General features: G+C 42.0%; 2 protein-coding genes across 4 annotated transcripts; one reads left to right on the forward strand and one right to left on the reverse strand.

Moving 5' to 3' along the window:
• Positions 1-6,625: 6,625 nt before the first annotated feature.
• Positions 6,626-40,920, forward strand: LOC136784552 (protein daughterless-like). 3 transcript variants are annotated; one of them, XM_066745267.1, is made up of 13 exons: positions 6,626-8,439; positions 22,518-22,602; positions 24,939-25,075; positions 28,057-28,344; positions 28,605-28,766; positions 29,746-29,804; positions 30,522-30,675; positions 30,859-30,976; positions 32,478-32,631; positions 34,419-34,505; positions 35,109-35,254; positions 35,344-35,498; positions 35,616-40,920. In XM_066745267.1, the coding sequence occupies exons 1-13, from the start codon at positions 7,771-7,773 to the stop codon at positions 35,658-35,660; spliced, it is 2,259 nt and encodes a 752-aa protein (XP_066601364.1). In that variant the 5' UTR covers positions 6,626-7,770; the 3' UTR covers positions 35,661-40,920. The 3 variants fall into 3 exon arrangements, with proteins under 3 accessions (XP_066601364.1, XP_066601362.1, XP_066601363.1); XM_066745265.1 differs by lacking the exon at positions 34,419-34,505 and adding an exon at positions 32,927-33,016 and having other exon boundaries at positions 6,627-8,439; XM_066745266.1 differs by lacking the exon at positions 34,419-34,505 and adding an exon at positions 32,930-33,016 and having other exon boundaries at positions 6,628-8,439.
• A 3,296-nt stretch (positions 40,921-44,216) lies between these two features.
• Positions 44,217-61,486, reverse strand: LOC136784567 (ATP-binding cassette subfamily G member 4). The gene is made up of 3 exons (XM_066745286.1): positions 61,091-61,486; positions 48,289-48,694; positions 44,217-47,863 (listed from the first exon to the last, which is right to left on the reverse strand). The coding sequence occupies exon 3, from the start codon at positions 47,440-47,442 to the stop codon at positions 45,631-45,633; it is 1,812 nt and encodes a 603-aa protein (XP_066601383.1). The 5' UTR covers positions 47,443-47,863; positions 48,289-48,694; positions 61,091-61,486; the 3' UTR covers positions 44,217-45,630.
• Between the last annotated feature and the right edge of the window lie 82,693 nt (positions 61,487-144,179).

Here is a 144,179-nt window from a genome sequence, read left to right on the forward strand (position 1 = left end):
GGAGCGAGTCGCGAGTTCCAGCGGAGAACCAGAGGAGAGAGAGAGAGAATGCGACGTGGTTTGGATTTCTCGCGGACAATATCGTCCCCGTCGCTGGCCGAGCCTTGCTACTACTCCCCCCCCCCCCTACACTGCTTCCTATCCTTTCATTCCCTCACTCTCCATCCACGGAACGTACAGCGCGCTCCTTCTCGACGACGGCGGGCAGGCAGTCTGGCCAGTTTCTACTCGCTTCCCCTCTCTCTCTCTCTCTCTCCTCTCTCGTTCGGCCGCACACTCCTTTGTCTCCCTCGCTCTCGCGTTTCACCCCCCCCCCCCCCCCACCCACTCAACGCTCTTCCACCCCATTCTTCCACGTACTTGAAACGCGCACCGAACAACAACACGCATACACACCAATTGACATTTAATACTCTCCATTCAAGCTTATCAATCGTTTTCGTCCCATTTCACCAAACTATCAACGTTTATTGCAAATTAATAATACACACTTATCGGGAAAGAATATTCATCGCAAGCTCCATTGATGCACGCTATTGACACACAGAGATTGACGTTTCGCCACGTGTGCGAAAATTAATTGCCTCGAAATTTATTGGAGTTTTTACGCGTTTCTTTGGATCGTCCGCTCTTTGTTATTTCTCGCGCGTAATATCGATTATTAAAATGTGTACGGTATATAAATTTATTTACGATCGCCGTTTATTCAAGTGGGTACTATATACACGGACGCGTGTACTCGCGGAGAGGCAGAGAGAGAGAGAGAGAGAGAGAGAGAGAGAGAGAGAGAGAGAGCGTTATTGGTAGTTGGTTCTCTAGCCACGATCCAGCAGCGAGCACACATCTCAACGCGGACACGTCCGATATCCACCACGCGCGTGTATCCGTGCGCCGCTCTCGTGCGCCAGTGTGGGTGTGTGCGAACTGCTTAAAAGGCTCCTACAGGAGGGTTAAGGGAGGGACTGTCCCTGCCAGTGCTTTAAAACCGGTACAGTGCCCCGAGAAAAGCCAGGAAACACGCGCCCTTGTCCAAGCGATATTCCTCCGGCAGAACGGCGACGGCCCGGTGCTCCACCGACGCATCAACCGATCCGACCATTTTTACGCTTTCAACGCTCTTTCTCTCTTTCTCCACGCCATTTTTAAATACTCTTTATCAACACAGATATGGACCATCGTAATATTATCGCGGCAGCTTAGGGTTTATCGACGATTATCGCTAGGATAATTCTCAACGCGATCTTTCGCTCGCATCCTTACGGTTTGTCGTCCTTCCTCTGACCACCGGGGGGAAAGGTCAAACGCTTATGACTGCTCTCCGAGAAATGAAATTACGTTTTATATCTGGCGTATACATATATATCGTTAATAAGAAAGTTTGTATATCGAGCGAGGGAAACAAGAAGAAACGACGAGCGTACGCAAATGATTGAGTAATCAATTACGAGTACCGTAATTTATCGAAGCTATATAGGCTAAAAGTGCACCGAGCGGCTCAGCGGTGAGAAGCAATTCGCAATGCGAGAATCTGCAATTTCTATATATATATAGAAATTAATTTATAACGTGGACAGAGTTGCAAAAAGTGCAACAGCCTCATCGCGGCTTATCTATATAGATAGATTTACAGCGCGGAGGGCAGACAAGGAGAACATTGTTTAATTTTGATAAAGTGGAAACATAACGGCTTGGCAATATTATGGCTGTGGCCTCTCTGGCCTCCAAGGTATCTTGGAATTCTCTCTCGTGGTGCGAGATGATGTCTGTTTGCGCGTAAGGTTAGAGTTGCATCGTTTATCGCTTCCTCCTTCCTGCTGCCTTAGCCTCTCTCCTCTCTCTATCTCGCTTCCTTTTGCGCTCGTGGCAACACGAGTGCGCGACTCTCGCTAACCAAACCAAACCAAACGCTCTAAGGCCTTCCACGAACGAGCTCATGCGGAACCAGCGACCAAGCGAGCTCCTTCGAACCTGCCTCTCAAATCTTTTCAGAGCACCGTTAATCCTTGCCACGTCATCAAGCTTCTAATCAAATCTCTATGCGTTGCGCGCTCTCGATTTAGTATCGTGCACCTATAGTGTCTAATATACATTATATGTATATACACTTGAGAAAAAGGACAATCTGGACTGCGAATCAAACTAAGTTTATCGTATAAATCACTATAGATATTAATTTTCAAGATTTTGCAGTTGAAAAAACCTTGCGAAAAATTCATATTTCTAATTACAAGGAGGAAATACGAATTTATATATATATATAATATATTATCTAGATCGTTGTATTTTTAAAAAAAACCCTATATAGTAGTAAATTTGTAATAGTAAATTTTTATTCGTTAGTCTATCGTTATTGACTTTTGAATCGTTTAATTTGGCACGTGGTTGGATCGTGGAGTACGAGAGTTTGAGCTGCTCTCTCTTTCTCTCTCGATCCTCGGATATGATAGATGGTTGCTTCGGTCGTGGCACAAATAAATTGGCAAAGAATGAATTTCAGATAGGAATAAAGGTGGGGGGGGGGGGGGGGAGAAAAAAGTATGAGGACATTGGTTCAGGGACCGTCTAAGCTTATGCAGCTGGCAGAGTAGTCGGCGATTATCATCCCATTCACGTGCGAGCGGCTCAGACTCGCCTGCGGTGGCACCGATTTCGATCGGACCAACCGGCCATCTCATTGGTCCGTTCCTACCATCTCGGACATACGTTTCTGCGGAACATTGTACTCTAACTACTCGCTAAATAGCCTTTTACAAGGAACTTGCTGACGTTAATGTTTCTTCATGGCTATACTACCACTCTCCGATATCGCTCGATGCAATTAAATCTAACCCAAGAATGGATATTATTACAAGGATCAATTTTCCTCCGCGAAACCAATTCCTGGAAGAGAGAAGAAAAAATCAAGCGGAATTCGGATCATTTTTCCCACAAATTCCCACCGCGACGCGAATATTCCAACCCTCGATGATTCCCATCATCGATCCTTTTCAGCTTTACAGTTTTTCTTTACCAAAAAACCGTAAACACCACCGCATCGTTTTTCAATGGATCGCTGGTCGGCGAGTTTCAAAGCGGTCTGGAAAAATATTCATAGAGCGATATTCGACCAGTCTCGTTGGCGAAAGAAACTGACGCGATTGGAATTCTTCGAGGCTTTCTTATTACGTCAGGTTGTGTACGGTGCAAAATGGTGCAGGGATCGAGCGAGCGTATTGCTGAATTACTGCGTGCACGACGCAGAACTCGATTGGAAAGGGTATACGTTGTCGCAATAAACATCGAGAGAGAGAGAGAGAGAGAGAGAGAGAGAGATATCTAGGTGAAGGTGCGATTGGGTACTTTACCGAGCGTGGTATGGAACTAGTTTCGTTGAGCAACCTCGCCTCGACGACCGCTTTGACTCGCAAAATGCATTCTCGTTTTGCCAGAAAGGATCTTTTTCTCAACTTTGCACTCTTCATCCGTGAATCCTCGCCTCTCTATTTATTCTACCTATATATATGTATCGCTTATAGTCATTTATTCGTTTCAATTCGCTCAACGGAATTCCCTCGAAAACGCACTTGATCTTTTTACGGGACGAAATTCGCTGTCGAACTTTTTGGAAATTCCGGGGAGATTTTCGAGTGCCGCTAGAGTTCCAAAGCACTCATTTTTTTAGCGTACATAGAACTCTTCGAAGAATTATTTCTATCGAGAGAGTAGCTGTTTGATACGTTCCATTGTTTCGTGTGAAAATGTTTGACCGATCAGAGACACTGGAGACTTGCGAAATAATGATGAAAACGAAGAGAAGAAAAAAAAGGTTCGATCGCGTAGGATGTAAAACACGGAGCGTTGATATCGGAGATCCGAAAATTCGCGAACGTGGTAGCGATTGTTGTTGGATTTCCCAGGGGGGCCAGTTGGCTCGCTCGCCTACCTGTTGCACGCGGCGAGGTCAGTTTTTCCGCGGATTTACTCGCCAAAAGCCCTTCTCCCTCTCGTTTACCCCCCTCCCTCCCACTTTTCGCTCAGTCTCAGCTTTTTACGCATACCTCGCAACCCGATTCAGTTAATTTCCCCAAAGCTAAAAAGCCGCTTCAATTGCTGCACCATTGATTTACGCTATCCACCGGCACCTCGCGGCGCTTTTTGCAGGGATCCACGCGACGTTCGCCAACGCGTTTCGTCAACGCTGCAACGAAGACCTCGAAGAACCCCCCCCGCCCCCCCCCCTTGCACCCGAAAATTCTCCCCACCGTCCATACAACTTTACTCGCGGAACTCTGTATGAACGGATTTCGTCCGAAATTTCCAATACCAACGCGAGTATTCACCCCCGGGTACCGCAGTCTCGAGGCTTGCAAACCTTGAAAGGAAAAAATGCCCGACTGTAAATTTGACGATTGGACAAAGCGAGGCCCAAAAAAGCGACGCAACGTTGCGGCCTCAGCGTTTTCCGGATCGAAACCGATCGGAGCCTCCGACGGGGAACAAAGGAACCGATCTCTCCTCGGTGTTGGCGTGCGCGCGCGCGCGCTAATCCTCGCAAAGCGCCTCGCGTCGCCACCGAGTCGAAGTTTACTTTTCGTGATCAAACATAACTCCCGGCTTTCAGAAGTGGAGTTAAACACATATAATCCGCCGTAACTCTGCCTCGTATTTTCCCTCCTTTTCTTCCTCTTTCTCTTTCCGTCCCGCGCGTCTCCCCCCCCCCCCTCCTCTGACAGTTTTACACCAGCGGCCAACCCCCTCTTCGCACTTCCCACACACGTACACACGCGTGCCGATGCTACTACTTTTCGTCCACCGTCCCCCTCCCCCCCAAGCTACCCACAGAAGAACTATTTCTGTATCACTCGCTGCAGCGAGATGCACACTTCAGGATGCACTCTCTTCCACCCTGGCTTCTCAAAACTCTGACCTTATTTTTGCACACCTATATATACACGGAAACAATTTCACATCCTCGGGACCCACGAAATTCCCTTCGCCTCGTTATCCTCCTTATCAATCCTGAGACTATATATATACAGCACTAAAGAAAAATACATCAAAGTGCGAATAGAATTCTCAAACGACCAATTTCACACACGATGGAAAAGAACGATGCAAAAGTCTGCTAATCGCTGCCGTTTTTATTTCATTGAGATATCTCCCTCGACGATAGTTATTATACAAAGCATGCAGAAACAATTGATAGAAGCGTGCACCTATAACGCGATTAACCCGATGACGAATGTTGACCGTAATTAGAAGGCGTGGATCTTGATAAAGCGTAAACTCCATAATTCAAAGTTATATAGATATATACGCGTATAGATATGGGTGTGCGTTGGAAATGAGCGTATATATCGAGCTATCGACTATCTCGGGAGAAATCAATTTTGAGGCGAGTCGGATCGGAGCGGCGAGAGAGTGATGGTGGTGGGACCGACTCCTCGACTTGCACATACGCGGCGACTCGCCGGAGAGGAGCGAGTTTACGATACTCCGAGAGCGAGGTATTTGACCTCGTGAAAAAAAGAGAGTAATGGGCGATTAAGATATCGCGGCGATCCACGATTAATGAGCCGCTCGGAACGAGAGGGCAGATAGCTCTTGTAAACAGCGTTTCGACCTGTACGAATCGATATGCCGCGCCGCGCCGCCTCCCATTACCGCTCTTCATCTCGCTTATATTCTATTATTTGCATATATACTCGTATCAATTTCTCTATAGCTCTTTTGCCTCGTTCCTCGGACTCGCCACATCCAATATGGATAATATTACCATCGCGAGAGGAGGGGGGATGTTGAAATTATCCTCCTATGGAAAAATCAGCTAAATTGCACGCCAACGTATGAACGATGGCTCGTATCGCGTTACGCGAAAATATAAGTACCCTTTCGCGCAAACGCGAATTTTTCATGCAAGCAAAGCAAATATACGCGCGAGTGTGGAAAAGCATCGAGGGAGCGGCATCGTCCGTGTTTTTTCTCCACGGTCGACGTGCTCTCTTCGACATCCACGCTTCTTTTTCCAGCCACCGTTCTCGAGACAGCCTATATAGTTATACATTTCGAAATTTCTCTCGTCCCTCGCGGAGATTTTGCGAATCTTCGGATTTCCGGGTTCTCCTATAAATATCGCGGACGAGAGAACTATTCGCTTCTCCGGTCGACTGACGCGAGACTGAGAGAGCCAAGAGGAGGAACTTGCGTGTGTGTGCGTGTGCGTGTACCATGTAGCGCAACGGTGGTAAATACGCACGGTTCTCTCCGCTCACACATGTGCCTCGATCTATTTGCTAAAGTGGGGTTGTTGGAGGAGAGAGGAGGAGGAGGAGGGGGGGGGGGGGAGGGGGGGGGGTGCAGCAGGAGGCGGTGGTGGAGGAGAAGAAAGGTGGAGGGGGGAGGTGCTGGACCCGAGGCTTCGCGTAGCAAAGCAACTATAAGAAAACCAGTCGTCTCTCCACTGGCTAACCGACTGCTCGCTGTCCTCTAATCCTTGGTCGATTGTTCGCAACGTGCACCACGTTAGCGTACACTCTCTTTCCTCCTCTTCTTCCTCACCCCCCCCCCCCTCCTCCCCCCCCCTTCCTCTCACTCTTGATCAACTCTGTCTTCGCTCGTGCTTTCCCTCGTTTATTCCCTCGCGCTCCGATCCTCCCAGGTTCACTGACTCTCCTTCTGCTAATTTCAAACCGTCCGTAGTATATCTCTGTCCTTCTCTCTCTCTCTCTCGCTCGCTCGCTTTTGGACTCTTCGACGATATCAGTCTCGAGCTAAATTTTAAATTAAACTCGTCCATCTGTTTTTCGCAACAAAGCGAACGTCGTTCGAAGGGACGAATATCGATGCTGCGAGGATTCGATACCGAAGCTGTCCATTCGCTGGATTCACATTGGGTTTTCTAGTTTTTCTTATATACTTACCCAACGCGTGTTTGTTCAATAATTTTCCATGTGTGTGTGTGAGTGTTGTGTCGTGTGTGATCAGAGCAGTTTTATCCCGTCGATGGAGGAACCGTGGAATCGTTGTTGAAACGAGTGCACGAGCGCACAGTTGTTGCGTCGGTCCAACGATTACTTTTGCAATTTTATCAATCGATCATTCGATTCCGTAGGATCGTCAGAAGCTGCGTAACGTTGGATAAGTGGAAATGGTTAAATAAGCAAACGGAACGGTGAGAGATATTCTCTATCGGTTGCGCGGTACAAAAGTGTGATTATACGGATTTATGAGGAAAATGTATTTTTAAACTTTCCTTTATTTTCCCAATTAAATTCAATATATGCATGCATTTATCTCGAGGGCAACTTTCCCCGCGGTAAAAAACTTTGAGTGACTATTTTTGAGAGAAAAGGAATCGCGTGTAGAGTGCTGGATGCGTGGATTTTTTTTGCCGTCTGATTAACGATCTGTGTAACAAGCAGTTCGGTTGCAAGAAAATAATGAAGTATTAGCCTGTTAAAAATAGCCGTAATTATATTTTATCGTGACAATAATTAGCAGCCTTCGATAATTACCGTTATAAGCGCATTTCATCATAAAGCAGGTGATAGTTTTTTCTTTTTCTTTTCCATCGGTTTGCTTTGCTCGCTGTATCCCTCGGACAGAGTATCTCGTTCGACGGCGAAAATATTCGGCGAATATTTTTGCAAAACGATCACCAAGCTCCTCTTCTTCTTCGGTGCGTCGAGAGAGAGAGAGAGAGAGAGAGTCTCTTCTCTCGTGGAGCCTTATTCGACTCTGAAATAAAGTCCGCGTGCACACGTAGGGAAGAAGAAAGCCGCGGAGATAAAGATGGATCGCAGTTTCAAAAACAACGCGGATTTCAAAATGAATCAGCAAAACTTCAAACTGACTGACTTTCGTCTGGAGCTAAAACCGGGACAAGACTACAAAAATAATGTGTCGAATCGGACGAGAAGCGTTCGGTCCTCCGTTTCGAGTGCTAATAAGACTAGTCAGGTGCATCGATCGAGCCAAGGAAGGATCGGCATGACTGACTCGAATAATTCGCGAGTCGTCTGCAATCAGTCGGGGAGCAGCTCAAATGGGCAAAATAGGATTATGCTTGGTAAAAAGCAGCTAGGGATTGCCACGAAGCAGAACCCTGGTCAACTGGGGGTTAATTCCAGTCACAGCCACCAGCAGAATCAGATTGGACAAATTCGAGCGACCAATTGCGAGAGATATCAGAGCTCCAGTCCTGCGGGGACCATTGCGAACTTGTCCGCGACTGGTTCTTCCGTTCGACCAAATAGCTCCGCGTGTAAAGATCAATTGCAAGGCAGTGCCAATCAAAATGTAAATCAGATTGGACAGTTGCAAACAGTGGGTACGGATCGGTACCAAAGTGGCAGTCCAGCGAACATGTCCGGGACTGGTTCGATGTTGTCCGTTGTTGGTGGTTCCTGCGCTGGCTCCTCGCCCAGTTATTGGAAGCAATATGGCGGACAGGAGAGCGGGGTAAATAAAAATTCCACTTTTCTAAGATATTCCTTGATTACTTCCTCTCACGCTGTAACGAAAGTCATCTTAATCGTTCGTAAACACGGGAAGAAATCTTCTCTCGTCAAAGGAACCCTGAAACACGGAGCTTTCTGTGTTCTTATATATTCGTGTATCTTTGACACAATCGTAGTTATTACACACCAAAGTTCTCGTATAGGGAAAACTCTGAAGCTTTCGATTCCTAATTAACCCATTCTTATCACTCGACATTGCACTTGGGTACAAATGACCTTGATATCTAAATAAATTTGAGTAAATTCTCTGTTGGAGAAAAATCATCGACGAACTTATCGGAACTCCTATATCTCCTTCCATATATTATCCCAAAGGGTCCGTATTCGTAAGAGAGTGACCCGGGACTCGTCCCGTTTAGTTTCCCCCAAAATCTCCTGCCAAATGAATGACAACTGGTAACCATCTCGAGTGTTGCCACAACACACACATACACAAGTGCCCTTGATATCTAAAAAAAAAAAAAAAAAAACTCGACTAAATCCTCTATTGGAGAAAACTATCAGCATCAACGTTCGAAGCTCCAAAATTTCTATCGTCGCATTACCCCACAAGGTCCTTGTTCGTAAGAAAGTGTCCCGGAGCTATATATACCTATATAGTTCCGTTCAGTTTTCTCGAAAATTTCGTGTCGAATGGAGATGACAGTCGGGGTGACCAGTCAGGTATGCACTGCGTCGAACATTTACTATCCGGTACCTGCTGTTATCGCAAGCTGAGAAAGAAAACCGCAGCGTAGTTAGAGAGAGAGAGAGAGAGAGAGAGGAGGGCTCGATTAGAAGAGGACGGGACCGGTTTAGTGCTGGTACGTGACTACGGCCCTGTTCCCACCTTTTATTGCGCTCCCCGCTGCTGCAAGTGTACAGGTGTGATCGGCAAAACTTCCTAATGACGGCGGGACTGATTTACGCTCGAAAAGTTAATTGAGCTTAGAATCACGTTTTAAGTCTATAAATTCGACGAGTGTTGTGATAGCTTCCTCCTCCGTTCACCGTTGCGGCCGATGCTCTCCACGCTTGCTTTCTCGCCGAAGCGCGCGCGCGCGCCAGCCGATCGCAAACTTGGCATTAAACATCGATGTATGCTTACGGAGAGAGATTCCTCGAGCTTTTGCGCGGCGCGTGATTAACGAAGAATGATTTATGGCCATTGAAAGCGGTAAGTAGGTCTATAATTAATAGCGCGGAGCGTCTGCCCATTGGCCCATCGACTAATTTATACGAAATTTATAGCGCCAACGTCCATTCCCCTTTCCTCGACGAACAATAATGTACCGATGTGCTGCGCGAGCCTCGTCGTCGGAGACCTCGACGCTCTTTTCACGGAGACTCCACGACTCTATGGGCATACGTTATATACGAGTACCGTGTACGCGGATGAAAGGAAGCCTTTTTAATTCCTAGATACATTTCAAACGCGCCATTATCGATGATGATAAATTTATTCCATAGCGACGTACGCTCGGAGCTCGTTTAATTAACGCAAAGTTAAATATCGGAGGCGTGTCTTCTCTCTGGAGATGTATTGTACGTGTATTCGTAATATAGGTGAAGCGATTAGATTCGAAGCCTTCGCGCGTTTCGATCGATCGGTTGGGTGTTGGAGGGGGGGACCGGAAGTAGAGTTTCTGGGAATTTCGATAATCCCGTGGGTTGGCAAGAGGGACACGGCAGAAGTACCGGGAATTGGTTGGGAATATTTTTTCAGCGAAGAGCTCGAGGACGGGGGGTGGGTGGGTGGGGGGGGGGGGGGAGAAGCATGGAATCGTCTTTCGTATGCAGCAACAAATGCCATCTAATACCTGTCGCGCCACGACATACTAATGAGTACGCGCTGTGAATACTATCTCGCGCTGCTTTCTGCTCCGGCTTCGCTGCGCGTATATTCCTCCGTATCGCTGCTGCTGCTGCTGCTGCTGCTCGAAACTCGAGGCTGGGTCGAGGCCGGCTGTGCACTTCCGGTACACGACGTACATCTACCGCTTTTTATTTGTCCAATCTTTTCATCAATTACGCTACTTTATTATTATTTAAAATGTAGCGGAGGAAATCTCGAGTGTATTTCGATCTGTGCCTGTATATGTACACGTGTATTCCGAATCGTTACTGTGTTTATCGGTGCTGCCTGCTCGAAACTCGAGGAAGGTTGTGCGCACTTTCGGCTCTCGATGTATTATTTTTTATTTGCAAAATTTTGAATTTAATTTAGCTTCATCATTATTATTTAAAACGTAAGAGAGGAAACCTCTGGAAGAATTTCAATCCACGTGCTTATCACTGATACACGCAGAGAAATGATATTAAAGGTGTGTGCACAGAGAATTTTCCTAGAAAGATGAAAAAGAATATGGTATAAGGAGCATTCGAAATCGGGTGTGGTAGGCGCACGGCCTACATGAGATTCTCGCTTCTGCCTTTCTAACGCGCCCGTGTAGCCTATTAGCAGTGCAAACTTGATTGATCGCGCCAGCGTGGCCAGATTTTCTGAAATTAGCCGTTAACGAACGCGAAACATTGTCTTTTAACGCTTGTTAAAGTATTTTAATTAGACTTTATAATAGCAGGAGTTGGCTCGCGCGCGCGCAAAGTGCTCCATCTTTTACTGGAAAACTTCTTAATTTCGCCTATACTCATTGGCCAATTAAACGAAACAGCGTTCGCCTATAAATTATCATCCACTCTCGCGCTACGTGTATTATCGAATTACTCGAAAGTCTGATAAAAAAAAAGGTCGGTGTGAATCGAGGCTCTTTTACACGTATTCGTGTCATCTCGAGTCATACGCAGCGAATCAATGCGTTCGAGTTTTCGTGTGGTATTCTCTTGGCTATGCTGGGTGGAGGGGGGAAGAGGAAAAAATGGAGTAGGAAAAGCGAGAGATTCGCGGAGAAAGCAGCGTACAAAGGCACGCTAGCAATTTTAATGGGATATCAATTTTGCGGAATCAAGCGATATACGTGGTGAAAATCAATGCGAGGATAATAGCCGCAATTAAAATCCTTCGAAATAAAAGTGGATATCGAAGATCGATTCGAATGATAAGCACCTCGAGGTTTCCATAAATGGGGATCGATGTGCTCCGAGACCGAAGATTGCATCAGTGATTAGTAACAAGGATTTTTATTGCAGGATTTCTTTGCCTTAACGATGTGGAACGCGTCGTCTCTCTCGTTTTCTTTTTTTTCTTCACTCCCGCTTCCATCTTATTTCGCAATTTCGTCATTTTCTAATTGTGCTCGAGCCTGACCCCCGCAAGGAATTTTAACGCGATTTAACGTCGTTACCGCGTGAATCGTTCTTTCGTCCACGCGCTCCTCGGGACGACCCCCCCCCCCCCTCCGCCGTCTTCGCAATCCAGATTTTTCCAATAAAAATTCTGCCTCGCGCGCTCTTCCATTTTCAATTTCGGGTATTCCGACGAAATAAAAGCAAACGCGTTTGCTAGCCGGATTTTTTTCAAAGCTCCGGCATTATTCCCGCTCGAATTCACAGATGCGCACGGAGTTAATGCATTCATGAATTCATGCGTTTTCCGCATGCCTGCATTTATATGCATTTTTATTTTGATTTTTGGACGCTCGGCTTTATAAAACATGATTGATGGGTTTAACGCCTTAAATCGTTTGCTCTCCATTGTAAAACCCTCGGAGATTCGCAAGCTTTTTTTTTTCTTCGCCATTCCTTTCGAAAATTCTACATTCCGCGCTCCTTCCCTCCGTCGATACACTCGTATAACGCTCGTCTCTCAATTTCCACCGCCAAGTGTTGCAAGAAAATTTATCAAGAATTTTATCGCGCTTTGTTCGGAAGGCTGCTGCGCTTTGGGGTAATCTACATTTCTTGGCGAGTTCTCGCTTTGATACGACCTTCGTGGCGTGTGCTATTCACCTCGTTACCGAACCAGCAATTACAATTACGAAAGATTTTCTACGAATCATGCTTGGAAAATCGCGCTATAGCGCGCGAGCCCCCCTATAATACACTTCGTAATGACAGAAAACAGTTGCTCCATAGCGCAAACGTATTCCCTATAAATTACAGAACGTTCAACTTTTTTCATCCATTCTCTCCATCGTTGTAAAAGTAGAAACTATTTTTAGAATCGCTCGAAAGTCCAACGTCGATAATCCCATTATGGCAAAGATCCTCGGAGACGAATGGAGTCATCGTTGAAAGGACAAGAAGAATTTGAAATTGTGGCAAAGGACGAGACCGAATCTTTTTGCGATATATCGCAATTGCAAATATTTAGGTTTATCTCTGAAACGAGTGAAACTCGCTCGCTCTCTTGTGTGTGTGTGTGTGTTTACCAACGATGACGCTTTATCTGAGAAAATCAGCTGTTCCACAAATGGACTGTAGTCGAGTGAAAATTAATTGCAGTTTCTAGTCAGCTTTTTTTTCTGCTCGATTTCCCAAACAGTACTCTGCGATGCAGAATTATTATCCAGAGTCGAGTGGATCAAACTGTTTTGTATTTTCGATGTGTCATAATTTGGATTCACACACACACACACATTTACTTTTATATATATATATATATATATATATAAGACGTAGATCGAAAGGATGCGAATTATCACGAGTGGCACATTACAAGAAAATTCAAGAAGGGGGGGGGGGGGAGTGTGCGATTGAACGAAGGAAATATGAATTATTGAATCGTTGCATCGATTCGATAATATCAGGTAGCGATTAATCGACGACGCGCAAAGATACGTGTCGTCCTGTACAATGGGATGTTCGTTAAAAAACTATCACGTAGCTCGTATCGTTCGCTAATTGTTGATTTGCATCCGTTCGTGTGTGTGTGTGTGTGTGTGTGTCGCTCCGATGTGTTAGCCATGGTTATACACAACGTGTCGTACGGTTAATAAATAATGTAGCCAGCTATCCGGAGATCTGGTCTCTTCACGTGGGGCGGTAGCAGCACTCACTGGGAATTACATATGCGCACCTGCACGTGTCACTGCGCACCGTGTAAATGCATCACTTTCCAGTAGTCTGTTTTATCGACCGCTCTCTCTCTCTCTCTCTCTCTCTCTCTCTCTCTCTCTGCGCCCTACAAATATCAATATCTCTCTACGATCTATAAATTCTTCTTAATTCTCCCTTGACCTTGATTTTCGTGAATTTCGTTAGATTTTTTGTAATATTTCAACTTTATTTTTTCTTTCAGTTATTTTTCTTTCAAGATTCCTGCCTCGCGAAAATAACATAATTAATTGATGGAAAAGTTTCCTTTCGACGTTCGATCAAAGTGTTGTGTCAAGCGTGATTACGCTAGTAGGGAATTATCTGTTTGCACAGTTGGCCATTAAGAAGGTTTTCTTTTAAAAATTGCTCCGCCCCGGACGAACGGGCTCGATCTTTGTCCGCTGGAGAGAGAACCGCTCCGGGAATTAGTCATCCGACAATTACTGCGAGCAGACTCCTTTTATCGAGACTCAGAAGCACTTAGTTCCGGTTAGAAGTGCCTTCCGGTTCGGGAAGTGAGCCATCAACTTCAGCCCTGTTCCTCCTTCTGGAACACCTTGCTTCTTTCACTGTTATTTTTGCTCCGCGGTAAACGGTTGATGATAAAAGTTGATAATGGTGAAGAACCGTCTAATTTGTGTTAATTATAGGAGGGGGAGGGGGAGATGGTGTTTTATTCATTATTACAAATTTATACAGAAATTCCTTATTTTCCCACAAAGATTAATTTCAATTTCTTTTTGTAGCAGAGAATTCGCGTCCTGCAAATTTCTTCTTTCACTGTTATTTTTGCTCCGCGGTAAACGGTTGATGATAAAAGTTGATAATGGTGAAGAACCGTCTAATTTGTGTTAATTATAGAAGGGGGGGGGGGAGCTAGTATTTTATTCATTATTACAAATTAATAAAGAAATTCCTCATTTCCCCACAAAGATTAATTTCAATTTCTTTTTGTAGCAGAGAATTCATATGCTATGAAAAACTAATGTGCGTGTTCTTTTTTTACCATCACAACTGGAATTGCCCCCTCGTGGTGATAGATAAACATATCTTTGTGTATCTAAATATAGAGAAGGCGTCTTGAACTTGATTCACTGTCAACGCGACACACGATCAAATGTCGGATGAAATATCGTACGCCAGTGAAATCTTAAATATTAGCACTATGTTTAGCAAACTGTTTTCTCGCTGATCATCGTTAATGATTTGATACGAGCGATTCTGCGAAACGTGAGCTCTCTTCGGATCCAGTTTCGTTGTAGTGAAAACGATAAGACATTGTTCTTTAATATAATACTGTACGATGTACTGCTATAAATTATGAAAATGTCTCTTGCGCCATGTGTCATGGTAGGCCCCGTTTGATAAACGCAAGAGTACATTCTCGGTCTGTTATCGCAACACACGGTTGGAACCACTCTCGAGAGTTTGCCTCCCTTAATCTGGTCAATTGGCAAATTTCAGGAATTTGTACTGGATTTCGAAGGACAGGAACTTTATGGTGGGAAAGGAGAGAAATTCATGACGAAGAGTGGTGAACAGTGAGAGAGAAGCTTCCCTCGACTGTTCTGCATATAATTTAACATCATTGAGTATATATATAAGATGAGGTTGAGGTGCGCCGAAGCAGTCTTAAGGTGTTCCCATCGTTGATTTATGAGAGTTTGGCTCTTTAACCTGGTCAATTGGCATCAGGAATTTGCTCGATTTTAAAGGACAGGGACTTTATGGTGGGAAAGAAAAAAGAAATGAATGATGAAAAATGGTGGACAGTGAGAGAAATGCTTCCCTCGATTATTCTGCATATAATTAATTTAACATCGTTAGGTATATATATATACATAAGTTAAGGTTCAGGTGCGTCGAAAGAGTCTTCAGGTGTTCCCGTTGATTAACGAAAAAAGCGTCTCAATTTCTATTTCTTCATTGGAAATGGCAGAGAAGCGGAAGTAGCTTAGTGGCAGAACATGCCTATACCATCTACGGGCATTTCCTTTATAGCTGCCCGCTTCTCCTCCATGGGAACCAAACGTGCCCTCATGGTGTGCTAAGAAACTAAGAAGCATAAATTTACGAGTGAAAAAGAAACGCAAGAAAATTACCATAACGTACTAAACGTTTTATGGCTTTTCGTTTCTCACTGTGTAATTCACTCATTATAAATATTCATAAGGTGGAACAACCAATTTATATCGATGATTCGTGTGCTAGTTGAGTGCGGTAATTTCAATCTTGCCTTTTATTAAAAGGAAAGAGAGGGCAAATTGTAGTAAGGTACGTTATAGCTTTATATCTATAAAAGAGAGAGAGAGAGAGAAAATGAATGCATTGTTTTCCGTAAGGAACTGCTAAAGGTAATCATAAACACGTAGTAAAGTCGAGTTTAGGGGTGGGGAGGGGGCAACCGCAAAACTACACGATGCAAAAATTTTGAGCCATGACTTTCGCCTTAAATGTCACAACGTCTGTTTGTCCGTCTGTGTATTTCTCCTTTTTTCATCATAGTAAACAAGCGATAGTACAGTAATTTGTAATAAATCATCCGGAGCCTGGAACGCCTCGTTCCACACTTATAAATACTCGTGTACCTTTCCCAGAACGCTTGTGTAATTAAGCATCGTCGAGTATAGTATGGCTGTAATGGTATTGGTGGTACAAAAATGTTGGCGAATAAAGAGCTACACCATCGAGGCTTCGGCCAATTTTATCAGACGTTTTTCGGTGCAATATATATATATATATATAGACTGTACACCCGTTGTGTATCGAGTTTGAGAAAAAGATTTATGTTTCTCATCCGAGCTCTTCAGGATTGACCCTCCTCCGTTGGAGGAGCAGGGAGAAAACAGCAGAATGAAAGGTGACTCGCTGTTAACAGTGCTTATATACAAAAAGCGAGACCCTGATAACCTTATCGATTTGTCAATTATGCTGGTTCGCTCGCAAAAACTCGCCAATACACCTGTCGGACTGGAATTTTGCAGCAGTCCTGTACACTGCAATCGATGCTCGACACGTATCGTCTTATCGGTATAGATTGCTCCGGCTTTGCAAATATATATTTGCGAAACATCCTGCAATTTTGTTAATGATCCTCTCTAAGGCGATTAGATTCTTTTAATCCGCTTGTTCGAGAGACAAAATTGGTTTTGACAAAATCGTTGCGCATTTTTCTGCGAAATGCTTGATTCGATAATACTTTATTCAATTAGAATTATAAATACTCGGCTAAAATCTTCCTTTCGCTGTTTTCTTATAATTAGTGCATTTTCTTGGTAAACATTTTGCAGGTATTTTTCAAGATGACCCAGTTTTAAAATCATTAAACTGTTTCCGTGCAAAGAATTCATTTAATGATGCTATCTGCTTTTATATATATATATATATATATATATTTATACACGACGACGTTCCGCAATTTCGTTAATAATCATAATACGATTAGATCCCTTTAATCCTGTCGTTGGAAAGAGATACGGCAGTTCTGTATAAAATTTGTGGTAATAAATAAAGCTTCCTGAAAAGTTTTATCATTTTTTAAGTCGATGTACACGAGAGAGAGAGAGAGAGAGAGAGAGAGGTGGTATATATATATACGAAAGTTGGCAGGAAGGTGGATCGAGGCAAGAATGATCCGATTAAAAGGATGGTCGAAGAGGAGTCATTATTTTTAACGAACGTTTCATTCTTCATGATATTCAAGCTGCGAGTGATCAGTTTGAAGATAGACGGGATCATGACTGGAAGTTTTTCACATGGAGGGGGGGGGGGGGTGTATAGGAACAGTGCTCGCGTAGGGTACAAGAGAGAAATTTAGGACGAAAGCAGAAACGATCGGGGAGATTCTCTCACGATGCGGTGGAATATCGTGTGTGTATGTGTGTGTGTGTGTGTGTGTGCGCGGGGGAGGAAGACGAGAAAAAATTCATTTGGTCGAGTGAGAGAGAGAGAGAGAGACAGCTGGATATTCGAGCAGCGACCTTGGCTCGTCCGGAAAAATTCCTAGTGGCAACTAATAGGGGGATAATCATCGATCCATTATCCCTCGCGTGGGATAGTTTTGGTATTAGAAGTGGTGGTGGTGGGCTTCTGCTCACTCTCAAACCTCCTCCTCTTCGTCGTAGTCTCTCCACTACCACCTACCCCCACCCTCAACCTCGTAAACTCATTTCCGCCCACGTGTACATCCTCGATAACCGTCGTCTCGAAAAACCAATCGATCAAACGCAATCACGAATTCTCGCACACCTTCTGCTTCGAGCTTATTTTTTATATACTTATGAGAAAATTCTGGCCTGATAAATATTTAATCGATTCGCGATTGATCCTGCCGATGATGCAGTACTGCGCGACGATTGGACAAATGACAGATTTTTATTCACTAGTGATCGAGATGTGCATGGTTGTATCGTTATTGTTTTTTGTTACATTCTTCTCTTGGACGTTTGTTATTTTGCCTGCCGTTTGTCCAGTTGGAACTCGTTCCCTTCCCGCGAACCAGTTTGGGATTTTTACACGCGTTTTGTTCCGGGTGAAAACCGTAGGTCGAGTGTCGCGTGGTGGATTTTCCTAGAGCGTGTCACGTGACACCGGCGAAATCAACCAACCGAACACGAGAGGACCCTTCTCTCTTATTTCTGCCGGACCTTTCCAAGCTAATTTCCCTGACAGAGACGTTTTACCGTCCCTCCTCTACTCACTATATATATATATATATATATATATATATATATACCTCGGCTCACTAAAAGACGAGAAAATCTGGGGGAGAGAGAACTAAATCAATATAGGACATTTATATTGGCTGGAAATCGCTGACTCCTCGCCCCGAACGCTATCCGGACATATTAAGATTTCTGATCTGACACGTGTCGTCATTTTTTACCACTATCATCCTGTATACATATATATATATATATATATATATATATTAAGTAAAAGAGAAAAATGAAAGCAACGCTCCTTAGTCGGGATCTCCCAGTCGCGGTAAGCCAGCAGCTTCGGAGTTCTCGAACATTTTATAAACTTACCAAATTCGAAAAGTTTTATCGCTGATAATTAAAAAACTTTTACAAATCGTTTATATTAATTTATGCGCCAAAGATAAACTCGTAGAGTTATTTATCGCGCAAAGTGCATCGATACTAAAATCATCTCGGATACGGGACTTTGTAGCTTTGCGCCAAGTTGGATTCTGTAACGAGGACGAATCGCTGGATCTCGGCTCTGTTTGTCGATGATTTTTGCCAGGAGAGTGTTTTTAAGATGATTCTGGCTGAGGGAAAGAGTGCGCGGATGTATATAAGAAGGAAATGGAGATTGAAAGAGAGACGTAAATCAACGGAGGACATTTATATTGGCTGGAAATCGCTGACTCCTAGTCGTGGACACCGCGAGAACATATTAAGATTTCTGATCCAGCTTGTGTCGACCGATGGACATTTTTATTATTGCGTATCTCTCTGCCCATAGAGAAATAAAGCTTGAATTATTATCCACGCTGCGTCACATTTCGGTCGTGGACCAGTCCCACAACCGAGATAAACCAGCTGTTATAACTGCTCCCAACGAATTTAAGGCCAACGACGCTGTGTCAAATAGAACATTTCCTTCCGATGGATGCCACTTCATTCGTTTTACTACTTTTATCCAGCTAGTTACACGATTTTAATTCATCTCCTTCTTTTTTTTCTTTCACCTTTTATTTTATTCTTAACGAGAGAGATATTTTTTATAAACATATGCTTTATACTTTGATGGATGAAAGTTAAACGCTCTTTGCGAACATAAATTTTATATTGGACAAAGCGATACGTTGCCCAATAGCGCAAATATCCTCGGAACATCCTTGGAACGTTCCGAGAATATCCACCCGTCCAGTGGACATGCCGAGGGTGACCCCTGAACGTCGCGTGCCATCACAGGCGCTAGCTACAATTTTATCGTCAAGCGATTGCGTCCGTTCCCCCTTTGTTCTCTCTTCCTCTGCTTATATTCCGGGAATTATACTCGAAAACTTCATTAATGCTGTCTCTCTCTCTCAATTAAATCCATGTTCCAGTAAATGTTTGCTTTGGTGCAATAATTATGCCCAGATCGCTTTGATTGTACAAACTGTTATATGTGAATTTCCGGGACACCCTGTATAAATTGCGTAGGGCAGCCGCTTCTCTTCCTAACTTCGTGCCAGAGGCCAGAGACGCGGGCTGTCGCGCGATTGGTCGATTTCTCCCCCACTACCGCGATAGCCAATCGGCGTGCCGGACGCGAGCCTCACGATTCACGACGAAGCGCGGCAGTTGTGCGTCGTCTCTTGCGAAGTCGGTGTCGATGTACTCTTTATATCCTCAAAAACCAACTCGTCAACAAAGCCTGTCTCTCCTACCCCCTCTATTTCCCCCCCCCCCCCCCCATAACACTTTGCTTCAAACAGAACTCCAAACATTCCACGTAACAACCTCGCGAGTTTTACAATTTTCAACACTGCAAAAATTATCCTTGTGAAACAATTGGAGAGAATTTTCCAGAGGCTCTTCGGCAATGACAGCTGGTGACTCGTTGACGCGAGATGCATCGAGGAATAATACAATCATCCGCAAGCTTCAATAAGAGATTCGTGGTAATCGAACAAAGCTCGCGATTATCCATCGTGAAAACCAAACTGCGAGTCTTTCGCTCGACGATTGAGAAGAACGTTTGATTCAGTCGTGAAACAACTAAAAACAAGGACGGTTCAAAAATCTAGTATATCGCAGTTTCGCTTGTATATATATTCACTCAATATTCATCTCTTCGAGTTTATCCATTGACCATTGCCAGTGGAATCTATTAAAAGTGCAAGGACACACGCATAAACACACACACACACACAGCGTTCGAAATAATCGTTCGTGCGTATCTTGAAAAAAGTGAGCGTTGATTGATTTCTATTTTGAATTTTTTAATAGTGGAGTGAGAAACGTGTTGGGCGATAAAACTATTTTTATTAAAAGTGAGAAGCTCGATGAGAAGAGAGAGAGAGAGAGAGGAGGCTCCACCGGGAGAGAACGACTCGAGTTATTTCGATGAAAATGAAGTGCGTGGAAAAAAGTGGAAAGTTTCTCTCGCGTGACGAGTGAAGTACAAAGAAACGATAGAAATCGGAAGAAGCGACGTTAGGGTTGGGCTGGTAGTTTGGCAAGGCTGTTACTATCCATCGCGCGCCGTACGGTAGCAGCGTTTGGCTTCTTTGTGGAGGAACTTTGGCAAGTTTGCCGACCGAGGAAGTTGTACGATTCTTTCATGACCCCTGGAAGGCGTTAAATTTCGAGCCGGCGCCATAGTCCTCGCGTTAGCAGGACGCCTAAACTTTCTTTCTCTCTCTCTCTCTCGAAAACCGTGCGCCTCCCCTCCCGACCGCTACACAAACTAAAACTTCTCACCCGTTCCTCCTAACCTATCCTATCATACATATATATATATATATGGTATACCGTAGCGCCACAGAGCGCTACTCCCTCCAGCTTCGTATTCCGGCCGCTGTGTGGCGCTCTCACACCAGTTTTCGAGGCCAGCGTGCGCGCACACGGGGCTTCCCAAAAGTTTTCGGCGATTCCCCTGGATAAGGGAAGCAGCGTGGAATATTTTAACATACATCACGTGAAATTGGGACGAGGGTATGCTGCCTCCACTGCTGCTGCTGCTGCTGCTACACTCCTGCCTCTTTGCGTTTCCCTACCAGATCCAGAGCTTCTCCAGCTTTTGAGCCTCTCCACTCTCTTTACGCGTCACGCCGTTCGTTCCTTCCAACTTACCTCGCACACACACACGCCTTGCAACCACGTCTACCACTTACTCGTGCGACAAACTTGCCCCAGTCTTCCTCGAGATGTTCGTCTGTCCAACTGACTACGGCAATTATAACCTCAAAATGGTAATTTTTCCAACGAAGAACTCTCTTCCCCTTTCGAGCGGCCTCCGCGTCGCTCTCGAACGTTTTAAAAATAACGCTCTTGTCATGCCTAAGCACGTTCTATTAAAAGCAATAATAAAGAGGGATTTAAGGATCGACCGCACAGTCTCGGGAACGAGAAAATGATTTTTCAACCGAGTGATTCACCCGGTGCGAAACGATCGTTCTTTATGCTAGATCGGAGAGAGATGCAAAAGAAACGATGTTTATATCTATGATTTATATGTATAGTTTGGAAGACGTTCCGCCAGAGATCCCCCCCCCTCCTCCCCCCCCCCCCCATTTGGAAAATAAATATCAACGCGATCAAAGAGAAACCGTGTGTTCTTCCTCCACCATCCTCGAGTCTTGGAGAAACGGCGTCTTTTCTCCACCACGGGACACAAAAGCTTGTTTTCCATCGGATATATATTCCTATCCGGTGTGTGTTCGTTCAGTGGCAGATGTAATTGGTACGTGGAAGAAAGCTAATGTTAGATTTTTATTGCGCAGACCGCGTTGCGCAACAACGACCACGAGCACCACCAGCACCGTTTAACCGCTGCTTTGTCTCTGCTCGGAGGTTTCCTTCGAGTTTTCTCGCTCTTCGCGATCCTTGCATATTATATCGTTGAATCAATGTCCATTCTTTCTCGCTACCGGCCATACACATTATCCTAATGGCGTAATAGTTTAATGGCCTATCTCGCAACGTGGATGGCCCGTGATTTCCGCGCGCTCTAACCTAACCTGCGATTCGAGGATGCCCGCCACCAAAGCTGCCGCTGCTCTCTTTAACGGTCCAACGATCCAGCTGTACTTTTATCCCGCACCGGAATCACCCACTTTTCCTCGTGGTTGAGAAAATTGCCCACTCGTTCGTTCCTTCGAACCAGCTGGCCATCGATTGCCCATGACCGATGTATCGACGTATTTTTGTGCTTTCGACTCTATTGGAGAGAACGCGATCGTTGTATCGTCGAGGGGATATTGTTATTGTTGGATAATTTGTAGAATTGTGCATTTTGTAGAATTATACGTAGGAGTAAGATGTCGAAATATTTGTAAACTCTGCGATGGTTATCTAACGTGGATTTTCTTATTTTCCATTGCAGTATGGCTCGGATGAATTCGGCCAAGATTCACCGAGATACACATCGCCGAAGGCTGCGGCACTCTATGCGGATCCGTACTATATCGGTGAGTAGACGAACCATTTGTATCATTCAGAATTGTGCATGTCTGTGGGTTTTGTGGTTGTTTACAAAAATAAAGAATCCTTTTATTTTTCGTTGCATCATCCATAAAACGGTAGCCTCGATTTGACGATAGCTTTTAAGAACCGTTATCGTTAAACGAACAATTTAATCAGATATATACGTATCAATTAGAAATCGCACAACACAGTCATCAAAATAATCGATAAACGGATTTACGAGTTTCGTGGTATTCAACTGTTTAATAGTCCACCGTAAAATTCCGCTTTCCTGTCTTGCACAGTGATAACAGTAATATCAGTGAATTTGCTAAATATTTCGAGAAATCAATACGTTTTCAGCCCCAGCTCTTGCCCGAGTTTTCAACGAATCGTTGGGGGAAAACAAGGAAAGATCTTTGCGTCGCGCGCGTGTCGAACGTTTGATAATTGGACGACTGTTCGTCGAAGATAAAACCGTGATGAAATGTGTAGTATAGATTTATGCCACGATCCCAACTGGCAAGAAAACAAGTCTTTTCAAACAGTCGTGGAACTCTTCTTACGAAACAACTGTCAAGTTAATACTCTCTCTTTCCGGAGATCTTTAAGAATTCTAAAAACCCTTTCGGTGATACCACGACAGTTGAAAAAGAACTCATTTTTCCTTTCGCAAGATGGAAAAACTGCAAAAGCATTCTTCCCACTACTCGAGGATAGATATTAAAAATGTTAAAGTAAAATTTTAATGGCATTTATTTCTTTCGACGATTACTGCTAATCATCAATTACCTCTTATTAAACCTGGATTTTCCAAGAGAAAATAATTTATTGACCACGCCTTATCCATGCGCGCTCTGAATAATCAATCCTTTATTTACCTTTGATGATCGTGATAGTACGATACAAGTTTCCTGTGTATACTAAAGTTAATGACTTGATTCCATCACTGTTTTATAGCTGTGTAAAGATATAGTCTCTTACTCGGTACGCTGCAAAAGCCTGTGTAGATGGCACATAGTATATATATGTATATAGTATACAATAATTTATTTACCACTGGATATTTTGCAGATTTCACCACATTCACTTTTACGATTTGGCCATATGCTAAAATAATGAACTAATGTATAACAGTACTTTATGTATATGAGAAAACCTACCGCGCCATATATTTCCATTAAAACCTAACCTCCAAACAAGAGTCGAGAGTAATCTATCTCGCTTGCAACCTTTGTTATTTCTTTATTGCGAATCTTTGCGTCTGGCAGAGAAAAAGTTGAACGGTGTTTTTATCCACTAGTTTGGTATTCGCGAGAAGAATAATCCTATAAATGAGAGACAATGCACACAGCGACGAGAGAAAAAGTTTTATCGGACATCGAACGCTGGTAGTACTACGCGTATGTACTAGTTCCTGACTCCTCCTATAGGGGAAGGATCGAGTGAGTAGTTTGGCTTAGTTTCAGTTTTCCCCGCTAGGAGGCCGACGGAGAATTATATCAAGCGAACTATCAAGAAATACGTTCTCGAAGCTTATTGCTGTTGTTTTCAAGTGAAATAATAGCCCGGCGCTTACCGCGTATTGCTTGTTGCGAGTCGTTTCGTACACAATAACACTCCAGTAACGAATGAGAGGTTAGAAAAGTTGGAATAACCAAACTTTGCTTCAGTAATCAATTATTATACAAATAGCCGAGTGTATATACCAAATAGAGATCGTGTTTGTTTGATAAACGGTAAAATTCTCAACGTCGAGCGAATCAACGTGACTTTCGTCGAGAAGCGTGGCAGCTTGGACAAGACTTAGACGCGGAATTCGTCGAGGCTCGCGTAACTCGTGCAATTTTACTGGCTCCCGGGCCGGCCACGTGCGTAACCAGAAACTGCTTGCCGAACGCCACGTGCTAATATTTGTCGTTCTGCCCTCGAGGCGTGTACCCCGAAAGTGCAAGGAATACAAACAATCGATCTACGTATGCTTTACGTCGCAGGTGCGACGTAAAAAAAAAAACCATTAATATTCCTGGCGCGAGTCGCGAGCGTTTTACGTGGAATTTTCAATTGGTTCCGAGGAAGGATCGATTAAAGTGGTTGATTAAAGTTGTCTGCTAATTAATTTAAAGGGATTAATAGAGTCTAGAAAATAGCGTCGGGATAATAGGATTTTTCACGCGAGTGTTATAAAGGAGCTACTCGTTTGTTGGATCGTTAATTGTGTTACGCAAGTGTGAAGTACCTGGCGTGTGATAATGGTGCAAGAGTGAGTGCAATGAGTGAGAGAGATGTAACAGGAATATACTCGAGCTAATCGATACAATGTTTTTCTTGTGTGTTGCAGACGGTAATGCAGCGGGTACGGGTCCAGGGGACCCTTGGACGGGAGGTGGTGGTGGTGTTCAGCCACCCTACAGTGGTTATGCACCCCCTCACCTGGCTCAACCCGCTTACCCCATGCACCTACCCCATGATCCCATGGTAAGTCATTTTCTACTGGGCCCCTTTTTCACTTCATTCTCTCTCTCTCTCTCTCTCTCTCTCTCTCTCTTTATTCCATGCCCCTCTTTGTCCCTCGCAACATTTTTCCCTTCTAAGCTCTCTCTCCCCCCTCTATTTGTCCAAAGGGGTGCCTATCGCTACACTCATATATATATATATATATATATATATATATATAGAGGGTCTCCTCGCTCCAGTATAGACACCCTCTTCAGCGTCGAGGAAGCGATCAATCACAACTCTCCTCCTCGAAGGACCTGGCTTCGCCAAGACCGACGTTCCAACTTCCTAATAGACCCTAGAAATTTCGTCAGTGGACTTGTCCAGGAAGTCCCGGGATTAAAATCCTTCAGAATCTAATCTTCCTGCTACCTCGACCCCAAGATCGATCCCGAGCCCTTTGACGGCTCCCCACAGAAACACATGGAAAAACTTTATTTCACTCGTAACCACTCTTAAAACTCTCCAAATCATTCCATTTTGCCACCGAGATCCGATGGTTCGTGCTTAGCCAGATATGCCGGTTTCATCGATACGGATGTAGATCTCGAGAGAAGGACGCGCAACGCTTTCAAATAAATACCAAATTTTCCTCCTTGCTCTTACAACGTTCTTCCTGTTCTCGATAACGAGATGCATATCCACGTGTTTGTACAATTGCTGATTATTCAGGAAAATCTTTCTTCGTACGCGTTTTATATATATATATATATATATATATACGCGTATACAAGGTGTTGCGTAAGTCGTGGTTGATGAGGGGGGAGCCTCGACAAAAGGGTCGATTCCGAGTGGTAAAGTATCAATTCTATTTTTTTTTTTTTTTTTTACTGCAACTCCTCTCATTCCAAAAGTTTCATCCATCATTCATTGGCTGGATTAATCCAGCCCATTGAACCGCCTTACCAAATCCTTCCAAAAAGAAGTGGTAGATTTGTGAGAAATTTAATCCATTTCTTCTTCTTCCATAAAATTACAAAAATAATTATACTCATGATTATTGAAATTGATTAAAAACTTGATATCAAACCCTCGTAACTTTTGTCGAACGAGCATAAGAATTTTAAACAGTTGTGTATATCGTCAACAAATTGTACAGTTTATAAATCCTTGCAATATTATAATAAATTTATCGCGAAACAAAAAAGAGTCCACAGCAGCACCCGAATAAAAACGTGTAATAAGCAAATACCGCGATTAGCTCGAAAGGAACCGAACGAAGAGTTGGACCAACTTAAAGTTTACGCCTCGTTAAGCATCCACTTATCTTTGGGCCACTGTGTGCTTATTGAACGACGCGTAACTCGCGTTCGTGCGATCCACAGTCGCGATAGGCCAATTTCCGATCGAATTTTCTGCCTTGAGAATTAAAACAGCTGTGTCGGAGTCTTTTCGCGGTGCGTCGCTTGCTCTCGGACCACCCGGATGACACTCGACACAGGATTTCTCTCGTCGCTTCGTCAATGCGGTTGAGAGACACTGTTGACAGCGCGCTCGCTTTACCAGCGAAACGTCAAATGACTCACGACCCGCTATATATAGATCAGCCCTCCCGCTACTCCGTGTTTCTAGTCAAGTGCAGCCTTCGTTTGATTTACACCGTTCACGGCTACCACGAAATCTTTCTCTCTCGTGGCCCCCGTGAATTCCCCTCCCACCTCCAACCCTCTGACGCTCTCTCTATATAGCCATGATTTTCATTTATCTCTCCCCTCCCCCTCCCCCTTCCCCGTACAGCGAATAGCTAACAAGCAAACATTTCAACAAAGTCAATTTTCCTCCCCATACAAAAATATCTGAAGTATCCTGATCGTTTCACGATATTCTCCTTTGTTTCGCGAATCACAAATAAATATCCTCGATATGTACAAATCGCGAGATATTTCTCTCTCGTGGTCCCCCCCCCCCCCCCCCTCTAATCCAGGGAATAGAGCAAGAAAACATTCGAACAAGGTAAATTTTTCTCTGTATACAATAATATCTGAAATCTCTCGATAGTTTCACCATAGTCTCCTTTGTCTCGAATATAAATAAATATCATTGAGATGTGTAGAAATGTCTCGATGCACGGGTATACGTACGTACGGGTTGAGAAGGATACGGTAAATTTTAAGGTCTCGGGACCGAGGCTTCTTTTTCGCTCAAAGGTTAAACATTTACGATGCCCCGTTTAATGACCCATCTTCCAAGAAGCGTTGGTCTCTTGACCGCATCTCTCTCTCTCTCTCTCTCTCTCTCTCTCTCTCTCTCTCTCTCTCTCTCTCTCTCTCTCTCTATGGCGGGAGGAACTCCTCGCCCGCGCTTCGATAAATTTCTTAGCTGCTTCGGTACGCTCCCCTTTTCAACATTTCAAATTTAGTACTTTAATCGGCCGCGTGAAACACACATGTGTGAATCCCTCTTCTCTCACAGAGCTTGGTCCGATCGAACGCTGAGAGTCTCGAGTTTCGAGAAAAAAAAACACGACTCTCGTGTCTTCTTTCAATGTTTACAAGCGTTTCCGACGAAAGAACGCGACTCCAGCGAGCAATTTGTCGAATCCGTGTAAACTCGCTCAGACTGGATTCGACTCTTTCCGAGTTGCTTCAGTGTCGAGGCATCGCGCAGCCTACGCGTGTACACGTATACATACATAGAGAGGAAATTATCCGGAATTTGTTGATAAATACACTTAGCTCCGTGGCTGAACTCGGCTTAAAATTAGACGTTTTACGAGCGATCTCGGAAGCCTCTCGCTTACACCCTAGAAGCGTATCGTATATCAAAGATATACCTTGATTATTCGCGCGTTTGCTGTGAATTGGAGGAGTGGGGGGAGTTGAAAAATAGAGAAGAGCATGGGTTTTGCTTTGGCTGGGGGGGGGGGGGGAGGGGGGGTTGGTAAACATCGAATCCAAAGGCAAAACGCTTCGCCCGGCCAATGATACGCGCGTTTTAATGGGATCGATGATGAATTTCAGGCGTATTCGGCGATGTCACCGAACGGTGAACCAGCGGCGCCGATTTTGGGATCGGCGGTGACCAGTGCGGCCTCCTTGCCGCCGATGTCGACATTCCGTGGCAGCGCCGCGGTAGCGGCCAACAACGGCCAAGGTGCACCGTCCCCGGCCTCCTTGCAATACAGCCACAGTCCTGGTGCCCAACCTACAACGGCGCCATCCGCACCGAATGCCGCGACCACCACCAACCAACAGCCTTCGACGGGCGACACCCTTGGAAAAACTCTAGCATCCGTTGTAAGCACCAGAGTACGTAGCCCCTTAATCTAATTTTAAGGTCACTGCCTCTCTCTCTCTCTCTCTCTCTCTCTTTCTATACCATATATATTGTTTCGCAAGTCGAAACATGCAAACTCCTGCCGCATCTACGTCATCATCCTATCGCTCTCTTCGCACGATCCCTGAAGACAGAATCCAAAGTTTAGCGAGATTCTGATATTATATTATGATTATTATTAAAGTTTTGATGGTATTAATAAAAGGAACGTAATTGTTTTTGCCCGATATAGATCTACCCCACGGACCAATCAGTATCGAGTTATAGCAGTAACCCATCGACCCCAGTCAGCTCGCCACCGCCATTAACCGGATCAGCACCAGGCTGGGCTCCTGGTGCTGCACCAGTGTCCCCACATTTCACGGCGGATCCCAACCGTGGCACCATTCACATGGTACGCATCGCCGACGCTTTGCAAACTTATCTGGTTCACAGCCCAATTGATCCTTGCCAGAACCTTGCACCAGTGACATTCCATCATCTTTGACCATTCGGTTTTGTCACGAACGCAAAACATTACCAGGGCTCACTTGGCAAAGATGAATCACTACCACCACTATACTTCTTTATTTTTTAATAAAGCCTTATGGGACGCTTAAAAGCAGAAAACAAGAACATCATGAGTAGTTCGAATCACGAGTTCTCTTACTCATTTGCACTTATATCTCGAGACATTTTGATCTTACGCAATATAAGCCTTGGTGATCCATCAAATGTATCATCCGTATGGCTGCACGCACGCACCATTTTTTATTTTCACTCGGGGGAGGATTCGACTGTTTCTCATCTGTGTATCTTGATCGATCAAACGTCTCGGCTACTTTATTCTCATGTAATTTTTTTATACAATTATATTTTTCTCTTCGCTAGTTATAAATGCGATGCTTGCCAATGTTAACATTTTGTACATATCGACGTTTGTCGTTCGACTTGGAGATCATTAGAAGAATAACAAGCGTTTTCTTTTCTCTTTCGCTGCATCCGTCGATTGCGCGTGGGGTCGGGATTGGGGACAGAGATAGAGAGAGAGAGAGAGAGAGAGACTGGATTTGGACGAACGCGCGTATACTCTTGCTATCCATCCATCTATCTACCTCTTTATCTCTCTTTCGCAAGCTCCACAGATTTTAACAAATTCTCGTCCGACTCCAGTCTCTCCCCCTCCCCCTCCCCCTCCACGCGCATCAAGCGATTAATTATAATTTGTTTGCCGATCATTTTACGCTCGTCCTCCCCCTTTAACGATTTTACTCGTCATCTCGTTCTCATCCGACACGTTTGGTTCATCACCTCCCTTGTTTGTGTGAACGTTGTGTTGACTTGGTTGTTTTTTTTTTTTTGGTTTTGTTATTGCGTTGGTGTTGTGTGTGAAGCCGGCGCCTGAACAGCAGAGGCTAGACGATGCCATCGGCTTCCTTCGCGACCACGCCGAGGTGAGGATTGCCGATTTTCAGTTTTTTCTCCTTCTTCTTCTATTTCTATTTCTATTTCTATTTCTACTTCTACTTAATTTAACATTATATCGTACACTTAACACTCTTTAAGCATGTACCACGATAAGAAACGATTCGTCAAATTTTTATACTAAAATCACTACTATCGAGCTTATTTTCATTTGCGCATTATTATTAACTCTCTACCTTACATTCCGTCATCGCTTGCATTCTTGATCGCTAATTGTTAAGAAGAGAGCGGTACTTTTAATCGTTCGTCACACGGAATCACTGCAATTTATGGGTAATTCGTACCTTGGTTTTAACTCGATACAAAACAGCATATATATATTTATGGATTTTTGCTACTAACGAAACGTCGAGTTCTTTTATCCGTACTTGTTGACATATGTATACTGGAATATTCAGTAGAACTACGTATCTAGCTATAAAGATAACTTTCTTTGAATAACGACTAAAGATTCGCATTTTTTCCTGTAAATTCTTCCAAAGTCTCTCTACGATAGGTCTTGAGAAAGTTTACGAGAGCCTCGAAATAGGGTATACCATTATAAAAGGACCTTTGATCCTGTTTACATGGATTTTTAACCATTTTTATGAAATCTTCTCTTATGATGGTATTTCCTATACGGATGAAAGAAGAAAATTCATAGATAAAGAATAGATGTGTAATCGAGTCGCATTTCGGGTATTCTGTTGCTACAGGGAACGCGAATGGAGGAACGACTGGACGATGCCATAAATGTTTTGAGGAATCATGCGGAGAGTCAAATAGCTCTTCATCTCGGCCCTGTTGGACCGCACGGTTCCATCTACTCCCACACATCACCACCGCAACTGGATCATCTGGTAAAAATTCACAAGTCTCTCTCTCTCTCTCTCTCTCTCTCTCAAATTCAATCCTGTAAAATTCTTCTCTCACTCGCACAATAACATCGAGTTATTCAATTAAGTTAAAAGCTAAAGACTATTGGAAATTGTTTTCCCTCGTATTGCAATGTGATATTTATTTATTTGTATTTTTGTTTTTAGACGAGTCCACATCCTGCGGTAACGGTAGCTCAACCGCAAGGCACGTACTCCGGGCTTACGCCCACGCCGGATAATGATGGTTCGATCAAAATCGAGAGGCTACCTGTAACGAATGCCAGTAAGTTGACACAAGAAGTTCCTCAAAGGACTCTCGAGGCTTTCCATTTTTAAAATGGAAAACTGCATCGAGATAATTCACGAAGCCTCTCTCTCTCTTCAATTGGATAAATACGACTCTTCGATATCATCGTTCTCCTCTTCTGCATTGGATTGCACACGCGAGACAAAGGAAATTTTAACGACCAGACAATTGCCATTCGTGTTGATTGAGAAATATGAAGAAGGTCTTGAGCAATCAATCCAGATTTAGTTCCAGATTGTCAGAAGGTCACTACCGTGAATGCGAGTCGAGCAATGAGAATTTATACACGGAAATGGCGAGGAAAAAACCGCTGCAAGGACTTTTGCCGAGAACAGCAAGCGCGATTAGTAATTATCTTCGACTTTTGGTCATGAATCGATTACGAATCCATAAAACGTTTCCATTTAAAAGCCGGAAGTATCCTGCTCGTACTGGCTATCTCCACCAGAGCTTTGTGTCGAGTCGAACGTTGAGCTTTGTACATACGTTCCATTGTAAACGAAAAAAAAAAAAACAAAAAAAAAAAAAAAGAAATTGACTAGTCATTCTCCAAGATCATTTCGATCGAGGCTTGAAAAATGATACCCTCGATGGGTCATCATCGATCGTTCTTCCATCTTCGAAAACTCGAGATCCGATTTCAATTTGCTCGACGAGAAACAATGCGATACGGATAGAGTACAAATTACACGTTGGAAAAAAAATCCAATTATAAGAATGTCGAGTTTAACTATAGGAACGCGAAAGGGGGGGGGGGGAAGAAGGAGCTCCCAGGTGTGTTTCACCGCAAGCTGCATCCCGATAAGGAAATATTAGATAAATCACGCCAAGTCCTTAGTATCGTCGTGCCTCTATTATTCCTGATTCTTCTCCCTATGCTCTCCCCCCTCTTACGCTCTCTAGCGGTCTCTCCTACCCAGTCGTTACGTCCGCTATGCCAATGGAGAACCTACACTTGGAAGGAAGGATTTTCAGTACGGATTAGGCGACTCGGCTAGTACCGGAGAAATGCAACATTCTTCTTTTATAACAGCCTGTGAATGCTGCGTTCTTGTCCTTTGCCGCAGGAATCTACTCTTTTCTTCGCTTAGCGAGAGCACTCGCCCCATCTTTGGCGAAACCCATTCTACCTGCATACTTGCATACAATCTGGAACAGCTTAGATTTGTCAGTCAAATGTTTCTCATTTTAAATTCAGTAGCTTACCCGTAAGTGCGTTACGCTGTGTATTATGCCATTGCAAAAATCGGACCAAGAGAAAGTCATTTTCCTTATGAAGCATCGGCGTATGCCTTTGTAATGCTACGGTTTTGTCGTTTAAGCTCCTTCACTCGACCATCAGTGCAATCCACGAACGAGACTCGAGTGTGATGTAGTTGTTTTTTGTTTGTTTAATAATCGAGGCTTCGCGAATCTCTGTCCAAGTCTTATGTTATTTCTTTTGAACAATTTAATTGACTGTATCAATAATGAGCAGAATACATCTCTCTAGAAAAGAGAAAGGATCCACCGGACAGTAGTGGCGGTGAGACAAAACCATCGAGCAGCGAATTAGCGGCGGCTGGGGTTATCGGCGCAGCAACAGTCAACTCAACATCTCAGGGAAAGGGCACGAAGAGATCGCGTAGATAGTAAGTATCCTGACTAATCGTTTCATAGGTGTTGCGTAAATTGAATTTGAAATTCTTTCATAGATTTTTTAAATCAAATGAAATATAGATTAACAAAATTTTGTTGGAATTATATACACACGAGCGTCTAATTTCGATTGCTCGTTGTCTTTTTATTAAAATTAAACTGTAAAGAGTTTTTGATATATATATATATATATATAGAAGAATGTAAATGGGGGACATATTCGGTGGATAGTTTAGTATTTGGTAAATGTATTGACTTTAACTAACTTGCTATGTCTTTAAACAACTGTTGTTCGAGCGCTGATGAGGACTGTGACGATCCTGGCACAAAAGCGGTGCGTGAAAAAGAACGGCGCCAGGCCAACAACGTGCGTGAAAGGTTAGTGAACACACGCAGTATATGCACTTTGTTGCATTTTGGTACAAGCTTCCTTCAAATCTTATCCACATCTCCTCTTGAAACCTGACCAAATTTTGTTGATCATACGGAACAAGCAGATATGTAAGTTTGAAACAAATAAACCTGTTTTCCAGTGATATTTAAACAGGAATGAGAAGCATTTTCGCTTATTGTTTGCATTTCACTTATTCCGTCGTTTCATTAAATTCGATAAATTTGTCGCTAATTTTTATCAAAATAATTGTTACACGGTTAAAAAGTACAATTATTGTGCATTTGGATAAAATTTGATGTTTTATGCAAGAAGCAGAAAATAAAAAGAAGTATCTCCTACCCTTGTATTATACAAAACTCCAGACACCTCATATCCCTATTGTATCATACAAGACCCCGCTTGAAACGAAACAAATTAAAATGTTGCTGGTTATGGACAGAGATGAGACAAGATATAAATCGATTACTCTCCTGTGTACCCAAAAATCAGTCTCATTTTAATTCCACTGCGATTCGAGTTTAGGCATGCTACCTTTATTAGATTATAAAGCACTTTTTTCTGCATTACTAAACGTTGCATTTTAAGTATTTTTAGTAACTCCCGAATCCTCTATTTCCTACATTAAATACCATCCTTGGTTCGATCTCTTAAATGATTTTTGGAAGCTTAGTATTTTCTTTTCTCTCTCTCTCTCTCTCTCTATCTCTATCTCTATCACTTTATTTATTTATTATTTTATTATTTTTCAAATAATTTTTAACGTCTGATCCTTGCAAAATTTAATTTCTTTTTTAGGAGAAAATAGAAAAAAACATTTTCCAACCAAAAAAGAATCGGTTTTAATTTATTATTCTCTTTCCTATATGTATATGTGAATTTTCTTTCCTCTTCTCTTCTCTTCTCGTCTTTTCTTTATTTTCTTTAAACGTTGATGCTCAAAGCTTCGCAAGGACAAAATTATGTGAATTCTTAATTTTCTAGGTATCAGCATTAGTAAAACTGCAATTATTCCTCGATACTCATTAGAGTTTCAAACAAATTGTTTTTGCTACAAAGAATACGGGCCTAGTTGATTTTTAATCTCTGTCCATAACCACAATAAAAAGGGGAAATATTGCGTGTGTTCATTATCAAAGCCAAATTCAGCTTTTTAAAGTATTTAAGCTTACTCGAACTCAACGATGATAGCTCGATCTATGTAATTCGCTCGAACAACAAATGTTTGTAAAAAAGAGGCTATCCTTGAAATATATAATACACTTAAATATTGGAAAGACATTTTGATCTCGTTAGTGTCAAGTAGCTGAAAGTATTTATTAGAGATTAGGATAAAATGTGCAACTTACCTCAGGTGATTAATCAAGTGTTGTTTTTGCGTAACTGTTGTTCGAGCGCCGAGGATGAAGACGATGATCCTGACGTTAAGGCACAGAGGGAAAAAGAGAGGCGGCAAGCCAATAATGCTAGGGAAAGGTAAGATGAGCATATAAAAAAAAGCTTCTCATCTTCCGATTCAAATGTGGTTCGGTATTCAGCAGAAATCATTCGGGGCCCGTATTCTATGTAGTGCTGTGAGATAGCCCAGCTTTGAATCTTTCAGTGACTTAATTCTTTTTTCTTTTTTTTTTTTGTATATAAATTAAGCAATCCTTTTCCTTTACCATAATTCGTTCTCATAATCGTACAGATCTATTTCGCAGAAGACACTTTGTAAAATATCCATTAATTTGTGTTTGAATTTAGTTTAAAAATTGTTCTAAATTCTTCTATTCATAGTTTTGATCCATGTTAAAGCTGAAAAAAGTTTTGCATGCTATTGACTACTTGTTTCTACGAAAACTCTTGTTTTTTTTTTCAACAGCAATTTAAATGGATCAATTGTAGTTCTTCTTCGCACAGGTTTATAGTAGCTTTATATATTAAAAATTTGTATAATGTGCTAATTAATATTCCGTAATGATAAAAGTGAATAAATAAGTGATAAAGTTTCATTATCAATATGAAGAATACTGTAAGCTTGTGATGAAAGACTCTTCCTCTTTATTCAATATTTAAAAAAATAATCTTTTCCTTCAGGATACGTATTAGGGACATCAATGAGGCTTTGAAGGAGCTGGGAAGGATGTGCATGACGCATTTAAAAACGGACAAACCTCAAACCAAGCTTGGTATCCTTAATATGGCTGTCGAAGTCATCATGACACTGGAACAGCAAGTTAGAGGTACGTAAAATGATATCCGAATCGTCGTCATAATTTTACCATCTCACTCTGTCCGACAATATTTGTTATTTGGATTGATTTTTGTTTAGAGCGAAACCTTAATCCAAAGGCAGCGTGTTTAAAGAGGAGAGAAGAGGAAAAGGCGGAGGACGGACCCAAATTGCCTGGTCACCTAGCAGCACACATAACTCATCCTCATTCTCATCCGCACGCGCATTCACAGCCACCTTTCCCCGCAATGCCTGTAAGTTATTATTTTAATATATAATTACAAAGGAATTGTGTGAAAGAGAGGGAGGAGAAATCGAACGCGATCGGATGAAAGATAAACTTGGATTACAAGCGAGTCATTTATTTTCAGGGTCCGCCACCTTCCCTTCAGCACAATCCATCGCAACCGCAGTAGCAGAGGCTCAGCGGCGGTGCCATCATGTGTTAAGGGGTAGATACGTCTTAAAATTGACAAGTCCACACGAGTGACTCGCGCATAAATGCACGTACAAGAAATTCCGTTCCTACTTTCATGAGTTAAGGTAGCTCTGAAGGCACGGGAACCATTATGTGATATAAGATATCAAAAGCTGTAACTCGAGGACGCGACGACGAAGCATATGCGGCGAGGAAGAAGAAGAAGAAGAAGAAGAAGAAGAAGAAGAAGAAATTCATCGAGAGAAATTTCAAACTACCCACGTCTATTGTTTAGTTTCATTCTACTAATGAGAACTGTGAAGAGAGTTCCAAGATAGTTCTCTACGTACAACACATATGCGTAGTCTTCGACTTGCACAACGGTGAACATTCATTTCGTTTCTTTACGATTATTGAATGTGTATGTATATTTATGTACGTAAATGCAGCCATGGATAGAGCACAGATGGTGGTTTTAAGAGGCATCTACCCCATTAAGGCGGCTTCAAATTATTTTTATAAATAGCGAGAAGACAAAGGAATATGGTTCCTCTCTTTCGAGATATAAAAATGTAGATCGAGGTTTTATTATTAATGATCGAGCCCCGCTACCAGTAATCCCCTGACTCATATTTAAAACGAAAGACTAGCCAAACCAAATTTACTTAAAAAAAAACTTCTTACTGCATTACTTATTAATTACTTATTTAAATTACTTAAAAGGCCATTGAAATAATCGATTTTAGATCATGCTTTACTTCCTTAGCTGAATAATATATACATTTTTTTTATGACAATACGAATCGTTTTACGTTTCACTCTCACGATCCTTTTTCGAGACTCTTTCTATTATAGTAGATTTTGTTTCTAATCTTTTTAGAGACCTATCAATTTACCATTTTTCATTCACTCTCTATAATTCTAATGTTAACGTTTCCGTCATTAATTAGTGAGACACTAAAAATTTAAGAATGGTGAATGAGAGATTCTAATCACCTGTGGATGCTTTTCTCTTATATATTACGGTGATATTTTAGGCAATGTGAGTTGTTGTCGGGAGGTGTAAGAAAGAAATTACTTTTAAACTTGCACGAGGTTGTTCGAAAAACAACATTTGTGACAAATGTACGTACACAGCTGTTCAGCTCTATCGTTTTAAAACTTAACGCGTATACTGAAACTTAGTTAAATTCATTTATTAAGATATTTTTTCTCAGATTTCATTATGGAATCTCTCTTGAATTATTTTTATATTATAAAATTAAGACCACACACTTAATTTTCTATGTTCCGACCAAAAGAGTATATATTAGAAATTAAGAGATGATTCTATAATAATCATGACAAGCAATATATAATCATAATCGTATAATATTACTATATGCATTGTATTCATATGTATATAGGATATTATTGAAATGCAATGATTATTATAGAGTATAATGTATATAAAATTTTTAAGATTGAATATTTTAATGAATGTTTTATGTAATGTAAGATTGTTTTAAGTAAAATTTATATGAAATTGGAGTCTGAAGAGAAAGCTGCAAGATCAAGGTTTCCTTCTCGTGATAAAGCACACATAACATCGTTCGGTTTTGACTGCTCTGGTAAACAATATTTCTCATTTATACGAATATTAGAACAATCCGGGTAAACGCTCTGAAGCGACATTATTTGTTTATTTTATTTATATTTTGGTTCTCTCTTTTAAACGGGTTCTCCGAAGCTCCTATCGTCTGATATTAAATATATATGGAGACAATGTTTTTTGACGCCGGTTATAAACGATTTGACCAAGATCTGTTGCAAGTAAAACTGTCGCTTTTGTGTGTTACCTCTGATTCTAACGTTTTGTCCTTATTGATACAAAAGTTGGTTCAACCACTCAACGTACTATGTAAACGATTATATGTAGCGTAAGCGCAACCATGTATTCGGTTAGTGTAAAAACACGTAATGAGAGGAGATGTGCAAGAACTAGTTGGCCGAACAAACGTAAAGATGGTAGAAATGTAATTTTCTTTTCCGCATTCTAATACGAAGCTTTCAATGTGCTGTTAAATTACTTCGGACACAACTAAAACGATTTGCATTGCGCAAAGGGAAAGAAGGGAATATTTCATTTAGCTCTTAACTAGGGCATGATCTAAACTCTTTTATTGCTTATGATAATAAGTAATTAAGCAGAGAGAAGAAACGAAATAAAAAGAGGGGCGAGGTAGTAAAGGCTATAGAAAAAAGGCTAGATAAAATCACCTACCCATCGAACACAAAAGTTCAAACATATCTCGCGCATAATTGTATATATACAGCAATGACGCATGCCTAACCAATTACCTAATTATAATGATTATTATTATTATCATTACGATGATTATTATTGTCACGATCATAATTATTATTATTAATTATTATTAATTATTATTACCAATTAATTACCGCCGAGGAGATCTTTCGTGAGAGAAGGGACATTTTTGTTTTTGAACAAAAATATAGCTCAACGAATGTGTACCCAGTTGCCATGTATTTTAATTTATTTAGATTCTTAAATAAATTTTATTGAAAAAATCAACGAAACGAGTTGATTGCTCGTGTTTACTCTCTTTATCTACTCGCTCTATATTCTTTTCAACTCTTTTCGTCTTTGCTTTACTCTTCGTTCTTCGCTTCTCTTTCATTTTCCATAATTCCCTTTCCCGTACAAAAACATAGCTATATTTTTCTTCAAAAGCACCGAGACAGCGCACAAATTTTTACGTGCAGACTTCAATTAGTCTTTATGCTCGTTATACTTTGACTATGCAATGAATAATAGTTTATGACGAAAGTGCAACTATAAATGAAAAGTGTGATTATTTTTTATTGATTTATTTTTAAATAGATATACTTTTTAATTCTATCCTAAGTTCTTGAAGTTTCTTTTTTTCTACGGACCTCTCTAATATTATCAATTTTATCACATAAAATTATGACATTACGTCGTACGACGATTCATCTTTCGCGATAGTTTTACAAGTGGAATACCAAGTAACTTTGCATTTTCGTAATATTTAAAATCATTGAATTGTACGATAATTTGTTATTGATACGAGGCATCGTTGATCGATGGTAATTACGTATTTACATTTAATGCACACTCTACGCGTGCCTCCTCATTTATTCAATAAGAAACTTACGAGCTTGCGAATACCGAGGGTTCTTCGAGAGCATGGTCGGAAGACACGTAAGCCTGCGCAAAACCGAGGTAAATCGCAAAGGCAAAAATATTCAGTGATTTTATCTTATACTACTAAATCGTGAATCAGTTCAGTGCCAATGTCGCATCTACGAAGTTTATTTCCAAATTGCGTGGCCAGATTTCTCTCGATATTAATTTTCATAAACGACACGTGTGCAAAGCGAAAATCTAAATTTTTATATGTATATATTTATTCTTAACCGCTCTTGAACCAATCTCAAGTTGTAATACATAGTGTGTATAATTATTTACGTCGATCTGCAGATAAAGATTCAACTAAAGGCAATTTCTTAATCATATCAGAAGTGCCCTAATATGATTCTTAATTAATGCAACAAAAATTCAACCGATCAATTCTGAGATGCTTGAAAATGATTAATAGAGTCTTGAGCCACATCTCCCCGGTTGACCTTATCGTTAACGTGTATCGAGTTCCGATCAACGATGTACTCAAATACAATAATTATGCAACCGGATATAAAGCCACAAGTTTACCACATTACGATATATCAACGTTTGCTCAATTTCAGTCCTTTTTAAGTCTTCAATCTCACGAAATATTTTAATCGACGGATAATTATCTATTGGTGCTGTTTAGTTGATAACGAGTAGTGATTAATTAATTTTAAGAATTCTTGATTGATTAAAAAAAAAAAAACTATTTTTTCGGATAAATGAGACGATTTATACGAGTCAAATGAACTTTCAATCGTGACTCGCTCGAGATGAAAAAGAATTTTTTTGTTTCAAATTTTTCCTTATTGCGAATCAGGATTAAGGAGAAATCTTGTCAGAAGGACTCGGGTGACCTCGCTACATCTGCAACTAAAACAAAATTACTGTAATTACGTAAATCGTACATCATATCCCGAACGACATGTTGCTATTGTTCATAATGAGGGAGAAAATACGAAGTAATGCTTGTAAATGTAGACACTGTAAATTTTCAGAGTTTCTTGGAAAAACAACGATGATTTTAATATGATTATTAAAATTGTTAATATCAAAATACATCTCCATTTATAGACCGACGAGTCAAGTCAGCTCGACTCCACTCAGCTTCTTACCTTAAAGGCACTTGAACTTTTCAATTACAATATTGTACAAATACGTTTCACTGCAAATTTTTTATAAATAATAGAGGAGCATTATCTCAATTTCATAAATTTAAGTTTTCTCATTTAGACACTCTAGTAAAGTAAGGGGTTAAAAATATAAAGTTAAAAGATTGCTTTCCATCGGTAAAACTACTAGTAAGAAAGAGAGAGAGAGAGAGAGAGAGAGAGAGAGAGAGAGCAGAGCCCATTAATAATTTATTCGAGTGTAAAGTTGATTAAAATTTGTGAGGCTGATCAGCTCAGTTCCTGATAGTTTTAGATATGAAATATTAAAGAATTGACATTCAAGCCCTTAAGCATACGAAATCACACAACTTGTACTCGCGAAGGTAATCATGTAAAATAATAACGACAATAAATAGCCTGTAAGCCAGTCTATCATAAGCTAGGCACTTGTCAATAGTCTTTAGATAGTCAAAATCAAGGTTAAATGGGCAAACAGAGTTGAAAATGGCTGATCAAAAATACATAATTTAATTTCATCATCAATTAACATCATGCGCATCAGTGCTATCAAAGTTGTAGCCTCCAGTATCAATATTTTCCCAATCTATTTCAATGAGATTCTTTGTCACTGTTTCATCGCAAGTAAAATATTATTCAGTTATTCGAAATGGTCAATTTTGAAACGAAACGTTAAATTTTGTCTACGGAAAAAACACGTTGTTTTGTTGATTAACAACAATAATACGAATCAAGAGTCATTTCATTACATTGGATCAACCGTTCCGACCCTGCGTACGTCTTAAAGGATGCTATGATTAACATTGAGAAAGCGAGAGATGAATATAATTATACAGATACGAAAAGAAAGAATGTGTAAAAAATATGTATAATTATCACTAGTAATATAATTATCACCAATAATATAATAAATGTGCCATTTTTTCCATAGTTCAATTAATAATTATTTATTCAACACAGCAGTGATTTGTGTTTCAGATTCCTTATGCCCAGCACTTTCCTTGAACCTGGTGATTTATTTTCTATTTAAATTCAACGATCTTGGCATAGTTATCAGAAAAAATGCGTGTTCAATATTTGTTGCAGTTTGTCCGTGATACGCCTATTTTTATCAATAGCGTGTCTTCTTTATCAGTGAGGACAAATAATTATGCAGATTTAAAACATTTTACAATTTAATCTTGAGCCAAGTATTTATTATAAAGCGCTTTTTAAAATATTTTTTACACCCGCGTGAAATCTATTTTTTTTTTTTTTAATCATTCGCCAATATTGTATCATTTTATAGAGGGATCGCCTTGATGCCGGCGATGAAGATGTCGAAGAGAATCACTGGCGAAAAATTTAGTCTGATACGGCAGTACGCGACGCGGGTTTTTTAAATGTCTTGGTTCTCGACGCGAATTTTCGATGCGCGCAACTACACTTTAAAGCGAGGTCGCTCATCACAACAAAGAAAGAAAGAGGATTTTTATCAAATTCATTTCATCCTTTTTATTCTGGCTTAAAAATAAAAACAGTGTATAGCATATATAGACTACGAGAGTCCTTGAGGCTGTTGTCCTTGACCGCTGCAAGCATAAAAACAAAAAAAACTCGCCACGCAGTGAAAATGTTTTAAAATTTTTCGACAATTAGACAATTTTATTCGTAGGCAAATATCTTTAGTTTTATCATACGAGCATTCCAATTGATATAATGTTTCATTTAAAAAGATTGAACGCACGTGGAATTTCGAATCCTGAATTATCATTGACGGTACATAGACAATGGGACCATTCGAAACGGGGAACGCTGATTGGTCTCAGCTTGCTACGCAGCGCGCTTAATTAAGGCAATCCTAATTTGCAACCAATCAGATGCGATTGTTCGATAAGCTGACCAATCAGCGGTCCCCGCGCCTGATGGTCCCATTGTCTTCCGCCAGTAGCAGTTCAGTTTCCAAAATTCCGCGGACGGGTTGTCAGTGAATCGCGCGTCGCGTTTTTTAATTTTTCGCAATCACTGACAATAATTTAATTATCCGCGATTAATAATAATTTAGTTCTGTTCTTTTATCACACGCGTGCAATTTCAATATTATATAAAAATAATTTTATCTGAATTTGACAGTTTTCTAAATTGATAATTTCTCCATTTTTTAAAATTAAATATAATATTGAAATGCATCGTGCGATAAAGCTAAAAGTGTTTGCCCACGAATAAAATCATCTAATTGCCGAAGAATTTAAAAGCATTCAAAGTGCGCGACGCGAGTATTGTGTCTGTGCAGTGTTCTGGTGCAGCGGTCAAGGGCGTCGAGGACAAAATCCCCAAGGACTCTCATAACCTGCTCTGTAAGTAACATTGTTTTCATTTTTAAGCGAGATAATAAGGTGAAATTACTTGAATTAGAATTTATTTAATAACATGACCTTTTTCTCCCCTTGTTTTAGCGATGAGTGACCTCGCTTCGAGGTTTTAGTGCGCGCACCGGAAATCCGCGTTGAACCGTGACAGTTTAAACATCCGCGCCCCGCGTAGTGAAATTTTGAATACCCGTGCCGCGCAGTATCTTTCAAAATTCGCGTCGCTTAGTGCTATATATATATATATATATATGGTACATAGTAGTTTTTAAATTTCGCGTTCGAAAGTACCATTTTAAAATGAATTTTTCGCGAGTGATTTTTTTCAACATGATCATCGCTGCCTTGGTCTCCAGCATCATGGCCATCCCCATCGTCATCCTACAGACGAATCACCGGTGGAATTTCGCCGAACGAGTGAGTCCCACGGGTAAAACTGTGGAAATTTTGTTCATTAACCAAAGGATGACAGAAAACCTACAAGTAGGTTCTAGTCTCTCCTCTTTTGATTAAAATCATTTTGTTATTTTTTTATTTACATGTTTTCCATGTTCGCGATTCCGACTGTATATATTTTGCGTGCGTATTTTCTTTCAGCTTTAGTTTTCCGAAATAGGTAGGCCCGTTTAGTTTTGCGTATCGGCTAGGCATTTATGGCTTTCGGTGTTAGGCAGACTTTCTTTTTCAGGCTCTTCACATTGCATGGGAACTCCTATAGATAAAATAGATTACGATGAAAAACTTGTAAAAATGAGGAGGTGGCCAACAATCGGCATGTGATTGATCGTTAGCGGAAAGAGGAAAAAGAATGAATGAATTTCTGTCTCTTTGCCTCTGGTTGTTCCTCCTTTCCCTCACCTCGAATTAATTTGTCTGTTAAATAGCTGATGGCAAAAGAGGGAGTGAGTGAAAAGCAGCACACTTTTCTCACTCACTTGTCACCAGTTGTTTAATAGATAGATGAATTTGAGGTGTGGGGGAGGTGGAAGAACGGAGGCAGAGAGAAAGAGATTCATTCATTCTTCTTCCTCTTTCTCTGTTAACAATCAAGCGCTTGACGATTGTTCAACATCGCATTTTTAAACGCTTTTCGGTCTGATCTATTTTATCTGATGGTCCCTGTGTATTTTCATTATTATATCTAACTACTAATATGGTACACGGTTATTTCCATTTACATGATTCAATGGATTTGATACTTTTGTCCCAATCTCTCGACTAATAAAATTGTTTCGTAGGTTAAACACGATGACCCCTTGTCTGTACCATTACAATCTGTTTCGTCAGGAAATTTTACGATCGTATAACTGATACATTCAGTCTTACTCTGAAAGTCCTCTACATTCGCTTCTTTTTTGCTTCTTCTTTACACGTTCGGTTTGGCTAATAATTCACAGATTATATTGATAGAAAAATGAAAAAAGTAATGTAAATTACTCGAGAGTTTAAATTAATCTTGATAATGGCATTAAAGACGACTCTCGGTAAGCAATGTATAAAGCAGGGCTTGGAATTATTTGCACATTTTAACTGTTTACAATATTCACTAATAGAGATTTCCTATTGGTAACTACAGTAAACAGCTAAAGCGTGTAAAAATTTCCAAGCCCTGGTATAAAGAGACGGCAGCTGTGAATAAAACTCGATAAAGCGGAATTCCCATATTTTGTTTGTTTTTTTTTTAATCGCTTCTGTTACTCAAGATTAGCCAAGAAATAAAGGTCAAGCAAAAAGAAAAAAGTCCCGAGTACGATTTATTTTGACACAACTATTGCAACAAGGACGATCGAAAAATTGCTGAAAGGATTTTATTAAAAGGACGTGGAATGCAAGAGTAATAACACAAATCACTGTTAGTTAGTTTAACATATTATTGTCATGACTTAGGAAACGACAGGTTTATTGAAATTTGAATATACAGTGGTAATATTTAATTATTACATTATTGTTCTTGCGCGCTAAGCAATGATACCAATAAAACATACATTGTAACATTGAAATAAGTCATGTATACGAAAGTCTTTCTACCATTGATTATTATTAAGAGTTTGCAGAACCAGACCCGTGTTTATTATACAATTATCGTTAAAACTATTCAATGACAATATTAAATACTGACTGATTTTATATTTTCAACTGATTTTGTAAAATATCGTAATTACCGCACACTTAACAATATTTGAGCAAGAAAATTTTTGTAAAAATATGTTTTAAAAGTAGTTTATTAATTTAATGACTTAATGACTACGTTATTAATTGAAGAGGCACAATGCGTAAGATAATACGAGTGCTTTATTGTTTCTCGTACGTCTCCTCGTTCATATATAAATAGAAAGACTTATAAATAGTATAAGTGAATGAAACGATGAATTTTTAGTGCGATATAATACATTTCTAGAATGATCATGGGAAATCTGATTGCAATCTTACTGCTATATCGTTTGATTTGTCGTGATATTGTACTTTTCTCATTTGTTTTTTTATAAGATGCGCTCAGACTTTTGAGTTAAATTTACAATACTTTTCTTTCACCTATGAGAAAAGTCTACGAAGCTACATTATTCATATATGAATAGTCCTGATAACATGAATTACGCGGTAGAGAGAATTTATGAGCTTTGGTTATTAGAGATGCTAAAAAACACTTGTGTCGATATTTCGTACTGAATCTCTAAACGCTAAATCTTACTGATTTTTACATTAATGGAAACCTTTACAGGGATATAAACAAATCTATCATCACAGTATCCATGTGAAATTGCATCAAAACTCGAATAAATAATGAATTCACCTCCACACTTGCTCCCTCTCTTCAGCAATGGACTTACTCGAATCCTCTAAAATCACAAGCTATTCTGTAAGATCAGATTCGTCATGGGTCTATCATTTAAACTCGTTGCTCCTTAACAAGGACACTCTGATCCTGATTATCAGTCGCGAAGCTTCAGTTGCTGCACAGCCATTTCGTTGAATGAAGAGTACAACTGAGTGCTTGAGAACCGTACATATACACCGGCGTTTTCCTTCAAGAGCTCCATTAACGTTTCAATTTATTCCATGCAAAAGAGCAATAAACTAAAGCTACTGGCAATAACAGTTGCACTCGAGCCGGGCCAATTTGAAGATTTTCAAGTGCTTAAAATTGATTATTAAACTCTTGCTGTGCAAATGCACATAAACACGTTGCACCTACTCTTGCAATTGTAGGATCGAGAGAGTTACACATTGATTGGTAGTTAGAAGAAACTCGGGACTCCGTCCAATCTATCAATTTTCCACGAGGAAGGAAAGAGCCGTTCAAACGCTGGATAATTTGCGTTTCAACGTACAGTAGCCTAGAACACGTAGGAAGACAAAGTTGACCAGCAAGATGACCACGTCTAGCCAGAATTTTCCTTCGGTCATTGCCAGTTCTTCCAGCAAGGTTCCAGGCACTCTATAGTGACAGTAAATTACGTCCTTTGGACAAGTGAGTTTCTCCCTGTTGAAACCGTAGACTGCCTGGACAAGGCCATCCAAGGCATAACGAAGATAGCTCAGATAGCTGAGGTAGTACAAGAACGAAGGCATGTGGTTGAAGAGTACCAAAAATCCAGCAAACGTCAGCATACCGCAAGTACTGATGGCACCCAAGAAAGTCCCATTGATGGGATTGACGGTGGTACCAAGTACCAAGCCAAAACTCTCGGCTATGAAGGTCGTTAGAATGGCCATAGCGAGGAACATGAGGAATCTGTCCCAGTCCAAGGGTTGACTGCTGAGGAAATAGGCCACTGAAGAGTACACCACAGCGAATAGCATTTGTACAGGCAGATTGGCGAACAAAAATGCAATGTAATATGTCTTGAGCTGGTACCAATTGTTGAACCTCTCCTTCCTCAGTACTGGTAACTCTGATGGGAATTTCAACACAGCTGGCATCATGCTGGTGTAACAAAGATAAACCACGGTGACCAGGAGGAATCCCACGTTGCTGATGGTTTTACTGCCATCCTCCCCAGCATCGACGAACAGCAAGCCCAGTATTATGCCTACCAAGAAATGAAGGACCAGCTTCAGATGAGTCACCGTCCAGTCTCGGTACAGTTGAATCAAGCAACGATTGAACAGGACCCAGAATCTCATGATTTCCGACGGAGTATTTATGAGCACGGTCGTCTTGCCCTCGTCACTGTAACGCCTCACCACGTCGTTGCTGAAGATTGGCGATTTGACCGTGCTAGCTGCCCTCCAGGTCCACTCGTTGCTACTCGCTACGAGTGCCAGCTGATCGTTGAAGTTGCCATATTCCTTGCTGACCACTTCTATCATGTAATCAGCTGGATTATGGTATTTGGGACACTGAAGACCCACGCTGTTGAAATAGGCCACTGTGTTCTTGGCAGCTCCCTGATACATGCAACGGCCTTCGGCCACCAAGTAAACATGGTCGAACATCTCGTAAATCGCAGCGCTGGGCTGATGGATGGTACAGATTATGGTCCTCCCACCCCTGGCCAGACTCTGCAGCATGGCTATGCACTGTAACGAGGAGGAGGAGTCGAGGCCGGTGGTAGGTTCGTCGAGGAACATTACAGGCGGGTTGTCCAGCAGTTCCAGAGCGATGCTGAGTCGCTTCTTCTGTCCACCGCTCAAACGATCGCAACGAGTCTCTTTGGTCTTGGTCAGATCCAGGGTATCCAAGATATCGTCTATCAGCATTTGCTTGGCCTTTCTGTTCAAGCTGTTACCCAGTTTCAAATCCGCGGCCATGGTCATGACCTCGTTGACCGTGAACAGTGGATGAAGCTGGTCGTCCTGCTGGATGTAGCAGGACTCTTTGCGATAGGAGCTCCAGGCTTGCTTCCCCTCGTTCCCCACGTACTCTATCCTACCCGATAGGTTGTGTTTGTTGAATCCCGTGAGGATGTTCAAGAGCGAGGATTTGCCGGCTCCGGACGGGCCCATTATCGCGGTGAGTTCGCCGGATTTGAAACGTCCGCTGACGCCCTTGAGAATCTGCTTCTTGCGCCCTCGAAAGCCAACCCGAACGTCGTAGGTGACATTGGCGAACTCGATGTCCAAAGACTGGGCCTTTGGCAGATTCAGCAGCACTGCTCGTTGATACATGACGGCTTCTTCTCGCGCGACTGACCCACTTAAAGAGACCACTGGTACTATGTAAATCCTCGCCGATATCAACCGTTCCCTCCACTCACTCTCTTATCTAAACGAGCTGTGTCAGGCCTTCGCTCGCTTCGTCGCCACAGCTCCCTTTGGTTCTTCCCTAATTGGGTCACCGGACTTGCCAACTCACGCTGCCGACTTTCCACGGTTTCTCTCTATCTCTACGCGTCCCTCCTCGATCCTATATCTGCGTGCGCTTTTAATTTCACACTCGATCTTTCTTATTCTCGGATGACTCTGCTCTTTCGAAATTTCGATCAACCACATCGGCTAGCCACTGTGCTCGTAGATGCAACCGATATGTGTCTTCTTGCGTGTAATTCCTCTTGCACTCTTGTGGTACTCTCGTCCTTCCCTCGAAATCCTGAAAAATTCAACATCTCTTAGAAATATAAACACATCGCTATAAATAATATTCATTTAGCAATGTTGTTTTTTTTTTTTTTTTCTTTTTTTCTTTTTTAGAAACTTGAGTCACAATCCATTACATTGATAATTCATACGAAAGATAAAAGGAGAGAGGAGCAATCTAATAAATTTATTCAAATCAAGGCAATTGCAATAATAATTACGCGAACGATTAATTATTGCGGAGAATGAAAAAAGAGCATAGTCTAAAAGAGTTATGTAAATATATAAACCGTATATCATTCGTATATATACTTTAACGTCGTTAGTGTTTTATGGACACTCGTATATAGAAAAATTTTCAATTTTTTTAGAATCGTTGACTATATACATCTGCGTGGCACAAGAAACGAAAATGAGTCAAGTTTGTGGAATACTCACGATCTACGATAATTTCCGATGGAAATAAAGCTGGACCGGCTTCTCCTGCGACGAATGTTGAGCTATCTCGAGGAATTTGATCGAATTGGCCAACAGACTGCGCTTCGCAAAGATTATAAACGGTCGAGGAAAAAAAAAAATGTTTCGCGCGCGCTGATCAAAACTGCAAGATGAAATTGTACGCTTTCATCGTAACACGTCACTGATTTCCAATATCAAAGCTGTTACGATTATCGTAGGATTACTGGTGTGTTTATGCAATCTCAGTAATTATACTCGCACAGAACATGGACGATCCTTCGTGTTATAAGCATTGGCTGCTGCTGCTTCCCGACATATTTGATCGCAACTTCCCAAGTGTCTCTGACCTTTCGGCGGCGCTGACTACACGAAAAGTTGGATGAGTCTGAAACAACAAGGATGTTACATTTAATATGAAAGAAATTCAGCGATTTAGCTGGCATATTATGATTCAGAATTTTGTTGATCGATTTCTCATCCACGTTGAACTTTCCTATCTGAATTTAACGATGAATAAGATTTTGCTTGCCCCTGCTCTTTATTAAGTAATTCGTGCGAGTGCCAAGGGTCGTCGTTTATCGTTTCAACAAACAACATACAGCTATATAAGTTTTTTTTATGCAAAATTGTTCGTTCAAGAGATATATAGTTGCAGTGCACTGCAATTATTGAATTTATTCTCCCTGGCGGTAGAAACCTGGCAAATGACGAGTTTCGATCGATTATCACTCGCGTCGAGTGTTGGATTTTATTTTGCGAGAAAAGTGCGCAACGATTGCAATAGTTGAAAAGGAGCACGTATACAAATTTAAAATTCAATTGGAGAGATACGCTAGTGCGCTTCGTAAGTGAAAAAAATATTCTCGAGTAGCGCCTCTCGCGAGGCATAAATCTTTCATTCGATTACATATAATCCAGTGTTTACGGACATTGTAGCGAGAAATAACGAGACTTTTCGTAATAATGCTGTTAATTCGATCTTAAAGTCAGCGACCTGGAAAGAAAAATTCGCTAATATATGTGTATATATATATATATATATATATAGTTGAGCAAGGGAGAGGGCAAACGCTTTGCTTGGAATTGATTAAATTTAATATAGTCATCACAGTTCTCCCTCTCTCTCTCACTCTTACAAAGTGCACGGAGAAAATTCATTAAATCCTATGAGAAAACTATACACACTGCCCCACACGTTCACGAGTCTAAAAAAGAAATCTTGTAAAAACGTTAATTCTTTAACGTTGATGCATCAATTAAGCACGCGCACTGTCAATCTGTGCTTTGATTTATTATCTCTATGAGCTGAGCGATTTAATGCTCGGCAATTTTCTCAATTCGATTCGCTCCATTCATCCACGTGTTTCGCTCTTTTTAATAGTTTCAATATTTCTTCGATACGAGTGAAATTGACAGAAGGGTTTTGCAATGCAAAAATAAATCTTTGTCCGATACTCGCGCGCGGTACATTCTTTAAATAATTATATAGCTGCAGTTATACATAAATCTTTGCGCAAATGTACTCTTAGCTTCGATAATGAAGTTGCTCGTGCGTTATGTCTGACCTAATTTTCTTGCATTAGTCAATGTTTTTTTTTAAAATAACTATATATATTTAATTCGCACGAAATAGTTTCTATTTATAAAAAAATAACATGTGGCTTTAATTGTTTATCGATTTCCAAGTAAAAGCTGCAGAGTGAAACACGAGGCTCGATAGTTTTACATAATTGTGCTCTTTAACTGTCGTTTAAGATAATGAGGTGGTGACAATACCTTATAGATGTTCTCTTTATGGAGAGTTTCTTCCAACGATATTTTAATAATAGCTTCAATTTTTTCCCCTAGTTCTCTTTAAATAGAGCTCCTACATTACCATTGCTGCAATTCGTTCTTCTCGTCGTTTCAGCTCAACACGTTTAATCCAATAATGCAATGATAAAACCAGCCGAAATAATTCTTACATCAATTTTCCCCGATATAGTTTCCTCGTTGTTCCCAACAAAAATTCCATTAGAAATCGCGCGATCGTCAAGTTACACGTGGAACGTTAAACCATTTACGTATTCCTTCCTGTTCTTTCATCTCTAATTGCCTGATACCTATTTAATAGTTTAACATGCAGCAAAGAGCATGGATCGTGTCTACAAAGTACATACATCCACTAATTTTCCCGTCTTGTTGTCTCAATTAACCTCCACACATTTACAGTGAAATTACACATATACAAGACATTATTCCAACTCTTTACTGTACACGTGCTAAAAATCTGCAATATTCCACACGTTATTAACGAACGGATATGCTACATATATATATATATATGTATAGTTACAACAATTTATTGCAAAAAATGTCAATATTCACGCGAGTCCTTTTTTTTGCAAACGAGTTGCAAAAAATTCAGCACGTAATTTTAGAAGAAAAAAAAAAAGACAGCCTAAACTCGTGTTTCGGGTAGATTTTTTGTTTGATTTGTCAAATGTCGCCTGCTGGAAGGCTCCCTCCATATATTGCTTTCGTTTCGACGTAATTTCTGGTTTAACATGTTTCATTAATCATCCGATGAATCTACGTCCGCGTTTACGCACTGTATATATTTACAAAGTCGTCGATAAATTTCCGCTGTCTGAAAATCTTGTTTTCTTTTTCTCTGTTTTTTTTTTTTTTTTTTTTTTTTTTTTTTCATAGGAAATGCCTGAACGGCGTCCGATTATTGTGCAACAAGAGTATATCTCATACGCGAGGAAGGGATCCGTTCGAATCGGCAAATTTGATTCTTCGCAATTCGTAAAAAAAATATCTCATTTATATTTTTCCAACACCATCGTTATATATCATTACACTAGCAGAGCTTGTATTCTTCGATCCAAGCTTTTGCCAATAATTCGCAATGTTTCGCGCGTAAGCCAAGTAGATCGAAGAACATTTTTTACGAGCCTCGACGACTCTGAGCGAAGAGATGGAGGAGCGCGAGTGGTTGTCGAAGAGTGAAAAAAATTCATGGATCTCGATCGACGAAGGAAACCACTGCGAGTTTCTCCTTCGATAATATAAATTCTTCTTACGGATTTATCACGAAGAGATCAGTTACCGTGCGTTTCCTCATTGAACGAACCGTCTAGAGTCGAGCAGATAGAAGCCGAAGGGAAACCAGAATGCAAAGCTGCGTTTGAAAAAAAAAACATTTGCTTCTTCTTCCCTAAGAACCACGACAATCTTGCTAGATAAAAATCAAACATTAATCAGATCCCCCATTTTGCTCGTGCATGTCGTAAGACCAAATCTGTCCTGCGTTCCAAGGTTATCCCGAAGAAAAGGGGGACCTTCGTCCTCTCCTCAGCATTTATTTCTTCCAAGATTCTCCTTGTCGCTGTTAAATTTGGTAGATTTTTTCTGAAGCTTTAATCCGTTCTTCTTTGTTCTTTTACACAAGAGAGTAAACGATTATACCAGAAGTATAAGTGTTGCACGGGTACCGTGATTTTTCTCGATAAAGTTTTTAGCAAACAGGTTTTGGACAGAGTTGGACAAAAGTGCTTTTCCAGCACTCGCAGACTGGTTTTCTTCGAGAACGTTCTCCACGTCTCATCGTACTCTTGACTTTTCTTCGTCCCTCGTGGTGTACAGCGAACCTTCCCACAAGGCTAACCGGTCTTGACCGGATCGATCATTGAAACATTTTCATTAAATCACTCGTAGGACCTTCGGGTCCAATTCATATTACACTTCCTGCCTAACTTTGCTTCGCGAAGCCTCCGCACTTGGCTATTAAAATTCGTCGATCCTTGACATTTCTTCACGTAGAGCCTTATCGCTTATAGCTTTTTACACGCATCAAATTCATTGGATTTTTCTCGAGAAAAATCTAATGCAAGCTTTGCATTTTGTGTTATTTGTTTGGCATAACCTTTTTCGCAGAAAAAGATAAGAGATTTTTGCTTTCTTCCAATTCACCCAAACATTCGTGATGCAATTGAAAGTTTCTTCAAGATTACCCTATATACACGTGTTTTATCTCGCATGTTTTGAGGGAAAAACGAGCGAACAATTTGTTCGGTTGTTATCAACGATACGTTCGAAAACATCCATTTTTATCCACGTTTTTTTATCGCAATCCTATCTAATTATTGCCCTTGGCTTTGGATTTAACGACTCGTTCGATAGATCATTGAGCAGTTAGCACGACTTTATCGCGGAACATCGAATAAATTACACTATTTTGTCCTTGCCAATTGAATTCCCGCTTCTGGGAGGCATATATTTCATTGGTGTTGCTCCGTTTTTTCTTTGTTTTTCGCGTGAAAAAAGGTTATGCTTTTACAACAAAAAAAAAAAAAAAGGCCGAGTGCACTGCTAGTTACGATAATCGACAGCGTTGGAGCTTCCTGATTGCTATGATTTGTCATTGATACCGTTGTTTTTATACCACTTAAGAAGGTTAAAAATAGTCTTCAGGTTTCAATTCTCAACGTATAGCGTAAACGCGTTCATTTGAAAATTCGAAGAAGCAAGGTCCTTTGGAGCGACTGTGCATGTTAAATTTTCTACAATGATTTCTTCGTATATCTTTTGTGACTAAACACATGCTGATGAAATTATACGAAAATGAACCAACAATGCAGTATCAAAACTCAAAGACTCGTACACATTTTTCCACACCATTATTTGAAACTTGAAACGAAGGCTCGAGCCCAGAAAGGAACCATTAAGACTTGTGAAATCGTTTTCACTATTGTGAAAAGGTGTCCAAAGCCACAGACTATGCAGCAAACGTATCTTCGTGTGTTACATATGAGATCATCCTAAAGGTTCTGTTAAAAAAAAAATTATTTATACCATTTGGTTCATTCTCTTTGTGGTGGAACCTTTCCACGAACGAACATCCCTCTCTTCGTGCATTCATATTTAACAAAAAAAAAAAGAGAAAAAAAGGATTCTACTTTAGTCATGATTGAAAGGATGATGGGTTTCTTGGTTCTAGAAATGAATGAGGAGGTATGAGCAAACAGTTATTCGAGTGTTTTTTTACCGACCATAACCTGAGACAGGAACGTTGAAAGCCTTCGCTAGGAAAAAACTTTTAGTGGATTATCGAGTATCTTATTGTAAGAAGTTGTTGCATGTAAACCAAAAGTATAGGTGATGCAAAGATTCGACTAATCATGAAAATTGTGTTTGATGATCGCGTTAAAATATCGTACAGCTAATCTCGGTAAACTCTCGTCACGCATTGCATACACAGGTTCAAAATCTCAGACTGGCGAAACATTTCCAAATTTCACATTTATTCCAACGCAACGATTGTGCACCATTGACTTATTCTTAAAATTCACATTTCTTAACAAAAGCTGGCATCCCAATGCAGGGTCATTATTTGTCTAATCTCGATTGTCAAGACGAGATTGATGGTTAAACCATCGTGAGTTTTTCAAAATAAAAGAAGAAGAAGATATTGCAATTGTCCCGTTACACGTTTGATTCGCTGAGAAAATGGAATATAAGAAGCGAGGAGTAGAAAAACGCGCTTAGTTTTATGGTTGGTTTTGCTTTCGAAAGATGTTTTCAGTAGTGGTAGGTCATGAGCAGCGAGCAACAAAAGGAAAGTTATTATTTAAGCGAGGTAGTCATTGGAATTTAATGCCTCGAAGAATGCGCTTGATGTCTTGTTTTGTTGCATTACGAGAGCCTGTTGTTTCCAATAGCCATCGAGCCTCCGCACTGTGCGTGTCTTATATACACTACATATGCACTTTTTCACCGAATCTTGCAACAACAGGAATGAGATTCGTCGATCTTCGTAACGCAAAGAGAGAAAACTCGTCGATAATTTTATCACATGGAAAATTTTCTTTCTCCCTTGAAAAAGCGTCTATCGGAATTTTAATCGTTGATTCTGCAGAAGGGAGCAATCGCAGAGTCTCTCGAACATATATATATATATATATATATATATATATATACTATATATTCGATCGCGATAACGACAACTGCACATTATTATCGCACACACATGATTTAAGATTACAAGGATGCTTTTTGATACGAGAACAACCGTTGGTGGAACAATATACCTATGCATATTGATGTTGTGTCAAAAGTTCAGCGTGTTATTTATGAGAATGTTTTATTGATAAGATTAGTCAGTGACGGTGCGAGCTTCTCGGTTATACAGCGTGTCCGCTAAATCGTGTCAGGTGTCGTAACCTGCACAATGGCCCGATAGGAATAATATAAAAGAATTAAGACCCGCGTAAATTTGTATACAGTTATTAGAAGAATATAAGACGCTATTTGAGAGATGATCATAAAATTCGTCAATAAGGAAACGCTTTTGCATTGGAATATTTCGGGGAATTAGTCATAAATTATACGCGATAGTGATTGGCTGCTGCTGCTGCTGCTGGAAAGTGAAAATGAACGAAGAAGGAAGCTAAATTCGATGACTCTTTGCAAAGGTGAGAGCCCCCCGTGCAGTAAAGGGGCAATGAACTCTCGTCTTCAAGGTCGTCGAGTCTTGGGTGCCTCGTTCACTCGACTGTTTTTGCGAGGGACTGCAACTTGATCTTGACCCGTCTCTAGCCAGAAGTCGAGTGCGATAAAGGAGTTGCATGGGGAGGAGGGGGTGGGGCAAGTCCAGCAAAGTCGAAAAATCAACAGCGAACTTCGGCCAGAGGCTGTTTTCCAGCTAACTGCAACCTATGCAAAACTATTGGCGTGTCGATAACGGGACTACGCTTCGACCGATCATTAGCACGCAATCCCAATTGATAATCTTGCGGTAAACGCAGTTTTTTTTTTATTGCCAACCAAGCATTTGATAAAGCATAGCAACGCCACACAATCGCTGATAATAGAGTTCATGTTTGGCTTTATATTGCTTTGATCGAGTGGAGAAAACAAAGAAAATGGCTACCAGAGAAGAGAATGAGGAACATTAATTCATTTGTATTTTGCAACGTAGATTTGCGATGCAAGTACACGCGTGATTTTGATCAAATAGAAGCGCACACTCTAACACTGATAATGTAGAGTTCCTGTTTAGCTGCGTATATAGCTTTGATCGAGTGAAAAAAAAAATAATGCTACCAATGAACAAAACGAGGAACATTAATTGATAAGCACATTTTGAAACGTACAATTGCTGCAAAATTCGTATTCTTTCATCCACGATATAGTAGACGTGCAGTATATATGTATTCATTTTGCCTGATTGAATATAACTAAATTCATAAAAGAACTACGGTACTTTGCTTGGCTTCTTATCGCATCAATATTCATTAGCATTAGCACATCGAAGATATACGCTAAAGATGAATGGGAGAAATATATTCTGATACCCCAAAAATGCCTCGTGTCAATTAGGAGAATATTCTTTACGAAATAACTGTAAGCCTAGTTTATTTTCGAAGCTTCGCTGCAGGAATTAAAAATAAATAGTTAATTTTCGCTCTCTCGCTTCCTCATTCATAAAACAAGTTTTACAGACGTTCGCGAGAATACGCGGTGTATATGATTGATACAAATTGTATATTGTATTCTTTGTGCTCTTAGCAAAACAAATGAGACTAATTAAAAAAAAAAATGGAAAAATAATGCTTAGTTTTTCAGCAATTGTCGTCAATCGCTCCTAACGATATGACGTAGAATAATTTTTGAGGACGTTTCTCTTTTTAGATCGTAGATAAAACAAGAATTGTAACGAGCGATAGCACAAGGAAAACGGGTTACATAGTTTTCTCCAAAAAAGTCATTACACGCTTGTTATTAGCTGAGGTATAGTGGCGCAATGATGTTATTTTTCAAAAGTTTTTACGATAGACAAGGCGATTCCATTCCACAATGCCGGATCTTTTGGTTGAACCAGTTTCATATAGTTACTGTGTATATATATATATATATATATATATATATATATATATATACACACACATATATATAGCATCATATTTGGTTGCGCAAGAGCCGGTCTACGGACAAAGAGATTAGAAGTGGAGGCTGACACACATGTGGATCAGTAAACTAAATAACAAGGAAGATTAGAAGCTGAGAGAAAAAGAGAGGGAGAAAAAAGAAGTTTGTTTCGACGGTCATCAGCATAATTTTATTCCACGCAGACATTTGGGTCAGCGATGATCGCGCCTTATCGCGCAAATACGTAAAGAAAAAATTGGCGCAGAAACTTCTTCTTCTTCTTCTTCTTCTTCTTCTTCCTCATTCGCGTGTTTCCTTTTTATTGGTTTATCTCTCCTCGTCGTATACTTTCTTCAAAAATAACGAGAAAAATGACAAAACCGGCCCACTCGGAGTGCCATTATTCGTGCTCCCTTGCACACGCCATGCATCCACATTACAAAAACAATATTTTTTATGCAATAAATGTTTATTACCCAAATTTACCAATCTTGTATTTCCAAGGATAACTCGTCTGCGAATTTCGGTAAAAAAAGAAAGAAAGCTAAATTTAATGAACATAAACTTTGTTTCGTTACATAGATTAATTTTCAAAAATGAATATATTAAAAGTGTCTTGTATAAATGTGCAATATTAGCTGTTGTATATATCAAATAGAACTTGCCTCATCGTACAAAAATTGGTTATAATTGCTAAAAATAGTTTTACTCGATGTTTATCGATAAAAAGTTCGAAAGGGACCTTTTTATATTTCAATGATTATTGGACGAAGCGGAAGTGAATCTTTGATTTCGTTTTCGACTCATCAGCTGTATTTTGTTTATTTTTCAAAATAGTAATAGAGTCTCGAAACGAATTCGTTGGGTGATTCTAGACGAAAAGTTAACAAAGTCTTTTGGAACACTGTTTATTCGGAGGAAGGAAAGTTTTTCGTATTTATTTCACAAGCGATCATTGCAAAAAAATTGTGATAACGTACATTAATTTCTGATAAAAGATAATTAAAGGCTAAATTCTGGAGAAAAAAAGTGAGACTGGAATGTCGAAAGAGAGAACTATCCATCAGTGTGTATTTCCCCAGCTCAATGAAGCTTGGCAGAATGTCATAAATAACCAGCACTCGTATACTCTTTATTCTGTCAAGAATATATATGTGCAAAAAGTGATATCGGCTCTGGCTGTTGCAGCGCTGATTGATTGCATAAAAATTACATTTTAATGGCAAATAATGTCTATATATGTTGGACTATAATTCACATTCCTCGAGAGTATAGCTTTACATCCAGTTGTAGTAGGCGAAGCTGCAACAGGAAGAATCTAAAAACCTAGACGAAGACCACTGATAAGAAAAGTTAATGGATCACTCGTAATCCTAAGACTGGTGGGGGAGGGGGGGGGGGGAGGGGTGCGCCATGAAACATTGTAATAATTTGCAAAAGTGATTAATGAGATCGAAAAGTGCGACTGAATAAATAAGATCCGGGAGCTTTTTTTTTATTCGGCGTTTCGTCATCAAAGCCAGCATACATAAATCGAGGAATAGCATTTGGAACCTTCGCTGAATCACCGCGTTGTTGTACAGCTGCATAGAAATGGACGTAGATTCGATCAATTAAATGTGCCTGGTGTAAGAGTGTAAATGAGTTTTTATATCAACCTATATAGTTTTATAGGCAACTATATTTCAATCTTGATCTCGACGTGTTTACGATCTTCCAATTGCTTCTGATGATTCATTTAATTATTTGCCAAGTTTGCTGCGCGCGAGATTCGCAAGCGAGGTACCAAAGTTTTATCACGCTTTCCACCTTATGCGAGACGCTATCGAAAGAAAATGCACTTTTTCATCCACAGGAAAACCGTTTTGCCAGCTTGCGTTATTAGCAAACTTGGAAGCCACGTGTGGTGAGGAAAACCTGTTCCAGATTCGTATTAGATTATAGAACAATTGCTCGCACTCCGTGTGACTACAACGAAGGATTTTCTTTAATAACTAGCAAGCGTTTGCATAATCCATCGTTCTTTATCTCGATTGCCCATAATTTCAAACGCTGCGATGGTTGCTAAGAAATTTTAGATAATTGTACTGTGTTTTGTGCCGCGAGGAATACAATAGACTTCGAGTTTGAAGGCTGCGAGTGAGTCAACGCGTTTATTAAATGCGCATTTTTCGAGGGAACGTTGAAATAAATACGAAAATACGAGCCTGCGCGCACACCTCGTAATCTGTCAAAAAGTGGTAGAAAAAAATGTGGGTAGGTAGAGCGCGAAGCACTGAAATTTCGAGAAATTTAAAAATATCGTGAAACCTTGCCCGAAGGGGCCATTTGCGGAACAAAGCCAAATGTGGCAAGTTGCATGAACCGTGCAGATATTCCGGGATGACCTAATCCATACTTGCGGATTTATTCCAGCTGGTACATAAAATCTTAGGATGAAATGAATAAATTAACGAGGGACTCCTTTTTCCCCGTATTTTTATCTTCATACTCGACTATGATTTCCGATCAGCGAAAAGGAATATAAATATTGTCTTAATGAAATTTTTGGTTGATTTTGTGCATTTATTTAACGTGGCAATGCGGTAACGTGACACTTTAATGATCTTTAGACGACGAGTCGTTTTGTAAAGTGAATTTATCAAACAATTTCGTGGGGAGTCTGTGTTGATGATTACGTTGATTTACGGAAATGATATTTTCGAGGTCGCGCGACGTACGAACGAATGTATATGTATTCTTTTTAGAAGAATTATGCTGATTTGGAACGTGACAGATTAAAGAAAATTTTATGCGCGTCTCCCGTCAAAGCGGACCGCAAAGAGCCTTCTCTTATTAACAAGAAAAAAAATATAAAGATTATACCTCTTTTTTTTTTCAATAACAATGCTAAACTGTTCAACGAGAAGGGCAACGCTAAACACTAACATTTTAATTGCAATTAAATTATACAGGTTTATCGTTGACAATGTATTTGTATAAAATTGAATGCAAAGAGGGAGACCATTCGAACAAAGAAAATATATGGGAAACAATGGAATAATAACAAACTCTCAGGTTTTATGTAACCTCAAACGGAGGGAAAAAGGTGAATCACGGTTAATAAAGGTATAGAGAGCACAATATAAACAAATGTAATTTCTACATAATTCGCACAACATTAGTCTGACATAATAAATATCTTGGGATTACCATAGATAGAATCAAAAGTTATAGAGAGCCTACGTATGTACACTTGTGTGGAAATATTACGACGAAGAAATATTCGCTGCACTGTAAAATAAATCTTACGAGAAATGTGTAGAGATTTTAATTAATATCACTGTAATCCTTCAATTTGTATAATTTTACAAACACACGTGCGCGTTATCACTTTTTCAATGTCATATATCTAATAAATTCCCATTGTAAATATTTCTCAGGCATGCTAGGCTGAAAAAAAATGCATTTGGTGTCAACGAACGAATTTTCTGTTGGTTTTTTTTTTTTTTTTTTTTTTTTTTTACAAGAAACCAAAAGTAAAACAAGCGAGTGTTAATAAAGGAAAAATAATTTTTGCGGCTTGTCCTTGAAAAGCAGTCGGTCAAGGTCACGCGCACTTGATACTGATTTCATGAAATTTCCAACGTATTTGGAATAAATTCCGTGATAGCGAGTAAAACAGACACGAGCCTTATCTGTTCTATACCACCCAGATGCATCGACGAAATAATTGTTTACGAAGCATGAAAAAAAAAAAAAAAAAAAAAAAAATAGTGTAGTAAACTCAATTACGTAAGTCGAATTTATGAGCTTAATGAGCCACGACCCACCGTTAAGCGCGTGTCGTCATTCCAGCTAGATTCTTTTTCATAATGATTCAGTGAGCCCAATGAATTCCTTTCAGCAAATCATCCTCGTCACTCCATAAAAATTTATCGTTCTCTCGATTATCGTTTCAAGTTTTTATCGATCAAGATATTGAAACTGCAATTTTAATCAACATTTCGACGTCTTATAAGGCTATTAGTGCTTTGTTCGATGATTATCCATGGAAAATACGTCCACGTGTTCTCCAACGAACGACGCTTTGCTCGATAAACTTATGCAATTTGAATAAACGACGATTAAGCAAAAATACGTGAAAAATGCTCAAACGTTGCAAACTGTGCAGTGGCAATGTCACGGTCAGTCACGTGACCATGCGCCAGTGATTGCTTTACGATTTATTATGATATGACGAAGGAGGGAATCCAGACGAGAGAATCTACCAAGCAGAGTGGCAAGCATCCGTCATTCTTCCCGAACGATTCATATCGTTTGAATAATTTTTTGCAAGATAGGCAATGTTACATGCACGCACTTGTTATCAACACGTCCCTCTCTGATCTTTTCGACACAAAACGAAAATTGATAAAGCTACTACTGTGTGTGACTGCGATCAATCGTGGAGAAATTACGAGCATACAACTTCAGTCCAATATCATCGTAATTCATTCACGCGGATACCACTGATTTTTTTTCCCAAGAAACTCTGCTTTCAATTCTGACTGTCAGAATTGCGGACTGCAGGGTTTTCCCCTCGAATCGCGCAATAAGTCGATGCAGAGATGACATTTGAACTTTTTTCACAGGAACATTGCTCGAATCGTGCCCTCGAAAAGAAATCAAACAGACCTCTCTATCCCGAGTCTGTATATATATATATATATTTTCTTACACGGTTAATTCGAATAGGATTTTTTAAAAGTAGCAACGAACGTTCGTTCAATTCTCTAATAAAACAATGCAAGGATCAATAATGAATATAAATTGTCCACGAACTATCGCAAAATTATTGTTGATCAATTAGAAGAAAAAAGAAAAAAAATGATTATTCGAAACTTACCAGGAGTCGAGTCGAGTGAAAAGGAGAGAAATACGACTATCGAGTGCCGTTGCACTGGAAAATACGCGGATCACTCTTCGTTGCGGAGAAAAACTTTGAGATCGGAAAAAAGATAACGAAGGGTCGTCGTAAATCGATCGTTGAGTCGCGCACTCGAACAAAGAAGCTTTTTTCTTTTTCACCCAGTGAGAAAAACGGATGTTTCTCCGAGGAGACGAATCGCACGAGAAATTTTCGACGTGCGCTCGAGATCCTCGAGTTCGAATCGCGTTTCTTTCGTGGATCGTGCACGAACGAGTCGATGCGATGTGCGAGTCAGCGAGTTTTGAAACGAACGCGAACGAGCGCGAGTCGAGTCGCTGCGAAGTCGAGAAGGCGAGGAGCTTCGCTCGCTGTGCCGGCCGACGAGTCCAGTGGCACATCTCGAGGTAGGGGTAAACTATCGTGAGGGGGGAGAGAAGACCGTGCAAGCTACAGGGACACGATTCTTCCTGCCCCACCCCCCCCCCCCTCCCCCCTTTCCCCCTCGTACCAAGTTTTCCTCCTTGACTCAAGCTAATAACCTGTTTCGAGTTTGATCCGATATTTCCTTGCTCTACTCGAACGCGTACCTTGTTGCTTTTTACCTCGTCTTTCGAGGAGAGGAACTCTTCAAGTTCATTTCCTATTATCGCTAATCATCCTACCCCCCCCCCCTCCTTTCTCTTTTAAAAAAATTTTCTTTTACCTTACCAGAGACCACTCCTAGATTTTTCCTCCCCCTCCCAAAATATATTCCCAAAATCCAAATTCAATTTGCGCGAAAAATTTGTTACGTTCTATCCAAACGTATATATATATATATATATATAGTAACGCTCGAAATAAATTCAAGCTTTTGGCAGTCATTTTCCTCAGTCGTTACTTATATGTAAAATATCTGGAGGATAAACATAAAGGTTTGATACGAAGGAATGTTTTTACGCGTATCTCTATAACCGGTTTAGTTCATGGGGTTTGAAAAGGATGCAGCGGGTAACGAGCGTTTTTTTTTTTTTTACCTTCTTTCCACCTTTTTGCTCGAGTCCTCTTTTATCCGCTTTCTGGCTAAAATTAGTCGAGGCGTCCAAAGGGACTCGCGCTCCTCACGACGTTTTCCTTATTCGTCCTGAAATAGATTGTTTTTTTAACAAACAGATCAAGTTTCTTGCGCAGAGAGGTATAGCGATCGACTCGGGCCGTACCATTAATTACAAATGCTTTCGTGACACTCGAACCGATGAGGCAGGCAGTATAAACAAATTTACTATGCGCTTGCCACGCGTGTTCCTCGATGGAGTCAATATTGCAGCGATGCAATTCCAAGCTTAGGCATTTTTCTTTTCGTCACTTGTTTTGCAATGTACACGCTGAAAAACCCATTTGAATTTTATGTTTGTTGAAACAAACCGTTCTTGAACCTGCACACGCTTCTCCTTTTCTTTGTTCCATCCTTTTTTTGTTTTCACAATGATTTAATTCCACCGCAAAACCCTGAAATACCTCGAGGATGGTCGGTGTTGAAAGAATTGCAATGTTTCGAGAGTGTAGTAGGATTGATCCAAAAATTTTTAACTCTTTCGGTGTGAAATATTTAATCTTTCTGCGGTGAAACTTTAGAGAACTCGAACAACGCAATCGTGGATATAATAAAGAAAACTTATCGGGTGCAAAGAGAAAGATAAAATTAAATACGCGGTAGTTGAAAAGTTAATTTATCGTTTCGCTGCTGGTCTAGTGTCCAAAGTTGAAGATTTTATAGTTGTTGGGAACAGACCGGTGTTATATCACTTTGCAGAAAAAGATTTATTTACGACGTTAGAAATAATCATTGTTGTCAAATTATGCAGGAAATGACAACGATTTGCAATTGCGCTACCATTGCCTAACATACCTTATTAGTTCCATCGAGCTTGAAATTTTCATGCTCAATTTTCAACTTCCTCTCGTCGTTAGAGTCACCTTGCAATTTCTCAAATATAAGAAAAGAATCAAAATTATTTCACCAGAGAGATTGTGCAAGAATCTACGAATAATTCGAGTGGTACAAAAATTTTCGTCGCAATGCAGCGGAGTTTTAGTTCATTCTTTCGAGACCTTCGTCAATCATTATTTTTTGTTTGCCAACGTAACTCAATGCACCAGTAGTTACGTGTCAAATTCGAGCAATGATAAGCACGAATTCGTTTTACGAGTATATATACCCCGATTACGCATGAGAACCGTTTGCAGAAATGACAAAAGAATTGATAACTCACATTGAGAAACGATTTGAAGCACCTCTTGGCAGGAGAGGGACTCGCTCGCTCGCTTCATTCGTTCTTCTACGTACGTTCAAACGCACTTAATCTTCGAGCGAGCCTCGGTGCGTGGCTCTTATTACTTTTTGTGTTGAAAAGGAAATTATCGAGTGGTGCGGCTGGTGGTTTCAACGTTTCCAAACGGGCATTCGCCATTGACTGGTTAGGCCTGCAGAACTGACAAAAAGTTTCTAAAAGCACCACGAGAGAGCCGCTCTCCCTCTCCTCCAAACAAAACCACCTCAGTGACCTCATAACATTTTTTTCCCCTCCAAAACTACAATCTACCTGCAGTCTGAGCAAAACAGCCAAAACGCAGAAAGGATTTTTCTCGTGATATCTTGGGATAGATCTCGAGCTAAAAAATTAGCTTGGTGTATTCTGGATCGTTTCTCTTTTAAGACGAATCGTATAACATAGGTGGATTAGCGATTCGATTGGTTGAGATCCATTAATTTTATTGTCTACTTCTGCCTGGACGATGGAATAAAGTATACACGAAGAATTTTATTTCTTCCAGCAGTAAAATGTATATTTGTCTTAATGATTCACATGGTAATTGGCAGTGATCAAATAAAAAATTAATGATGGGTATATAAGTGTTATTACCATTGAAAAAACGTCCCTGAACTTGAAATATTTCAATTTCAGTGTAGCGTTAATACAAATTCGTTTTTTATCCCGTAGAATTATTGTACAAGAAAAGCCTCGTGTAAAGGAAGAGATTGATCGTGAGATATATCAATAAACTTTCCGCAACAAAGTAAATGACATGTTTTCCAGCACGAGTTTTGCCTCGGGGAATTATGTCTACTGTTTTTGCCTTGTCTATATAGTTAAAATTTGTCTCTCTTTCTTGTTTCGTGCAAAAACCACTCTTCTAGTTGCGAGCAGAGTCTGGCTTTCACACTGATGAAAAACCTATCTTCTCATTCATTTTCTATATAGCGTGTTACCTCTCCGCGATAATCACTATTATCAATATATTTTTTTGCCTTTGATACGGCAGAAAAACATGGCAAACATTTTTAAGAATCTCCCATAGTGACGTCAGTCCGAAGGATCTTTCTGCAAAAATTAACATAAAATATATACAAATAAAATAAAAGAACACTCGACTCTGAAATGAATCGCAGTGATTGAATCAATAGGCTCGCTCGCGGTGCCTTAATTGAACGAAACAAAAAATCATTACTTCCATTATACTTGAGTTTTACGAATGATTTGAGCAATATGAAAAGAATGTTACGCGCGCTGGCCTAGAAGTCAAATACCGCATTTTGTCAATTCAATTACTCGGGACACTCGCCTTATACATATTTAAACTTTTCGCCAAAACTTCCAAATCTGCTTAACAATTATACTAATTTCCTAATTAAGAAACAACCTGTATAATATTAATCGGCCCGTTCTCCAAATCTCCGCAGTGGGATAACGTTAAGGTTATGTATATACGAAAAATCAATTATTGCACACAAGTTTCGCTCGAACAGAGCTCTGATAACACAAAATACTCGTACTGGGCATGTATAGTACGAATTTGACATGGATAAAAATTTGTTGAAATTTATCATCACGAGCGAGTCGAAATGTTATTCAAGTCTGATTAAGCAGTTGTTTTCTGCACGAACATTGTCATAAAGTTTCTTGTCCCATTAAGTAAGAGAATCGCGTGAATTTTGTAGAAGCGAGTATGAATACAAATGTTTTTAAGCACATGGTTCTCCTTGGTCAAGATCACCACCAGGTATAGTTTATTATTAAAATTTCTGGTAAATTTATATATATATATATATATATAGTCATATAGTAGTACCTAGTTTACGCAATGGCACAGAGATGCGTGTTCGAGTCCTTCGGCCGCACCGCGAGTAAAATTATAATTCCATCTTGCAGCGTGGGAGATTCGTATATGCTAATGACAGGACGATCCTTGAGAAGTAACAAAAGATAAACAAAGTTAAAATCTTTCATAAAGTGTCGCAGCCATCTCGTGACTTTCTGCTATTTAATTAACGATTTTTTCGCTCCACTTCAACTCTCCTACGAGAGACTCGAGATTCGAAATCTTAACGCGACATTTTGTAACGCTCGTAATCCACCACGAGACTTATTAAAATCTTTCACCTTTTAACATGACAAAGGATCGGAGGTTCCTCGAGTTACGCGCGTTGCTACAATCGGAATAGACGGACGGTGAAAGTTTTTCCTAAAAGAAGAAAATAAGAAAACTTCCGGAATATATATATATATATATATATAGACTTTTTCTAACCTGCAAAGACGCGTGTAATTATTGTCGACGGATTTATCGATGTCAATGCAATTTTCATAATTGTACCGGTTTAAGCGTAAATCATACTTTACGGTCGTGCATCGCGTTAAACTCGGTCTTTACCGTAAATGTATTGCGTATATAGAAGAAACGTTTAGGCACATTTAGAGGAAAACTTGAGGCAACGCGGTACTACAGAGCGATCCAACGTAGCGAGTGCAAAAGCAGACCATTGCCAAGTTGCAAAGAGTCATTGACCTCTGTATCGCAACCAAGACCAGCAATCAAATCGGATTAACTTCATCAAAAATATTTGCATCGAGTTACCCCGAAAGAAGATAAATCTCTAGTCGAAATATCGATCGATGCTTAATTTTTACGCTCCGGTAAAGATCGATTAAAAATTATTTTTTCTTAAACCACACTCGCCATTGCTCCGTGTGTAAAATGTTTAAAAATAACTGAAATTAATTTCCAATCGTCTGTGCGAGAAATTCAAACTGTTTACATTTATAATCATGAGTCAGGAAGAATATGAGTCATTGTGCAGTTTCAAGAAATTATACCTGAACGTATATGAGTGTTGGTATAGGTAAAATGTTTCGCTATTTACTCGAGTAATTTGGGAGTACACCTATATACATGTTCTATCTAGTTCATGGCAATGTGTGAGAGAGAGAGAGAGAGAGAGAGAGAGAGAGAGACGTATAGAGATACGAGGAGAATCAAGTGTGTCAATGTTATCATTGAAATTGGGACTGATCCGTTCTATTGGAACAAATCGATAGTACGATCATCGCGCGACCTATTGACTGTGGCTGACTGTTCGAACGTCTAACGTTTAATCTGGGTTAAGTTTGAGGTTATCGACGATGTTTCCACGGGGGCGTCTGGCCGATGTCGACGCCATTCGTGAGTGCATGATTGTGAAAATGCACTACGCTCATCGACCGTCTTGACGTAACCTCTTTCTTGTTATAAAAAATAAAGCTGCTATCCGAAAGAGATAATGGTATTGAGAGAAAGAACGGCACGCAAGGATGATCTCCGCTTTTTTTTTTCAAAGAAATCTTCGAAAAGACAATTATTTATCAGTAGTCCATGCTTTTACGCTGACCTCTACGTATAATATTTCCCAGTGAAAACACTCGTTAGTCATATATATATAAACGACAATTACTCGATTTAATTGATTTGAATCTTACGCGGTGAATTTTTTTTTTCGTAAGAATTAATAAATAGCAGAATATTTTGAGAAATAGACTTTTTTTCTAATATTATTAATACAAATTTGACGTGTTTGCGAGATAATCACAGTTTTTGTTTATATAAATATTTTGTTTGTTATCGTCTCGTGTACCGAACAATCGTCTGCATAACAAGTTTATCGGAATGTTTTGTTTTATTGTCAAAGTTCTTGGATTTTCCAACGTACGAGCCATTGTTTCATGGTTTATTTACAGGAACACCCTGCGATGCGTCGATACAAAGTTACAAGAAATAACTCATTCATCGATACAAACTTTATTTTTAATAAATATAGTTTCTGTTCGTAGCGTCATCTATTGAAAATAAAACCTAATTATATAAAAAGGTACTTATGGTAGCTACGGGTAATAGAGAGTATTTTGGAAAAAGTTGAATATAAAATAAATCTGTGATAAAAGCGTTTCAATAAAGTTTTGCTCGCGTCTCTCAATGATTTTTAGAAAAATTGTTACTCCTAATTTTTTGTTTAATTATACGGTTTCTCTTTGCTTACTGCTGGAAAGCAAGCGATCTGCTTCAACCACTGAGTAATTCAGGTTCAGATGGCAGAGAGACATACGGGTATAGCGAGTAATTATATATACAGGATAAGGTTTTAGTAGAAACATATTTTTCAAACAAATAGAAAAGTAACGAAATAGGTATTATTTTGTTAATAAGGACAGTTACTTCATTAAGTATTAAGCCTCAATTGTAATACGATTTTACAAATAAATGTCTCAAGTGTTACATTTGAGTTGCAATAGCCATTTATTCGATTTTTCGAATATCGAACAAAATTGTGCGTTTCTCGACGGTATTTCAGCGTCATCTATCGTAAGGAAGTCCAATTATTTTAACTCCGTAGATGAATGTACAACCTATACATTTCCATCGTATCGGTTGTATGGAAGATTACGGTAAAATCCCATAAGGCTGAAAGGTGACTGAAAAATGTCTATAAGACGACTTTTAGTCAAGTGTGCTATATAGGAAGTATACTTAAGAATATACACGATTTTTCAATGCCCTGTATTAAACACTTATTTGGCTAACTTAATCCTAGCTGTCTAGTAATTAACGTACAGAAATGTTCTGCCGGTAAAAAGCATGTGGCAGTCGGGGGCAGATTGTCATTGATGTGAACATAAACCCTTGTATGGCCATAATTTCTTTCGTTCGAAATATTTTCGGTCAAAATACTTTTCGGTTATAATAATTTTTGGCCACGTGACATTTTTTTAACGTGATCTTCCATACCAGCGATACGATAGAATCGTAGTTGTACATTTATCTACAGAGTTAAAATAATTTGACTTTCTTACGATAGATGACGCTGCAATACCGAGAAACGCACAGTTTTGTTTAGCATTCGAATAATCAAATAAATGGAAAATTGATGTAACACTTGAGACATTTATTTGATAAACAAATATTACAATTGAGCCTCGATACTTAATAATAAAGCACAACTGCTCTTATAATAAAATAAACTTTTTTTTTAACGAAAAATTAAATCAATACGATGTTTCTCTGTGTATTTGTAATTTAATTGCAAAGAAAAAGGCTTCGGTGAATAAATCTGAAACACAAAGTTGTGTATCGATCCATTTTAAAATTCATGGGGTATAAGATTAAAGATGGTGATACTTTTTCCATTATGAGCATCCCCTAAGATTTACCATCGACCCCCTCGGTTTCTTGAGCTCGAAGTGGGTGTTACTGATCTAGAAGGGTCAATAAGATGGCCGAATATATTCTTCATCTTTTTCTCCTGTATAAATATGAAAATACACTGACATTGTATCACAAAGATATACTACAAAATTATTATTTTCACACTAAAAATAAAATCCTCGTTAATAATTTAATTATAGAGAATGTTGCGCATAACCCATTGATAAATGCATATAAATTTGCAATTAAAACAAAAAGATTAATTAATTTATCGATTTGCATTTTGACTCGGATGTTAAAAGAAAATCATGAAAACCTTCCACTTTGTTATTATTGTCGGAGGAGGAAAGTAGCCACTTTTGAATCGAAGGAAAGAGAGATAGGAAGAAGAGGAGAAGGCAAGGGTTGAAAAAGCAAATGAGGCTTTCGGGAAGGGTAGCTATAGGGGTAGGGGCAGTAATGCGAAAGGTATGTAAGGAATCGTACAAGGTTTGCTTATTTTCTCTTTTCCTAGAGAACTTTTAATGCTGCAGTCTAAATGGCGCAGCCTAAATAACTTTATCTCCTTTCATTAGAAATGCACGAATAACTATACACGCTATACATATAGATATAGAATGGCTCAAAAACTATATTAAAAGCCTCATCCATCCATTTAAACGTTTAAACTTGATACAGGAAAAAATCTGTGGTTAGAAAAAAAGCAACGCGAAACATATGGTAAGTTAATTGGTCCTTGGTCAGCTGGCTCTCATTCTTGTTTAGGTAATTTACCAATCCAGCTAATGAGACGAGACGTGTGATTACACGAAAGCGAGCCGTAGGCTTTCCGACGCTCTGGAATTTAATTAATTCACACTGGATTGTTGGATCGTGTGATAGCAATCGAGGGAGTATCGAATGACGATAAGGTTTTCGATAACAGTGCTGCTACAACACAAGACAATATTTATTGATTAAAATTAATTAAAGCTAGTCGAGTGAGATAGAACCCGTGTATGGAAACACACATACAAATTTTATTTCTCTTTCCATTAGCTTACGTTGGGTGTACCAGCAAATTTATCCTAAATCGAAAAAGAAAGTTGTTATAAAATGTATAGAGTGTACGTTTCAAGTGTTTGTTTATTTGCTAAATAACAAATGCATGTAGTCGACGTAAATAGAAGGTCCTATTGAATTCCATCAATCCCCACAGTTTCAATTGCTATTAAAACAAGCGACCATTTACTACGCGTCGGTACACACCATGTTTAGCGCACGGTTAACTGCAATATAAGGCAAAACGTATCCCTAAAATTATCGGATATCGTAAATTAGGATTCCAATTGATTAGTATTTTACTCTCCAAGCAAATATATCACGGATTAAAACTGTTGTTTTAATTTTATAGCCACTTCACTAAATCACGGTATAAGCTTTCACTATTGCAGGGGGCCTGAAATAAAAAAGAAATTACAACATTTTTTAAACAATTCGAAAGATTATAATTGTAAAACTTTTTTTGGTGAATAAAAAAAATATTAGCGAGCAATTTGCGCAGTGTGATCTCTATTTATAACGGCGCTACGTTTTCTTGAATGAAATAGTTGAATGTAAATATTGCGTTCTGATAATAACACGATAGCTGCGGCACGTTTCTACCTAGCCTTTGTTTACAAATGCGAAGTATGAATTTCACAGTACACTGAATTGACCTTGTTGCTTATGTCTTGTAATTTTAAAGTGTATCCCATGTTTTACCGCAGTCCCTCTAAGTAATTAATGTAATTAATATTTTTCAACTTCAAAATTAGCTTGCTATATTGTGGTTAAAGAGACACGTCTCGTTCTAGGATGGATAATAATTATGCACTTGTTTCTTTTTTTTTTTTTTTTTTTTCATTACAATACGTTTTCCTATCACTTTAATAATTTTTGGCACGTTGGAAGGTTGAACCAAGAACCTTCGGGGAGAAGAGTCGAATGAAAACTGAGCGAGCTTTAACACTGCTATAGGAGACATTATTTGCGTATCGACCATGCAAAGGTGAGCCAAAAAATACCTGACCACGTGCGTCGACTGGTCCGACCAGTATGCAAATCGCCTGACCAACCAGGAAAAGGAAAATAAAAATAGCCTATACCGAGAGGGTACCTCCTCTCCGGTCGGCAGATGTTCTTTAGAATTTCATCTTAATGAATGTGTGCCCGTTGATCCTTTATTACACTCGGATTTTTCTACCTTCTCATTCACTCGACTAATTGGTGTTTCTTCGCAGCAGAATAACTTTAACACTTTTATTAAATTACTCCATTTTCTCCGAACCTTTTCATTTATTTTTTTTTTGTTTGCACTGAAATAACACAGTTCACATAATATACCACGGTAAAATTAGGTATGTTTTTACAACATCAGAGAAATTTGGACAAACTATAATTTTGCTAAATTTGCACGTTTATGCAAGTTTTATTTACAGAAATAATATTTTACTGATTAAACTGATAATTTAGTAAAGTATAATTATGTTCTTGTCTCGAGTCGCAGGCGACAATCTCTTTCTAGAATTGGTTTGGCAAATACAAATATTTATAATCAGTGGAACGTTAAATTTCCTTATAAATACAATGCGATAGGAATTGTTACAATTTGTTTCTAACGGTATACGAAGTTAATTGCGTAGATTTCTCATGATAATGTAGTTAATTCGAGGGTATTGCAATTTGTAGTCCGAGCCAGATCGATCGTGCTTATTCCGCGGTAGTATCCGATCAAAATAGTTTTTCAATTTTCACGGACGATTGGGCGGGCCCTGATCGCAATTTTCCTGTCGCTTAGCTTCTCGATTATCCAACCATCGCATCGACCTCTATGGAATCCTATCGACGTGTTGCTGCTGAAGCTGGACAAAAAGAAAAATTGTTCTTCTCCACTTGCAAACTAATCTTATTATAATAGAATTTATATTGTTTACCTTATATATTGAAATTTAGCGTATCAACGATACTCTTTCTCGTAAAACATTTCTCCATCTTTGCTGTATTCGTATACACAGTCAACCGAACACGTATTGTACACGGCAAATATGTCATTTTGGCTCGATTGATTTCTAATATTTTTTATCTGCAAAAAAATATTCAAAGAATCCTGAAAGGAAAAGAATAATTTTTTTTAGACTCGTTGTCAATATTGCTCGGTAATTGACAAAGGGTAATTAAAGCTCCGAAAGTTTCGGTTGAATTAAAGTGAAGATTGGCCGAAGGTGTCTCATCTGATAATCCCCTGAAAAGGATAATAGTTGTGAAGGCGGATAAATTATTGCGTCATAGGGCAGCCAGGGGCAAAAACAAAAGATGGCTGCTCGGTTTCCCCGTGAAAACAATAAAGAGGACTTTTTGATTATACCATAAATTTAAGGGTCATTGTTTTTAAGTTACTCCGCCCGTTGCAAACTTTCTGCCCGCGGCTTATCTTTTTCTTTGTTAAACACTTTTAATTATAACTTTGGAAAAATTGCCAGAAAAAACATAAATCAGACACATTGTATTTGCTTTGCAGAAGGGTAAAATGGACGTTATAATATTGTTAATTAAAAGATTATTTCCTCTGTAAATAAAACTTGATGGTGCGCGCGTTAATGTAGACAGTGGAACGATAGGGTTGTAAAATAAAGCAGGAAGCTTATTATTGATGTTAAATTACGAATGATGAATATGGTAATTTTTAGTAGGAAAATATAGGAGGTGATATATCGATGATGCTTGCGATAAAATATTCCTTGGCATTTGGTTAAATCTGCAAAGGTTAGTGGGGCAGCAGTGCGATCGCCTGCTGAAGGACCAAAGGAGAGGGAGAGGGAGGGGGGGGGGGGGGGGGGGGAGCAAAAAGGGGTTGAAAACTCTCATGGTTGGCCAAACGGGTTTTCGCTCCTCGGACAGGAAATCCTATGGTCAGCTTTTTTCTTGTATTTATGCTCCGAGAGCTCCCTCCTGTAAGGGTTGTACAAAGAGCTACCCTCTCCAAAGCAGTTGTGGCCCATAAACTCGTGCAACAAAAGTAACCAGCAGATCGTTAGCCACACGAACCTTAGAATCTCTGATTCTGCTCAATTCTACCAGGCTAAACTTATTATTTTTCATACGATATCAGAGACTGCAGTTTTTATTAGAAGAAGAAAATGGGGTATCGTGCAAAAGCATTGGTAATAAATTTGGACAGTAAAATAGGAGATTTTTAATTAAGCTTGCATTCGTGTGAATTTAGCACCCTCTGGAGCAATAACCGTTTTGAAAAGGGAAGGTTGCAGGACACTAAAAACTGAAGACCGGGGCAGGCTCGGTGATTTTAAGTGTCGTTGGCTCTTTACGTCCTTCTAAAAAGTGGAGCGGACGATAAAGAGTAGCCCAAGGCTGCCCTCGTAAAGTCAAAGAACCGTAGCTTACTGGCCATGCTCCCCAGGAACGACACTACAGTAGTAAAAGGATAGAAAATGCTCTTTAAAAAATCCTTAAGCCATAAAAACGTTGCATTGCAAAATTTCCCTCGAAACCCTGCTGCAGCAACGTATCAAAGGGGATTTTTTTTATAATCATAGAAACGAGTGACAGTTAAGAAACATATTAAGCAGGATTAAACGTTCTCTCGAAGCGTCCAAAAATGACAAATTTCCTATACCACGTGGGATATTTGGCTGTCGAATCCACTCAATTTATCTTTCGTTATTCCACCAAGATATTCATGTATGGCGTACTTGAGAAAATTACGGGGGTAGTCCCAAGCAAAGCATGCGAGCATCGAGGAAAGGTTGGTGCAAAGCTGCAACAAATAGCGTGGAAATATCTCAGTGAATACAAGTGGAACGATAAAAGCACAACTAAGAAGAAACCATCGCGGCGAGCGGGGGCCCCACCCTTCTTCTTTCATGCTTTTTCCACCCCTGCTTGGTTCTCGATGGCTCGCAGCCAGTAGTGGGGTGGCCCACCCTCGCCAGCAGTCTAGAGAAGAAAGACGCAGGGTCAAGGGTTGGGGATGGAAAAGGAAAAGCGAGAGAATCTCTACCTCCCCCTCCACCCCCCCCCCCCATTTACCATTCCCTCCTACCGGTGCTGCTTGTATTTCAGATAAGAATAAAGTAAACGGCGAAAGGGGCTGGAGCAAGGGGCTGGGAGGGGGTTGAAAAGCTTTTGTAGCCAGTATCAAAGCGAAGAGGGGATGCAAAAAGTACGATCGATGCTACCGGCCACCGGAATACAATGAAGCGACTACTTATTTTTATTGTATGTATAATATATACTGTGCACCCCCACCTAGAACCACCCAAACAATTTACCTCTATAACACATACACACCTACTCCCTCGCATTATTCGAGCCAATCTTTTTCTCACCCAACGCGAAAAAGCCACATTGCAACTTTAAAACTCGTGCAAAATATAATTTACTCTCCTCTGTGTGTAGAAATTTAATTTTTTGTTCGTTCCATATTAATTTAACGGTATAGACCCGAAGCTTTTGTCATAATTTGGAATTTTTCGAATTTTCAAATCTATATAGCTATAGTAATAAAAAATTTGTCTTGGCGCTTATTCGTTTATCCTGATTCTGCTCGACCGTCCCATCGTTATTCGACTGGTCGAGTGCAATAGTGGTGAATCGCAGGGTGGCTGGATGAATTTCCTAATTAAAACTCTTTGCAAAACTACTTAAAAGTCAAAAAGGAACGAAGCTAGGTAGAAAGCAGCTTGGATCCCATTATCGCCTATATCGCGAAGGAACTTTGCATGGTAAATTATAAATGTCATCGAGCCCACTTTGTTTTACTCGATAAATATGCACTTTTTTTTCTTCCACCACTTTTTCTTGACTTTCTCTCTTTATCGTATCTTTATCAGTTAGCTCTCCTTTAACGTTATTTATCTGCTAATTTTACCTGCTGTTTATCGTAAAACTCCTGCATCTCTACCAAGAGAATTGAATCGTTATAATACTCCAGGAAGGATCTTCCGTTCGTTTATTTGTTTTTTACAGAAGCTACAACACCAAAGACCGTGTAACGAGCGTTACGAGCAATTAGAAACGCCAGTTTAAGCTAGGTCGTAGATTTTTCCGTGGAGCTACCCTGCTTAAAGCTGAAAATTTAGAGGTACTTTGTAGACGCTTGATACATGCCCCTGATTTCCTAGTAACATGGCTTTTGTCCTCTTTTTACCACAGCTCGATTAACCAAGTTCTCTCAGTTACTATAATTCAGCATTTATTGCACGAGACAAATATTCACGATATAAATATCAATTTTTAAGATAATTCTCATACATAGTTATAACGATAATAAGAATTTTTAATATTTTGCACGCGATTGATAAATACTTTTTTTTTTTTTAAGAAGGAGCGCGTTTAAAAAATTATCCAACAGATTTCTACCTTATCAACTCGAGAAAGTTAAAAGTTGTGCCATCTAGCGTAATAAGAGCCGAAGCTTCGGAAAAAAGGATTTAAGAGTGACTTAAAGTGGTAAATAGGAATCCACTTATCACAGTAGGCAATAGAAGGGATTTCTAACGTTTCTGTGTTCGATATTAAACTCTCGTGCATTCGTTACATATAAACTGTAGAGAGAGAGAGAGAGAGAGAGAGAGAGAGACGAAAGTTTCTTGTATTCAAATGTAACTAAAGAAAATTAGCGTATTTAGCTTTTAATTATTCCCAATGAAATGATGATCACCAATTTTAAGAGCAATCCTATGGCGAAGATAAATCATAACTATTACGCGACACGAATTCGTTACAGACAAAAATAACACGTTGTGAAGTTAGAACTGTCAAACCAGTCCTGCCAAATGGAGCTTTAAAATTAGAATTACAGATGATTTTGTAACAATGAGGTATCAGCGATTCGAACGACTTTGATGAATTTAATAGAGTATGGAATTTAACGACAGCAAGTTCATTTCGACAATGTTCAACTATCGATTTATACATAAATCACTTTAGATAAATTAAAATTGAATTTTTATCTCTGTTCGCGCGTTTCATTGAAAAAAATGAACTCTATTCTAATTTGTATCGGTATACAGCTTTAAAAACGTTAAATTGAATTTTCCAGGATTTTCTTTGGCTTTCCTTTCATTCTCTTTATCCCTCGTAGCTCACCCTCTAAACACAGCTAATTCAAAATGGCGGCGCCACCCCTATATCACTCGCTATCCCCTAGCAAGGGTGGGGCCTCCGAACTATGGCGTCCTAGAGTTGCATCGTTTCAGAAACTTCAACAAATTGAAATCCCGTATTTTCCGTGAAACCCGAGCCGTCTCGGACGAACAGGGGCTTCGCATCGACTTGCGGTTTTATACAGTCGAAATCGTATAATCCGAATCGAGAAAAATGCATCAAAGGTTTCCTCCATGCAGCAATATAATTAATGCAAAATAAATATCAGGCGAACACATCATTTACCGCACGCGACTATATGAGCGAACGTATATAGAGAAATAATTTAAAGAAAATAAATAAATTTGCTGGATTTTTTCTTTGCTAATATTGCAAAGTTTTGACACTTGATGTTTCTTCTTTTTTCTTCAGGTATATATATATATATGTATATATACATATACATATAAAAAGGTGAATATATGGGTTATCGAGAATTTACTTGTTTGCGCGAGGGCGATTGGCGAGGAAGGGAAGAATGGAGGAGATGTTGGGGGTGGTTGGCGAGTTTGGGGGATCGAGGGAAGGTTCCGAAGAGGAAGAGGGAGAGACAGGTTGTTGGCGAGGGTGTTGGAATGCGATTTCGGACATCGAGGGGGTCGCGCGTCCATCCCGCAAATTTCGACGGGCAGAGATTTCGTGTCCGGTCCATATAATCACCGTGCTCCGAATACCTGTTCGAGATAGTTAGGACACTTGCGGCTGCTAAACTTTCCCTTTTCTTCGCCTCTTTTCTCCTCCACCCCTTCACGATCGCGCCAGATTCAACAATTATCCAGATTTCGCGACATTACCACCTTCGATCCACATTCCGTCCTCACGCGCCCTTCCAAACCACCTCCAAAATGCAACAATTCGTCAGCAATCATAGTCTATAAAAATTAACCAAATCCCCTGCACACCAACACACCGAGAGACATCCATGCATACGTGCTATCGCTCTACTCTCTGATATCGTTAGAATTTTCATAATATTCGTCACAATCCTCCCTCTTCATCGATTTTTCTGTATAATGCTAGAATTATATTATTCGGTTATAGGTTTAGGTTTTAAAAAAAATATATTTTGCAAACTACTGCATAGAATTAAAATAAAACCAAGTTACTCGAGAAGTTTTTTGAACTACTCCATCTGCAATTCTTATTTAGTAAAGAGGGATAGTGTCAAAATTTCTGCCAAATATGTTTTATAAAAAAATATATGTACCCAGAAAGTTGTTACAATTATACAATTTAAATTAAAAAGACTTTAATTTTTTTTGGAAAATAATCATATTCCAGTGAAACAGGAATTTAAATGAGAATGCAAAATAATCACCTAATCCATGACGTAGAGAATTATATATCCTATGAAAATACTCCCTCTGGTTATTCCAAATGGTGCTACAGCTCGATCGTAATATGAAAATTAAAACGAAATGTTTTTATAGGGGTTTGCGTAATTAATTTCAAGGAAGAAAATTAAAAAAAAAAAAAAATAAATAAATAAATTGGAAAACACAGATAGTATAAACAAAACACAATAATCGATTCAAGAGTCACGCACGAATTTTTCCACTGACAAACTCAAACTGACCTCGCCCTTATTTTTCATCCCTCTTTAGCCCTCGCCACTTACCCCCCTTACCTCTCCAGTTCCCGGTTCCTCGTTACGATTTTTACGATTCTGCGCGTGGAAAAATCACCTTTTTCCAGCTTCCATAGCGAGCCTGCGCATTTTCATTACGCACTCCTTCGAATCTCGAGCACTTTTATCCCGAAAGACCCCCAAAAACAAACCAAACTTCTCCACCACAAAAATAAGAGCAAAAGCAAAATCTTCGGCCAAATATTATAAACAGTTTTGACCAAACATTCAGTCGTCCGAAAGGCAAGTATTAACGACCTTTACATTAGGCGCTAATTGATATGGGGAAAATCGTACAAAGAGAGCGTAAACCACATTGATGGCTCAATTACGTCTGCATTACAAGCTGTTAAAAGTACTTGATAAAAGCTCTCGCCCTCTAAATATCGCAAATTACCTCTTAATGACCAAAAAAAGCTTCGCAATTAAGCAGCATTAATTATATGCTTATTAATTTGCACTCGTACACAAAAATTTACAGCCATATATAGAAAACTCCCCTAATTCAAAAAACGTGCATTGGGAGAAAAGCTCCGATACAGAAAGAAGTGAGAATAAACAGCGGATCGAAGAAAATAATATTCCATACGAAAGCCACGTGACGTAAGCATTGGCAAAAGGAATAAAATTGGTAAACGAGAAGAATCGAACAATGTCATGTGCATACAGAAACAGAATGATAAAATTGTACGGGACTGTTGGTGGAAACGAATGCGAAATAAGGGTGGAATATGAATGAATAATGGGGAGAATTCGGTGTGGGTGGGTTTGACGTAATAAGAAAGGTATAGGTGAGCAGATGCAAGAAGCGTAATTGGAGGTTTCAAGATGGGGTACGGCGTTATAGAGAAAGGGATTCCTGTGCTGGAAGGATTTCCTTTGGAGATGCTGACGCGCTTTGCTCTCGTATCGGAGGAAGAAGGTGGAAGAGGGTTTAAGGGTGGATGTGCTAGGATAGGAGTAGGAGGGGTGGGGGTTGGCGAAGCGACTCGGAGACGCGAGACGAGGGTAGTTGAATCCCCGCGAGGCCATAAATTCGCTCTTCGTTTCGAAATTCTCTCTCCTCGCTTCGGTCTCTTTCCTTTGCGCGTTTTGCAACCCTCTCGCACATACACCCCCGTCGACCCTTACGTTGGATAGGCATAGGTAGACACACTATCTTGCCTGGGATATAACGAGTATAGCTTCACTCTCTCTCTCTCTCTCTCTCTCTCTCCAATAAACGCAGTATAGTTGGCTCGTCGTGTAACCGCCTTTGTGCGTTCGTGTGTGTGTACGCATGTATACACCGTTACACAGGGTGGCCATATAAATTCGCCTCGCGGAATAAGGCTCGGCCCCTTTCAGAGCGCGCTCTATATATATAGCGGCTAGAGTAGTAGTAGAACGCGTCGAGGGGGTGGCAGGTCGACTCGGGGCCAGAGAGGGGTTGGGTCGCCACCTTCTTGGATCAATAAATGATTTAGCATTCACAAAATGGCGGGTGAGTCCCCGGCAGGGGCGGAGAAATAATATAATCTACCTTAGACTCTCTCTCTTGCCTTCCAGGCTTTCCCCCATCCCTCTCGCCCCGCGCCCCTACTGCCGCCGAACCGGGCACACTGGGAAGGGTGGGTGGGGGCTGAAAGAGGGTTGGAAATCCCCCTCGCAACCCTCAAGGAGTGGGGCCGCCCCGGGGTGGCTGCCTTCAAGCACACACCCCTCCCCCTCGTCCTTCTCATCATCGTCCTCCTCTTTGCAACTACTCTTCCCAGCCACCACCCTTACTTCCTTCAACCCCCGCGCACTCCCCTCCCCCGTCCACCCTCTCTCTCTCTCTCTCTCTCCAGTTCCCTTCTCGCGAACCATCCTCCGCAGACTCCGGCGAACTCTCGCAATACCTACACGTTTCTAACCGTCGCGCGATGGCACACCTAAGAGGGCACCTTCCCTCGGGAATCGCCCACCACCACCCCCTCGTACTCTAACCACCATCCACCCTTCCTAACTTCCTGGGCGTTGCACCTCGAATTTTCACTTTTGAGCTGCCTCCCTGCCTATTCGCTTCCTCTCTCCTCTCTCCTCCTCTCTTCTCCTGCTGCTGCTGCTGCACCAACCTAGCCGAGCTGCATTTTCATCTCGGTGCTATGCTCCTCGTGCACACCTTTCAGCTTCCTGCAATTCTCCAACCTCCTCGACGTAATCCTCCACCCCGGAGAGAGTCATCTCCACGTTTTTTCGCAACCTTTCTATATATTTAGGTGAAACGTATACTATCGAAACGCACGCAACTTTTTCCCATTAATTTTGCCAATCTACTCGATTCCGCAGATTCAAAAATATTATTTATTCGCCATAATGATTCCTCATTATAGAGAGAGAGGAGAAAGAGGGGGGGGGGGGAGAGTGGACGTCCGCCATACTCGAGCATACATCACGTTGCCCGCCCTCTGATCCGCACCCCTCAACCCTCGACCGGTCAACACATTCCCCCTTTTGCTTTCGCTTTCGCATGTAGAAAATGACGACTTTGGATATACACGTATATATATATATATATATATAGTACTGGTTCTCTATTTATATAGAGTAGTAGCGCAATATTCATCGAGCGCCACAGTGATTTTCGTTGGACGGGACATTTTTAATGTTACCGATGAATTTAAAAGAGTATCTATCTGGAAGAGGAGGGTGAGTTTTTGCAAAATATTTTAGCAGGCGAGGGGTCGTTGGTTGGTAAGCGAAGGCTGCGGTTTATAGGGAGCGCGAAGCTTTTCGAAGGTAACAAGGCTTGAAGAACGGGCAGTAGGAAAATAAGCAGAGATCCAAGAAGCGCAAAGGCCTCGCGCGCTGGAATATTTTACAGTAATGGGGCAGTAAAGTGGATTTTAAGAGGGGCTTGCGAGGGTAATTCGGCCGGGAGGCGGTTAGATGTGCAAGATCCCTAAATATTAAGAGAGCATTAACGTGGTCGGCCATTTTGCGAGCTCTCCGAGCGCGTATAAGCGAACCTTCTCTAGCGTATATTATTATATTATAAGGAAGCACCTCCCAAGATTATGGAAATCGCGACGGGTATTACGGCTGGCTCGACAGTTGGGAGTGGGGAGGGTGGAAAGGAACGCGAAACACCCCCAGCTACATAATCCCCTGACGTCTTCTCTGCCACTTCCCACCCCCACCCACACACTCTTACACCCCGACTCGAGCTTCCTTCAGATTGGACCGGTAAATTGATTACGTGACGCCATCCTTAGACTTCTTAAGACATGCCACAACTCTCCGAACCACCCCCGAATTCCTCGAATAGTTTCGAATTTATTGTTCCAACGAACAATTAATAAATTACTCTGTTGTGTGTGTGTGTGTGTGTGTGTTTGGGAGCATAGCAACGATACATCGCTGTCAAAGTTCGCTCTCCCATTGTTTGCCACTAACACGCGCAATCTCCAAGGGAGAACGGAAAATGTTTAAAAATGAAAACTTCGTACAACGAAATACACATAACTCTGTTAGACTCAACTACGTGTTATATGTATATACCAACAGTTTTATATTTCCCTTCATAAAGGATCCTTTCGAAGGTTATAAGCTATTCAATATTAATTTTGCGGCTATATTCGCGTAAACTTTTAGTTTTATTAAATTGGCTTTTCGTTAAAGTTTGTTCGGTTAATTTTGGAAAATGTAACGAGTCGACAACTTATTCAATAAAATGTTAATAAACGTGCCAGTATTACATGCCGAGCTATAGCATTAAATTATTTACGAACTATCATTATATAGCAGCCATATATATATACGCGTATAATACAATTATTACTTCTTTCCAATAATGGAAACGCCAAATTTTACACGGGCACATGGAAGGTACGTAGAGTTAATAATTTATAACGGACTATTCTAGGTGCGCAAAGATCGACAGGAGTTTTGGCGAAATCTCGAAGAGATTGGAAAATTTGAGGGCAAGAATAAGGTATATCGAGGTAGAGACGAGACGAGGTGACGAGCGAGCGAGCGAGCGAGCGCAGTGTGCAACGAGTGAGAGCACCGTCGAGTTCCGATTGGCTAAGAATCGCTAATGGGAAGAAAGGGGATAGGTGGAATAAAGGTGAAGGGACTGGGAGAGGGACAAAGGATAAGGGGGAGGTGGGGGTGGGTTTCTCAAGTTGTGCCATCGTCCGAAATTCGAGCTGAGCTCCGAGACATTCATTTCGCGGATTCGAACGCAGCGTCGTTGCTTTCTCAGATATATGGAAATTCGCAGAGCTAGGAAGCGTATTCAGAGGGGAGGCCAAGTAATATAAATTCAAATCAGTCCCTGTTTTCTCACACAACAAACTTGGAGAAACTCTGCATCCTGGTTCTCCTCCGTTCCTCACCGTTAGTAACTATCTCCTTGCTACCCTCCTTTAGTAACGTCGCGATTAGCTAACCCCCCCCCCCCCCCTCCCTCCCCCTCCACCTACCCCCGCGAACCCGCACCCCATTGCCATTTTCTCCTTGCTACCGAAGCCAACATGGCCAACCATGAACTACCTCCCTAATGAAGATATGTGACAGAGAGAGAGAGAGAGAGAGAGAGAATCAAGGCTTATCTATTCCTGCCAAAAGATTAGTTCTCCACCGTCTTGTTCCAAAACTATCCCAATCAATGCTGGACTTTGCAGGAAAATTCCATCTCGTCCCCGCAAAGCTGGTCCAATCATCGAAGAATAATATACGGCGGTTCGGAAGAATTCGACTCGCCGGCTAATTGCGGTTTCAAGATCGAAAATTGAATTAACGCTTGATTCACTCGAAGCAGCTGAGCGTGTCGGTCCTTAATTCTCGCTCAAGCTCTCCGGCTTTTTACGCTAAATTTTAGCAGATCTCTCTCACCCTCGTTACCGCAACGGTTCCGACTAGGTGGCCGGCTACGAGCTTAAGCACTTTTTAAACGCCCCGTATATTTATGCCTCCACCCTCCCCCCTCCCCCTATATACGTACACCCACATCTCGACCATGTTCTCGCGCTATCCCAAACTGGCCGGTGAACACGAAACAATTAAAACGTTGAAACGAGGGTCCGAGTGTCTGGCGAAACCAGTTTTCACACCCTCGTTCCACCCCCGCTGCTCGCTCGTATAATCTCCCATTCACTCAAAAAATCACCCCTCTCTCTTCCTTCATTTTTCCTCCTTCCCTCTCTCGCACTTTCCTATCTTTTCTTCCTCCACCCCCTCCTTTCATTCCCCCTCGTCGTACACCGTCTTTTGTCCAAATTCAATTGCTAATTTCCCTCTTTTGTGGGAAAATCCTTCGAACGTTCGCGCACCTACCCTTTTATTCCGCGTCCCTCTCTCCCGTACATATGTATTTGAGTTTAAAACCAAATCTATTGTTACGCAATCGTCCTTATCTCGAGCGTCCACGAATTTTTTAATTAAATCTTGCAACTTTCCTCGCGAGGATCCTCCTCGCATTCGTAAAGATTGTCACGTAGATATTTCAATGGTCTTTGCCTTTTTAACAAACACTCTTTCACATGTTGAACGAATGACAAAGTTTCTAGAATATTGATCGAGCGTCGATCGTTCTTCGCGCGACGATCGATCGGTACTCGACTCACTCGTCGACAGTCTCCGCGCTTCGGACCGATGAATTCGAAAAAATGTTGCAAGGTCGCGATGTTTCGTCGACGAGAAACACTTTCGAACTAACGAGATTCGTATCTGAGGAGTGCTATCTTGGTCGAGCGTGTTTCGATCATTTTGGAGAAAAACCTGTTGGACGCCTTGGCACTGGGAAGGAGTGGTGACCCGGTATGGCCAATCTCACGTGACCGGTCAAGTCGCGTGAGAATTGCAATGCTGGGTCAGCGCCTCGCAAAACCGCTTGTCCTCTCCTATTAATTCATTTGCATCTTATCGATCTCTGTATCCTCGCGATATTGTTTTATACATTTACCTCCGACCAACATTGACCCAACGATAAATTCCCGTTTTGCGTATACATATGTATACGAGAGAAGAGTGAAGGAGAAAACTGTAAAAATATATTTGCAATAAAAATTGCTTAATCGATAATTATTTACAGCTTATATATATGTATATGTGAATTTGTAAAAATTAGTTGAGCAATTTTTCAATGACCAGATGAAATTTTGCCGCAAAATATTTAACGTTTCGATGATTCGGACGAGGAGGAACCTGTTGAAGTTGGTGTACGACTGGTCGCGTGAGATTCGGAATGGTCAGTCAATGAGGAGGGATGAGTTGGTGGAAGAGGGCAGGCAGCTTTCGGTGCCTCGTAAATGCAGGATGATGGGATTCCCACAGGACTGGTACTCGCAACCTGCTGCTCCTGCTTGTCTGCCTGCTAGCCCGTTTCCTTACTGACAGTTGCTGACCAGTAGTCAACCAGTCGCTTCTTCGAGCTCTGCAGAAATTGTTACATCTAGCAAATCCCACCTGGTCTCTTTGCGACATATACCCTTCTATTCGCGATGAAATAAAATGTAAAAATCGATGGAGAGTGAAATATCGAGTCGTTGTGCTCCATCGACGCAGTTCGATGAATAATTTATGCCAAGGTCAGCAACGAGGTCCTTCCGGGCTCCTCGTGATTTTAAAAGAAACAATTAATCAAGGACATTGTACCTGGCGTGCACATTGTTGGCACGCTTTTTTTTTTCCTCTCACTTATTCGCCTCCTTATACATCCTTTCAAGGAGCCTGGGCCGTGTATAACAGGCGACAATGCTCATTGTCACAGACCATAGGAGCCAACTTAAGTCTTCAAAGGCGACAAGTGTACAATTAAGTCGTTAGGAGGACTTCCGGAAACTTGGACCGTACAAGTTTTCGCGCGAGAATGGACCTAACCGGCCGTTTAACGCTTGGCAAATTGCAATTTCTCCATGTTCGCGTCTCTCTATTTCCCTCCAACGACACCCGGAGAAACAGTTTTCATCGACTGTATATATATATATATATATATATATATATATGTATAGACTGTGTCTCTTTCAGTAGAAAACTTTTTTTTTCGTAATTCACAACTATAATTTTCAATTAATAATCAAGCCGAGCACCTCCGTCTATAAGCTTTCGTCCAACTATAATGTCACGTAAACAAAAAAGCAGAGTTATTCGAGGGAGTTTCAATTTGCAATTTCAGCTTGACGAAAACGATAGTAAACATTTGGTTGATCGGGCTCGGAATACTAATATCGTCTTACGTAGTTCCCTCTAGCACGAATGCTGTCTAAATCGTCATTTTCGCTTAATTAATTTTGCTTCGAGCGCATATTGGACCCAGTTACCAAGAAATTGCCAGGAATCATAATTACTCTCATTGTGCTCGCTTAATTGATTGATTTTGGAGGTACGGTTGACTCGTGCGAGTCCTGAACACGTAATCTAAATGCATAAAATCATCGTAACGTTGGAATTTCTCGTTGATCGGAATTACTGTCTCGCGTCAAAGCGAGAGATCGAGTTATAACGATGATTCGATAATAATGAGATTGGGAATTCGTATATAAAAACTCTCTCGTGTAGTTTAAGAAAAAATCGAAGAAATCGTGTTATCTTTGTGCCAATCGTCTAGCGGACCATTCGTGGACAAAGCAAAGTTGCTCGAATGCTCGTGGTGGAGAATAAGGAAAGGTGGGAATTGAAGGGGAGGGGTAGGATGCTTGTTGGGGGTGGGAAGGGGGTAGAGTTCGTTCGATTCGATATTCATCTGAAGATTGAATTCAATTTCCTAGCAGCTTCTCCCACGTAGCCGTTCGTATATATATATAGAGTCGAGAATCGCAGACTATTGAAAAGCAACCCCCACATCGATAAAACGAACCTTACCGACCCTTTCCCACCCCCCACAAATCCGACTTCAATATATCACACGCACGCACACCTTCCAAAGTCGTACATGCGTCTCGAGAATATTATTCCTCGTAAAAGTATAAACAATATCTTCGCTCTGACGACAAACTCTTTTCGCGTTCGAGATCAACAATCATTAACATGATTCGAGAATTTTCTAAATTACTGTTCAATCGAAGCATAATAATAAACGCGAAAGAACTCGTGTATATAGGTACAATAATTATTTTAGGATTATGCATGAAGCAAAACGAATCAACTTGTTAGGATTCTTTAAATTTCGGAAAATTATTCACCCTCGCATGGATCAAAGGACATTCCTTGCGAAGAGCAGCAGCAGGATCAGAAGTAATGAAGAGCATGGAAGGTTCGTGATTGCGTGTGTGGGGGTGGGGGGTATCCGCCATTTTCCCACTGGTATACACGCATAAGAGACGCGGAAGAGCGAGCGAAGGAAGGAAGGCAGGAAGCAGGTAGGTAGGATGCTGTGGGGTAGAAATGTGGGCGCCAGAAGGGTAAAGGTGGTTCCTTTGAGAATTTCAACTTAAGACACCGACTCCAAGCCGCTATTACAGGTTCAATTTAGATAACTAATGATACGACGTAGGTTAGGTTTGGTTGGTATGGTAAGACCTGGTGGAAAACTGTTTTCCTCGTCTCCAAACCCAACCCTACGACCCTCGAGCCCAAACCTCCCTATCCACCTAGTCCCACCCTTTCGATCCTCAAGTTTCTCCACAACTTGCCTTCTACCAGGGAACGCACCTCGTATAGTCAGATATATATATATATATATATATATATCTGCGCTACGTTTTATCCACGTTGATAATATCATTTTCAGCACATTTCCTCCTCTCGTAGTTATCATTCCGAACAGAGAAATCCTCGAGGAATTTATTTATAACGATGACGGTTTATATTGATCAGTATATTATAGTTTGCGCGTTACTATTGATAAATTTCAGCTGCAGTTGGAATTTTCCACATTGTCATGGCAGAATGAAGAAATAGTCAGGGGTGGAAAGACGGGGTTTTCCAGTAAGGCTGGAAAATGATGGTGGCGAACATCTGGAGTTTTCTCATATCGATGTATTTTATAGTTATTTTCCACAGGATTGATGGAGACTTTGGTTAAAGTTGAAATTTTGCAGATTGTCGTGGCAAAACCCAGAGAAATGGACATGGGTATAAGAAAAAGGAGATTCTGGTAAGGATGGAGAACATAAAAAATTGTCTCCTATCGACGTATTCCAGACATATATTCACGAATCTTACGAAAAACTCTGTTCGTCAAAGTTGAAGTTTTCCAGATTGCCATGGCAAAAAGCAGAAAAATAGAGAGAGAGAGAGAGAGAGAGAGAGAAAGCTCGAAAATAGGGGTTGTTTTGGAGTAAGGGTGGAGAATGTTGGCGGGGACCGTCCGAAGTTGTCTCATATCGACGTATTTTAGGCGTTTTCCACGGGATAGTCTTGTCGGATCCTAGATGTGTAGAGGGTAGAGTCGGAGTTGGCGAGAATGTGTGTGCTCGCGCGCGTGTGTGTGTATGGGTGTGCGCGAACCTCCCTCTTTCTCGTTGGCGAGTAACTCCCTCTCTTTCCTCCCGTCTCACCCTCAAACTTCGACTCACCGCGACTAGTGAGTAACGATTTTCCTCCATCTTACCCCGATTCCGGCGTACCCTTGGAGCACCCTCGTCCCTTTCCCACCACCTACCCCCCCCCCCCCCCCGCCCCCTTCCACGAGCAAGGGGATGAAGCGGAAGGAAATCGGATTAACCTACGTCATCCTGCAAGATTCATTACGAAAGTGCTCTGAAAATCTAAGAAATGTTAAGCTTTTAGAAATTCCTCCAGCTCGTCCTCGCAAATCCTCCATAATCTCTAGTTTTATTCCCAATAAAACTATCCACTAATGGATATATAAAGCGTAGGCGCGGTGTATACGGAACTTTTTTTCTTTTCGATTCATCCATACGTCGTATAAAGCGAGTAGAAGCCGTAAAATAGTCGTAAAGCAAAGTGATATAAACGGCCTGGCAATCCGAGTTTGCGTTCTCCATCCCCATCCTCGCGTTCCGCGCACTCGGTAGCGTTATCTGCGCTGGGATAATAGGAGGGTGGAAGGTGAGGAAAAAACGGCGATTCGCCGGTGGAAAATGAAAAGTCACACCCACCGCGATGCGGAGACATCGATGCTGGGTGCAAGAACATTCTTTTAACTTGCTTAAAACCTTTCTCGCATATTTCACCCTTTTCTATTCGCCTCTCTCTCTCTCTCTCTCAGCTGATTATTCCGATTAAAAAAGGCATTTTCAACATTTTGTCATTTTATTCTTGGAAATTTGGAACATCTTACGTTACATAGTACTACAGCAACGGTTCAAAAACTTTGTCAATACTTCACAAAAGGTACGATTATTCGATCAGTGGCACAAAATGATAATACAGACTCAATCGTTACACCATTAACATTGTTACAACACGAGACAGCAAAAATCATAACGTACCAATAACCTGAGACAATATTCGTGTTAAGAGAAAGTCGTATGCTCCTTAATATTTCAAAGAGAGATGGTATGGCCGTTTAGTTATCAGAATAATAGGATAATTTGGATGAAATAAAGGGAGAGCGATAGGCGAGGGAAAAGCCAAGCAAATGTATGTGTCCTTGGCTGCTGGTGAAGCTCGCGACTATGCTCTGGAGGCATCGAGCATCGGGGAAGGAGAATCCTGGCTGGCGGGTGTCAAAGTAGGTGTGTATGTGTCTGTGACTGCCTGTGCACGCGTGTTGTATGGTAAAAGGAGCGGGGCTAGGGGGTAGGCAGGGTATAATCCTAGCTGGTGTCTCGAGCTTGCAGCTTGCGAACGAGGGTAGTGCCACGTAAATACATAGGCACGTCACCGCTGATGCGTGTGTTCTCCATCCTCTCCGCTCATCCTTTTCGTGGAGCTGCGGCTTTAGCCGGGGGGATCTGGAGCGGAAAGACGAGCAGTGCACCGAGAAAGGAAATACGGCATAAAGCCAAATGTCATCAGACACGTGAACCATCCTAAGAGGAAGATAAATTAAGCTTCGACAGTACCATGTACAGTGTACGTATAATATATAACACGTGTCTAAACGAATGATGACCTGAATATTCAATAATAATAATGATATAGAAAGTTTCGTAGTTTAAACAATTCCAGAGATATATAGACTCGAGAGGAGACGAGTAAGTGGTATAGAATTTTGAACAAGAATATGATAGATTATTATATACGTGCGGCAAAGAGTCGTTGGGTAATATTGGCAAAGCTGTAAGGGAATCCTCGGGGATTGACGTTGGCTAAAAGGGACGTCTATTCCGAGGAAGAAGAGATTCGAGGCTAAGAGAGAGTAAAGGAGGGTGGAGGGAGAGGGAGGGGGGGGGGAGGGGGAAGTTGAGAGAATTTCTAGGAAAAGCAGAAGGCACGTCTTCGTTGATTACACGAGACGAGCCTCGTGGGTGGTGTTGCCACCCTGTTAAACTGGAAGGTTCCTTGGAAACGCGGGTATTCGGTCTTGGCACATTTAACGGGGACCTCGGAAGGTGGTGTTCGTGGATCGGGGGTGGAGCTGGGGTGAGAAACGAAGACGCAGGTCGACTAGCTTGGTCTCTCATGTTTCTCATTTCATTGTGCAGTCTCCCTTAGAAACCCAAAGGCTCGTACGCGGATGGGTGGGTGGAAGCAGGGGGCCGGCATCCACACAGTCCCCACGAGTGAGGTAGATGCTATGAGAAGGGGTTGAAACTGCTCGCAGAGGGGGTGGTTTCTCGCTACGAGTTCTCATGCATACATTAACGTCGCTCGTCAGACGTGTGCCCGCCATTGCAACACTTAAGATACGGTCTGAGAAAACACAATCTTTCTCTCCGCAAGACTGCGTCCCAACATTCTCGATAAGCTTATCTCCCTTGGCAAGTTTCACGACTCGTAATAATATTTAGGAAACTCCATTATTTTCCCTATTTTATCAATTCTCGAGATTAATTTTGCTTTATATAACTTACTAAATTTTCTCATTTTTCTAGGGGGTGCAATATATTGTTTGATGGGGTAGCAGTTTGCAAGAGCAGAGGAACTCCTTGCCGAGGCAAAGATTCACGTATGCGCATAGCTGTTTTGGTGCCGGGGTGTTCACCCCAAAGAGTAAGGTGGGTGGTTGGGAGAAAAGGGGATGAAACGTGAAGTGGGTGGTTCCTCCGCTGTTGGATCTCATACATACATTAACGTCGCTTGTCAGGCGTACCGAACCATCCTGTAAGACTTAAGACACTGCCTGGGAAAGGGAGAGCTAGTCTTCTCTGCGCTCCCTTTAGCACTTCGGTGTACTCTCCCCCCCCCCCCCCCCTCTCTCTCACTCTCAAGGCATCTTCGTTAAAACCACCCTCTGTCTTGGGAACGGCCGCTTCGTTTCCTTCAAAATGGCTTCCTCGATCCTCCCTCATATTTGCATCTGATTACACATAGTCTGCATTTAAACTGGCATGTGAATTGGAATTACCTTACCTATTCTATATACCAATTCAATTCGTAAATCAAATTTTCAACGAATAACTTTCATCGCACAATGAAGCTCAGTTTTCCATTGTGCCTGATCGAACTTTCGACGAGATGTATATATAGATAAATATATATTAGGACATTTTCGACTGTGTGTGTGTGTGTGTGTGTAAAAGACACTTCTTGAAAGCTGGAAAAATCGATATGAAATATTTGGAAGAAGCGAGAGAGATAAGGATTATTGCTAAGCCTGCAAATTGGAACGAAAGAGGTACGAGGTATCTCATCAAGTTATACCGATGGCTGGAAAGAGCATTACTGTCGAAACTACCGATAATTAATGACTATTTTCAGGATCCACCCTTGCAATTACGGACGCAGCTATAGGTCTGGGAGGGAAATCTGGAAACTTATTACGTTCTCCAACTTAGAAATCCGGCAGCCACCTCGGAAATCCTTTTCCGGGCATCGCAGCTGCGGCGTCTCGTTAATGGAAAATGTTTCCAGCGATTCTCGGTAGCTCTTCAAGGGTGCTGGAGATGGGGTTGGAGTAGGGGGTGTGCGAGGAGGGTAAAGAGTGTGAGAGGGAGAGATTCGAGTAGTAAGGGAAGATATGGGATGGTTGGTGCGAGTCGAAGGAGCACGCCGGTATACCGAGGGGCTTCGGGGAGAGGGAGGCAGAAAACCATGAAGAGAGGAGAGAGAGAGAGAGAGAGGCGGGAGGGAGAGGGGAGGTGATGTGGCTGGGTTTACAGTACAGCATAATATAAGGGTAGTTTGTCTTGGAGCAAGGAGAGACTAGTGCGCGGCACAGTCCCTCGCACCCTTCAAGACGCCCCAGCAAGGTCTCTGATTGGTCGACATTATTCAAAATGGCGTCTTCGCCACATAAGATCCGTTTTATTAGCATACTGCCAAAGGTTCCTTTCCAGACTTCCCGATGACTCGTGAAAAGATGACTCGCTTCTTGCACCTTGTTTCTACCAGAAATACCATTTCAATGATATCGAGCCCTTATGTCAATTTCACGACTCATTAGCGCGCGTTCTCCGGTCGATTGGAGAACGGATGAGATGCCTTCAACCCGCGCGACCTTGACGGGCTTAAATAATCACGCTGGACCCTCTCCCTGGATAATACTTTCGAGATAAGGATTCCAAACGTATATAGAGCTTGGCCGCGAAAGGGATCATAGTGTCGGATGTATCCCGAGAGCCCCAAACTTTGAGGGAATATTTTCGTTATTATCTCGGACAGATGGTAGTTTATAGTATATACAATTTATATGCGAACATATGGTTCTATATTTTTCTATGAAAAATTAATGGAAACTTTGATTATAAACAGAGTCGTTATTGAATATAACCTCTTATGATTTTTCTATCACTATACTCTATTTTTTTATTCTAATTTTACAATCTTATTTGACATTTCTTCAATAAAATAATATTTTACATAAATTTGCCAGAGAGTGTATCTTCCTGTTCTGCGAAAATGAATTTCTAGTTTTAATAGCAAACGCGCTAGAGACGAAGATAAAATAATATTAAATAACGTTAACTAATTAGCAAAGCTTATATACCGGTAATAATTTTGTCATACGAATTATCATTTAGCAGTGCTATTCTGCAAGAACTGATTGTCGTGTTGGCACAACAGTGTTGTATACGTATAACATGAGCATCGTATACTAAAGTTATGTATCCATTAAATTTACATTCATCTGCGAAAACAAAACTTCCGGATGTTTCGCTAAAATCACTCGAAAGCTTCTGTGTCATAAACAGATTTCACCGTATATGTGTGCTTTCGCGATAAAGCTGCAGGTTTGCTCTTTTTAAACACATATATCTACGAACAATTAAAACTTGCAACTATGCGATACTAATAATGAATGCAAAAATTAATCTATATGTACAGGGACCGTCAGATAAAGTGGATCGAGAGAAGAAAGCATCGAAAAATGCGATGGCCGACAAAATCCAAATACGATTGGTTTGTTAATAGACAAAGACGGACGAATAAGTGAATTGAGCTGTCTCTGTCCATCAACATAGCTAATGTACCGTTTGTTCGCTATCGTATTTTTAGATGTTCAAACATATCAAACATTTTATTGAAATTTCTAAAAACATGGTCAACGTGCAGTAGACTATTTTTATAGGACGTTTCTAGACCACCGTGCATACGATGGAGAAACCTGTTTTAGTACCTTCCTCATTCGAGCCAGAAATCACTGTGAAAGGTGTGCAAAACAAGTATATCTGGATCTAAGATGAGATCCCTCGATCCGGCTAGGCGGTAGCAAATTAAAACTGGATTGAGCAATATACCTGATTCGCGTGGTTTCGTGAGAAACTTTGCGATTCGATCAGATACATGGGAAGGTCATCGAATAAAGTGGACTAGTTTATCAAGATTTAAAGAATACATTTACTCTTGTCTCTATACACAATGACGTCATAAAAACTGGACTATTGAATGAATCATGAGAATACACCACTCGAGAGATGCAAATCATAAGAGGACCCAAATGAACTAAATTCATATATATATATATATATATATATAATAAATTAGAATAAAATATTTTTGGAACAAACACAATATTCCCACTATCATAACGTTAAAGTTATTTTTGTCGCCAATAATAACGAAGTTTTAGCTTCTATGTACGCAAGTGATTGAATTACTCGGTATAGACATATAGAGAGGAGCGTTTGCGAAGGGGTGAAGTTAATGCAACTCGTTAGTCCGGTAAGCGAAGGTAAGAAGTTAAAATTACCGATGGGAAGTTGCTTGACGAAGCAGCTACTTGGGAAAACGTCGATGTCCCCTCAGTGCTGAAGATATACCTTGGCAACTGTTTCTCCCTATTCTCTCGCTGGCTATCGGTCAGTACGTGCCAGTTAAAGGGTCTTAGAGCTTGCTTGACCACTGGTCAGCGGTGGGAAAATGCCGCCTGCTTCAGGAAACTCCTTTGCCCGCAGTTCTCCATTCCTCCGGCCCCAACTGGTTTTCCTCCTGCTAGACACTATACTTTTAAAACGCTCGCGCATATCGACTATTCCCATACGTTGCCTGCCTGCCTGCCCGTTTTGCCCTTTTTCCTCTTTCTTTCTACCCCCACCCCCACATCGACTAATCGAATAATGGACATAGTTTGGCAAAGTCCATCGGTTAAAGCTTATTGCCAAAGTTAAGTGAAACTTTTTGGAACAATACCCCGCTTCTCTTCAATTAGATTCCTGTAGCCGAACTAAAGCCTTCCATGATACAGTGGGTAACAGTTTTTGCTTGTTTTCCAACCCTATGGATATATATATATATATATATATTCCGGATTGGATAAGGCTTCGTCAATGCGGCAAAGTTTCGCGCTCCGGGCTTATCGTTTGGCAAATCCTCGCGAGAGGAGAAAAATGACGAGGAGGAGGAGGGAGGAATCTTGTTAACTCGAGCGAGATTCCTTGTAAATTTCGACCTTTGCCCGATGCGCAATAGGATGCTGACCTTTCAGCGCAGTTGACAAGGAAAATCCTATTTGAACATCAGCAACTCCGGAATGGCAAACAACAAACTTTAATCACCGTAATTAATCCGGGTTAACTCGGCAAATCGGATTTTTCCTGGACAAGGCGATTCCCGCGGCACGCAATGTCCAGTAACGTCCCTGAGACAATTAGTGACACTGTCTGCTACTTTAGCTCCGAGTCGGAGACCAACAACAACCGTGCGGCTGCCCCTTATCGTTGCTGCATATGCCCTTACGCCATTCGGCTTACCAAGTCAAATATTTGTCCCTCTTTCTATATCATCCAAACCCGCGATGCCGACTCGGAAAAATCGTCCCACTCTTTCGAAGCACTCATCTCGCCATATCGTTCCTTTCCAAATGGCTGAAAAAATCTTGATCCTCCGGGACGCGATGGATGAAATTTTGCGGGACCGAGTATAACGTTTCCGAAACAATTAGTGGGACTACCGGAGTATAACGTCCCACGTATCTACGTGGCATGTTCTACACTTCCGCCAGCTCTTTTGTTTCCCTCTGTTTCTCGTTCCATCGTGTTCCAGTCCTTTTACACACAGGCTGTATATGCACAGGTGTGTTGCTGACCAGAGCCTCGCATTAATTCTACACACACACATATATATATATATATATATATATAAATAATGATCTTCCACTTGAAGAAATTGTGTAATAATTGATAAAAAATTGAATCAGCGAATAATTAGAATGGAAGTTTCGTGGAAGCACGAAGGATATATAATGTCCCTGAATAACCCGAGAGGATTCGGGCTTCCTAATAAGAATATTCATCGAGGCGTGGATGGTTGGTGCAGCGTACGAGGCTCGATATTGATGAAGTAAAATTGAATCATACGTAAACAAGCTGATGCTCGGAATTCTGGAGGTTCCCAGTTGGCCCGACGCAAGGGAGGAAGGAAGTTAAGCTGAAAGTACCTGAGAGCGTCAACCGACGTCAGGAGGAGGTGGGGGTGGAGGTGGGGGTGAGGGTGTGCACCATCTAACCTCCTACATCCCGTTCGTGGATGGATGGTGATGGTGGTTGAGGGTTGGCTTCTTTCGGGCCGATAATCACCGTCGGCTTGAAGCGAGTTGGATTGTGGTGGGTGGGGGGTGGGGGTAGCTGGCTCGAGGCAAGGAAGGAAGAGAGGGGGTTAGGGGTGTTCTCGCTGCTTTCGGGCCACATTAACGTCAATTTCCATCCAGACTCTCGAGAACTTACTTCCAGTCCAAGTTCCTAGGGCTCGCTAAGCCCGCAGAGTCTGCATAGAAGCGCCTCGCGGTCTTCTCCCGCATTATTAATGTTACGAGACACATGAGTGCTGAACGCGCGATGGAGCAGCGGCAAGGACGTTGTGGAAGGGGTTGAAGGGGGGGGGGGGGGGAATGAGCTCCTCGGGAGAAGGCGCCAGTCGCGCGTTGCGAGAAACGCTAAGTAGGGAAACAGAGCCGAAGAGAAACTGACGGGCCAACTCCCCAATCTCGCACAACGCCCGCACTCCTTTCGACGCGCTAATTGTTTGGGAGACGTTCCTCAACACCCCCAACCACCCCTGTGCCACGCTCGAAGTACCGTCTCTCCTACCCGTTCCGCGGATAACGCTATACTCTCACCCCCCCCCCCCCTCCCCTCCCTTTTCCCAATAATTTCATCCTGCTCGAATAACACCCTTATTTATGATCATCGTCAAACGCTTGTTTCTCATTTATTCTTCGAGGTCCCTCAACGCGCGTATACTTAAGATTTGCTTGGCTGGTGTGTCTGTATACAGTCGCGAAGATTGAACTTTGTTTCTATTTCCATGAGTTTCAAGCGTTGATACTTTTCTCGCATAATTTTAAGGTTTGATCAACCGGTGCATATATATATATATAGTTGCAAAGTGTCGCGATCCATGGACCAGAGTACCCAAGATCTTACCAGAAATACACAACGAACAGTGCCAATATCTATTTCTAGCACCACCTACGCCATAATCACTCAAACTACCCGAGAATCTGTAAAGCGTCCAACTTGGTAATGACGAAATTTCCATACCGCACCTCGTTAACGTATATGACCGGCCCAAGAAACTGGCCAGAGATTCTTTGTGCAGGGTCGAGCTATGCCCCAAGCGATTGCTACAGTAACGAGCTTCTTTGATAACGTTTTGTTAAGATCGTTGAATTGATTATTATTATCTCAGCTATAAGATACATCGAATTAACTCGTTCCAAGTACGGTATTCATAAATTCAAAATCTTTAATTATACATTACCGGAACACGGTTCAAACCATAAAAATCACTGTTACAATCAATAAAAAAAAAATTAATCCAGTAGGGAATAATTAAATTACGCTTGAATCACACGATCTTCGAAGATTCATTGTACGAATCCGCGTTGAGAAGTTTTTTGTATATAAAGATAAAAATGTAGAGGATTTTGTTTGTTCGTATATAAAGAGTCGAGTGGAAGATAAAATATAGGAGCTGAGTATATAGCGTTTGTAAGGTATATTAAGAGGGGGCAGGGGTGGTCCGTAATAAGGAAGGAGCGATGAGAAACTACAGACGCATATACATCTATCGGGTGCACGTAGACGCGTAGTAGTGCAGAACGTTGGGTTTTCAGAAAGACCGGCGCTAACTTATCGATTTCTCAGGTTTGGGCTTGGTGGTCGCAGCGCGCCATTGGCCCTTTAAAGGTTCGGAAAAGCGAAGAAAAGTGCGATGCGGGCCAATGGCCAGGCTCGGCGCGGCCTCGGCGGGTTTTTCCTGGATTTTTCGCGCTGCCGCGTTGCGGCGCTTCTAAGAAAGCTGGCGGATCGACGAATCGCAGAGACGCGCAAGCGTCGCGACGCTCTACCATTGGCCGCCCGGCAGCGTCTTGACGCCGCCCCTCGAGAAATCCCGGGAAAACAGGGCTCGTACGTTGCGTTTCCCACTCTCGTTCCTGGATTTTCCCGTTTCTGAAGCAGCGCAGGCAGCCCCCCCCCCCCTCCCTCCCCCTCTTCCCTCCAAAGCGCGCACTTCCTCCAGCCGCCTCTTTTCTCTCCCTCGAAACCTCCTACGACTCCAGACTAGTTTTCCACCCCCCCCCACCCCCTCCTAACCTTCCCGCGTCTCCCTGTTCCACCCATCTTCCTTCACCACCCACCCTACCTTCCTGCTTATACGAGCCCGACTGTCATATTTCTCTCCACGCTCTCGCGTCCTTCGATCTCTCCTATATTCCAACTACTTTCAAATTTATTATTATAACTTTTTTCCAATATCAACCAATAATGATAATAATTCTTCGCTCGTTACGCATTGCTGTTTACAACCTATCGAATTATCGAATAATTTTCTATCGATCGACATTTTTTCCCACATTCTACCCTTCTCCCATTTTCGTAAATTTCAAACGTAAACCAATTACATAAATTTTATCGCAGATTTCATAGAACTCAGGCTACGAATGATTATTTACTCCACAATCTCGATCGTTTTTTCGATCCATCCACGTTATTCTACCGAATTCTCCGCAAGTTTGGCTTCGGGACCGAAATTATTGCTCGGATAATGTCAAATTTTATTTTACGTCGGAATGTTGGAGCGCGAGAGAATTCCCACATAATAATAATATAGTCAATATTCATCCCAAAGTATTTCCACAGTATTACGTCTACCCCATATTGGTTTTCATTGGATGCTTAGAACCCTCTTCTCCTTGATACATCTAGAACTCATATCTCGTAGCCTGCCCAATCAGGATCCCCAATCCTCACGACCCTCGATCCTCTTTCATCCTCATCTTATTGGCTGCTACAGTGCTTCTATAGAGGCAGTACACATACCAGTCTATAGAGAAGTTCTTCCATTGAAACACGATACTACAGATGCCTTTCTTCTCGAGCAACATTTCGAACCATTAATATCCCTCGTAACGCGCCGTCCTCTCCGAATTAACCGTCATTTCATCATTTTTCAACTTTTCATTCCAGCGAGCGATGCTTCTTCGAGTGGCGTGGCCGCTGCACGAATCATCAATCATTCGTTTCTTCGCGACGAGAATTTCCCTCGCTGGTTTGTTTCAATTGGACTCGTATATGCAAACACACGCACACACACACACACACACACACACACATACATAGACATAGGAGTGCTTTGGCAGCTCGAGTTGCGTTTTGCTTTCCTCGCGTCGCCCAATCCCACCCCCCAGTTTCGTCTTGCCAGTTGCTAGCCGAGCTCTCCTCCGGTACGAGTGGGGAAAAGGGAAAGAGAGGAGCACGTGGGCGTAGAACGTTGGGAAAATGGGAAGGTGGGGAATCGACTATGGGATAGAGAGAAGGTTGATGAGGGGGAGGGCAGGCTCCAACTCGACTAGGACCACGGAGCCGCTTCCTCAGATATTAGATTTTACAAGGAGCGTGCTGGGATTTTAGAGGGGTCACGGGAAGGAGACGTTCGGGGGCCGGGGGTGGTTCGGTCGCGTTAGAGTCGGGGGTGGGATAAATATTAATTACGTTCCTAAGGGTTGCCTGCGGCTACGAACCGTTATACTTCCCCGCACGATTCCACCTCGCCTCGCCTCGTCTCGTATCTCCACCCCCTTCGTGTGCCCTCTTACCTTCGATCCCAATCCTAAGACTCCTCTATCCTCCGCACGTCCCCCCCACCCCTCGCGCACCCCCTTCTATTCCTCGCGGATTCTCAACACGCGTGCACCCACCACGACTTCTTATCGATTATCGGAGATCGGCACTGAAATACGTGCAACTCCCAACATAACTGCGGGAATTTCGTAGAAACTTGGAGCTGGCTAATAGCTTTCTTAATTAATCATGCCAGCCTGTCCGCCATTTTTCTTTAGACTCCAACAATTAGATAAGAACGCCCCCGAGTTTCTTGCCCCTTACCTTAGTGCCACACTCGTGCTGTATGCATTACACTCACGTGCTGCACCTTACTCCAACACTTTCAAATTGCATCTCATTGATATCACGTAAGCATATATATATATATATATATATATATATATATGTGTTGTATCGAATGAGATTGTTATTCAACAATTTGTTAGGAACCACAAACGTATTTGCTATATACGAACGCAAAGAGGGTGGCAGAGATACGTCATTCGACTCGAATATCCGTAGATACATATACATATATATATAATAATTGGTTGGACGATTGATCGTTGATATTAGAATATTGGCGAGGCGCAGTTTTGTTGAGCGAAATTTCTCTTTAGCTCTTTTCGGGGAATCGAGCGCTCGGTTCGCCATGAATGCATCGGGGACGGTGGATTGACAAAGATACGTAAGTATCGATAGAATTGGTATAAAACACATCGGTGAGCGTGGCGCGCGTTCGTATCGGGCTTCGGTGGAAAATGAAATTGGAGAGGAAAGTGGAGCGCGTGTGGCGAGAGACGGCCGCGTCTGCGCTGGCCAATGTGATTTTCCACGAACACTGTGCCATTGTGCAATTTATCGGTGCAATTTAACGCCGGAGACGGTGGCTGGGAAATTGAAAAACTTTTCTGCCCAACGCCAGACCGCTTTTAATAAGGCGAATCAATTTAACGTAGGCAGAGATCCCGTGGGAATAAAATCTCCAGCAACTCTTCCCTCGCGCGCTCCAATCTCTTCTTTTTATTGCACTCCCTCTCGCCTATGGTGTATCATTCTCGACAAATCCTTTGTAAAATTGTTCGTTTATGCTCGTCGATGAAAAATATAACCAACCGAGATTGAATTCGTCGAGTCGCCGTTTTGCACCCCATCCACCGTCCTCTCTAAGAACACGTTGATACATTAATAAGTTTTGTTCGCGAAACGCATTTTCGGTTAAATCAGTTTTATCCCAATAATCCGATGATATGCGCAACTGCGCTTTTGTCGCTTTCGGCAAGTATTACACGTCAGCAATTAAGTCGACCTGCAATTTGCCAGCGGCGTTTCACGAGGGGTCAATTTATCGAGCTTGTTACGTTTCACCCAACGTATGCACAATTTATCCTCTATTTTATTCGTCAAATTAATTATTACCCTGAAACACGCTTTTTTGGAGAGATCCTTTTGCCCCTGTGTGTAAATATAATACAATATTTATTTAATTGAAATAGTCATATATATATATATCAAATGAATAACAAAGGATTCGTTTATAAATAAAAATTTAAGAATTCGCTCGATAAAATGATGTAACAATTTTTTGTAGCATATGGATTGTCCGTATGGTCCAAGTGAAAATGAAACGAACCATAGGTCGTCTGGAGTTGAAGGGGGTCAATTTATCGAGACTGCGGGTAATTTTGCGGTGGGAATACTACTGTGGCACTGCTGAGTGATCATGCTTTCCTTGGCTGGGAATGTTTGGAGAAGGAGCTCCACTTTATCCGCAGAGACCTGCAACTCCCCGGAAGGTAAAATAATGCAGTGTGTTGGTCGAAAGGCCGGTAGAGGCGCGACTGTGCCGGGATCCTGGAGGTCCTTAAGGATTAACAGGCAGTGCTGCCACGCTGCGACAGCTTTCCCAAACAAACCAGCTGCTCGCTATATATAAGTCTAGACTACTTTATCCGTTCTTTATTAATATTTACTCAATTAGCATCCATCGTATCAGTGTGGAATTGCAGCTTTGGTATTCCTTTTATAAAATCACAATAACCTCCACATTATTCCTTCTGATTTATTTTTTATTGCGCTTGAATTAATTCGCAATTTTTGCACAAGGTTGGACAATAATTCTAAGCCTTAAAATTATAAATTGTGTTTTAACACTGTTGCAGAAAAGAAGGGAACTATAGTTTCGTCAGGTTCAGAGATTTACAGCGAGCATTGGTGGTTGTGTCAGGGTACAGCAGAGGTGTACAAGCATGGAGTAGTATTTTTTCTGCACTGGAGAACCTGGAGTAGATCTTGGGTCGAAAGCTGGTTAGCCTTTCACGAATTGTTGTCTAGTGGTGTAGAGGTATCAATGGTAATTCAATAACTACAGGAAGAAGGAAAAGGGCTATTTCCCTGGGATAATCCCGAGGGACCCTGGCGAATCATTGTCCGAAGGAATCTACATTGATGCTGAATCAAATCACGGGGTAGCTTCGACCAAGTACGCCATTTACGACTAATGGAAGCCTTCGGTTAGCGTAATGCCCTCAATGAGCAGCTGTCATGACTCTCTTTGATGATCCCACGAACCGATCCACGCGCCAATCGTACACCTCGCACTATTACCGTTGTTTACCATCAAATTCTTCGTTATTGCACCCACCATCCCCATCCTTATCTTCGATCACCACGGATCCATTTATCGTCTCGGGCCACTCGAAATAAATTTTTCCCCTGACTTACACGCGTGTTTCTAGGTCATAACTATATACCCTTAATAACGCAGTGATTCATTATAAATATAATCGTGCACTCTGTATATACAATGTATGCGTTATATACTATACCATCAATAATGTGGTACTACAAACGAGACGCTGCAAATATTTAGAAAAATAATTTATTGCAGAATCGTTGATTTTGTGTAGTTTACTATTTCTATGAATCAAGTGGTACAAAACGAGTTTTTGCAGACATGCAAATAATTTGATAGATACGATGAAATTGAGGTACCTGTCGTTAATAACTCCAATTTCATTTGCGAATACCTCGACAATCCTCGTTTCATTCCTTCTTCAAATATCTCTAGTCATCGTCTACCCTCTTCGCTTTCTCGTCCCATTCGAACTTGACAACTCGACAAAGACGCCTCCAGGCGCTTCTTTCCAACCGAATCTAATCGCACTCGCATATATTCCATCTAAACCAAATACCGCAACTAATTACCACCAGCCACTGCCATTTCTAATTATGAAAATCTTGGCAGAATTCTGCAAAAATATGGGAGAGGGTATGTCGATCATTTTTATTGATATTTTTCTGCATTTACAATATTGCATATATAATTCATTGATAAATTAGACTATATAACTGATAACAAAGGGGTACATCCTCATATAGATATTACGAATTGAACTTACTTATAGTTCGGGTAGATCGAAGTTTAATGCAAGCCGGTAGAATTTCGCGTATGAGTCTTACTCATGGCAGTTACCTAATAGAGACCATGCCTTAAATTTATAACCCTGCGAGTTAGTTTTGCGTTCAACTTACGTATATATATATATATATCTGAAAAATACTAACACATATTACATATATTACGAGAATATCGGTACACCGAAACTATATTTTTTCTTATATTTTAATCAGGGAACAAACGTGTCCAAAAATCAGCAAAACGGCTACCACAAAAATTTCTGAACAATGTTCGGAAAATAAATGTTGTAAAACGTTAAAAAAAATAAACAAGTTTTTTTTTCATACAATTTTACATTGAATTTAATATTACGAGGACGTGGTAGGAAGGAAGGAAGGAAGGACGGACGAAAGGAAGGAAGCTTGGATACACTTTCTCGACGGATTTTCCGTGAGATGAAGAGTAGGAGAGCAAGGAGGGTGGGAGGGGGTGATGGTAGGACGTAAGCGGAGAGGGTTGGAAAAGCAAAAGGAAAGGAAGGCGCAGGGAGTAGGATGTAAGATGAAGGAGGCGTGGCCTCGGCATTGATCCAGAACCCCCACTACCGAGCTTAAAAGTACAACCCTGGCTGCTCCTACCCCTATTCACCCCCGCCTCGATCTCCTGTAAGAAACCAGCAAGAAATGAATATTCATGAGCCACCGGCTTCGCAAGCACCTCTTGATTCAAGCCAAACCTCCCTCGAGCAAAAAAAGCCTCCCTTCCTTTAATTATTAAGTTCCACTGGAACACCCCTTAAAGCTTTTTCGCACACCCCAGCAAACGGTACCAATGCTTACCCCCGCATACTAATTCCACAAAATATACATCAACGATATAATTAACGCCTCTTAAGAATATGAAAATGTGACGGATCATTTTTCACAGCGGAGGGCTTTAATTGAAACTCGAAGGTTGCGGACGAAATGATGGAAGTAGCGACTCTACCTGAATCGAAGGGAGTAGCCGTGTCTTAAATTGTCAGACAATAGCGAGCGTAAAACCGAAATGGCTGGAATCCTGATTTACGAAGCTGTTAACGTATCCGATAAAATACAACCTAGCATCGGTTTTATTGCAGCCATTCCGCGCCATTCCGAAGCAAGGATTTCTCTCTGCAAGACATACTTCACCCTTAGCTCTCCTCTCGCTCCCCTACTCCACCTAGCTCTCATCCCCTTTCAAACATCCGTCCACTTTTCTCCCACGACGATTTCAATTGGCTCCTGTATCTTCCACGCGTTATCCCTCAACAGTTTTTACCGAGCAATTGCAATGTTTAAAAGCTACAAATTAGCTCCCTTGGCGATATAATTCGCTTTGATCGTAAACTGCCTCTGTAACTCAAGCGTGGAACTAAATGCTCGCCTCTGCATTGTATTAGCTTCCGGCGATTATCGTATTTAATTTATTCTTCGCCATAGTGCCTGCGTGGGGATTATAGGCATACAAAATTCCAAGATCCTTTCCAAGGTTTTTTCACCGAAACGAACCTAGGGGAGGAAGATTTTTCCTGGAATTCATATATATAGTTGTTGGAGGTTTGTAGGTTATTCCGTGGGTGTTTTTTATAATCAGAGGAAATGGCGGGAGGCGGATTGAACAAACAGGAGAGAGCAGTCGGTAGCGCGAATCGCGAACGAGTCGCTATACGAGATGGAGAGACGTGGAATATAATCTAGCCTGTTTGAGGAGAACTGGCACCGACTGCAAGTTAGAACAAACTCCCAGTGTACTCTGGAAACGTCCTACCAGCCAACCAACCCCCCAGGATCCCCCTTGGATTCACCCCTCGCCCCTTCCTTCTTCCCTCCTTCCTTTTCCATCTCCTCAGTTCTGAAACTCTCTTTACCTCTCACCCCCCCCCCCCTTCCCTTCAATTGGATAAAATAATATCTCGCGCACTGTAAATAGAAATAGGGATCCCGTCGCTGAAATACATCTCTCAGACAGACGTTCCGGATGATTGTAGTCTTCGATTCGCTTGTCTTGCAGCTCGTGCTTATTTTGCAGAAATTATACCAGCTCGTTCCTACCCTCGAAATGTAAACCTACCTTCGTCAATTATGGCCTGGATGAAAATCATGCCACGTAAAATACCAATGGAGATTCGACGTATCCACGTATTTGTACCTCTGTTTTATTTTACGCGAAAAATTCTCTTTGGTACGAGAGCTTCATTACTACTGTCGCGCGCTCGATTCTTTTCAGATTTTTTCTAATGTTATATAAACGATGCTCAAAGTTTCGTAGACCACGTACTATGTATATGTGTATATATATATATATTGGTTCAGGGTTTGCTGTAATCGGCAATCAATCCGCAGCCACTTCGGTTCATCTCCTACCTTCTATCCAGCAATTAGATAAAGCAATATCCTGCGACAGTAAATAGAAATAGAGATACCACAATTAATTCAAATGTAGCCACGAATCGGAATGTGGTACATGCTTATTTAAAAACAATGTGCAAAGCACCTGTTCTAGCATTTTCCTACGATGCAATTCTTAAAAACTCTTATAATCGTGCAATTAGTCGATTATCATGTAGGTATTATTGATTAATGAATTAATTATTCCTAAAACAGGAGTTGTTTTGGTTCTTTCCTCTAATACTCCGCAAAGTATAACTATATTTTAGTTTTTTTTTACATCACAATTCTTACAATTTTCTATGATTACGTAATCTATCGATTACAATAACAGAGAATAGAGTAAAGAAATTTTTTGTCCTGCCGAGAAACCAATTTTGTTCCTTCGTGGAGCATTCACCTCGAGGATCGTTCGACTAGCAATGGAATTGATCTTCGAATCCGAGCTACCCTGTGGTTTCCGCTAGTTCGCAGAGTGCCGATCCTTTAAAATATTTAGACCAGGTAGTCCAGTGAGATGGCGAGGAGGGTATCTGTGCAGGGGAGGAAGGGTTGGCTGGCTGAGGCAGCGTAGAGACTCATCCAAGTTGGCAACTTTCGGTCGTATTAGCTTTTGTATATATATTACCTCATTTGCGAGAGGAAAGCTTATACTTCTAGCCCCTGTAGGCACTACCCTGGCGTACATAGGTGCGCGCTCACCTACTCGCATCTCCTTATGATATACTCTTGCACGTGTTCACCTACTACACACTCTTCATCACTCGTTGTTACGCGAATTAAGCGAGGAAAAGACTCCTGGGTCAAGAGAGACCCCGTGACACGCATATTTTAAAGCACTCGAGCTTCCAGCAAAGTTTATTCTCCGAAACAATCCCTCCTCGCTAGAGCATTACAATGCTAAATCGTCAGCTTTGCCGTTTATTCAATTTTTTAATGGCTTTAACGCGCGCTTCTGAGTCTCGAAAATGGTTCGAGGGGCGGAAATAGTTATGGAGCGTGTAAGAAGCGAAATGGATTTGCTGGTGGGAAAAAGGGAGGAGAAAGAAAGGAATTTGGTGGTTGAACAGCGCCTTGGAACAAGTATTGCCTGGCTGTCAGACTGGTGTGGGATCCGGGAACGGGAAGGAAAGCAGCGAGGTTAGGTCGGAATATAGTTTAAGCTAGACGAATGGGCTAGTGGGTGGGTTGGAGGCAGAAGAGTGAGCCGAGGTGGGTAGTTTTGCCTGGGTACCGCCGCTACCTTCACCACTACCACTACCATCATTGCCAACGTCACAGTCTCTCTCTCTCTCTCTCTCTCTTTCGATGCAACTATACGTCTACCCCAAGACACGTGCCCCTCTCGATACTAACAAGACACTTACCTTGCCGAGCACCACTATTATATACCTTTTACCAACGTCCCTCAAAGCCCATGTCCAAGGATCACAGAGAATTCCTGATCAGCCGATGAATTTCCCAATGTAAACTACCCCCCCGAGAGTTTTTCCCATTTACCATCCTCGTCTCGACCCTAATCGCTGTATAAAAAGAAAACAAACACCTGCTTGACTGTGAAAAACACTACTCCGCCCATACGATGGAGATGCTTGAAATATTCAACGAAACAATAAGAAAATTTACGGTCGTGGAGGAAAATTTGAATGAAAATTTAAACCCATGAATTTTTCAACAGAGACTCGACTTTATAGTTGCTTCATGATACTTTCATCGTTCCATCAATATTGCACGTAGTTTGCAATAACATTAGAATTATTGAGGTCTGTCCATAAAAGCGAGAAGGTCAATTTTATCGTCCAATGGCTAATTAGTGAACGTTTTACAGATATGTTTGAATATCTTTCGTTAAAGTCTGTAAGAAAGAGATGCAAAATTTAAGGAAAAGACACATCTAAGTTTGGTTATAAGATTTAATAAAGATTGGAATGTATATGAGAGTGGAAGGAACGAGGGAAGGATGCAGGACTTGGTCGCTGATGCCTCGAGGACTCTGAGAGATGCTGTTTTAGTCACCTTAGTGGTTCGAATACATACAGAGAGTCATATGAGGATCCTTGCTTACTACCACCAAAGCCAGCATCCCCTCCTTGAAGCTCGCAGTGCCTTCTCCTCTTAGGGTCCTCCTCCCCCTCCTCCTCTCTCTCTCTCTCCCTCTCTTTCTCATCCTCCACCTTTAGCTTCCCCTCTAGCTCCTCCACCTCTTCTCAACGACGCCATACCCTCGTTCATAATATCCTGCACGTCAGACTTTGAAAACTCCAACAATTTCCTCCTGCCGCCTGGTTGGAGAGCCGAGGGGTGGCGGCCGGGCTCCGGGGCTCCGTCGAGTTGGTTCCAACCGGCTGATGCTGCTGCTTCTCTCTTGGTAGTAGTAGTAGTACTAGTACTAGTAGTAGTAGTAGTAGTAGTAGTAGTAGTAGTAGTAGTAGTAGCAGTAGTAGTGTAGTGGTGTGGTGCCGTTGCTGTTCCTCCGCTATACTGCTCCACTGCTGGATGGTGGTGGCGAACCGACGGAGCGAGGGAGACGAGTTTCGAGTTTATATAAAGTTCGGGCCGCATCAATAATTATAAGTAGAGAGCCAAGCCAAGATGGCGCTCCGCAGCACCTCGTCCTACACCGAGTCATTATTCAACCTGTCCTTACGCCACTCTGTCTGTCTATCCGATACCCGGTATCACTTTGGAAAATGACCCTTCCTCCCTGTCTTCTGACCTCCAATCTTACCTTCCAATAACTTACAGCCTCTTACATCAATCTTACGGCTACTTCTGCAACAAACAATAGTAACTTTTTTTATTTATATATATATATATATACACTTTATTATATGCAACAATAAGTTAAATATTTGTTAGAATGATATTCGCTATATCGAATAAGGAAATTTCAGGGCGATATATACAGAAAGCTGTTTATGAAAAGCGTCGTTCAATATGGGCAGGAATTGTGCGGTAACATTTTGCTCAAGGTTTCGAAGGGTTAACAAAGGTTCATATAATTAAAGGGGTAGAAACAACCGAGAAGGTGAAAAACATTAAGGGTGTTTCTGCTCAAAGAGGGTTGATTCAGGGAAAGATGACGGTTGATTAATGTTGGGGGTAGTTTCTTACCCACTCCCTTCGGAATATTTGGTTACAATGGCGGAGCTCTGCCTAAGATAACGCGGAGAATTAATATCGCATAGGACGTCCAACCCTCTTTATATTCCACGTCCTTAAAATCGCTTTCGGTGCTGTCTGAGCACGTTCGATACAAAATGGCGAGAAGATTTCGTTGCTGCGTTAATGTATGCCTTTGCAGGTGAAATTTATATCTTCCGCAAACTCTACATATATATGTATATATACACATACACGCAGACTTTATTTGTTTTTGCAAAGAAAGCGGGACAAAGGCGAAGCAACGATAATTTCTCCGGAAAATTGGTGGTTTGTTTGATAAGAGCAGTAGCAATTTATCAGGGAGTGTGCTTTCTTGGTGCTGGTTGGAGCAGGGTTCTTTTGGTTTCCGCGGCGGCCGAGCAAGTAGAAGATTAATAGACGAACAAATTAGCGCAAAGTTTGCCCGGCCGCGTGTACCCGCGGCACTAATCCCGTGCATTAAAAGTTAACGGCGGGCTTGGTGCGGCCCGTGTGTCCTCCTAGCATTAGATTTCTGAGTTTCCCGCCCGAGTTAGGGCAACACCAGATCTGCGTTTCAACTGGAAACTACGTTAGGGACAGATTCGAGCCGATCTCTCCCCTCCCCCCCCCCCTCCCCCACCCTTTGCCACCTCTCTGCCCCCTACCCACTCTCCATTCCACTAGCTCCTCCACACTTACCGGACTGAGGGGGTTACCGCATTCTACACCCTCTTTCACCTTCTACAACCTTGACTGACCGGAAGTAACCTAGCTGCAACCGGATTAAAGGGATCGGTGAGAAAAAAAACATTCGTTCCAAACTGGTTATTCTACCTCTATAATAATATATACGGAAGTAAGTAGAACAGATAAATATAATAATGCAAACGAGTGAAATATCGAATTATATTATACGAATATATATAGAATCGTGGGGAAGAAGTTGTTGGAAGAAAAATATTTATCAGAGTCATAGAGTAACGTCATAATTATGGCGGGGAAAAAGGAGGAGCGTAGTCCCGAGGGGAAATTGCAGGATAGCGGTGGAAATGAGAAAACGAGAATGTGCGGTGGTGAAGCGAGTCGTTGTGTAGGAGGGCGGGGGAGGGGGGCAAAGAAATCACTGCGAGCACGAATCTGGGTCGAGCAATTCGGGCTGAACGATGGATAAGGGGGTGGCCAGCGGGAAGAAGAAAAAGAAGGAAACGAGAAGCTGCAATTGGGTAGAATGTATCGTGGGGAGATAGGAAGGGTAGGGAAAAAAGAGGAAAAGTGAGTTTTAGTGGTGTAACGAGCCACAGCTCGGCGGGAAAGTGGAATGGTGTGCGGTGGGCGGCGCTCAATTTAATGGCAGTGGAGAAAAGGAGAAAAGGAACGGTGGAAAAGACGGGAAACAGCTTAACGGGGTTAAAACCACCCACGGGCAGGAGCTAAAAAAGCTAAGCGGCGTTTTATAGACCCAACAAGCTTCCCCGGTGTACCCATCGGGCGCCAACCCCCATCCCTCCCCCCCCCCCCCACTCCTCCTCCTCCGCTTTTACACCCTTCCTGGAAATTAGAGGCTTTTTGTGCTAAATATACCCAACCCGGTGCCCTCTTCCATTCCGGCCCGCACTCTTCGCTCCAACCACCGGCGCACCGAATCTCATATTAATTTCACCGGCGTGAATCTACCCACTACAAATTCAGAGCTGACACTCTTTTTAATCTCTCAACGAGATACTTTTTTAACTCGATGCACCTCCGCTCTCTAACCAGCTCTTCGGGCTAATTAACCACTCGCTTATACTCTTTAGTTCGTCGCACGCTCCTCCTTTTCGCATTATCATTCACGATGATTGTGAGTGTGCTGAAATTTTTATTCGCTCTTCGCTCGGTCGTTTGATCGACGAGATTTTTATTTGGTCGATGTTTTAAGCATTTATTTCTTTCGAGCGAACGATGGTCCATTTGAATCTTGCGAAGGAGGAAGACACGGGTATGATGTCTGATTTGGGGGATCTTTGGCGCATGGGTCGAGTGAAAATAAAACGCTCGACCAACCGGGCAAGAGAGTGTAAAACGAGGGTATAGCGTTGTCTCCCACATAAATTAGCCTATGGGAGTAAAATGCAGAACATTCGTTCGAACCACAATTCAACACTGTGCGGATTGGTCAAAGTTTTCGCTTTATCTGTAGAAAGTGTCGAGGAGGAATATAGGGTTTGCTATGACATTCTGGCTTCATCCAATTATCACCGGATATCAATAGAATTTTTAATTTTCCAATATTCCCACTGGATAATTATCAGTATCGTTTGTCCTTGATAAAACTGTTTGATCCAGCAAAGGATCCTCCTACTTTTATATTCTCGATAGTTTTTTTCGCATCGATTTACAAGTACTGAAAATGTTGCGTAAATAAATTGAAAGCGAATCTATAAATTTATGGAGAATTCGTAATTGAACGTTGGTTCGAAACTAGTGCCTATCCCAAGGGTATCGTATACAGCTGAATACTACTGTGTCATGGAGGAATATTCCAGCTTCTGGCTGATATTAATTATATATCGTTATTTAATTGCTTGATGCATCGTTGTATCGAGATTTTACGAATAATATGAGAAAAAATGCCCCCTTCCAGTCTCTCTTCCGAGAAATCGGGAGAATTTTCCAGAAGCCTGCACAAATAGCACGCAATTTTCAAAATTGGCTTCATAGATTTACGCTCCCGAGTACTATATACATATATCAACTTAAACAATTTAGATAGATTTCAAATTTAATTATTTCTACGGCGACATCCCACGTGGATATCTTCAACTCACCCTTCCCCCTTTCCTGTCAAGCTTGGAAACGGAGGTTTCGCAACGTAATTGCATAAATGAGAAAATTCGAGTGAAACGTGTACCACGCGAGGAGTCAAAAATACGTACGAACCTATAAATAATTGACAATCGGGTTCTTATCGAATCTTATCTGGTCTCGCAGGGTGTGTATTTTTAGGAAAATATTGGACAATTTACGTATCTGGTTGTGTGTGCATAAAGACCGGAGGCAAGGCTTCGGTTATAACGCACAGTCGTTGTATAGTTGCTGCGCTATCTGGGCTTGGATAGAGTGGCCAGATATACGCGCGTATCACAACACATTTCGCCTTCCAGCAAAGATCGTCGCCGTTACGGTTCCCGTGGGCATCGGGTAGACGCATCGGGTTCGACGCGTCCTTCTCGACTCGTACTCCCCCCTCGTACTTATATACCCATGAATTTTCCCACCTTTCTCTCCGATCGGAGCCACGATTTCTCAACGAGAATCAACCAGTCCCTTCCTATGATATCTATTGCACGTATGTACAATCCCCTCTCTCGCGGTATAATGTATAAAGAAAAGCGTAAAAATTTATAAATATATTTAATAAACAAATTACATTGACTATAAATTGAATAAAAGAGAAGATTCAGAGGTTATTCCAGAATTTAACGTTAAACACGGTCGAGTTTGGTCGGACAAAGGAGGGAAACTGGCTAAAACGTATATATATATATATATATAGACGGGTCTAAAAGAGCTGCAAGAAGACCGCAGATAAGATTATGGAAGGTAATAGATATAGGAGTATAAGAGGCAGGCAAGGTACACACAGAGGGTTGAAAGGGGGAGGGGGATAGAGGAGAGTGCGAGTAAGAGAGTACGGCGGCTTGCATAGGTGCCACTGGGGGGTGGTTGGGGTTATTGAGTGTAGTGGTGTGGGTAGGGGGTCCGGGAGCAACGTAGGTGGCAGCTTCGAGGAAGGCAGCCCTCCTCGGGCGCCGGCTTTCAAGGCAATATAACTCGAAAATGGTGGCTGGCTTGCGAGTGCCGTTATCATTTCTTAGCCCTGTATCAGCCCGCCCTCCCGGTTATTACTGCACCCCCGGGGCTACGCCATGGACTCTTAGATAAGCCACCCACCGCGAATGTGTATTGTCTGTTTCGCCTACCCTCCTTTCCCACTATTCTCCTCCAACCACCCCCCCCCCCCCACCCCTCCTCTCCTTTTCCACAAACTCGCGTACAATCGCGGCTCGCAACCCGAAAGAGAAGGAGAGTATACCAAACGACTCCACCACCACCGATGCACACCGTACACCCCCTAACCAAGTAACCACCTACGACGCTCGAGATGTGTAGAATTGTTTGAGAATCGCCCGAAGCGCCGCGAGATTACTTGGGAAAACGGATATGCCGTTCGCCACCGTCTCGCGAGATAAGTCCAGCGACCGGGAAAAGGACCCTCGGGAGGCCCGATCGATTTCCAAATCTTCATACCCTACACGCTCGGCTCCTTCTTTCCGTGCATTTCAACGATTCTCGATTTTCGAAATTATATGCTGATGAAAGTAATGTATATACGTTGATTGACTAGATTTTAGGGGATGACAGCAGTCAGTGGTGTGTTTGGTTAGACGAGCGTGTAAAAAGTTTCAAATTGAGCTTTATTTTATTTTAAAATGAACGCAAGTCCAACGACGGAAAAAACGATCACTAAAGCTACTTGATTGAGTTGAAAATCTTGTAACGTTACTTTCTTGTTCTTTGTAGCTATTTCTATAGAATGCTTGAGACATTTGAAATTGTATTCTGATTTATGTATACGTTAATTTACTGGATTTAGAGGGGAACGAGTAGTTAGTCACGTATTTGGTCGGACGATCGTGTCGAGCTTCAAATAAGACTATTTTTCATAAAAGCGAACGTAAATTCAACGACAAAGGAAAGGATCTTCGCGGTGTCCAATCGATGTCAAAATCTTGCAATAGTAGAATTTCGTTCTTTCTACCAGTTTCTAGAATCCTTGCTGTTTAAAGTCCAAAATTTGTAAATACATAAACATAAATTTACTGGTTTTCGAGGGAAAAAAAGTAGTTAGTCACGTATCTGGTCAGACGAGTGTGTTAAGCTTGAAATCCGACTGTTTACCATAAAAGTGAACGACACGGGGGTATAGCTGGAGGATATTAACGGATTTGAAGGGAAACGATCGATTTTACGATAGGGCCAGGTGCGCGCGTTTATCCGGTCAGCTCTAGGATAACGCCAAACGTGTCCTGTAAATCTGCATGGAATGGGTTGGCTAAATTGTTTGGATCAACGACTATTCTTCGTCGAGTTTGAGCGATTGCCTATATTATATTCGAGAAGAAAAAGCAAAAAAAAAAAGAACAAACAAAACAAAATAGAAAAGCAGAACGAGAGGTAAAAGATTTTTAGACTCGTCTCTGGTCCGAGTGGTCAACTTCCGGTTGTTCCTCGCTATTTGCGGATTTTCTACTTTGGAGAATGAACGCTCGACGCTGCATTAACGGTAAGACACTTGGACGCTGTTTCCTCAGGACGATCAGGGTAAATGTTGTGCAGATTGCATTTGCAGAATTGTCGGTATTAATTTAGCTAGCGTGCAATTTGTCGATCGTAAATACGAGCTCGTGAAGGACTGTTGGATTTAAGAGAGATTAACGTCGAGTAGAAACGGATAAGGTGAACTAGGAACGAAAAACAGGGATTTGGGTGTGCACTGACAGATTGACCTCGATGCTACTGTTTTGCCCAAGTATCGCAGGAGGCCGATCGAGGATTAGGCGGACACCAATTCAACGATTGATTGGCTCTAATCTCCACAGTGTTCTATTATATATATATATATATATGTATATAGCTTCCAGTAGTTTACTTGGCGGAGTTGGCACCTTCCGAGGGTGGATTCGGCGAGGAGAAGAGGGAAAGAATCGAGAGAAAGTGCGAAACGTAAGACGAGGAGTGAAGTGGGGGCGAAAACTTGGAGCAGCCGAGCGATCCTCGAACAAAATTGACGAAAGGACGGACTCGGCGTTTGTTTGGGGGTTAGAAAAGCGAGTGAGCGAGCTTCGAAATGAACGAGTCCAAATGAGGTCGCCTCGACTGACTGATGACGTCATTACTGTCAGGCTTAATGAAAATTTCCGGAAAGTTACCGCTCGCCTCGACTGGTGGCGCCATGTTACCTTCCTAGAGCGGTACTAGTGGGTGGGTGGAGGGGGATTCCCGCGAGCGAGCGAGAAATTTTACGAGAATTTCCGAGACTAATTTCTCCGGCGCTTTGCGCTCGAGGCAGGCGGGCGTCGTTAATTTCTGACGTTAATTGCTAAACCTGAAGTTTCTAGAAATTTCCTGGGTGCCCCTAACCTCACTTCCACCGCGCGCTACTTCTCTCCCTCTCTTTTCCTCTCCTTTCTCATTCGCCCCCTCCCCCTCTACATCCTAGAACCGCTGGCACATCCCTCTCGCTCCCAATATATGCACGTACGTACGTATATACATATATATATATATATATATACATGTCCTCTCTCTCTCTCTCGAGCTCGTCGGTTCATCCGGTTTTCTGATATGAAGATTAAACATCATTTATTCAGAAAAGCCCAACGGGCCCTTCTTGACGAGGCCGTCGAGGTTAGGATCCCCTCGCCTCCCCCCCCCCCTCCCCCTCCGGCCCCACATAACCCAACTTTTCAACAGGGTTAACCAGTCTTAAACGTTTTCCCGCCACAAAATGTTGTTCGGTGAAAAATTGGCGGTTCCGCGCCAAAGTCCAAAGTCCAATTAGGTATCATCTCGCGCGACCACGAGCAGAGCGAAAATCTGCCGCTCGTTAAATATTTAGCGGTGTCCCCCCCCTCGGTAGTCTAGCTTGGCCTAGGAGGCCACCTATCGAGTCTGGCGTCCTTTTTCACGTGGCGCGGCGCGACGCTACGCGTCGGCCGAGCAAGTTTCGCGTCGCTCTACCCTTTCTAGGCATCTCCCCCCTCCCCCCTCCTATTGCCACAGCCCATCCCCGAAATATCAGAGGCACGGAAGGGTCCACCCGCTCGGGGGTCAATTTCGCAGCGATAAAAGGGCGAGTTCCTTGCACCCTCGCTTAGTTGTTTAGTTTTCCGCCATCTTTGTTCGCGCTTAGACGCGGGGAGCGGGGGGAGGGGTATGACGGTGGGTTAATAGCGGGCGCCGGCGGTTCTGCAGGCAGGAACGCCAGGAGAGTTTCTCGGGCGAGCGGTGAAAGAGAAAGAGAGGCGACGTATAGAGGGGAGTGGGAAAATAGAAAGAGGCGGAGGAGGGGGTGGCTGAGCAGTGGCTCGACGTGGTTCTTGCGGGGGTGGGGGCCGAGAAGAAGGAAGCTAGTGGGGATGGGGTGGGAAAAGAGAGAGGTCGTTGCTTCGGCAAATCGGCGGACTGGCCAGAATTGCGAGAGGGGGGTGGGGGTGGGACAGAGATAGAAAAGAGAGGCAAAGAGGGGCTGTGTGGAAAAGTGGAAGGAAGGAAAGAGAGAGGGAGAGGGAAATTCGAAGGCAGGCTCGAGAAGGAAGGTGCATGGAGAAAGAGGAGCGGTTCTGCGCGCGGAGGGGCAGAGACTTTACTTACTTACACCCCCACCATGACTCGCGCAAGCTAGAAAGGACGAGCTCGAGGGAAATTCAATGAGTGAGACGAGGCTAGCCATAGTTATTTCTGTAGCGCGCGCGCAAAAGGCGCCGTAACGATTTTCTGCTCCTTCGAAGGAATATGAAAGGCGATATTTGCGCGAACCCAGAACCGGCAACGGTGGTGGAGGTGGCGGAGCTCGGTGGGTGTCGTGGGTGGTGTGGGGTTGGGTGGGGTGGCGACGGGAGCTTTTCAGGCTGTGCTTAGGGCTGTCTCTCTCTCTCTCTCTCTCTCTCTCTCTGCCTCTTCACCTTCCCTGCCTGGCGAGGATCAGGCTTGCTCGGAGACTTGAAGGTTGGGTCGCCCAGCAAATACCGGCCGGTGGGATTTAAGGGATGAAAAGAGGCAGGAAGCCTTCTTTGCTGCTGCCTCCGTGCCTCTTTGATGTCTCACCCGAAGTGCCGCCTAATTTTCACTGCTCTCTCCCTCCTCTCCGCTCTCGGGAAAACCTACGAAACGATGCAAAGCTATTCCACCTGGATTATTTGATTCATTACTTTTCTGAATAGAGGCTTATAGCGGTCAAACGATCATTCCGGAGGGTTCAATTTACCTCATTTTTTGCTCCAGTAAATTTAACTTTATAATATATGTATCTTTTCTCTCTCGGAAATTCAGCGGAATAGAAATATTATGTAATATATATATATCAGTAATGTAATTTTAGGAATTTTCAATTAAACTAGATTTTCTTTAAAATTACATTGCGATTAAGTTTTTAAGGAAATCTCGAAGAGAGGGATTATGTATATATATATATATATATATATATATAGAATATAGCTCCTTTGGCAAAATAGTCTAATCTCAAGAATTTAATGAACTGTAAGAGAAAGGGCTTAGCTTCTTGACGTTCAGCAAATCTTCCAGAGAGCAAGATTTGAATTACCCTAAACCTAGGACGGTTTTACTATTACAACTGCGGATCCTCGTTCGTAGATATAAACTTTAATGGAGCAGCTCGTCAAATTAAAAGGAAATTCTGAAAGTTCCAAGAAATTATGTATTAATATCTCATCGGTGTCTCGACTCGTTATCAGCATTGGGGGGAAAAGAAGTTTTTACGCGAATCTCACAAGAAGAAGGAAGGTATAACGAAGTTGGAATGTCCGGTGGGAGGTTAAGGGTAGGTTGGAGAGACAAAAGGGGATTACTTAGCAAACAAAAACATGTTTCCTCTTGACGTGGAAACACTTTTAGCAGGAAAGGCGACGAAGGGAGTCGATGCACTCTGTTGGTCGTTTAAGACAAAAGCACCAGGGGGTAAGAAGGGGATGATGAGGGGGTTAAAGGGGGTGGCTCGAGTGTAGATTCGAGGTCGGTGGATGGCGGTGAAGAAGAGGTGTACCTGGGTTGGAGCTCCCTCATTCCCAACTGGAGACTTAGAGTTGGTAATTAAATACAAGGAACCTTGCTTCGCTTCGTCTCGCCTTGAGTCAGCTCTCACCCCCTGTCCTCTTTCGTCCCCTTTAGACCCCTTTTACTTCCTTCCCAGCCCCCTTTCCACCCACCGAACCACGCCATACTCTGCGCTTCTCTCTTCTCTTCGTCTTCTTGTACACCCTCCCTCCCCCTCCCCCTCCCCCTCTTCACTCCTTCCTCTTCCCCCACTAGCGTGCCCGGAATACAGAGAAGGCTGTATTTAATTCGGGACTTCATTCGATTTACTTCAGGCCGTAGATTAGGCGCCCAACTTCTACTGAACGAATGGCGGCTGCGCTGGAAAACTGATAACACTATATATATATATATATATATATATATATATACCAAATAGACGAATAAAATTTATACCGTACGAGAGCCACGAAGTATCGCATAAAATATATTAAAAATATATTGCATTATTTTTGTCAACCCAATATTAAGAGTTATTCGTGATATAATTCTTTATATCGCGAATTAGTCATAATACCAATAAGTTTAGTTTATTCGTATTAAAAATAACCGATTGACAGATTGTGAAAAATGACGTAAATTTCTTCTCGCTTTATTTTTAAAATTATAATAGTAATAACAATCTACATATATATTTATGCAGAGCTACGATAAAGAGAGAGAGAGAGAGAGAGAGAGAGAGAGCGCAGAGAATGAATTGATAATGTTTTGTTTATTGAAATGAAAACAGGTACGTCAGTGTAGGCCAATATCGAGTGAGAGTTTGATCGTGTTTGTGAGAGTAAGTATGTGAGTGAGAGGAAAGGAGAGCAGTGTAGCGTTGCAAGCTCGCGTTTCTTTTCATAAATCAATTTCTCGATGAACCGGCAAGACGTGCGCGCATAGTCATGCCATTATTGGCAATAACAGTGTTACATCAGCCAGCCAGATGGCTTTCTCTCTCTCTCTCTCTCTCTCTCTCTACTCTGTCTTATAGCAAAACCTCTTTCCACCCCCATTGGCCCTGTACCCCTCGCCGTTGCCTGCTCTTCTCGACATCATCCAGCCTCATCTCTGCTAGCACCTCTCCCCCCCCCCCCCCTCCCCCTCCTCTATCCTTCTCTCTTTCTCTCTCTCTCTCTCTCGCACTCTCCAGAGGTGAAACTCAATTCCCCAGGCCGAAGCAAGAGAGAAGCCAAGAGGGAGCGCACACTTTGCTTGCTTGCTTGCTTCCTCCTGCTGCACAAGACGAAATTTCATTCCCGCTCGCGCCCATCCTGTGCCCGGTAATTGTGCACGTGAAGCAACCTGAAACCTGCATTTGCCCGTAGGTTCGCAAAGGAGTCTCCCACCCACCCCCACAGAGGTACCTCCTAGTTACCTCTGAAATATCCGACAACACCCCCTCCCCCTTTTTCAAAATCCTCCCGATCACCTCGCCCACCCTTAAATTTCCTCAAAACACTAAATCTCTAAAAAAATGAAGAACCAACCCTTCCTCGTCTAACCAACCCCCGGTCTCAATTGGAACACCTAAAAAACAACCCCGGATCTCGAAAGCAAGATTAATAGCGAAACGCCGCGAGACGATAAGGGAGCACCGTGGAAGAAACGACGAAGGCGTTAAGGAGGGCAATTACAGAAAGGATTGTAAATTCAATTCTTGGACGACCCTCCGGCCATTTATGCAGTGCGTCGAGTCGTTGGGGATTACGAAGGGTAGAAAGAGGGGGTCGAGAGAGAGAGAGAGAGAGAGAGAGAGAGCCAAGTCCAAGAGGCCATAAAACGTTTGGGCCGCGAATAAGACGAAAGGCGAGGTCGCTGCGTCGCACCGAGATTGCTGATGAGGAGGGGGTGGGGGTGGTTTCTCGCGCTCTTTCCACAACGGTATAAATTCTCGGCTGGTCCTCGCGTGTGGAGGGCAGCGAATAGGAGGAAGGAGACAGAAGAGAGAGCCCGTGCCCCGCGTCCTGCTTCTTGCAGTAATTTCGAGCAGCCCCGCCTAATCTCGTTCTAAAATCTAATTCCGCCAACAATTTCTAAGCCGGTCCATTAAAATTCTAAGCACATCGTGCAGGCGAGGAGGAGGCAGCAGGAGCGGCACAGCGGCAGCAGCGGTGAGTCGGAGCGAGAGAGAAGGAGGGCGAGGTAGGGTGGAAGGAGCCTGGGGTGGATGGGTGGGCTGGGGGTTGTTCGGGGGCGGTTGAAACAATAAGAACGCTGTGGAGGCAGCGGCCCCAGCCTCGAAGCAGCCCCCGCCACGGCGTAAGAACGCCGTAAAAGCTCGCCTCGTGCGCTTTCATTGGCTGAGCCGGCGCCCAACGAGCGAGATATCGCGCAAATAGCGACGACGCCGGGCCGCGAGTCCGACAGAGAAGGAGACTCGCTATGAAAGACGAAAGTGGAAAGAGGAAAGAGGAAAGAGAAGGAAAGCCTTGCCTAGCGCATAGCCAGCTCGTCTAACTCCGAATAAGAGAGGGAGAGGGAAAAAGAGAGAATTTCTCTCCGACTCTCTTGGGAGGCTAGAGCAAGAGAGAGAGAGAGAGAGAGCTATAAGCATTCTCGGTACAGCCGCAATAAAGGACGCTTTTCATTCAGCCGTCTTATTGTTAGCTTTTGTTGCTACTGTTGCTGTTTCGCTCGCCACCATTCACCACCCTTCACCAACCTTGCCATCTTTACCACACTCTCCAACTCCTTGCACCTTTTCCTTTCCATTTCAACCCCTTTCTCTCCTCAACCCTCGTCGAAGATCGTTCGACGGATGAAATTGCTTCAACGCAAAACAATGATGCAACATTTTCTTGATTTTCCTCTAATACACGTTCATGAGTTTTTAAATAATATTCCAAGGTTATTTACATGGAAATTGGGTGGTTTCAGGAGCAAAAGTGTACTCGGAGATTATTATTGCAATTGGTTGTCCGAAACGGTCAAATGGGTTTCATGAGAATGTTACCTAATTGCGGCAGCTCGAAAGCAGTCCGTGTTATTTCTTGGAAAAGCAAGGGAAAATTCAGTTTTGTTAGGCATGTCACGCGGGCGACTTTTCCCAACAGTTATTGTCCCCACCTTAACCCTCGGCTAAAATCTCAGCCATCCTTCGACACACCCAGCATGAGGCAGCCCTTGGCACCCTTACGGCACTTGGAGGAGACGCGTCGGTGTTCCTCTCTCTCTCTCTCTCCCTCTGCCTCTCTGCCTCGGTCGTGCAAGCGAGACCGAGAATGGCAAATGGAGTGAGTCGGACCCGCTGCTGTTTGAGTTTGAAATTACGAAGCGAGAGAATTTATATGCCGGTGCCGCCTGTTCTTGCGCGGCACACTAGAACTTTCATTTATTTAAAGAGCCTTACTAGCTGGAGCAGCAGCCGCCGCTTCGAGATCGCAGCCAGCTTCAAGAAGAGGGCCAGCCGACGTTACACCCCATTTCCTAAACCCCGTGCCATCCCCTTACATCCAGACCAAACCGCCCACCCACTCTCACCCCTTCACCGAGGCGTAGTAAGCCGAGGGAAGATCCTACCAAGGGTGCAACTTCAACGGTGAACAATAAACTGACCGAGACATCCCTAAGATCAATCATATTTCTCCAAAATTTACTACATATCGCGCTTTCGTTTGCTCTTTGCTCGCGTGTTTATCGTGCATGGTTAAGTTGGATTTAATATTTTTAGTTATTTATGAATGAGGAAATGTTCTTTTATGCATGGATTAAATATGTGCATATATTTGTAGAGTACATTGTGCCCATGGTGGCCCTCGATAGGAAAATTATTTCGCGTCGAGCAACGATGAATTTTATAGGGAAAGGGATGTGGGGGTGCATGAAGGGGGGATGCAGATATATTTATCGTTGATAAGCTGTACAAGAAGTTTTAGGTAATTTATAATTGAAAAAAGTGTTCATTTCCTATAGACTATATATACATACATTCGTAGAGTTCATTAGCCAGGGTGCCTCCGATAGGAAAACTTTCTTGACGTCGGGCAACGATGGGTTTCATAGAGAAGGGGGGTTGGGTGAAAGAGAGGATACACGATATCGGGTAGTTGGAGTCAGTCAAAAAGTTGAGCGTGATAGGACGCGATGAAAAGGACCTCGCAATGTCCATAACGGGGCTCTTCAGAATCATTTGGAGACCCTTCCTCGAGAATCATCCAAAGTTTTCTGATTTTCAATCGAACGAAGCTTTATGCAAGACACTGTTCTCTTTTCATCAGTGGTTATATTCTTAAAAAATCAATAAATATACATATCCTCCCTCTCGTTTTAATTTTTTTCTCAATCCACTAATTCAGGAGAAAACTCTATCAATTCCTGACGAAAGAAAAATTTATACAGAATAAAAAATGTCCAGTTGTTACATGCATAAATTTTAATAGTTTAGATATAAATATTTCAATCTAACAAATTAAACGTTAAACGTAAGAGAGAGAGAGAGAGAAATATTCCAAATACACGAAAATATCAAGATTTGCCCTGGTCTCCTTCGTATCGCTTCTTCGCGTTGCCTCAACCAAGTTCTCCACCGTTGCGTTTGGCCAGACTCAATCCTCGAACCTACGATTCTACGTCTCCCGTATCGATCACCTCGAGCGTCTCAGAGTTTTTCGCAGAGAAGGTCACAATTTCAAGATTAAGGGTCCCGACGTGCATCCACGCGTTACAAGCTGCACAGCCAGGAGTCCTCGTCCCTCCTCCACAGCGGCTTTGTCTGCAACTTCAGCCGGGTGTTTCGCGATTATAATTTAACGACGCCGGCAACGAAGCGAAGTTGGCCCCAGAAATCAATGCTAGCTAGAGCGCGCGAGACAAAAGCCAGGCTCTCTCGACGACAGAAAGTGAGAGAGTAGGAGATCCGTGGCTGTGTGTACGGAGGAGGGGAGAGTTTTGTGAGGGGGGGGGGGGGGGAGCTGAGGGGGTTCTGAGAGACGCGAATGTGGGGAGACGAAAGACGAAACGCGCCAGATTTTGGCTTGTCGAGGGAAGGGGGTGGGAGATATTAGAGAAACCGGTGAGGGAGGCAGAGAGAGAGAGAGAGAGAGAGAGAGAGAGAGAGAGGGTGAGTAAATCGAGCTGTTTTGAGGGAATATTATAAGGGACCGCTTCGGAAAGGCAAGAGAGGATGCTTCCAATGCTTTTCCACGAAACTATAGGTCTGTACGTGCCTTCGCACTTTCGGAGCGAGAGGGGGTGTCATAAGTATATCCCCTAGTCCGGGACCAAGCAAATTCTCCCGTATTTTCCTACGGGATAATGCCGAGGCTTGCTTCCACTCGTTCCTAATACTGACATCTCGATATTTCCAGCCGTTAAACTTGCCTTATTTCCATTTCTATCCCCATGGACTGCCACGATACCATGGCTTCCCTATTTTACCCTCCCGTCCATCTTGCCCATATTCTTCTCGCTCTCGTTTAAAATTCTGTACTTTCCTTAAATCTGTACCACGGAATTATGTTAAATATTTTTTTAATTATATTTTTTGCTCCGGCACACCTCGCGAGAAACCCTTATGACACTTTAATCACTGTGCAGGTAGATTCTTGCTGGAATTGCCATATAACGAGGGAGAAGACCAATGTAAATCAATTATTCGGTTTTGGTACCGCGTAACATTAATGTCTACGGGGTGAACGACGGACATTTATCGAACAGCTGGAATACATTCACGTTAATATATGTATATAGTTCGTGTATCTCGCGCGGAAATTGGTTTAACGAAAATTAAACTACTTTACCAGATAATTCGAGGCACTGCAAAGGTAATTTTTGTGGAAAATCAATGAGATTCGTGCAAGAGTGACTTTGGCCTGATTGGATGAATCGGAGAGTGCAGCGTGATTGAATAGTTTATCAAGGGTTTATTTTTCGATACTCCGTGCCTGAGGTAACCACCCTCGGCAGCTTGCAGCGGAGTCACAGACAGCAGGCATTTGCGGCGGGTATTAAGAAATCTCTGCGGACGTTTGGCGGTTGGCCAACATTCCCGGAGAATTAAAATACCGTGCCGAACGTGTGGGGCATCTCGCACTGCCGAGGTTTTCGCCTGGAAATTACTGTCCGTTTTCTCCCATTTTGCACGGACAAAAAAAGAAACTTCCGCCCCGAAAGGACCGAGCGGAGAATAAAAAACTACAATTCTCTTCTTTCTGTATCCCAAGAGCCTGTGTGCTGGTGCACTCTACCATTAAACACTTTGGTAATTAATTTACGAATTATCGAAGCATCTAAATTTTCCAACATTAAGGCAAAGGCAATTCTCGTAGTCCCCATAATGCAGTTTACATCAATTTCTCTTTCCCCTTCAGTTATTCCGTACATTCCATGTGTACGACAGAGAGTTGTAAGGAATCAATTTCTGAAGCTTTGGGCGGAGGACGAAAATTATTGTACAGAGGTACAAAGCGAGTGAAATTGGAGGGTTGAGATATAGAGCAAACAAAGAAAAAACGGGAGAAAGTGGAAGAAGCCAAAGAGTGCGGAAGAAGAAAAGAGAGAAATTTGTAGGTCGAAGAGTTTCTTTTGGAAATTGTCAGTAGCAGAGCTCCCGTTCCTCATCGACAAGGACTCAAGAGGGTTTCGTGTTTCCAAGCCTTTCTCCTTGCAGCTTCTCTCACTCGAAGACGATATTTCTCTCCATGAGAGCTTCTCGTGGAGTGAATGCTCCTTAATTTCCTTTGAGCCGTTTGCTTCAGAGTAAAATCCACCACCCCTTTCTCTCACTCTCCGCCAGCTCGTCGGAGGCCCTCGTCTTACCAGTCGTGTTCCGTTCAGCCCGTTTCCTCCTTCTTCCCATCCCATCCCCTCCCCTCTCCCCAGTTCCACCATCCACCCTCACTCACTTCGACTGCCAACCTTATTCTGTAATTTCGTTTACAAATGAAAGGGCCGCGAGCTACGACTTTGTACACCGGGTACGCGACTAGGAACGTTCCAGTCCGTGGCTCCCAGGTACCAGGCGTGCCTCGAAAAGCTGTCGGTACGCTTCCTAGAAGCCCCCCACCCCTCGTCGTCACAGAATAGCCTCGCAGACACCTAACACTTCGCGGGGCTTTCACTTTGGATGAAGCTCGTTTCCAGACGTTCGTTACGTTTGTTTCAACATCCAGCTTCTCTATTTATGGGAGAAACCTTCCCTAGTCTCCTATCCACCCTCGAATTCTCACCCCCTGCGATATCCACGAGTCAATTCACGTAGTTTGCTCTCAACTGCATCTTCGATAAATTTCGAATTACACCTGGCGCGAATTTTCCTCGAATTCTTCCTCTCTTTGTCTTACGTCTCATCGATATTTTACAATATACATATATATATATATATATATATATATATATAAATTGGAAGCATTATTGCGCCGATCTACAATGGAGGCTAAGATCGCATTAAGAAGATAAGAGAGTTATATCGAGGAGGTTTTTAGGGAGAAAGGCGAAAGTTTAATATGCGTTTATTTAATGGCGTCCCCCATCCAACGCGAAGGATCTCGGCTCTGATTTATGCTGCAAGAGGAAGAGGAAATTGCGGCGAGGCGAAGATTCTCGAGACGGCGCAGGAGAAGCACACCATTGCCCTCGTGTTGTTTTTCATCCCTTATTTTACTAGGATGGTGGAGGGTTGGTAAGACGGGGGTGGCAGTATGGCCGCTTCACCCAGGACTCCGCCCTCCACTCGCTTCTATCTCTCTCTCTCTCTCTCTCTCTCTCTCTCGCTCTCTCTCCCCCGGATTCTCCCAAGGGAGAGAGAACTTGGAAAACCTGACGCTCCTTGCCTATAAACTCTAATACAAAGCTTTACGAATTTACGCGCCATATCTAATTGGCAAAATTCGCCAAGTCCCTCTCTTATATACATATATGTATATATATATATATATATATATACCATCCTCTTCTTGTGCAATATATATAGAGCATTTTATCAAACAACTCGATATATAGCAATCTCCTTTATCGTTCCCTCTTGAGAAAATGATTTTGCGAAATTCGCAGGAAAATCACACACACACACACACGCACTCTTTGTTATACGTATTATGGCAAACCGGAGTGAGTTTCTTTGATCGCTTCCGGATTAGCGAGATAATTATGTAAGAGAGTCGCGGTGAACAGGATATGCTACAAGGTATATGAATAAAGCTACGCTCACCCAGTTTCGCCCGTGTTGTCTGACACTGACCCGATTCTGCAAGGACTGTCGAACACCACCGAGAGAAAATAGCAAACTGACCAAGGGCCAGAGGGTGTCCAGGAACTGGTCAGTGGTGCCCCACTCTCCTTTTGCTCCCCCTGAACTGTCCGGCAAGCAGCGAGTATGCGAATATGTGGGAAAGTAAACCTGTTTCGTATGGAGACCAACGGGATGAGCCTACCGATGGACAATCGACCGAAGGTCAATCCGGGCCTCGGACATTTCCAAGTGTCCAAAGAAGTAGCCAAAGACTACAGAAGGAAACCTGTTCCAGATCGGTTCGAGGGATCGACGCTCTCACCCATAGCCAGGAACAACTTTCTTACCCTCGCCACTGTCCACTATATCCATACCTATATGCATATATATATATATATATATGTACCGTGAGAGAATCATCAAAAGTTCTACTAGCAATTTTTTTAATTTCAATATTTTGTAAAATTAAATTGCTATGAAATATTTTCTAGCGTGGATTCATATCGCTGAGTTAAAGTTTTTCCTATCGTCGATATCCACTACAAAGTATTCTGAAAGAATCACTGAAAATTCTGTTTCCAATTCTTTTGTTATATTTAAAATGTTTAAAAAATTGTAGAGAATGGATTTTTGTAAGATTGGCATTATTTATCGATGAATTTATAGAGGAAGTGAAATTGCTGGCTATGGTACAAGGTTTGAAAGATCGTTGTAACCGGTGTAGCCAGTTTTTGGTCAAAACGTAGCGTTCCGTCCAGTTAGACCAGTTTTCAATATTTTCTGGACAGGACAATGCGCGAGGCTCGGCAGATGCTCGGACAGAAGAGACCGGCCAGGATTGAATTTACTTTTTAATTCAAATGTCTTGCCGCCAAAAGGATTTATCGCAGTCACGTGAAACCTTTCAAATCCTTTTCCGGCCCTTTGAAATATCATCGACTCGACTTGTTCGACTCTCGTGAAGAAATAATTTGCATCGCCGCATAATGGCTGAAATCGATATTTCCTTCATCCTTAAAAACGTCGACTGTTCGCTTCGCGAAAAAAAGCATCCAACATTTTCTCCCAAACTCGTCGAGTCCAACGCTTCGAATTACAATTCACCAACATTCAACACTCTTACAAAAATTAAAACCCGTATTTTTTTGTTCGCATCGTTCACTTCATATTTCACTGCTCACTCCTACTCGCAGTGACTGAAGATCAACAACGATCGAATCAATTTGTGCGAGATATTCAAACATAATTATGTACGGTTGAATAATTAATACAAGTCTGCGCAGTTATAATTATGAAAGCAGTTGTAGTATATATATATATATTGATTGTACGAGAATGACGTATTGGTTATAATGAGCTGTATATTCTCTACATTAATAAATAACCCGAGTAATTATATGTAGTGAAAATAATTTCATGCATAATAATAAAGTAATTATTTTCATCTTGCGTGCCAGATATACAGCCACGCGTTTGATGAATACAGACTTTTTGCATAAGAATAACCAGGACGTTGATCGTTTTATGCAAAATTGTTTACAATCGATCAGTCGCTGCTTTGCATAAAATTACGCGAGGTTGGTTTATAATTTAATCGAACGCGATAGCGAAATTCGCGGCGGTTGGAGAGTCAAAGCGTAGAGAATTCTCTTTTTCATCATTGGAGCAAGGTGGCAAGTGGAAGGAGAGAAAGAAGCCGAAGGATAATGGGATAAAAGAGGTGTCCCGTGACCATTGGTCAGCCGGCCTCCTTTTCTTTGCCACATCATTAGCCATAAAACGACGACGGCGCAACAATGCAACAAAATCTCTCGCGTGCGGTCACTCGATCATTAATAAGCAATTATACCTCGTCTGATTAAACCATGCGGACGTCTGCGTAAGACTCCATTTAACAAAGCCTACCGTGAAAGGACGTGTGTTGTTTCACCTATACGTATATATATATATATATATATATATATATACACAAATGCACTGGTCACGTGTGAGAGTGTATGCACGGCTCCAAGTTCTCCACACGCCTTTCTATTAGTGCATCCAGCGCCCCAAGGCATCCCCAACTACCCCATGTCCACTCCGGAACTACCCAATTGGAATGGTCAGCCGTGACGTTTCATTGAAAAAAAAAAACTAGTTTCTTCAATACCAACTCTATCGAGACACCGTACTGTATACAGCGGATCGATAGCAAAACCCTATTCCTCTTTATATAGTTCGCTGCAAAAGTATTATGGAGCGTATATATATATATATATATATATATATATATATAATACCGTATGCAGCTAATTTAACAAATCCAACCTATTCAATATTCTAATCGGTATTTAACCAAACTTTAATTAATGCTCGCAAATGTTCCAATCAATATTTAAAATCATCGCGATGAGCGGTAGAAATCGATGGATTCCGATACAACTGTGGGCTAAATAAATCAGAGCGTTTGTCGCTGGATTTTAATCGTTCGAAAATGTGGTCGATCCTTGCAATAAAACGACCTTCGAATATTTTTAGGATCTCGAGGAAGTTTCTGCGAGAAGATCGTAGATTTTTTTTAGTTACAATAGAGCACGAGTTCTTTGTGAGTTTATCGGGGGTGGGATTTGGCGCGAGGGTCGCGAAGTAAGAATTCGTGGAGGAACGTTGAAAATTTTGCCAGGTCGCGTAGGAGGCATCGATAATTGCGTAGAAGCCTCTTTGCAATTTGCCTGAACCTGTAGATTGCACCTGTACGGTCTATTACCGCTGCAAGTTCGTCTGCGAGCGGTAACCTAGCCTCAAACCTTCGTACCTCATCCTTCTCATGAGTAGGAGGGGGGAGGGGAGAGGGAGGCGTCCCTATTATAAGTTGCGAACAAACTTTACTTATATGCTACCATCCGCATGCGCTCACTGTGAAATACCACCCAATCCTCCACCTCCAACTCCTCCACCTTCTCTCATCCTTCTCCCCCCCCCCCCTATCATCCCCCTCCTACTCCATCCGCCCTTCAGCTCCCCATTTCAGCCCCCGTATATTTCGCGTTCGTCATACTTATGACAGTCTCGCGCGAATATATTGCATTGCAAAGAAAGTCTGGAATTTCGCGTTAAAGCCTGCAACTGAATACGTGAATTATGACTGCGAGAGTGTGCGAAGAAATCGATGATGAATTATAAGAGGGAACGCGCCGTTTCATTTCCTTTCTAGAGAAGCAACAGAGATACAGGTTTATATAGTGGAAAATTATATTAGAAAAATATATATATATATATATATATTGCAGCAGTATAAAGGTATTTACTTTTTTTTCGTGATCCTTTCGGTGTATAAGGATCGCCACGTAACGTACGTGACCCTTTCGAAGGATTATCTGGAAATTTATCTGGAGTCGGGGGTACGCCCTTCGATAATCGAGATCTTTTTGTAGGCCTGGCCCATTCCGGACCTTAGGCGGGGCCAGCCCTAACGAAGGGGACGAGTACCTTTAAATATGGTCGTCACCCAACCCTCGTTGAACGATTGGACTACTTTGATAATGGCTGCACCGTCTGATAGTTTTAATAATACAAATACATAAATTAATCGAAGGATATTAAAAATGGAATTTTTTGATCTAAACCTTTTATTCGTAATATCGTTGTTAATTTTACAGAGAGAAATATTGCTGTTTGAAATTTTCATCGTTACCATGTATCTTGTAAAGCGGAGTTAATTTTTACGAGTTACTTAAGTACGGACCAATTAAAAAATTGCTCCATGTCAGAGGACCAGTCGTAAAATCCTGGAAAGCTTTATGGTCCTTTAAGTGGCCCTTAAGCCGTACTTTGAATCGAACAGATAATGCCTAACGCTAGCTAACCTGCGAATTTCCCCATCAAATTTAGGCTCGTTCATCCCCACCCATACACCCACGCGTATCCTTGAATGTCATTCAGCTACTCCTGTGGTTATTTCCGGCCATTTCACGAATGCCCGTCAAATTTTCTTTTCGTCCTTTCATTTCGCTACCCCTCGTGCGTGATAACTTGAGAGAACGTGGAACAATACTTCTTTCATTCTTTCACGTTTTGTTTTTCTACGATAAATATACTTTTAGTTTTTAAACCAACGGGTTTCTCGACGTTAACGTTAAATTCTTGCAATAATATATTTGTATCACGCTTTGAACTATCGCGATATACTATTTTATCGTACGCGATATTCTATTACACGAATTTTTTTATAATGACAATTTTCATCACTCATCTTTTATCTTGCAGGTTGGAGGGGAGAAATGTTTGGACACACGGTCGGTAGAAAAAATATGAAGTGGTTTTATAAAACTGTCTGCAGAGGACACGCTGATATCTTTTCGGTCGGTAATTCAAGGCGTCCAGCTTGCAGGAGCTGCTGCTAGATGGCGTGGTAACGAAGAAAAAAATACTCGAGGGGTGAATTACTTGTGGGGTGCATTTTACCTCTGTCTCTATCCACTTTTTTTTCAGTATCGTGCTTCGGTACATGAATTCGAAAAAAAAAATTAATGTGGAGGTGCCAGAGACTTTGCAACGTAACAATTTAGAAAGATGTTTATTTGATATATTATATTTATTACTGTTATAAATGTCACTACGACAATTTACAATAAATAGATATATAAATCAAAGTAATTTGCTCAAAGGTCAAAAAAATATAATTTATATAAATCTTAATTGAGCAATTACGAGATTCTAGGTTCTGTGTAATGTACAGCTGCTTGATTTTGATTAATTTAATTCTGTTTTTAGGAAAATACACAGCAGGAAGACTGATATCGGTTTGGAGGTTGAAAACGTACTTTGGACCCCAAGAGTTATAATTATACGCGACCCTCCGAAAATTCTTGCGTCCGTCCGTAGGCCTCTCCGACGGCAAAGCAGGGAATTATTAAAATCCAGATTGAGACGAGACGATCATCCACGAAATACTGGCTCGCGGGCACAAAACAAAACGCGACCCTCTCTCGAGCTGTTAATCGGACTCGTCTGTGCGAAATCGATCTCTCTCTCTCTCTCTCTCTCTCTCTACTGCTCGCGATCAACCGTCCAAAATCGCACCGCGAACCATGAAAAATCGTCGCTTTCCACGAGAGCGCAAAAATTCCCTCAGCTTTTTCCATCAAGTTTTCCAATTAAATTTACACGTTGCAAAGTTGCGAAACTTGCAAGAGGCTCGAGAATTTCTCCAGCAGTTTGACTTTCATTTTACCCCATAAGCGATACAATGCAACAGATATCCAAGTTTTACAGCTTTGCACAGTGTACTATATATCACGAGAGAGAGAGAGAGAGAGAGAGAGAGAGAGAGCCCCACTCTCTACTCATAGAAATTTTCAGAAATTGGGTCGTGCGCGTAAAAAATCTTGCAACGTTCTTCGTCGATACCCCAACTTTTCCAATCGTCCATAGTTTTTTTTGCACGTTTAATCTGCAATCTATATATACGCATGTATCTACGAGACGAGTATTTTTCCTGTATAAAAAATAGCTATAAGCACATGGCGAAGGATTAAAAAACTCGCGTAATTCATTTTTTTTTCTCGCTGCATTTTTCCTCCTCATAGCTAAGAAGCACTTGTTTGAAAAATACATTGAGATTCTGCAGATCCCCAGCTTCGCGTTGGCCATAGCGATGCTCCACGAAGCTACCCCATCCCCTTTTTCCGGTTCTTCCTGCGAGCACAATGGAGCCCGAATCCATCTCGGACAACCTTACCTCCGCCTCTTCTTTTTCTTCGTATCTCGCTGGAACAGCGTCGAGGAATAATTCCATTTTCTTGCGCGAGTACAATTTTGCTTTCAATTTATTTTCCCCCTTTTTCCTTGCCAGGGATCCTGCCGGCTTGGATCCCCCTCCCCCCATCAGTCCCCATCCTTTTTCCTCGTCTCCCACTTCCGGGCACCTTCTCGCCATCCCCGAGAGCAAGAGAGGCTGCTGCTGCTGCTGCCGCTGCCGTAGCCGCCGCTTCACCACCCCCCCCCCCCACCTCCCTTCCCAGCAATGCTCCGTTCGCCCTCTCGACCACCTTTCACCCTATCACACCCCACCCCTCCCCAGTCTTGCCCGGTCCGTTCCTTTCGTTCCCTTTCAGTTCCTTTCCTTGCCTTATCTACCCCGTTCCTACCATCTCTTTCTTTCTTCCGCTCTTCTTTTTCTCTTTTCTCTTTCCCGCCTTTTTCCCTTTTAAAACTATCCCACCCCCTCCCTCCCCTCTCCTCGACCATCGCGCACACTCTCCACTCCCTCTTTTTCCATCTCGCCTCAGCCCCTCAAGGTCCGCTCCATTCGTTTGCCTCGATCCATCAGCTCTTCCTTCTCTCCTCTCCTCTCCTCTCCTCTCTTTCTTCTTCCACTTAACCAACACTACCCCCTTTTCCCTCATTTTTCGTTTTACCCCCCCCCCCTCCTCCCCACCCACCCACCATCTCTTCCTCTCGTTCTCCCTTTTAAATCTTCATCTCCACAATTCGAAGCTTGATCTTTTCGTTTTGCTTCACTTTCACAGTTTCCCCACCTCATCGCTCCGTACCTTTCTTAAACTCACTTTTTTTTCTCTCTTACTTTTCTTTAAACTTTCAATCTTCTCAATGAATTATTTATAAGTTTCATGGATTAATTTACATATCTTCGGGTTTCAAATTAAATTTATGTATTTTGCAGCTGTTTAAATTTGATTCTTAATTTTCCTCCCATTATTGATTATTTTTTGGAAATCGAGTTCAAGGGGATTTCACCCTTTCGTTCATGGGGAAGGGTAGTATTGAGTTTTATTAGTCTTCATCCTTGCTGGTTAGGTTTCGCTTGTCGTAATTATTAAACATTATAAAAGCAGGCGGCAGTAAGCGTCGTTTTACGGCTCTCTGGCAAGGTATATTCTCCTTTTCTTAACATTTACACGCCTTGCAATCGTGAAATCGACGCCTCGCAGGTTACCATCGACCTTGAATACGCGAAACCTTATTAGAAAGGTCTTAATAACCTTTTGACTAATTTCATATTGTTTAGAGTCCCCCCCCCCCTTTGCATTCTTCTCCCTTAATCACTATTAACTATATATATATATATATATATATGACGAATCGAACCAATGTAATTATTTAAAATACATTATTTATTACATTATACACAGAAACAGATTAAGTATACATTTTCTATGGTGCGGCTATTGCGTGTTTGCCTTGCTTTATTTTCTCTCAACCGGGAGAGGTGGGTAGCCAAAGGTCTTGCAAAGTTAGGATAGAGGGTGAAAGTACGCGTCCGCTTTTCGTAGTCTCGAGCGTCGCGACGCTGTACAGTCTTTAACTAAATTCTACCGATAATGGCAATTAACAGAAAACACAGCACCAACCGGTATTCCCTATCTTTATCAGCGAATTAAATCACTGAAAAAATAGCGACAATTTTTCCCTCGAATCTCAATATGCTCGACAATTTTTTCAGCAATAACGAACAATGAGAAAGTATGTATAGTTTCCTGAGGAGAGAATTGCAGTGTTTGGCAACAATTGGCATACCGTTTGCGAGAATAATAAGATGCGAATGGTTGGTGCAGCTACCCTCGAGTCATGCCGGAGCCATCCAGGAGTTCCATTAAGTGGATGGATATACAGATACCAAAGGTTTTGGGGCTGTGCAGCACTGTGCTCAAAAGACTAAACGCAAGCGTCCTTATTGCATGGTCATGGGCCCACCAGTGTACACCTAGCAACCTCCACCAGCAACATCATCTTTGTCCATTCGCCTCCAACCCAACGTCGTCTCCCGTGCACACACACCCACGTACTCTGGGAATATCATTAACCTCCACTCGTGTATTTTCCATTAATTGCTATTATCGGCAAAACCTGGTTGGAGCTCCATTGCCAGACAACAACACGAGACCTTTAAGAACGGACCGACATTCTTCCACCTCCCTTTAACCAACCACAGCTTTCGTCCTTTATTCCAGAAATTTATCAGTTTCTCTGGTCAACCCAGCTTTCACGTGCAACAAATCAACTTAACGTACAACGTACTTTCCTACCTCGCGCTTTCATGTTTTCAGTTCTTCTATTTTCTTTTATCAAACAGCTTCCACGAGAGATAAATCAACTGGACGTATCGTACTTTTCTATCTCGCTTTTGTATTTTCGATTCTTCCATTTCCTTTCGTGAGACAAATTTCATTCTATATATATTTCCCAACTTTATCAGTTTCCTTGGCCAGCCCAGCTACCACGTGCAACGAACCAACTTAACGCACTATATATATATATAGCTTTCGTCCGCCTCGCTTTTACGTATCGTCAATCGATCACTCGATACCGGGTTATTACTCGATTGCACACTCGTATATACGCTTCGTTACTGAAAAATTCAGTATTTTCTCATAATTGCACGAGGAGTGTCTCACGCTGAAAGAGAGGAAATGGACGATGTTTCAGAATTCTTGGAACGAGTTAATCTGGCAGTGGAGAGGAGCACGTAGCGAGTCATCGATTACGTTAGTGATATTAGATTTCAAGCAAGGCCGAAATAGTAGCAATAACCAGCTATACGGACTACGATAATCAAGGAATAAATTAACGCGCGTATTTGGTAATAACGTCGGTTCGAAGTATCCTCGTTAGGAGCTGAAAGTGCTTTACAGGTCCCACCGCGGTTTATTTCGTCTTGGTTTACTCTAGCTTATCGATAAGTGTATTGCCTTACGGGTTATCGGCTGGCTTGTTCATTTGCACGACAGTCGCAACAATAATTATTATTCCACCCTGTTTGTGCGGTAGGCCAATCCGGATATTGGTAGGATGGCTCCGTTACACCCTGTGGCTTATTTCCACGACCAGTCCTCCCCCTCCCACCCCCCCCCCCCCCCCTCTTCCACGCATAACATTCAACGTTCCTTTTCCCACCTTAAGACCGTCGTCGACCAAAATCAAACGACGTATTCCAACACTCTTGGTCGACCAGTATGCGAGACTAAAGTCGTTCTCCATGGTCGTTACGATTCGATTTGGGATGTACGATCCTCGAAGAGATGGGTGGAAAGAAAGATTAAACGAGAAGATGGGAAAAATAGAAAAAATCTTGGAGAGCAATGATAAAGATTTAAAATATTTAAGTCAAAAGCATCATCGACCCAAATCAAACGACGTACTCCAATATGCTATAATAAGCGAATTTGAGCAAAGACCTCTGGTCGAGGAGTGTGCCAAAGTAAAGTCATTTTCCATAGTCGTTAGGATTCGATTTACAAGTGTCGAGGAGGGATGGAAAGAGGGATTCAACGAGAAGAGACGAAGAAGAAAATCACAGAGAGGTTTGGTAAAGACTTAAAACATTCGTGCAGCTTCCATCTTGCCAATATTATTGACGTTTTTTGCCACCCCTATTTTTCCAGGGCCTCCGGGAGTGAGAGAGAGAGAGAGAGCCGGGGGTGGCTCTGAAGCTGGTTGGGGGGTGGCCGAGGGTCGAGCGACGGGGAGGGTCAGGAGGGAGTAAGACGGCTCTTATTCGCGCGGGCTTTTTAGAATACTTTATTGACTGAGCCTCGGTGGAAGGGGGTGGTCTGAGGTGGCAAGGGGTCGATGCGCGGCGGGGCGAGGGGTGGGATGCTGGAGTAGCGTCGGCAGGCCGGGGGAAGGTGGAAGGAGAGAGGACTGCTCCTCGAGGAAGGATGAGAAACGAGGGAAAAACATTAGGAAACGTTGCGAGCTGGAAAAGGAGAAAGAGAAAGAAAAAGAGGGAGATGGATAATGAGGGGAGCGGGAGAGAGAGAGAGAGAGAGAGAGGGAGAGTTGGCTCTCTGGCGATGAGGGAAAAGAGTGGGTAAAAGAAGCTCGACGGAAAGGTGGACTGGCTGGCTGTGTTGGGAGCAAGCGAGATGGTTGCTTCGCTCTCGTTTTTGAATTTAAATACCAGACCGTGGAAAAGTGAGTGGGAGGGAGATGGGGATGCAGAGAGAGAGAGAGAGAGAGAGCGAGAGAGGGACGGGACTCTCCAGAAGCCTGCAGCCGGAAACCCCCGTGACTCTGACACTGTCTTTGCGAGAAATTAATGAAGCGAAGTGGGTACCATGGCCGAGATGCCGAGAGCAGCCTCCTTGATCTCTCTCTCTCTCTCTCTCTCTCTCGTCCCCTCCAACACGGTTCTCTCTTTTCCGCAATTCTTTTTCCTTCTCTAGACTTCCATCTTACCGCCTTTATTTCCTCTCTCTCTCTCTCTCTGTCTTTTCTACTCTTATTTCTTTCTTTCGTTTTTTAGTCTTTTCTTCAGCAACAAGGAAGCACTCTTCGAAGCTCAACTGCGTCCTCGTTTTGCTCTTTTATTAGTGGAGCAAACGGAAAAACCTGCTCGTTACGGATTTCTCATTGCTCTTATTGCACACTCGAGACAAACCTCCCTAGAGAGAAAAGAGTCCAATATAAAGTCTTGGATACTTTCGGGACTCGACCTCGTGGAAGATTGATTTATTCCAACTGGTTGGATAATTTTATTGTTTTTATTGCGTTTTCCTGGTGGAATAAGAGTTGAGAGTGATTTTTAGTCGGGATTTAAAAGTCTGTAGAACACGGAAGCGTATGGTAGGTTGGGTTATAATTGAGGAGGAGGAATTTTGTTTGGAGATTTGGAGAAAAAAAGAGTTCTTTGTTAAAAGTACGTGCGTGAAAGAGTTGTATGGAAGGAGGGGCGAATAAGGATTGTCCGAGTCTGGGGGGGGATCGAGTTGGTGTAGCGTAATGATTGTGCCGGGACCAGGGACTGGGCCATATGTCGAATGACCCTCTCAACTGACCCGGCAAGTCTTGTCCAGAAACCGTTCGCTCGTTCATTCAGTATTGACTCAATGCAGCTACCGTAACGCAAGGTCCACATCGTCACACAGGACTCTGTGACCGTCCATAAAAATACTGCATTGAATTCCAAGGAGATAATTCACCTATTCTGCGATTATGGGAGGAGATGAGAAATATATATATATATGTATATTTGAATCGTTTTACACTTGGAACCACTTTGTTTTTATTTCTCTTATTAATTCTGGCTCGAGGAAATATAATTACAGGCAGCCATTAGAGAACAATTAGGTAAGGATGAAGCACCGATAGATAGATTCGAGCTATAATTGAGAATAGCAGAAGTTGACGTTTTGCCTATCAGGGATCAAATTTCGCAATAACTCTCGCTATTTCTTTGTTATAGCCCAAACCCGATCCATCATCAGCGTTGATCAGGACCAAAGAAGGTCTGATCAGGAATGATGAATTTCTGGAGTAACGAGGGTCGACGGGCCAGCCTCTCGATTTAAGTCCATTTTGATTTTCATTCTCCATTCTTACCATCTCCCCAGCACTTTACCATCCAATAATGTAACTTTAAACAGTCACCCAACTCCAGTCGGTTTTATTTACCATATTATATTTAACGATTAACTTTTACTCTCGACGATCATTGCTGAAAGTTGTACAATGTATCTGCTGGTCTACTTCGCGGAGTAAAAGATAACTTTAAATAGCCATCATAACTCTATTTAGCCATCGGCTCTTTAATTCTCCTTCTAATCCACCCAGATATACTCGATACCACGCTTCTCCCCGATGCCTCCCATATTTATCGACTCGAAGATACAAATCGTGAGAATCATTAATTATGGATCGTTGAGCTTTGACGCATCAGAATACTCTCGAGCCACGATCGCGAAGCGAAGAGTTCGCACGGAACGAAAGAGCTCAATAAAATGTACATTACTGCAGAGTATGAGAGAGTTTTATGGACGAAGGACTAATTTTTCATCGTGGAATTAATGAAAGCTCTATTAATTAATGAGTCTACCGAACTAGTCGATACACGGTGGTAAGAAGGGTCGACGGCTGGGATCTCGATCAAAGTCGATTTTCATTTTCTTCCCTTTCTTCTGGCGTCCGAGAGGGTTCTACCGGCGAAAAAGAAGATGATCCCTCCCCCCTCCTTCGGCCCGAGGTGGAAAACTTTCTAATCGAGAATTATGAAAGTTATTTGCTATGCCGGGGCTTTGGCACGAGGGTGGTGCGAGGAAAAGCGAGAGAAAGAATGAGAGAGAGAGAGAGAGAGAGAGAGAGATGAGCGAGGGTGAAAAAGCCGAAGGAGCAGGAAGGTTGGGGGTGGGTGGATGAGGGGGGGGGGGAGAAAGGAGAAAGGAGAAAGAAGCGAGGCGAGCGGCCCGAGCTAAGAGAGCTGGAATCAGAAAAAAGGAAGGAACGCCCAAGGCAAATCGGTAATTTCGTTCTGCGCGTGCGGCTATGATATTTCCAACCGTTGCTCCCACCCCAGCATCGAAACCACCCTCAAACCACTACCACCACCGGCACCCACTCACTCAAGGAGAAAGTAGCTAGACTCTCCGGAGCTCTGCAAAAGACAAGGGCGCCCGACGAGTCCTAGGGATGGCCATGGCTACGGGTAGGGAGATGCAAATTAAAATCCTCGCCATTTTCTCCTTTCTTATTTTCTATAGCGGTGCTCAACTTTACCTTCCAGCTCTTTTAACCAAACGCCTTCTCCTTTAATTACCCATTGCATCCTCGATCTCTTCCCTCCTCCGAAGCTGATAGATCATATTTTCTCTTCAACAACATTTTATTCCTCTTCCTATATATATATATATATATATATTTGCATTATAAATTTGTTGCTTCAACTTTTTCATTTGCAGAGAATCTGCAATCGATTATAATTATATTAACCTATCGTTGCACGAGATTCCATATATATAGCTGAAAGCGTAGATAAGGATTGTTTATAAGGGAGGCCAAGCGAGCGGTGTACACAGGGTGTCGGTTGAGGCTGGAATCAACGAATGGGATTAAAGAAGAAACTGATTTGCGTTATCTACCCTCGAGAATCTACCCTCGATTCGCTCGCCTGCTTTTGAAGTCTTTTCACCAGCAATCCAAATGTCTTGGTTAAAAATCAGCCTTGTAGCTTTTTGCTCGCCAGTTGTATCATCAAAGCCAAACGAGAAACGATCTTCTTATCTCCCTTTAAGGAGTGGGGCATTAACGTTATTGACGAGTAATGGCTGCCTGGTCCCTAACGAGACAAAGAAAAATATATTTCTTTAAAATTCTGCAGTATCGTTAATATAATTAAGATTTAAATATTTCTTCGGCGTCTTTCATCGTGGTGTGTGTGTGTGAAAGTGGTAGGTGAGATGGCGATGATAAAGAGACAGATTTGATTTTTGCGTGGTGGTAAAGCGGAGAAATAGTTGAAACAATTAAGGGCCGGTCGATCGGGTTGAATTTCCGAGGATCCAGCATCATCAATGAGAGAATCGAGCGAAAGCTTCTTCTTGGAGAGCCGGGCGATCCAGTCGTCCGGGACAACAGTTGCATTTGACAACCCCGCGCGGCCCGGACTAAGACAGATTAAGTATTTTAAATTGAACAGAGGGAGACGAGCCGTTGGCTCACTCTGGCTTGGGGAAAAGTAGGGTGGGTGGGAGGGCGTTTTCTCTCCTTATATCTGCCGTTGGCTCTCTCTTCGTTTTCCTGGCCGGAGGGAGTTCAGTTTTTATAATAAAGGACCGTAATTAATGCCGCCCCTGCCACCGCTGCACCCCCTCTGCTCCAGCTCGCGCTTTCTCTCGCATCCCTCTCTCCTCGCCCCCCTTCGATCCTCTCGATTCTCTCTCTCTCGTCCACCCTCTTCCTCCGGCCCACCTTTTCCCCCGTGCCCCCTCCCCCACACCCCCTGCCATCGAATATCGCGAGAAAGAGCCGGGGAGAGCTCCGAGGACCGCCCTGGGCTCCGCACTTTTTTTCCTTCCTCTTCGACTACCAACTGCACTTCGCCTTTAGATTTCTTCTCAATATCCCTCCTCTCCACTCGCAATTGCAATTAATGGCCCCTGCCTCGACAAGAACCACCCCGTGAAGGAAAGCTTCGGAAATTATTGCACCAAAAAATTCCTAATGCCATCATCATCATATATATATATATAATTTTCCAACTACTTCATTTCCTCCTATATGGACAAACCTTACATATTATATAATTCGATTATAGGAATTGTTCAAAGTTTTATTATAGATATATATATATATATATATATATGTAAATACACATGACAGAGTGAGAGAGAAGATGGGCCAGGTGTGCAGAGCAGAAGCAGCAGAGGTCTTGGCCCAGTTTCGTGGTCGAAGGAAATGCGAAGGAGAGGAAGGACGAAAGGATCGGTTGTACATACGTCAGAGTTAGTACACATTGGCAAGCAGAGTTTGTAGCGTACAGCCGTCGATTGTCCGTTGGCTAAAAATTCAATCCAAGCAAATAGGGTTGGGAAGAGAGAACCGGTTTGGAGATTTTTACGGGGTCATCCGGGCACGAGGGGAGGTCATCGCATTGAGGTCAGTCAATGCTAGGATACATCCCCTTTCGGGACAGCGGGGCATCTGGTCATCGAGAATTAAAAAGCGCGAAAAAACCTACCTGACCAGTTAGACGGGCCCCTTGGAACACGTGGACAGCGCAATGGTTAAGGGTTATGCTAATGCAACTGGGGCAGCCACGTTACGTTACGTTAGACGGCCCAGGTATATAGGCTCACTTTTGAGAAACGGGTTTCCGCATTTTTTACCCATCGTCAAAGGGCCCCGCTTCCTCCATTCGAGGGGTGGGGGAATGACCACCGGCTTCTCCTTCCGTCTACCAAGAGAACGACTTTGCTGCTGGACACGTACCGGCACTCTCTGTCATAGTTTAGCCTCTCGCTGATACCTCTGAAATTTTTCAATTTTCGCACAGTCGACACAGTTTTCCTATTTTCTCCGTTGGTTCATTCGACGCCCAGTGATTCTCTTCGGCAATTTTTATTCTTCCATTCTCGTGCTTTGATTCCTTTGCTCTTTTCCAAATGTGATGTATTGTTGGTTCTGTGAAGTGAATGCAGTCTTGGTTGCACAAAACTGTATTATTATTGCGTGATTGGATATTTGTGAATTTTCGCAGTATTCGCGTTGATCGATCCAATTGTCGTCTCGTGTTGAATACAGCATTGTAATTGAGTGAATTTTTTGTAAATATCGTTCTTAAACTGAATAAATAAGGCTTTTATCAGCATTTCCCGTGAATTTTCTTAAGGGAGTCGGTATTACCGTAATATTAATATATTTTGCTTCTATGATGTGGAGGAGGAGTCAAGGTGATAAATCACTTAAGGAATTTGGGGGAAAAAATGGAGGAAAAAGAAAATTGGGAGAAAGTTGAGGAGTAAGCCAGTTTAATTGCTGGGCGTTTGATCGGTGGAGGGAAAAATTTCGACGGCTGCGCCTCGGGTTTCACTTTGAAAAATTGTCGCGGGGATAAAATTTACGATTTCGATGGTAAGTTTGGGTGTAACAGCAGTGGCGGCAATTTGTGCACGCGATCGACTTTAAAGTTTCACTTGAGACGCGGAACAGCGCCACTTTAAGTTCCCTTCGGGGCTGCTTTGATTCCGTCGCCGTTTCTCGGATCGGCGAAACACGAGGAGTGCAGCTGTAACGCCGGTAACGCTACGGCAATCACTGACCTCACGGCTAGATTTATTTTCCTCTGTCCAGAATAAGAATAATCGGCCTAAAACTCGGGAGCTTCGGGAACTAAGGAATTATAATGAACGAAACTTTGTCGTGAATTACAGGCAAGCTAATCGTTTGAAATAATTATACCTGGGGATTAGAATTAATTCAAACTTCGGTCTGCCGGTTTATCTTAGCCCATGTGGAAATATGTAAAACCCCAGCAGTCATAAGCGATGATTAATGAGTCGTATTTTTTATAATCGATTGCCTCTGGGCAAATTCTCGTATAACCTATATATATATATATATATATATATATATATATATATATACAAAGTGTTGTTTTCTGGGAGTAAACTCGATCATTTATCGGGACGAGCCTCTGGATTTTCCTCGAGTCTTTAAGTATGCAGGAATATCGAGTATATATATATATATATATATATGTAGAAAGTGATGAAATAGGTCGAACGGTAAGATTTGCAAGGAGTAGAAAGAGAAACAATTGAGTCGGCCATTTTACTCAGCGGTTTCTTTTCCGAAGGCCACCCCATTTCTCCCCCACCCCTCTTTAGGCCAGCTCACCCCCGCGCCACCACCAGTCATCGGCCGAGTCGGCTGGCGCGGGCCGGAGGGAAGCTCGGTGGGGATGGAGAGCCAAGGGGGTAGCTGGGGGAGAGGAGGGGGTGGTTTTTCTGACGTCAACTCACCCCCTCAAGAGTAATACAGCCGCCTCACCCTCGTCGCGGGGGAATAAAAGGCGAATAAAATGGCCGATGGCTCGCCTAATATCTAAAATATACTGGTCGGAAATTGGACTATACGCGCTTATATTCAGACTTTACAACGCTGCGTGCGATAAAACTCGGAGAAAGAGAGTAACGATTCTCCGAAGATTTTTAGCTTCCACCTCCAATCGACGATGACTCCATTTATTTCAACGAGTATTTCTCACGGAAGACTAAAAATCCTATTAGCGGATTGCAAATTGCTAAAATAAATGATATATTATTCGGTATGAAAGTTTGATGTTTTTCTAGGGTGAAATTGAATTTACTGAAAAGGTGTATAATTCGTGAGACGAGTGGTGAAACGCAAATTTAATTTGAGAGCGTGCTAAATAGTGTCCTATAGGTTTTCAGGCTGGAATCGGACTTGAAAGTGACCGAAAATCGACCGCTTTAGCTTTTCTTGAAAAGTTAAGCGCGTCGCGCAAACTCCGCTCCTGTAAACGAGACCGAGCCAAATTTAACGCGTTTTCTGAGAGCCGGCTAAGTTCGAAACCGAGTTTCCACATTGAGTTTCCGATTAGAGAAATCCTACCTTGAGATGTCGCCGTATTATCGCTTAATATAATTATTGCTTGATTTCCCGATCATCGCTCGGGATATCATTCCTGATAGAAATACTATTCCGATAAACAATATTAATACTTATACATCTTTTTACTCGTTCAATCAATTTTTCATTCTAAAGTCTGATTCTCGATTTTATTACAAAATATATCGATTGCTTCTTTGCACAGAAAAATGCTCTTGTTTGCATTATTATTATTATTGTAAGAAAAAGTACATTTATATATTTCTGCTCATTCATCACTATTTTTATTACAAACTCTGAATCTATAATTTTACAATAAAACATTTCGATTAATTCTTCGTATAGAAAAATTATTCTCCTGCGTCATTACTATATTATTGTAAGAACAATGCTTTCATGTTTGTATTCATCAATCACACATCTTTAACTGAAAATCCGAATTTTCAATTTTATAATGAAAAACGTCGATTAAATTTTTACACAAAAGACGTGTTTTTCCGTATCATTATTATTGTAACAAACAGAGTTTTCATCTCGTTCCACTCAACGATAAAATCTCTTGTACCATAAACCCTATACATGATACTCAATTTTGAAATAAAAGATACGGCTTAATTTTTAACAGAGGAAATAAGCGTTTGATTCGTAGTATTTATTGAAAAGTGCTTTACAGCCTGAGTAAATTGAGGAGCGATGGAAAAATGTTGAGTAATTATTTCAGGCATCTTTTTACAGCGTGAAATAAAGGCAATTAAAGTTCGAGACGACGACGTTACTGATAGAGGAGAGGGGGTGGGAGGAGGTGAGAAGGGAGGTGAGTGGGGAAAATCTCAGTCCTTGGAAGGGATGCTTTTTGTCACTTGAAATATGCCAAAGAGGGGGTGTATTCGTCTGTTGCGGAGGCGAGGAATGATAAAATGGCGTCCCCGGGACAAAGGCTTCCAGGATTTTTAGCCCGTTCCACTTTTCGAGCCCTTTTGTCCCTGTCTTTAATGACGCGGAGTCAACGTGGACTGCGGATTCCCGTCGAGTCTAAGAAAAGAAGCGATTGTCGATTAAACCGGAATAACACGTCCCCTATACACCATTTTTTTCCCACCAATGTCCACCAGACTGTTCTTTTCTCTCACTCCTATACACCTATATATATATATATACCTAACTCTCTCTCTCTCTCTCTCTGATCATTCTCCACCAGTGAATTTCTTCCAAATCTCTTTACAAAGCTGCGGTTCGACAAAAATAGAGAAAAAAATTTATACCTGGTACCGTCCAACACGCAACACAGCAGTAACACCCAGTTGAATGATGGATTTAAAAATTTACATATCTCTTAGGTTATCCAACTACTAATGATCGTTCGACTTGCTGAAATTTCAAAGTCTATAGTAACGCAAATAGCTGATTGGCCAAAAGCCAGTGCAAAGAGGATAGACTCCACTGCACTCTGACACATATAAATAACTTTGTCCATTACTGCCACTTCCATGAATGTGTGAACTAATTCGACAAACTTGTTGATTGAATAAAGAACTGCTGCTTTGCCGAGAAATCATCCATTCATTTCTTTCCTTTCAATGCTGCAGTAACGATCAACGTAAGTTTATATAAATAAAGTTCCACTGTTCAGGGAATCAAAGAGGAATCATTGCGAATTATTGCAATTTCTTTTGATACATTTCGGTATAATGCACAAATGTATGGTTTTCCTATTATCCAGTCGAATCGTGGAGAGTGGTGATCGAATTACAGAATTATTGTACGTCGATGAGGAGTGGAGCAATAAATAAGTTTTGTTAAAGAGAGAGAGAGAGAGAGAGAGAGAGAGAGAGAGTATGAATAGGGGGAGAATTAAGGGTAGATGGGGAGAGACGGAGGATGAAAAAAGAGAAGGATGGAGAGTAAGCAAAGTGTACGTCTGCCTTCTTTCAGTCAGGGCGAGCCGTGGAAAAATCCATCCCCTTCTCGATAGGAGCAGCAGCGAGATAGCCGAGGGTGAATCTTAAAATACAACCCCTTCGAAGAGTACCGACCCCGCCGCTGTTTCTTCGGCAACCCCCTCTAGGCTGCCCCTCGCCATCGCCCCCCCCCTCTCCTCCCGCCACCCTTTTCCTTCTGGTAGTTACCTACACCCCTGCGATCCGGCAAATCATCGGGGGCTGCGTTCTTTTGTTCCTTCTTCGAGGAATTTTGCATCGAGCTGCTCCAAGGAAGCGAAAAATCGAGCAAGACTATTCTTGGGAGAACCTCCAAGTACATAAGCTTCTCTGAAAATCTTTTGCGAGCTTTACCTCATTACTCCCTTTTTGTATATACTTGTCATTTTTTTCTCTTTTCATTATTATTATTAACCTTTTATATATATATACTTTATCCAAAAGCCTGGCAGGGAAGTGAATTTTTTTATTGAATTGTTTATTTTTTATTTTACGTCAAAGTTACAAAAGTAGCATATAGTTACGCGAAGAGCTAAAGCATCATCGCCCAGAGCTGAATTTTGCATCTTTTTCAAAGGAATCTACAACGAAAAGCTGCGAGAGACCGAAAAATCAAGCAGCTCAGCTCCTCTTAGAAAGATCCAAAAGTAGCTTTTCATCCGAAATGAATTTTTAGTGGAAATTTTCGTGAAAATTTCATTCTCTAATGTTAAGGGCAATGGAAATTCTTTTTGACCGTTGATCCGGGCAAACGTACGGAGGAAATTTATTTAAAATTTTCATTATAATTGCTAAATAAATTTTTGGACAGTGTGCAGCTCTCCCGCGTAAGATTTATTTTCTTCTCGCGAGACGTTTATAATTCCGCAGTCCGAGCGAAATGGCTTCTTTTCTATAAAATGCGTTTAATTGAAGAGCAAAGGAAGCAGTGCTCCAAAGGAAGAAACAGAAGCAGAAAAAGATGGTGAAAAGGCAATGAACGGACAAGTGGCGTCACATCGACCATTAAAACGACTGCACGCCTTTTAAGCCAGAATTACTTCCCTTGGCTCCCTTTTCCAATTCTAACGTTTCATTTCAGATAAAATATAGCCTGCTAAGGCGATTAATATTACGAAAAGCATATCTTGGATAATAACTTTAATTGTTTCTTATTTTCCATGCAAATCAATAACTCGATAAGGTCGCTTTAAGAGCAAACAAAGTCCCATGGAAATGGATTTGATTGAAGCTTGCGAGGGCTAATCGATCGAATGGAAAGTCTTAGGAATTCCGTACAATCGAACGTAATCGAAAGAAATAAAGGTGGACGGTGAATTAAGGAATATTATGTAGCGCGTAGCGCGTAAAGTACTTCGGCTTACAAGTATTCTCGACTCGAAGGTACTTTGTGTAGACTTGTAAACGACACAAGGGTCGTCCAGGGGACTCTTGCAGTCGAACTTCAAGTACCGTTTATAACGTTGAAAACACACCACCCTATTAAGGCTAGAAC

Source organism: Prorops nasuta, unplaced genomic scaffold (genome assembly GCF_024137725.1).
Source record: "Prorops nasuta isolate Cenicafe-Biocafe unplaced genomic scaffold, Cenicafe_Pnas_1.2 PNAS00060, whole genome shotgun sequence".
NCBI lineage: Eukaryota > Metazoa > Arthropoda > Insecta > Hymenoptera > Bethylidae > Prorops > Prorops nasuta.

Excerpts from the sequence above, each read along its gene's own strand:
- LOC136784552 (XM_066745265.1), top strand. The coding sequence starts at position 7,771 with ATGGATCGCAGTTTCAAAAACAACGCGGATTTCAAAATGAATCAGCAA. Across the intron at positions 22,603-24,938 it reads TGCGGATCCGTACTATATCG|ACGGTAATGCAGCGGGTACG; the intron begins GTGAGTAGACGA and ends TGTGTGTTGCAG. Across the intron at positions 29,805-30,521 it reads TTCCTTCGCGACCACGCCGA|GTTGCTACAGGGAACGCGAA; the intron begins GGTGAGGATTGC and ends TTCGGGTATTCT.
- LOC136784567 (XM_066745286.1), bottom strand. The coding sequence starts at position 47,442 with ATGTATCAACGAGCAGTGCTGCTGAATCTGCCAAAGGCCCAGTCTTTG.